This window comes from Ananas comosus, linkage group 1 (assembly GCF_001540865.1).
Source record: "Ananas comosus cultivar F153 linkage group 1, ASM154086v1, whole genome shotgun sequence".
Taxonomy (NCBI): Eukaryota; Viridiplantae; Streptophyta; class Magnoliopsida; order Poales; family Bromeliaceae; genus Ananas; species Ananas comosus.
Window position 1 is genome coordinate 7763478 of NC_033621.1, and position 128974 is coordinate 7892451.

At 40.2% G+C, this 128974-nt stretch overlaps 2 protein-coding genes, 2 long non-coding RNA genes and 1 pseudogene across 9 annotated transcripts; 4 read left to right on the forward strand and 1 right to left on the reverse strand.

The window, feature by feature from the left end:
* Window positions 47318–48664, reverse strand: LOC109719778 (annotated as a pseudogene).
* Window positions 49119–52355, forward strand: LOC109720620. Its single transcript, XR_002219008.1, has 3 exons — window positions 49119–51341; window positions 51433–51523; window positions 52318–52355. It is a non-coding gene; the product is annotated as an uncharacterized LOC109720620 (long non-coding RNA).
* LOC109718845 lies at window positions 52433–55270 on the forward strand. Its single transcript, XR_002218530.1, has 3 exons — window positions 52433–52497; window positions 52718–53002; window positions 55210–55270. It is a non-coding gene; the product is annotated as an uncharacterized LOC109718845 (long non-coding RNA).
* Window positions 62058–87783, forward strand: LOC109714086 (mitogen-activated protein kinase kinase kinase 1-like). 3 transcript variants are annotated; one of them, XM_020238512.1, is made up of 8 exons: window positions 62061–63512; window positions 70603–70687; window positions 70868–70930; window positions 71488–71645; window positions 72684–72759; window positions 72854–72913; window positions 84322–84429; window positions 87269–87783. In XM_020238512.1, exons 1-8 carry the CDS (start codon window positions 62308–62310, stop codon window positions 87470–87472), a joined length of 1959 nt encoding a protein of 652 aa, XP_020094101.1. In that variant the 5' UTR covers window positions 62061–62307; the 3' UTR covers window positions 87473–87783. The 3 variants fall into 3 exon arrangements, with proteins under 3 accessions (XP_020094117.1, XP_020094110.1, XP_020094101.1); XM_020238521.1 differs by lacking the exon at window positions 84322–84429 and having other exon boundaries at window positions 62059–63512; XM_020238528.1 differs by lacking the exons at window positions 72684–72759; window positions 72854–72913 and having other exon boundaries at window positions 62058–63512.
* LOC109710354 (eukaryotic peptide chain release factor subunit 1-3) lies at window positions 109620–119300 on the forward strand. 4 transcript variants are annotated; one of them, XM_020232877.1, is made up of 4 exons: window positions 109620–109800; window positions 112592–112691; window positions 116977–118422; window positions 118946–119300. In XM_020232877.1, exon 3 carries the CDS (start codon window positions 117001–117003, stop codon window positions 118312–118314), a length of 1314 nt encoding a protein of 437 aa, XP_020088466.1. In that variant the 5' UTR covers window positions 109620–109800; window positions 112592–112691; window positions 116977–117000; the 3' UTR covers window positions 118315–118422; window positions 118946–119300. The 4 variants fall into 4 exon arrangements, with proteins under 4 accessions (XP_020088466.1, XP_020088458.1, XP_020088483.1 ...); XM_020232869.1 differs by lacking the exon at window positions 112592–112691 and having other exon boundaries at window positions 109621–109800; XM_020232894.1 differs by lacking the exons at window positions 109620–109800; window positions 112592–112691 and adding an exon at window positions 112749–113503.

Genomic DNA, 128974 nt, shown 5'->3' on the forward strand with positions numbered 1-128974 from the left:
ATTTGGCTTAAATGAAATCAAATATCATGTGTGATGTATATTTAGCTTAGAGCTTTCGTTTCTTGTTGCTTGCCCTCGTGCAAGCCTTGTATTACTTATGCAAATCTCTTGTTGATTGCCTATTTATACATGTTGTTAGAGCCTTGGGCGGACAGGGGAGGCTCTGTCCGTTCGGCGTCTGTTGACGTGACACGAACCCGACCAAATTGGCGGGATTTGGGGCGTGACATTTGTACACTATCAACAAGAGGAAATTCCTGTTTTCTTTGCACTTCTTTTTTTTTGCTCTTTCTCTGACTGAAGTGATTGATAGACTGAAAATATAGTGAACGAAACTTACAAAGATAGGCATTTTAGATTCGCCAGTTGTGTTCTAGTGTCGATATGAAGGTTATCTAAATGTGTAAAATAGGCCATTGGATATATGCTTAACCATTAAATTATTTCTTTTATTTGTGTCATATCATCTTGTGTCATTTTCTGGTCAAATAAGTTTGTGATTGGATATCTTTTAAGAACTTTATGTCATATTCAATCATATTTGGATTGTGATATATTACCATAGCTAGATTTGCCATATGTTTAATATTGCTCAAAATTTCAAAATTTCTCAAGACTTTATTGAAACGTTGATTATCATGCGCTATATTCACTTTGCTGGCAACATCACCAATATGTAACTAGTTCATTACGACAAGGAACAACAAAAAATGCTAATAATTGTTTAAAAAAAGGAAAAAGAAAAAGAAAGAAAGAAACATTAAGTTGATGAGAATGGAGTAGAGATTTGGTTTGGTCATCCTACAAGAAGAAACACAACGAACACAAATCTAACAAGAAATATAGGTTGGATTCTTAGTGCTTTCTTACGAATGCCCAGAGCATGGTAAGAAGTGCACGAGCTTTGAAGATCTATAAGTTGTCATGTGGGACACTCATTCATTGCTGCCACTACACCACCAAACCCCTGAGATCTGGCTTGCCAAACTCTTTTGCAACCATTGAACTCGAATTTATTACTATTATCTAAAATGTAGCAAAGAGAAATAGAGAGAAAATTATCAAGGAAAAGAAAAATATAAAGCTACTCTACTGTTAAGGTGGTATAGTACATGATCACAACAAGAACAACGATCTTCATCCTCCCCTATATCTTGCTCACTATTTGATCACCTTAATCCTCAAATGAGATGAAATTATTCGAATCAACGATCATATACAACAATGCAGCCTTTGCAAAAAAAAATTTCATCTCATCTGACAAATGCCAGCTCACAATCATCACTCTAAATAGCTTCTCAACAAAAATGTCTAATTTTGAGATAGAAAGACCATATGCATAACATCTTTCTAGGTTACGATATGACCGTTTAGAGTAAAGGCTTCCTTCTATTTATTCCAACTCGATTTCAAAATCTTCTTACTAGTTTGGTTTTGTTGATGTCGAAAGTTTCTTAATTGTTGAGAATAGGCAAGAAGGAGAGTTTTGTGATCATAATTAAGCATGAGGCTTCGAGGTCTCACACCTCTACTGTTATACAAGAATTGCCTCATTGCAATAAATCCTCATAAATGGAGATGAAAATTTTATTTTGTCTTTTGCTCATTTAATATTCCTTCTTTTGTATCTATAAGTAGTCAAGACGTGTGATTGGCCGTTGCAATGAGAGAAAGAAGAACAACAGGAGATTTCTCCTATACTTTGGATTGGATGGAAACTTGAACAAGAATCAGTTAAGAATTGTACGGGCAAGAGCCACATTCATGGATTTGGTTAAGGTTATAAGGTCCGTGGTTCGGGAAAAGAGAGGGAAAGAGAGGCTCTTTCAACACTAGTTGCTAAGGAAATGATACTTGTTGTCTTTTTCTGATGCTGTCTTTACCGAGTCTTTTTGTAAGAATATGCAGGCATCCATAGTCAGTAAGCTGTCAAAGAAACTGTTCTTCATTCCTTTGCTAGTGGTTCTCATTTCGGCCTACATTTGGTAGTTAACTATTGTGGCTTGGTCATCCTTTAATACATTCTATTTTAATTTTATTCAGTGAATTAATTGTCACGCCCTGGATTATAGAGAAAGTCCAGGTTACGAAAAACTAATTTTTATTACTGTGTACCGGTACCCCACTTTGGTACCTCAAAACCCGAGAGCAACAAACTGCGGGTTGCATTGTGTACCGGTACCAAAGCTGAGTACCGGTACAGCATCGGCCGAATACCGGTACAACATCGGCCTCGTACCGGTACTCGGCCTTAGGAAATTTCTGTTCCGTCATGGTGTACCGGTACCAACTTCCTAGTACTGGTACTCAATGGAAAATTTTCTAATTAAGCTTCTAATCCTACTCTAATTCATTCTAAAGTCTATAAATAAGTTATTGGGGTTCTCTACTACATGAAATTACGTGGAATTCATAGAATACATGCAAAAGTAACCCTAGAGGCTAGATTTTTCGTCCTAAATCTTTTTCCACAAAATAGTCTCTTTTAGTTCAATTCGAGATATTGTAATTTGATATCTATATGTTGAATTGATCTAAGCTTTGCTTAGATATTTCTCTCTTGTTCTTCAATGACTCTCTAAGCAAAGGATCACCATAAAAACATGATACTCTTCATGTACGACATTGTGGATTTGACGTGATCAAGGCGGTTCGCGGATTCGGATCGTGGGCTCGTGGATTCGAGTGGCGTTCGTGGATTCGGACGTGGGCGTAGCATTCGTGGATTCGAACGTGGGTCGTGGACAACCCGGTGACGTGCGCGAGATTTGTAGGAGGTTAAGAGAGGTTAAGTCCGGGGAGTTGGTAATCACCTTGTAATCTTTTCTCTTAGTGAATTGTTTTTTCGCATGTTGGTCTCGTGGTTTTTTTTTTCCAAATTGGAATTTTCCCATGTAAATCTCGGTGTGCTATTTTATTTTTCGCACTTATTTTAATCGCGTTGAGATTTGTGTTTTTGGACAATACATCTATTCACCCCTCTAGGTGTTTGATAGTATCTAGATAGATCCTAGAGTTTCCATAACCAACATTTTCTTCCATAGAGTGCTTCAAATGGTGCCATTTTAATACTTGCTTGATAACTATTGTTATAAGCAAATTTCGCCATAGATAGATGTTGATGCCACCTGTCTTGGAAATCCAAAACACAAGCTCAAAGCATGTCCTCAAGGATCTGAATAGTGCGTTCTGATTGTCCATCGCTTGGAGGGTGGAACGTAGTGTTGAAATCCAACCGAGTGCCTGGCACCTCATAAAGACTTTTCCAAAAGTACGATACAAATTTAGAATCTCGATCCGATACAATAGATGTAGGCACTCCATGAAGTCGCACAATCTCATGAAGATATACTTGTGCAAGCCTTTCTCCCAACCAAGCAGTGTGAATAGAAACAAAATGCGCCGATTTAGTTAACCTATCCAAAACCATCCAAATAGTATCATGCCCGGCTTGAGAGTGAGGCAAACCCACAACAAAATCCATAGTGATCCGCTCCTATTTCCAAACGGGTATAGGTAGAGTTTGTAGCTTTCCCGCAGGAAGTCGATGCTCGGCGTTCACTCATTGACAAATTAAACATCGACCCACAAACTCGCCAATATCTTTCTTCATCCTGGGCCACCAATAAAGTAGCTTCAAATCTGTATACATTTTAGTGCCACCCGGATGCAAAGTATACGGTGCTCAATGAGCTTCCATCAAAATTTCCTCTTTGATCTCTTTTCCCGCTGGTACACAAATTTGATTTTGCAATCGTAGTATTTCATGATCATCCAAATGAAAACCACCGGCATGTCTTTCATCAATCTTGGATCGAATCTTGGACTTGCTTTTCTTTTATCCTCTCCATTAAGATAGGTTGCACAACCAAGAACATCAATCTACAAAGGCGTGTTGGGAGCCACTACATCCAATTCCAACCGTCTTATTTCAGCTAACAATGGTGGTTGAGTAACAAGTGATATAGCCAAATTTTCCATTGATTTGAGGCTTAAGGCATCTGCTACTACGTTCGCTTTTCCTGGATGATAGAGAATAGTCAAATCATAATTCTTAAGTAGCTCCAATCATCTTCACTGTCTTAAATTCAATTCTTTTGGTATGAAGAGATACGTAAGCTCTTGTGATCATTGTAGACTTCACATCGCTCTCCATAAAGATAATGACGCCATAGCTTTAAAGTAAAAAACTACAGCCGCTAATTCCAAATCATGAGTCAGATAATTTTTTTCATAATCCTTTAGTTGATGGGATGCATAGGCTATCACTTTTCTGTCCTGTATCAAGACACAACCCAAACCATTAAGTGAAGCATCACTATAAATTACATACCCTGCTCCTTCAACAGGCAACACCAGAATTGGGGCAGTTGTCAACCGCTCTTTTAATTCCAAGAAACTTCTTTCACACAATTCATTCCAAATAAACTTGGTTCCTTTTTGTATGAGTCGCGTGAGGGGAATATACAACTTAACAAATCCCTCAATAGATCTTTGGTATATCCAGCTAAATCGAGGAAACCTTGAATCCTGGTGACATTGGTCGGTTTAGGCCAATCCTTGATTGCCTCAATCTTCTTAGGGTCAACTACTATACCAGCTCCCGAAATTACATATCCCAAGAATGCCACTTCATGGAGCCAAAATTCACATTTCTTCAACTTAGCAAATAGCTTCGTCTCTCGAAGTATCTGCAGCTCTTACCTCAAATGAGCTTCATGTACCTCATCACTTTGGGAATACACCAAGATGTCATTGATGAACACCATGACAAAAATGTTCCTCATCACTTCAGGAATACACCAAGATGTCATCGATGAAAACCATGACAAACCTGTCTAAATAGGGCTTAAAGATACGGTTCATTAGATCCATAAAAGCTACCTGGGCATTGGTAAGCCCAAACGGCATAACTGTGAACTTGTAATGTCCATATCATGTTTAAAAAGCCGTCTTTGAAACATCCTCTAGCTTGATCTTGAGTTGGTGATATCCAGATTGCAAGTCTATCTTTGAATATACTCTCGATCCTTGAAGTTGACCGAATACATCATCAATTCTCGGTAATGGATACTTATTCTTAATCATGACTTTATTAAGTTCACGATAATCCACACACAAACGAAGGAATCCATCATTCTTCTTGACAAATAAGACCGGCGCTCCCCAAGGCAAGACACTCAGCCTAACAAAACCTTTCTCCAACCAATCTTGTAACTGTGCTTTCAAATTCTTAAGTTCAACTGGCGTCATCCTATAGGGTGCCTTTGAGATTGGGATAGTTCCAGGAATGAGATCTACCACAAACTCAATCTCCTTATCAGGAGGCATACCCGGTAGCTCTGCTGGAAATGCATCCACAAACTCCCGCACAACCGAAATATCCTCAATCTTAGAGACATCTCCATCCCTCACAACAATGCTAGCTAAGAAGGCTACACACTCACTTTTAATCAACTGCTTAACCTGAGTAGAAGAGATATTCATCGCAAACAACGAACTCTTGCACCCTCTGAACACCACCTCGTCATGTCCAGGTTCTTGAAAGATCACAATCCAGCTCTTACAGTCGATGGCGGCGTAGTACCTCGTGAGTCAATCCATACCCAACACTACATCAAACTCTTCAAGCTCGTGTAGGGCTAACAAATCAATCGGCATAATTCAATCCTCTACTCTAACAGGGTATCTAGGGCAATGCTCTCGAATTTCCAATTTATGATTGGAAACAACAACTCGTCCCGGATGCAAGGTAGGTACAAGTTTAATGCCATACAACTCGACAAATAGCTGATCGATGAATGAATGTGGTGCACCAGTATCAAATAATGCTCTAACTTTTACGCCATTAATTAAAATGATACCTGCAACGACCTTCTCCGATGCTGCTGCCTCCTCGGTCTGAACCGCATACAAGTGCCCGCTAGGTGCCTGCTGCGACCCCTCAAACTCTCGTGAGAAAGGCGATCGCCCGGGCTGGTAGTGGGTAGGTGGAGTCCCCTGACTCTGACCCGGTGAAGCTAGTGTCGATGCAGACGACGGCGCTGGGGAAGAACCTCTTAGTCTATCACGCCCCGGGACCCGACACGTGCCCAGACCGCCACATGCCTGCACATATAAGGTGTCTACAACAAAAGTGATGAATAAAGAAAAGATATTAAATATCTAGAGATATCAGAGCATGTGTACAGCTAACATCTATCAACAAGTAGAAGCAGTAAAACTAACAACTGTAAAAAAAAATCCACAAAAGGAGATACATCAAGAGATCCACTAGTAACAACAAGATGTAACATGGTGGTCTCTATACCGGATACAAAACACTCTTATCCTCTCTAACTAAAACAAAAGGAGAAAATGATCCACCTAGTAAGACTCTCCTCACTCGCTAGCTCGAAGCGACACCCTTGCCGCGGTCCCTAGCCACTCCCGGGATGGAAGGCTCTGAAAGAAAACATCAAACAGGGGGCGTGGGAACTATAATTTATAGTTTCCAGTGAACAATTACTGACCTTAACAAAATGCACCACTAGGCTCAAGAGCATGAGTAGATATGAGAAACTACTAATGAACTACAGATATGAAAGCATGCATTGAAATGCTAAATTACTATGCCATAAACATAATATGATGTCAACATGGCGTACATGTCATCAAGTATACTATAATACAAAAGCAATACTATCAAGTATACTACATGTCCATATGTTCAATACTATGCCATCAGCTCGTCCAAGGAATTCATCTACTATAATCTACCTAGTAGTGATTGTCATATTATAGTTTAATGTCAATGTCCAATCTCATTCAGGACCTACACGAGTGTAGTCCGGCTTGCGCCGCCTAATTGCCTGTGGTAGCCCGTCATCCCACGTTGGAATGAGTCTATCCCACGCGGCCCGGTAGGCTTCTCAATCCCGCACGAGCGAATCGCTGTCGCAAAGGCTAACTCCGGAGTGCCGGCTTGTAGGGAGCGATCCTCACAAGCATGTGCGAATGAGCACAAATGGTAAGCAAGTATAGTCATCGTCTTAAGGACTCGATCATCATGTCTCTAACATGAAAATAGTCACTACCAACCCAAGGTTCTAGTTTAATGTCCCAAGGTAAAGGTTTAGCCATACATTATGTTCAATGCCCCTTTATGACATTATATCTCATTATGTCCCAATCCCGTTCCAATACTAATGCCACTTCATGACATTAGGTTTTACTATGCCCAAGCATATTCTAGGTCCAATGCCACTTTATGGCAAGATACATTCCAAGTCCATATATATCAAGACTAATGCCACTTTATGACATTAGGCTTCCTCCTATGCCAAGCATGAGTTTTAAGTTCAAGAGTGTATTGTACTTGTCATTTTCACTATAGGAAACATGATCCCAAGCCACGTATAAGAATACTACCCATATGTATAAACCTAACATGAACAACTCTCTACTACATAGAGGTCCAAATATGTATTATACATAACATGTTCATTTTAAGCATTCTAAAATTCACAAATATTCTATCTAGCATGAATATGCAAGAAGTTTCATTTTACGACAAGTATAGCCACCATATGAGAAATTTATCTCATTTTGGTAAGGCCAAACCCACGAAGTCTCCTCGGAACCCTTCGTTTGCACAAAAAAAGTTGTCCCCGAGTCTTCTAGCTCCCTAAAGAGAATTCTAAGTGAGTTAAACAATATAAATGAACACCCTAAGTGTTCATCTAAAAATCCACCCAAGGATAAGGCAAAACTCACCTAAACTGTAGAAAATTCCTCTCAAATTCCAAATGGAAACTAGAGTCCTTCAAATCTACCACAACGAGTTGTTCTACACCTATTACATGAGTCCCAAAAGCTCCAAATCAAAAATCCCCAAAATAAACCCTAATTTTCATTTCTAGGGTTTCATCTAGTAAAAACCATCAAATCTAAAGTAAGAAAAATATTACTAACCTCAAGAGAAGCTCTAAACAATGCTCAAGGTCAACTAGGTTTGGAGATCTTTCCTCCAACAAGCCTCAATCCAAGTTCCAAGCCTTCAACCATGGGGGAAATGGCACCAAGAAGCAAAAAGGAGCAAAAAGGAGAGTTTAAACCTCAAAAATCCCATCTCAAATGGAAGAAATCCAAAGAGATGAAGAGGAGGGCTTCCCTACCTTTCTCTTCTCTGGTCCAAGCTCAAGGACTTCCAAAGGGGCGTGGGGGATATATGTAATAAAGCTACAATATCAAAAACACCCCTAAAAAACAGCAGTCTGCGAACTGCACTGCGTACCGGTACACAGGAAAGTGTACCGGTACAGAACCAGCCAAACAGCAAACCCGAGCCTCGGGTTGGCAGAGAACCGCCTTCTATACCGGTACAAATCCAATGCTGTACTGGTACAACCTATTATTCCGATACAACCTCAATGTTGTACCGGTACAACACTCAGCTGAACCCAACCCGAGAGCAGCCTAAGTTTTTCTTTTTGGAGACCTTAGCGCTAAGTTTAAAACCTCATTTTTCGGGATGCGAGCCATAAGTCGGAACACTGTCAACGACCCTCCAGAATAACTGAAAATACTCGAAACACAAATCAAACACTCGAACCCCACAATTTGCAAAGGTCCAGTGTGTTACTCTAACTCCAATCGAAAGTGACCCTCCTGGCCACACTAGAAATACTTGCTCCCACACTGCGAGCACTACGATAGGAAATGAGGACCACCACAAATTATACAACGCAATGGCTAGCGGCGATCTAGTGCTCCACGTGACGAAGAAGAGCCACGTCTTTGCGATTGGCTACTCGAATGCTTCGGCAACCTCCTAGAGTTAGGCTTACTGCTTTCCTCGGCCGCTTGCCTCTTACCTCTAAGCCTGCCAAAAGCTTCCCTTTCTTCCTTAGCAATCTCCGCACCTTTTTCCATGACTAAGGTGCGATCCATAAGCTCCCCGATAAGTCTGCAAATTCGCCGACTGGACCAACCTGAAAATCGACGGTCGAAGGCCGACCTCAAAGATATGAGCCTTATTTTCATCATCCCTCGCCACAAATGACACACAGTGCAACAGACGAGAGAACTCTCGCTCATACTCCACCACTATCCTACCTCCCTAGTGCAAGTTGCGCAAATCCCTTTCCATCTGCCACTTGACACTCTGAGGGGAGTATGTCAACAATAGTAGCTCCTTGAACTTCTTCCAAGTAATGGCTACTAGGTCGGTGTTGGGATCATCATGAATATCTGCCCACCATTGGTATGTCTCGCCGTCCAAATCCTTGTCCTGCTCCTCCATGAAAGTATCATGAAACAACTATTTTATGTGAAGAACCCACTTCTCCACAATCCAATGGTCCACTTTCTCGCTATCAAAAACCCAGGGATTACACTTTCAGAATTCACTTAAGTGGTCCATAAGTCGATCCTGCTCTGCTCCTGACACCATCGTTGCCAAAATCATCCCTGTCGGTGGTGCCTGAACCGGCGGTGTCACTAACACTTTCTCCCTGGGCTCGGTACCCGGGGCTGCACGAGAAGTGCCCGGTGCTGGTGACTGTGCCCCCACGGTCGCACCTCCTGCCAGCGCTGACAGTGAAGGATCCTGGGTCATCCTGGTAGAAGCCTGTTGAAGTAGTAAGTCCTCCAACCACTTCATCTTCACCCCTTGTCAGCGCATTGCATCCGCTTGCTGCTGCGTCGTAGCTGATTGTTGCGTCATCAAGTCCGTCAACAAAGCCAGCTGGTCTGTCAACTCACAGACCTCATTAGATTCGGAGATAGCAGAGGTCTTCACCTACTCAGCATCAGCTGTCGCGGCCGCCCCGGCTGACCTAGAGCGAGTCGTCAGCATATCAAGCTACAACAAACATAACATACGAAAGTTAGTACAACCCACGCCATAGCAACCCCGCTCATGAAAACAAAACCCCAATCATGCGAAAGTAGTGAAATGAGCCCCCCAACTAACCCCCGATGTCACGTTGTCGGCTGCGAACGTGACCTTCCAAGGAGTTAGAAGTTGCACACTTCGATCAAACTCCAACCATTCGGAGTTAAAGATACAACCCAATCGTGTTACTTTCGCCCAAAGGTCATAAAAGACCCCGTCTCTCACGTTCCTAATTCTTATTGTTCAACCGGCCTAAGATTTACTAAGTCCACTAAGACTCAACCCTAGGCTTTGATACCAATATAATTTGTCACGACCTCAGCGGAAGCCTACCCAGCACGTGCACAGATCCGTCGTGTGCACAAGGCACCCCTGGTGCACACAAGGTGTCTACCACAAACGATCAATAAATAGAGGAAGGAAACATAATCCTAACATGGCAATCAGAGCATAAAGTCAACATTAACTACAAGACATATGTCACGCCCCGGGACCCGGCATAGGCCCGCCCGGTGCATGCCCAGACCCGCCATATGCAAACACATATAAGGCGTCTATAACAAAAGCGATAAGTGAGCAAGAAAAGGAGAGTATCTAGAGATATCAGAGCAAGTATACAGCTAAATTCTAACAACAAGTAGAGAAAAATGAAACTGATCCACTAATATAAAACATAAAGTAGATACAACAACTGTCTCAAAATACAAAAGGGGTGGTCTCTATACATGGTACAACTCTCAGCCTCTCCAAAATAAAACCAAAAGAGGGGCAGACCACCTAACGACAAATCCTTCGCTAGCTAACCCAAGGCGATTCCTTTCCCGCGATCCCGAGCCTCTCCCAGAGTGAAAGGCTCTGTAAGAAGACATAAAACAAGGGGCGTGAGAACTATAATTTATAGTTCACAGTGGGCAATTACTGACCTTTAGCAAAATGCACCACTAGGCCCAAAACAAGCGCAGATATAGATAATAAAATATAGCTGCGGAAAAGAAAGCATGTAATAAAATGCTATACTACTATGCCACAAGTATACATGATATGAATATGGAGTACATCTACTCTATTATGATCCAATATGCCAAAACATGTCTAGTATGTTCTATCACGGTACCCAAGTATGATAAAATGCAATAAGCAGTACTATCAAGTATACTACATGTCCAAGTGTCCAATACATATTTAGTATGCACTAACATAACGACCAAGTATACTATATGTCTCAATGTCCACTGAATCCAACTACGATATACTATCAAGTAGTGATTATTACATAAATGACTCCGTGTGGATTTTCATTTCCAATTAAGGACTTACACAAGGTAGTCCGGCTTGTGCCGCCTAAGTGCCAGTCGTAGCTCCAGCATTCCCCCTCGAGGAATGAGTCTAACCCTCCAGGCCCCCGTAGGCTTTTCAATACCGCACGAGCGAGCATAAGTCGTGTAGGCTAATTTCGGAGTGCCAGCTTGTAGGGAGCGACCCTCACAAGCATGTGCGAATGAGCACAAATGGCAAGCAAACATAGTCATCGTCACAACGATCCGGTCATGATGGCTCAACCATGGAAATGATCGCTAGTAACCCATAGGTCTAGTCCAATGTCCCAAGTGAAGGTTTAATCATTCATTATGTCCAATTCCCCTTTATGGCATTATATCTCACTATGCACAAATCTTATTCCAACACTAATGCCACTTATGACATTAGGTTTACTAAGTCCACACATATTCCAAGCCTAATGCCCCTTTATGACATTAGCTTGCTAAGTGCATATCTAGTTCAAACCTAATGCCCCTTTATGACATTAGCTTACTATATCAATTCCAAGCCCAATGTCTCTTTATGACATTAGCTTACTATAACAATTCCAAGCCTAATGCCCCTTTATGACATTAGCTTACTATACCAATTTCAAGCCTAGTACCCCTTTATGGCATTAGCTTACTATAACAATTCCAAGCCTAATGCCCCTTTATGACATTAGCTTACTATAACAATTATGAGTCAAAATCCAAGAATGTATTGCACTTGTTATTTTCACTATATGAAACATGATTCAATTCCACTCATAGGAGTGCTATCCATAGGCCTAAGCCCAACATGCAAACTCTCTACTAAATAGAGGTCCAAAAATACATTATACATAACATGTGCATTTTAAGCATTCTAAAATTCTCAAATATTCTATTTGGCATGAATATGCATGCATTTTTATTTTACGATAAGTAAAAATCATCATAGGAATAATTTATCCCATTTTGGTGGGCCAAACCCACCAAGTCTTCTCGCAACCCTTCGCTTGCGCCGACGAAGGTGCCCACAAGCCTCCTAGCCCCCTAAAGGTTAAAATAGGAGTGTTACACAAACGTTATGAACAACGAATAGGTTAAACATTAACTAAATCAAGAGAAGGTCAAAATCTCACCTTATCTGGTGAAAATCCCTCACAAGCTCCAAAGGGGAGCTAGAACTCTTCCAAAGCAACCTAGATAAAGGTTCGAATAAGTTCAATTGGGCTTCAAAAGCCTCTAATCAAAAATTCCCAATTTAAACCCTAAATCTCACACTCTAGGGTTTCAATACAAAAATCATGAAAACCATGATCTAGAGAGGAAAAACAAGCAACTAACCTTAAGAGAAGCTCCAAACCACCCTAGAAATCAGCTAGGGTTGAACTCCTTCCCTCAAACAAACTCCAAACACCAAGCCCAAGCTTCTCCCACGGTGGAAAAGTCACCAAGAAGCAAAAAGAGAGCAAAAGAGGGAATTAAACCTCAAAAACCTCATCAAAAAGAAGGAAAATCAAAAAGGGGGAGAGGGGGGCTTCCCTACCTTCCTCCTTGCTGTTTCCAAGCTCAGGGAAACACCTATGGGGCGTGGGGTGATATAAAGAGAAGCAACAATGCAAATACACCCCTGCAGATCTGCCAGTTTGCAGTCTGGCAAAGTGTACCGGTACACGGGAAAGTGTACCGGTACTGTCACGCCCCGGGACCCAACGGAAGCCCGCCCGGCGCGTGCCCAGACCCGCCATATGTCTAAAAAACATAAGGCGTCTAAAACAAAAGGGGTCAGTGTATAAGTATAAGCGAAAGCGGTAAGAACAACTAGGAAATAAACATGAATACTACTCAACCATGATGTCTCTACTTAGCATGATTTGCATAAGTAAGAAAACAACTACTACCAGTATGTGCACAAAAGTATCCCACATGTAAATGCATAAGTATGCAACTAACCCAATGTCCACAATGTAAATAGTAAAGATGTCATTGTTTACTATTCTAGTCAATGTCCACTTGTCACTTTGACTGTTTAAAGTTCAACTTTGATAAGACCCACCCGAAGGCTGTCTGGCATGAAGACCCACCCGAAGGCTGTCTGGCCTTTAAGACTCACCCATAGGCTGTCTGGCCAGTACCGTGCCTGATGGCCCCGTGGTAGTCAACATCCCCACTCTTAGGGATGAGCCTTTCCCACGGCAATCCACTTCGGCGCGCAATCCCGCACGGCGAACGTATCGCGATGGCTAACTCCGGAGTGCCGGCTTGTAGGGAGCGACCCTCACAAGCATGTGCGAATGAGCACAATGGCAAGCATGCGTATAAGTCTGTCTCAAGTCTCAAGTCCTCATGTCTATGAATATGGAATATATCGAATGTCACAAAGGCCTATCACTATGTCATCATGTCTCTAACATGAAATATAGTCGATGTCCAATGGCCTATCACTATATCTCTATGTTGCATTTTCATAGTTTACTAGTTCCAAGTGCCCCTTTATGACACTTTTGTTCAACGAGTCCAAGTATGATAATTATATTCCCGAATGCATAATATGAGTCATTTTAAACATAGAAGACAAGTTTTTCACTCGCTAATGCGATTACTTTTCACATGCATGCAGCATATCCATAAGGCTCTACTATATAGAGTGAAATTTTCATCATACATAATGCATACATTTTAAGTGTTTTAAAATTCACATAATTCATATTTAGTATGGATTTGCATTCAAAAATACTTTATGATAAGTATAGAAAACATAGGGGCCATTTTGCCCCATATTCATGAAGCCAAACCCACCAAAAATCGAAACTCTTCGTTTCGCCGAACGGAGGTGTCCACAAGTCTCCTAGCACTCTAAATATGTAGGAACAAGAGTTACAGAATCGAAATGAATATCGGAAAGCTCAATCTTTGCCATCTAAGCATAGAGGGCATAACTCACCTCTTACGATAAAATCCCTTCCCAAGCTTCCAAAGAGAGCAATAACCTTTCCAACCCAACTTAGAGGAAGGTTCTAAACCCATCAATTAGGTCTCCAAGCCCTCAAATCAAAAATCCCCAAAATAAATCCTAAATCTCATTTCTAGGGTTTCATCTCCCAAAATCTACCAAAAATAGGTCTAGAGGGGAGAAATAAGCAACTAACCTCAAGAGGAGATCCAAACCAAGCTCAAAATGCTTTAGGGTTGAAGATTAATCCACCACAAAGCTCCAAGTCCCAGCTCTAAGCCTCCAAAGGTGAGAAATGAGGGAGAGGGAGATGCTCCAAAGCCTCCAAGCTTGCCCTGATTCTCCTCTTCTTCTTCTCCTTCTTCTTCTTCTCTCTCTAGAGGATGTGAGAGGGTGAGAAATATGAGAAAGAGAGAGGAGAAGAGGCTCTAAAAGCCCCCTCATGCACAAAATCCACCTAGGTGCCCCAACATTTCAATCCTTGCATCAGCCCGGACTGGGCAATTTTGCCCAGGGGGGGACCGGTCTCTCAGGTCGAACCCGAAAATCCAACGTTCGGGAACCGGTCTCTCCCCACCTGGGACCGGTCTCTCCCCGCAAAAAAGCGCTCGGGGACCGGTCTCACCCGCCAGGGACCGGTTGCCTCGTCGGCTGCCGCAACACTGTTCTGAGGGGACCGGTCTCTCCTATCAGGGACCGATCCTCGAAAGTGAAAACTCTCAGGACAAAGTCAAAACTCTAGAGATCGAACTTTTTGGCCGGAATACCATCTACGGCCTTCCACCAAGTGTAAAAAAGTTCGGAGTACACATCAAACACTCGAACCTCGCAATTTGCAAAGATCCAGTGTGCTACAGGTACAAAACCCTGTATGCGCAAACCCGAGGCTCGGGTTGGCTGAGAAATCGCATTTGTACCGGTACAACCATCGAGTTGTCACCGGTACACTTTCTGTACCGGTACAACCATCAAGGTGTATCGATACACAGCCCAGAAAAATGCAATCCGAGAGCAGCTTAAGTCCATCACTTTGGTGATCTTAGCGCTACTTTAAATACTACAATTCCCGGGATACGAGCCATAGGTCGGAATATTGTCAACGACCCTCCTGAATATCTAGAAAAACTTAGAACAGAGATCAAACACTCGAATCTCGTAATTTGCAAAGGTCCAGTGTGTTACAACATAACAAGTTACTACAAAAAGGAAAAATCTATGACAAGACATACAATAGGTCGAAATAAATGGGTACATCTCATGGGTCCAGGGTAAACTTTACACAAAAATAATCTAATACACCTTTCATAACTAAAACAAAAGAAAGGTGCCTTGGGTCCACCTAAGCAACTCTCCGGAGGCTTTAGCTAGTTGCAACCCCTTTGCCACGATCCCTAGCTTCTCCCGTAGTGGAAGGCTCTGAAACAAAAACAACAAACACATAGGAGTGAGAACTATTAAACAATAGTTTCCAGTAGGTAAGCCACCGAGAAAAGTAAATTACACTATTAGGTCAACTGAGGCAAAAGTAGAAATAGCTAATGATAAAGTATGAATAGAGTCAAGAATTAAAAGTTCTAATACTACTATGTCTCTAAATAACTATGTTATTTAACATATATGAGATCTACACTGTCACATGTATAAATATACAATGACTAGTAATTATGTCCAAGTGTCATGCACTAGCTAGTTGTGAGGTACAACATTAAATTTAATTACAATTACTCAATCATCGGGGACTTACACAAGGTATTGTCCAAGCTTGTGCTGTGCCTAATGGTCTCGTGGTAGTCAATATTCCCCCTCTAGGAATGAGCCTCACCCACAACAATCCACTTCGGCGCCCAATCCCGCACGGGCGAGCATGATGTCGCAAAGGCTAACTCTGGAGTGCTGTCTTATAGGGAAAGACCCTCACAAGCTTGTGCAAATGAGCACCAATGGCCAACAAGCATAATCAAATGCGTAGGAATCTCACTCATGATGTCTAAAATATAGAATATCAACTAACGACCTGGAGGTCGAGTACAATGTCATAATGTCATCTCTAGTTGTTCATCTTGGTAAGTACAATATACTTAACTCTACCACTTGTCATTTACATGCATGATGTCATGTTTTTCTTTATCTATAGTAAGTATAAATTATTGTCATACAAGTTCAAGTCCAAGAGTCCCACTAGTTGTATAGTATCTCATATAATATCACTACTTATCTCTAACATGCATACCTATATTTACATAAGAGAAAACTTGAGATCATAATACAATTGCATGTGCTATAATATGCATGTTATCATCATGGCGCTCTACTACATAGAGTATGTAAAGTTCATATATAATATAAAGATGGCATATGTACAAAAATTTTATGATGTCATGAATAGCATAGAAATGCATATATTAAATCCTATAGCAAGATAGTAGACATAGGGAGGGAGTTCTTCCATTTTGGTGAGGTCAAACCCACCGGATACCATTCGAAACTTGATCATTTTTTCGATTGAAGTTGTCCACTAGACTTCTAGTACCCTAAGAAAATTTTCTAAAGGGTTACAAGTTTGTAAAAAGCTTACCATGAAATTCATCAAAAATCAAAAGAGAAAATAGATGAAAATTATCTTTAATCAATGAAAACTTGTCCAAGGTTCAAACAAAGTGAAGGATCTTCAAATCTAACCTAAAAGAGTATTCTACATCCATCAATTCGACTACAAAAGCCTAAATCAAGAAATCCCAAAATAAATCCTAGTTTCCTCAAAACTAGATTTCCTACTAAAAGTTCTTACAAAACTTACAATTGGAGAGAATAAGAAGATCGCTAGCCTCAAAAAAGCTCCAAACCAAGCTTCAAGATGCTAGGATTAAAGTTTGATCCACAATCTTACTCCTTCCTTCAATTCCAAGCTTCCTCCGAGATCCTAGATGCAAGCATCCATGGTGGAGATGAAGAGAAGAAGGAAAACCCAAGAATTAGATTGGTTTGGAGATGAAATCCCAAGAGAAAAGGGGAAGAACACCTCCCTCTCCTTCTCTCAAGCCTCAGCCACAATAAAGTGTATGAGAGGGGTGGAGGGGCATTATACATAATGTAGAATGTCCCAAGAGGCCCCCCAAAAATACATAAATTACACTCTACACGAAAATAGCCTCTACAGCATTGAGTACCGGTACACGAATTGGAGTACCGGTATTCGGCAGTTCCGGTACCAGGAGTCTAGTTCCGCAAAATCCAAACATTGAAAATTTTGATTTCTACTTGTCACGCCTCGCGACCGCCAATTTGGACGATTCGGGCACATCAACAGACGCCGATCGGACAGCACCTCCCCTGTCCGCCCAAGGCTCCACCAACACATGTATAACACAGCAATTCAAACAAAGAGAATGCGAGTATACATAGCTTGTACGAGGGCAAGCAACAACCACCACACAAGTGAAAGTAATCTAACTATTACATTCATATATTGTAACTTGATCATTTTGAATCAAATACAAAGCTTATACAATTTCTTTACATTTATTCATCCAATATACATTTTCACCTCTCAAATGACATTTAATACATTTTCCATTCATCACACATAATAGATGAAATACCACGAGTGGCTCTATACACAACGGTAATCCGCTACCTAGAGCACGATAACCATGCCGCGATCCACGATCGCCCCGCTCGCGTTAGGACCTGCATGGTTAGTCACATGAGAACTATAATAAAGTTCCTAGTAGGTTCAGCCGCCGACCGCGCCGACTTGCCCACTAGGTCTATTCAGGCATATATAAGAAAAGAATAGATAGATAGCAAACCAAACTAATGCTATTACTATGCCTGCAAGAAAACTGGGTCAACAATATATGATCATAAAGATAATGATAATGCATGCATGCTTTACATTCACTTGGCTTTCACCCAATTAACCCGGCTAACACTTGTTAACCCCAAAACTCACAACCAAAATCCCTGTCGATCGGGGGGACTAACCACGCCCGAGAGACTGTCTTCTGGCCGGGGGAACTTTACCACACCCAGTTGTGACAACCACGGAGCACACCGCTTGAGCGGGAGCTACCGCCCTCAAGCCAAGACCCTATGTGAGTATAATCCGATCCCTAATTTTGAGGACGTATAGCCAAACTTGCTATTTTGCCACAAACCACGATAACACAATGCCCATATTAGGTTTTTACCTTGTCATGTATACCACTTGCAGGCCACACTTGCCACAATGCTATAAAAGGGTTTTACCTTGTTTAATACCACATACTAGGCCACACTTGCCATAATGCCACAATGCAACGATAGGTTATACCTTACCTAGCAATTAAAGTCATAATGTCACTAAGTCACATATCACAATGTCTAGGGCCACACTTGCCACAATGTCCACTAATGTTATAGTTCAACATTTCACAATGCATATAATGTTTATCAACATCATAATCCAACATTCCACAATGCCCTTAAGGATTTACCTTATCTAGCATACATAAACTTGGCCACACTTGCCATCTAATGTCAATGTCACCTTTGTTCACTAATGTCATAGTCCACAATCCACAATCAATTCATACATTCGTAGGGTTAACATGCATGGTCCAATATCTATTCATATGTTCTCACACCTAGAAACATATCAAGATTCCCAACCATAGCCCAATACCCTACAACGCATGAATGCCACAATACACATATATGCTCAAGAAAAGGTGACATAGACATGGTAAGAAATTCAAAAATTTCGGATAGCACCCCCTACCTGTAGTGATGCTAGAAGACCACGATTCAAATCCCGCGATTTTTGGATACTGATTTCTCTCGACTGCGGCAAAACGAAGACGAAACGAGCTTTTTCCCACATATCTTCACGTAGACTCGTCAGATCGCCGAACCGAGCCCACCAACGCGTCAGATTACCTACCAATTAGGGTTACAAGAGATCAATCCCTAACATAGATCTCATTTGTACAAAACCCTAACATAACCCCATACTATGTCATCTTCTCCAAATAGGTCCTCAAGCATGAAGAAAACATAGAGAAATCTACCGTACAAACCTCCTAGAAGCATATACTAGAAGGAAATAGCTAAACTCTACCTAAAATATGAAAACCTACCTTTAGGTTCCAAGCTTTCCTTCCAAAGCCTTCTTGCCCAAGCTAGCTTTCACCTTAGCAAGCTTTTTCTCCAACTAGGCCCATCCAAAACCCCTCTTGCACAAGCTCTAGAGAGAGAGAGAGAAGGAGAGAGAGAGAAGGGTTTTTAGAGAGAGAGAGGGAAACCACTTTGGTGTAGGTTGAGAGGAAATGAGGCTCAAACCCTAGCCATCCAACATATACTCACTCACACTAACACATTTGCACTTTGCACCCTCACAATTCCTCAAAACAAGGCAGCCCAACCTGGGCAGTTTTCGCCTACGGGGTCGGGACCCTGTACAGGGTCCGAACCCCGAGAGCAAAGTTTTCAGCATTCAAGTTGAAGCTTCTCCAGCCTGCTCTCCTTGGTCCATACACCCTATGCAACTTGTTCCAAAGCTTTTGGAATTACTTACGGACCGATCCAACTCATCCGAATCCGCGCTTCGATCAATTTGACGGAAGCTCGGCGTAACTCGATCAGGATACGATATGTTACACTATTGCGTTTCGATACCCGCCCGATGCAATACCGGTACTCGGCTCAGTAACAATACTCACTACTTGGTTCTGCAAAACCCAAGAGTAGCCAAATTTTGCGCTCTACTGAGTTTCGGTACCTCAAGCCAGTATGGGTACTCAACACCAAAACTGCAGTTTGTAGATTTTGATGTTAAAAACTGTTCTCGCGCTCATTTAGTTCCGGAAACAGGTCGACACACTCCAGACAACCATAAAAACTTCCAGAATATCTCAAAACACTATTTTTACACTAGAACCTTGAAATTTGCTACAGTTCTGTGTGCTACAAAATTTGACCAAATATTTTTATAAAATAAAATAAAGTAAATAATAACTGATAGTTAATATCTATTAAATTTACTATATTTTTAATTTATATTAAAATTTTTAAATTTTTCAGTAATTTTTTTCTCACATATGCCTTTATAAAATAATTTAATTACTAACAAATTCTTACAAAAATTTATATAGCACATAAATCAATTTACATCATTTTTATTTAAATTATTTTTTATACTTTTTTAATTAATAATTAGGATAATAAAATAATGTGAATACTTTAATTATAATTTATTATTAAAATATTTTACATCCACATCATTGTGCGGGTCATTCTCTAGTACTATCAAAATTGATAGCTTTATTGAACGATTTATTCAATATACATAATTCTATTGCATTATTTATAGATAATTTTATCTGCAAATATATTTTTGTAATATTTTATAGCTGAATAGAACAATTATCTTAAATAAATGGATGTAGTGTCTCTGGGGTTTAGCTGTCGGACTGACTGCAGTATCAGTGGCTTGTCGACACATTTGTAGATTGTCGGGACAAGTCAAAGTCGTTTTGGCGTGAAATAGACGCAAAAACAGACTCAGAGCTATGAGAGTTGGAGTTCAAACACTGAAATCTGCAAAAGCAGGATTCTGAGTGTTGTGTACTGGTACCGGAGAGGAGTACCGGTACCCCAGAGGGATTACCTGAACGGTTGCTATCGGGTTTGTGCAACTTGGTGTTGCATATCGGTACCTGTTGGTGAGTACCGGTACTGGGACTGGGTACCAGTACTGCATCGGGCCAGCACCGGTACACGATCGTTGTCCGCGTGCTGGGTACCGGTATCCAAATTGAGTACCGTTACTCAGGCGGCAGGTTTGAGTTGGTAAGGGGTCTTTTGGTCATTTCACCATGGCGTTTATTCCAACCGACTTCCAGCTCGGATATATGTGTAGGAAGCTTGGAGAACGTGGTTAGCTTCCCCTCCGTCTCTCTCTCTCTAGCTAATTGGAACTCTATCTCGGTTTCATTCTTCTAGCTTTGGCGGTTTGCTCGCCGCGGTTGTTTCCGTTGAGGCTGTTCCGACGCGGGACTTCTTCTAGCGACTTCTACCCGGTGTTGGACGAGCATTTGAGGTGGGTTAATATTTACCAAAATCATCGGAATTCCTCCTAAATCGTACAGTTGTCAGTATGTAGTTTCTTGTTTTGATCATCATGTTTAGTAGCTAGAATTCATGGATTTGCATGTTTTATATGAAATCTAAATTTGGAGCATAATCTATTGATGTTAGATAAATTTTTACATGTTGAACAGGAATTTGATTTAGGAGAAAACTCGTTAAACCTACACCTGTCACTTTTCGAAAAGTTAACAGATTTAGCTTCAGGAGCTGTTTCCCTTTTTGTATCACCGTTGTTAGCGCGTCGTGGATACCTAGATTAGTATAGGTTGAATTTACGCTCGTGCTGAGGGGCCGAGCTCATTTTACCGTAGAGTTTGGACTGTTCCGTACTGTCAGGTACTGTCAGGGCTGACGGTGGATCCAGATGTTTACATCTTGTATCAGATTGTGCCGAGAGCACGTGAGAATTGGTTGTTGGACCAGTTTGACCCATTTGCATTGACTATAGCCTGTGTGAGCATTGACTATAGCCTGTGTTAGACCAGTTTGACCCAATTGATGTTGTAGCAGTCCCGTTTGGGCAGTTTCTTGGACCGGCCACCCTCGTGGGTGTAGTTAGGATGCAGGCTGGACTGACCAGTTGGCGGTTCGTTGAGATTGGGTCAGTGTGTAGTTAGTGATGCATTTCTATATCTATAGAGAGTAGGGTTTGGATAGCTATAGTCTAGTGGCATATAGCTATAGAGTTTCTTCCAGCTTATTTATACTATCTTTTGCATACCTTTACTGTAGAATTAGTGGGTAGGTCGTTGGGGTCGGTGATGGTACCCACTGAGGACTACTTTATTTTGCAATAATTCTCACACCCAGTTGTTGCCACCTTTTTTTGTAGAGCCATCCGTTGTTGCTGCTGTTGATTTTGACCGCGGTAAGGGAGTCGCGAGATAGATCCCTACCTTCCCTAGTCACTGTGCTAGAGGAGTACTCCCTTCCGAGGTAGTTTTGAGATGTTACCATGTACATACAGTTATGTTTTGTTGTAGATCAAGTTTGTACCTTGGATATTGTATGTACAGTGGGCTTATTATATTTATATATGTGTTTAGCTTCAGCAGCTCTGTGCTCCTGTTGTAGCTATCTTCTATTTGCAGGTTCAGCTATCGCTTCGTATACATAGAAAATTTCTGTGCATATGGCAGGTCTGTTGGCGTGCCCGGAAAAACGAAGTAATCCGGTATCAGAGCTTAGAATTAGGTCGTTAGGACCTAAAAAATCTTAGGTTTTGGCAGACCTTTGGAAGGCGAGCCGTGAGAGGCGTGACTTATTGCGAATGTTGGCGATTGAGTAGTTTTAACTCATCCTAAAGTAGAGAGAGTGACTGAAGGTGTGTCTATTCTCGCCAGATGAATTATAACGGCAGCATACGGTATAATTTTGTGGAGGAACAGAGACGACCTTCTAGTCTTTCGCTTGATTGGTTCGAGAGTTGTTTGTGTGTTGTATATGACAATTGTTTTGGTTTCAGGTCGCCATGAGACCTTATCGACGCCGAGGTCAACTGCCGACGCGAGATTATTCCGCGCCATCGGAGATGCCAGAGCAGGTGGGACCGAGTGCACCCTCGAATTTGAGAGAGTAGTTAGCTGCCTTGACTAAGGTGGCCAGGCAGTAGGGTGCGTTACTGTACAGGATGTGCGAGGCATTCACTGAGCAGCCGAGTGCAGCACCTAGAGCATCGGAGCCGTAGGCGCCACCCCCGACTATTCCAGTGGATGCACCAGCCACAGCTGCACCCCCACCAGTGACAGCCCCCACTACACCAGCTTCTCAAACTGGAGAGGCATCATGATCAGTTGCGCAAATGTCAGAGGCAGAGCAAGAGTGGATGACTGAGAGGCTAGCTCGTTTTTGCTGATTTGACCCGTCTCACTTTGATGGTAGTCGCACCGAGCCCTGGTAGTAGAGGCGTGGGTGAGTGCGATGGAGAAGTTGTTTGGGGACCTCTTTATACCAGAGCGAGACCAGGTTCACTTGGCAGTACACTATTTGGCAGGAGATGCGCATGCCTGGTGGAGGAGGATGTGGCAGAACCGAGGTTTGGATGCAGTGCAAATGAGATGGGATGAGTTTTGTAGGATGCTGTATGGGGCCTATTTCCCAAGCAACGTAAAGCAGAAACTCGAGAAGGATCTTGAGAAGCTGCAGCAGGGGGATCAGACAGTGCAGGAGTATACTCGAGAGTTTATCAGGCTTCTGAACTGTGTGCCATTTGCAGCAAGGGATGAAGCTCATAAGGTGTATCTGTATGAGAGAGGGTTGAGGCCAGAGATTTTGTATTGGTACAGGCACAGAAGTTGCCGACCTTGGATGCGTTGATTCAGCAAGCACTGTAGGTTGAGCGAGGAGCTGTATCGGTCCGTAAGCGGGCGACTTTGACGGGACAGGGTTAGGACAGGAAGCACTCGGTTCCAGATGATGAGGGACAGACCAGTGGCAGACATCTGCCGAGGTCTCCACGATCATGCTCTTAGGGTCGTGGGTCTTCGGGGTGACAGCGGTCTGGTGGATCCCGCCAGCAGCGACAGCAATAAGGTGACCCACGTTGTATCATTTGTGGGGGACCACGCTGGCCTCGACAGTGTGAGTAGAGAGAGGGTCGGTGTTTTCGATGTGGCCAGCCAGGACATCTACGGGCAGCTTGTCTCCGAGCAGCATCACCAGCACCTTCGACAGCTTTGGCCCCGCCGGTACACTAGCAGACATTTGGAGCACCACCGTGTTATAGCCAGGCGGACAGGGCATCAGTACCGCGGTAGGCCGAGCGGCGACAGCAGGCACACAGCGGTAGAGTTTATGCAACTCAGGTCGAGGACTCCACGGCAGCAGATCGTGTGGTGGCAGGTATTATTTTAATTTCTGGCATTAGAGTTCGTCCATTATTTGATACCGGTATATCACATTCTTTCATTAGTTGAGCATTTGCATCATTGCATGGACTAGAGATAGGGCTGCTGTTACATGCACGGGAGGTGCAGATTTTCGACCATGTTTTACAGGTGGCGGAGTGTTGTTGGGCTTGTCCAGTGCAGTTGGGACCCTGGATTATGCCTGCAGACCTGTTGGTCTTAGGGCAGTTACAGGTAGGGTGTAAACGAGCTGAACACGAGCGAGCTGGGGTCGGCTTGTGTTTGGCTTGTTTATTAAACGAGCTGAACATGAGCTGGCTCGTTAAAGTATCGAGCCGAAAAGTTCAGCTCGTGTTCGACTCGTTTATTAACGAGCCGAACACGAGCTGGCTCACGAGCTGGCCAACGAACAATAAATTAAAAAGGATTAGATTAAATATATATAAAAAATAAATTTATCAAATCTTATCTATTAGACTTTGATCTAATAGTTGAAACATTACATATAAATGAGTCTTTTTATAATTAAGCTCGCATTTATATTTTTATTTTGCTAAAAATAAAATAATAAAAATATATATTATATATAATTATTTATTTATATATAAAAATATAAATTAAATAAATTATATAAATATAAAATATATGTATTCGAGCTGTTATCGAGCCGAACACGAGCGAGCTGACCCCAGCTCGTGTTCAGCTCGTTTATTAAACGAGCTGAAAAATTCAGCTCGTGTTCGGCTCGTTCACTAAACGAGCGAGCTGACTCCAGTTCGTGTTCGGCGCTTTGTTATTAAACAAACGATTAATCATAAGCTTGTTTCAAGTCGAACACGAGCTTGCTCGCGAACAGTGAGCTGGATTGCCACCCCTAGTTACTGGATTTTGATGTAGTGCTTGGCATGGATTGGCTGGCTCGATACTATACGGCGATCGACTGTGGAGCTAGGACAGTGACGTTCCGTGAGCCAGGCCAGGAGGAGTTCACTTACAGAGGCTGCAGGAGTACATTTTTGCCATTTAGATTTCGTCGGCGAGGGCCAAATAGATGATGAGTCGAGGATGCATCGCCTTCCTAGCAACGGTAGTAGAGGTGCCTACGGCGGCACCGGGACTTAAGGATATCCCTATAGTTCGCGAGTTCTCGAATGTCTTTCCCCCTGAGTTGGCGACTATGTCGCTGGACAGAGAGATTGAGTTTGTGATTGACGTGGTTTTGGGAACTGCGCCAATCTCGAAGGCACCTTATCGAATGGCCCCGGCGGAGCTAAGGGAGCTTAAGGCACAGTTTTAGGATCTGATGAATAAGGGGTATGCAAGACCCAGTGTGTCGCTTTGGGGAATGCCGGTGTTATTCATGAGGAAGAAGAATGGTTCACTTAGACTTTGTGTAGATTATCGAGAGTTGAATAAAGTAACCATCAAGAACAAGTATCTTTTGCCGTGCATTGATGATCTGTTTGATCAGCTGCAAAGATTTTGTGTCTTCTCGAGATTTATCTGCAGTCAGGTTACCACCAATTGAGGGTAAAGGCCGAGGATATTCCTAAGACTGCTTTTTGGACATGGTACAGGCATTATGAGTTCACAGTAATGCCTTTTGGATTGACTAATGCCCCTGTCACATTTATGGATTTGATGAATCGAGTATTTAAGCCGCTCTTGGATAGTTTCGTAGTAGTATTCATTGATGATATTTTGATTTACTTTCAGAGTGATGTGGAGCATGAGGAGCACTTGAGGATGGTATTGCAACTTCTGAGAGAAAAGGAGTTGCATGGCAAGTTGAAGAAGTGCGAGTTTTGGCTTCGAAAAGTTGCTTTCTTGGGCCATGTGATTTCAGCAGTTGGAGTGGTAGTTGACCCGAAGAAGATAGATGCAATTCGGGATTGGCTCAGACCGACGACGGTTACTGAGGTAAGGAGTTTTCTTGGATTGGCTGGTTATTACCGTCGATTTGTGGAAGGCTTTGTGAAGCTTTCCACACCCCTCACTCGATTGACTCGTAAAGGAATTAAGATCATTTGGAGTGAGGACTGCCAGAGGAGTTTCGATGAGTTGAAGTAGAGACTAATGTTAGCTCTTATTCTTGCTCTTCCAGCTATGGAGGAAGGATTTGTGATCTTCAATGATGCGTCACACAGTGGGTTGGGTTGTATATTGATGCAGCATGGTAGGGTAATTGCTTATACTTCCCGGCAGCTAAAGTACTATGAGAAGAATTACCCTACGCATGACTTGAAGCTTGCCGCTGTGGTGTTTGCACTGAAGTTGTGGTTGCATTACCTGTATGGTGAGCGCTGTGAGATCTTTACAGACCACAAGAGTCTCAAGTATCTGTTCGCCCAGAAGGAATTGAATCTGAGACAGTGCTGATGGGTGCATTTGATAAAGGATTATGATATTAGCATTCAGTATCACCCCGGCAGGACGAATGTGGTGGCAGATGCGTTGAGTAGGAAGTCAGTGCAGAGCCTCAGTATGATGATCACCCAGCAGAGACCATTACTAGAGGAGTTACGGCAATTGGGACTCGAGGTGGTGTCCCTTGGGACCACTGAGACTAATGTTTATGGTTTTGCAGCCCACTCTGTTTGATAAGATCAGAGAGAAGTATAGTGTAGACCCTCATTTGCTAAGAATTCAAGAGCAGATAGAGAGAGGACAGACATGGGACTTTGTTGTTGACAGTTCGGGAGTATTGTGGTACAGGGACCGACTGTGTGTGTGTAACATTCCGAACTTCTAAAGTTATGAAGTTACGGTGTATGTTAGTGTGGAAGGCCATTTAACTGGTTCCGGTGAAGTTCGGGAGCATTCGGGTGTTTTCGGTGCGCATTGGGCGCGAAAACGAAACCCGCAAGGCTATGTTGTATCGTGGACTAAATTCGGCATAAGTGTGGATGAAAAAATGATGTAAGTATGCTCGAAAATATGTTTTGGGGGTCTCGGTACGATTAGAGATGAATCAGAGGCCCTATGAGGAAAAAGAAACGAAACGGAGAAGAAACGGACTAAAGCTGAAAACTGCAGAAAATTGGCTAAGTCCTAAAAATGTAAGATTTTTGGACCTACGGGGTCTGGTCCCTCAAGCCAAGGACCGATCCCCGTAGCCCAAATTTGCTCAGTGCGGGCAGTGCACAAATTGGCAAGTTGAGGGGCTTTCTTGCAATTATTTGCAAGTGGGGTTAAATGGGAGATGGTGTGAGCTCTCTCCCCTCATTTTTCACACATGCAACCCTAAAACTCTCCCTCTCTCTCTCTATGAGCTCTCTCTCTCTCTAGAAGGGGAACAAGATGAGGAATTGGAGGAGACCAAAGATTGGAGAAGAAGCCCCATCTTCTCCTTCTTCTTCCTTGAGTTTGGAGAAAGCTTTGGAGGTAAGCTTCAATGCCCTTTAATGGTAGATCTCTAGAGCTTCATTTGTATGCCCTAGAAATGGATTTAGTAGAACCCCTAGATGCTAAATGGATGACTATTGTATGAATTAGGAGGTTATATGCTGATTTCTTACAATAGTGCATCTTAGGGCTCAAAAGGAGGGTTTTGGGCAATGTAAGGGTTTGATCTAAATTAACCCTATGTAAATCTAGTTGCTAGGTATTCTAACGCGATGATGAAGTCGGTTCGGCGATCCGTCGAGCCTACGTGAAGATATTGGCGAAAAGGATGTTTTCGGCTTCGTTTCCGCCTAGAGGGCCGAGGCGACGTCCAAAAATCATGAAACGGATTCCTAGCATCGCGGCATCATGTTATAGACCTTTAAAATCCAAGGCCGCGAATTGACGCACGGTTGGTGACCATTTGCAAGATCGGGCCAAACCGGACAACGAAAATTGCAGGAGGCCGATTACAAGTGACTACAAGCAATCGGAACGCGATAATAGGTGGGTTGTGCTTCACCGAAGCGACTAGGTCGCCTCCATATCAAAGTAGAGTATGAATTCTCATTGATGCATATATGAATAATTGTAGTTAATTGCATAGATGAATGCATAGGGTGGATGCCGTGAGTATGCATGAGATGCTATGTAATAACTACTTTGTATGAATGTATATGCATGTTGACGCATTAAAGAATATGCTAGATGATGATTGCATAATGACATAGTCTAGAAATGCTAAATGAAATGCATGATTGCATGTTGATATATATGCATAGTGGAATAAGTGCTAGGTGCATTTTTGAGTTATGAGATCGTGTTAGAAAAAACATACATGTTGACATATGGTAAATTATGTTAGGTAAGATGTATGTTGGCATTGTGAGCATGTACTAGAGATATGTAACTATAGTACTTGATGTGGACAATTATGATGTCAAGTAGATCGAGTGGCATTGAACCTAGTGTTATGAAACATAAGTTGAACATGAACCTAGTGTCGTAAACATAGGTTGGATACGAGTGGCATCGAACCTAGTGTTAGTAAACATAAGTTGAACAAGTGAACCTAGAAGTGGAATCTAGGTAGAGATGGCATAGAACCTAGCGTGGCATTAAACCTAGGTTGTAAACATAGTGGTAGAGTGACCACTAGGATGTGCATGGATCGAACCTAGAGAGGTCGACGGTATAGGGTGTGTAATTACCCTAGAGACTTGGGAAATGGATTTCGGGATCCCAGGACTTGTGAACTCGATAGTTCTTGGCTGCGGGTGTGTGTGGCATATTCCCCTCCCACCGGAAGAACTTCGAGGATAGGATTGTGGAAGAATCTTAGACCGCTAGGGTGTGTGTGGCATATTCCCCTCCCTATCAGGGGTCTTGGGCCGCGAGTGTGTGTGGCATATTCCCCTCCTACCGGAAAGATCCCTGACCACGGATGTACGCAGGTGGCGACCCGTTGGCGATGTGGTTTGTGAATTGAAGGCTGAGGTGTAAGTGAGATGTCCTTCGCCTCGAGCCGTGCAGAGCGCGGTACTCCGCAGTTGATTGACTCGAGGCCGAGTCGGGTGGCTAGCTTGGTTAAGATAGATGAAACCTTAAGGACTAATGGTGAATAACATGGATCTAAGGTAGTAGAAACCTTAGAAGTTAGTTGAATGTGAGCTAGATAGCGAGATAGAAGTAGAATCAGTAAATCTACTTATGTTGCTTCATTCTTGCATGATTTGCATATAGCATGGCGTTATTACATTCATGAGGCAAAAGCATGTAAATGTTAGTTGCATAATTATGATGTTATATCTATTTGTTGAACTAAAATATTGTTTGCCTCCTTTGGACCTGTTGGTCGAGCTTTTCCCTTGGGTGGCCGTACCCACTGGAAATTATGGAGTTAGTTCTCACCCCATGTTGTTTCGAGGTGTTACATGTTCGCACGTGAGCGGTGCGGCGGAGCCAGGGAAGGGCGTAGCTCCGTAGGTAGCACCCTACCCCAGAGACCAGAGATAGCAGTACCCCGAGTCGGCATAGCCTAAGGATATAGAAGATGAAAAGAACAGAGGAAAAATGCATCGAAATTGTAAAAGTTGTAATAACTTAGATTGTATTTGGATGAAATCAACTTGTAAATATGATGTAAAATGCACGTGTATGAATGCATGTAATAATTTAGCTGTTTATGTTTTTGATACTTCCTTATGCAATCTATATGTTGAATACAGTTCCTGGTTGGAACCTCTTGTATTGTATTGATTGCGACGTCTAGGATGTACAGGGAAAACTCTGTCCGTCCGGCGGTCTGTTGGCGTCTCCAAATCCCACCAAATAGGCGGGTGTCGGGGCGTGACAGTGTGCCTATAGATTCAGAGATCCGAGAGGAGATTTTGAGAAAGGCTCATTACTCGCCTTATACGGTTCACCCTGATGGAACCAAGATGTATAAAGATTTGAAGGCACACTTCTAGTGGAATGGGATGAAGAGAGACATTGGAAGATTTGTGGCTCTGTGTCTGACTTGCCAACAGGTGAAGGCAGAGCATCGGGTACCTGCCGGCAAGTTTCAAAATCTTCCAGTGCCAGAGTGGAAATGGGATCAGATCACCATGGACTTTGTCGTAGGTTTACCGAGAGCTCTGGGTGGATTTGATGCTATTTGGATGATAGTGGATAGACTACCCAAGTCTGCCCACTTCCTATCGGTACAGACCACTTGGTCTAGGGAGCGACTTGCCCAGTTGTACTTGGATGAGATAGTCAGATTACATGGAGTATGTAATATACCGAAAATTCGGAAAATAAATATCGAACTTTAGTCAAATTGACCAAAGTGCGAGGATGGAACACTTCGGAAAGTCCGAAGGTGTTAAAATGATCAAAAGTGAGTTGTGGAAGGTTTTCGAGAGCTAAAGAATCAAATTCTGCGAAACTGCAGATTTTCAGCTCTCGGGGACCGGTCCCTGGTGGGAGAGACCGGTCCCCGAACGTGTAAGAAATGAGACAGCCGAAAAATCGGCTAAGTCCTGGAAGATTAGCTCTCGGGAACCGGTCTCTACCTGAGAGACCGGTCCCCCAGAGACCGGTCCCATCGGAGAGAGAGACCGGTCGCATCGCGCGCAGCGACTCTGGCTACGCAGGGTGGACGTTCGGGAACCGGTCCCTGCTCGGGGAGACCGGTCTCTGCCTGCGAAAACTGCCCAGTTCGGGCAGTGTATTAAAGTGAAAGTTGAGGGGTTTATTTGCATTTTGGCAACCCATTGAGTATAGTAATGGGGTAAATGAGATTTTCTCTCATTTTCACCCCCTCAAACACTCTCTTCTCTCCCTCTCTCTCTCTAGAAGACAAAAGAGAAGAAGAAGAAAGAAAGAAAAGAAGGAAAAGAAGAGGAAGAAAGTGGAGAAGAAGAAGAAGAAGTGAAGAAACTCCTTCTCCTTCATCTCTAGCTTGAAGAAAAGGCAAGCTTTGAGGTAAGCTTTGCCCTTTTTCATGTTAACTCCTAAACTAGGGTTTTGGAAAACCTAGAAATGGTTTTTATGGAGCTTTTGGAGTATTGGGAGCTTTTCTTTTGCTTCATTTGAGATCAAAGCCATGGAAATGGTGAAGCTTGAGGTGAGCTTCATCACCTCTCATGGTGAAACCCTAAGTAGGGTTTTGATTTGTCTAAAGATGGTTCTAATGGATTATTTAGAGTGTAATGAAGCTACTTTTGCTTCCCAATGAGATCAAACCCTAGGTTTTATATATGCATTGGAGCTAGGGCACCAAACTGGGGCTTTTGCTCATGAGGGTTTCTAAGTGCAATTGACCCTCTAAAAACCTAATTGGGGGTATTTCCGACGCGTTGGTGCGCTCGGAATAGCATTTCGTAAAGTCAAAGTAAAGTTATGAGCAAAATGGCCTTATAAGGGTTCGTTTTGCCGCAGGTAAAGAACGAAGCATCTAAAAATCCCAAGAAAATCATCGAGGCACCTTTGAAAGCCTACAAGGTGGGTGGTGCTTCCCAAACTCATTGAAATTCTCTCTATGCCTAATGTGTCATTCCTTGAGCATATGTTCTATATATTGTTGCATGCATTTTAGGGTAAAACAATGATGAAATGTGATGATTGCATGATTGTGAGCGCAACTTGCATAATGAGATGGTTGAGAACCTAATAATGTCAAAACCCTAGAAGTATGCATGAGAAAATATGTGAGCACCCAAAGTGAGCAAAAGAACAGAGTGGCACAATGACATAGATCGAGTGGCATTCGATAAAGCTAATGTGAAATGACACTAGAGTTAGTGTGATGTAAAGAATTAAAGTGATGTAAAGAATGATGAAAATGACGACGAGTAAAGCTAAAGTAAAGTGGGCAATAAGAACAAGAATGCTAGAGTTAGCAAAAGTAAAAGAAATGCAAAGAACAATGATTGCTAGCAACGTTTGAGTACGTTAGTGTAAGAAATGTAAGAGTAATGAGAACGATTGAATAAAGTGATGTAAAGAACACTAGAGCTAGTGTAAGTCAAGATTGAACTGATAATCCTTTGAGTTAAGGATATGATCATACTTGCATTGAGTTCGTGCTCGAGGCGTCGCTCCCCCTCGGGCGATGCGCTCCGCGAGTTATGCAATCCGGTTGGAGTACAGACCGTAGGACGGTCCTAGCTGTGAGTTCCTGCATGATGGACTAATGTGAAGAAGTTAATGTGGCGAACCCGGGTAGCCTTGAGATTAAAGAATTAAAGAGAAAGAACAAAGGTAAAGAAAAAAGAACAAAGAGTTAAAGTAAAAGATAAAGAAGATTGCATAATCTGAGCATTTATTCAATGTTGCAGGCCATATCCTTGCTTTTGTTCAGCATATTAGCTATGTTATGACTTGGTATGAAATCTTACTTTATCCTTTCTATTATGCCTGATGGAGTTGTCGTAGTGGAAAATCGTGATGTTATGGGGCCGAACCCACTTGGAAATTGTTGTAGTCTACACCCCACTATTATCTACAGAGCCGGACGAGCGAGCCGCGCGAGCGACGCGGTAAGGGATATCGCCACAGTAGTCATGAGGCACGAGCTTGGGTTATCATTTTGTTAGTAGATTACGCCTCTTTTATCATATCTTTGTATTTGATATCTTAAGCATGCTGATGTGAAAGCAAAGTAAGAAAAGATGTTAGTGTTCATTTTGAAGTAAATGTGATGTAAAAGAAATGATGAAAGAATGTAAAGATTTTGGAATGTAAGAATTCGTTAAATTACTAGATGAATGCAATGTATGTGATCCAAAATGAATCATATTACTTGAGAATGTTTAGTTTCCTTTTTCTTTCACTAATGGCTATTGCTTACCCTCGTGTAAGCCGTTTGTGTATGTTTCCGCTAGTGCACTTCTTATTGAAAATGTACATGTGATGAGCCTTGGGCGGATAGGGGAAACTCTGTCCGTTCGGCGTCTGTTTGACGTGCTCGGGTCGGGCCAAATTGGCATCGGTCCCGGGGCGTGACAGAGTACCTACCTCGATTGTATCAAATAGAGACTCGAGGTTCGTCTCGCATTTCTGGAGGAGCCTTCAGGTGGCTTTAGGTACGCAGCTTCACTTCAGCACGGTATTTCATCCACAGACAGATGGTCAGTCGGAGCAGACCATTCAGACTTTAGAGGACATGTTGAGAGCTTGTGTCCTGGATTTTGGAGGAGGGTGATATCGACATTTGAGATTGGTTGAGTTTGCGTACAACAACAACTATCAAGCGAGCATTCGAATCGCTCTGTTTGAAGTGTTGTATGGACGCAAGTGTCGATCACCCTTGCATTATAGTGATGTGGGTGAGAGAAAGACTTTCACCCTTGCATTGGAGTGATGTGGGTGAGAGGAAGACTTTGGGCCCTAATATTCTGTTGGAAGTATAGGAAAAGGTAAGAATTGTGCTACGACACCTTGAGATTGCCCAGAATTGACAGAGGAGTTATGCTGATACCCGGAGACGAGACTTGGAGTTTCAGATGGGTGACCATGTTTTTCTGAAATTCTCGTCGTCCAGAGGGATTCACAGATTTGGGGTTCGTGGAAAGCTCAGTCCACTTTCTTAGCCCTTTCGAGATTTTGGAGTGATCGGGCCAGTGGCTTACAGGATTGCACTACCACCTCGACTTTCTAGCATTCACGATATGTTCCACGTCTCGACTTTGAGGAGATACGTGTTTAACCCCTCACACGTGATTGACTTCACTCCACTTGAGTTAGGCGAGGACCTAAGATACGAGCAGCGACCAGTGCAGATTCTTGCTCGCAAGACGAAAGAATTGCATAACCGGGTCATACCGTACGTGAAAGTGCAGTGGAGTAATCACGATGAGCGTGAGGCGACTTGAGAGCTGGAGGCTGTGATGCGAGAGTCCTACCCCTACTTGTTAGAGGTACCGTATTTAGGTATGATTTTAAGTTTCGAGGACGAAACTTTTTATCGTGGGAGAGAATGTAGTGTCTCTGGGGTTTAGCTGTCGGGCTGACTGTAGCATCAGTGGCATCGACACATCTGTAGAGTGTCGGGACTAGTTAGAGTCGTTTTGGTGCGAAATAGACGCAAAAACGGACTGAGAGTTGTGAGAGTTGGAGTTCGAACACTGAAATCTGCAAAAGCAGGATTCTGAGTGTTGTGTACCGGTACCAGAAAGGAGTACCGGTACCCTAGAGGGATTACCTGAACAGTTTCTCTCGGGTTTGTGCAACTTGGTGTTGCGTACCGGTACTTGTTGGTGAGTACCGGTACTAGGACTGGGTACTGGTACTACATCGGGCCAGTACCGGTACACGATCACTATCCGCGTGCTGGGTACCGATGATCGAATTGAGTACCGGTACTCAGGCGGCAGGTTTGAGTTGGTAAGGGGTCTTTTGGTCATTTCGCCATGGCATTTATTCCAATCGACCCCCAACTCGTATATATGTGTAGGAAGTTTGGAGAACGTGCGGTTAGCTTCCCATCCTCTCTCTCTCTAGCTAATTGGAACTCGATCTCAGTTTCATTCTTCTAGCTTTGGAGGTTTGCTCACGCACCGCGGTTGTTTCCGTTTAGGTTGTTCCGACACGGGACTTCTTCTAGCGACTTCTAGTCGGTGTTGGACAAGCGTTTGAGGTGGGTTAATGTTTACCGAAATCATTAGAATTCCTCCTAAGTCATAGAGTTGTCAGCATGTAGTTTCTTGTTTTGATCATCATGTTTAGTAGCTCGAATTCATGGATTTGCATGTTTTATATGAAATCTGAATTTGGAGCATAATCTACTGATGTTAAATAAATGTTTACATGCTGAACTGGAATTTGATTTAGGAGAAAACTAGTTAAACCTACACTTGTCACTTTCTGAAAAGTTAACAAATTTAGCTTCAGGAGATGTTTTCCTTTTTGTATCACCGCTGTTACCGCGTCGTGGATACCTAGATTAGTGTAGGTTGAATTTACGCTTGTGCTGAGGGGCCGAGCTCGTTTTACAGTAGAGTTTGGATTGTTTCGTATTGTCGGGTACCGTCGGAGCTGACGGTGGACCTAGATGTTTGCATCTTATATCAGATTGTGCCGAGGGCACGTGAGCTTAAGTTGTTAGACCAGTTTGACCCATTTGTATTGACTATAGCCTGTATGAGCCTGATTAAGCTTGACAGAGATATGCTTACATACTCGGTTGGGTCGCGCCCAAGAGTGATGCTCCGGAGTGAGGCTTTACTTGCGTTGATGTCGTAGCCGTCCCGTTTGGGCAGTTTCTTGGACCGGCCACCCCTGTGGGTGGTGTGCGGTGTAGTTTGGATACAGGCTGGACTGGCCAGTTGTTGAGATTGGGTCAGTGTGTAACTAGTGATGCATTTCTATGTCTATATAGAGTAGGGTTTGGATAGCGGTAGTCTAGTGGCATATAGCTGTAGAGTTTCTTCCAGCTAATTTTTACTATCCTTTGCATACCATTACTGTAGACTTAGCAGGTAGGCCGTTGGGGTCGGTGATGGTACCCACTGAGGACTACTCTATTTTGCAATAGTTTTCACACCCAGTTGTTGTCACCTTTTTTTTGCAGAGCCATCCGCTGCTGTTGCTGTTGATTCTGGCTGCGGTAAGGGAGCCGCGATGTCACGCCCCGAGCCCGCCTCTTTGGTCGGATTCGGGCACGCCAACAGACCGCCGAACGGACAGGGTTTCCCCTGTACCGCGGACAGAGTCTCCCCTGTACGTTCAAGGCGTCGCAATCAACACAATGTACGAAGTTCCAACCAGGAACACATTTCAACTAAAGATTGCATAAGGAAGTATCAAAAACATAAATCTACTTGCTATTACAAGCATTCATCTCACATACTACATTTTACATTCCACATTACATTCTTTTACATTGATCCTCAACTTCCAATTATACAATCAAGTTCTTAACATGCTTATTACAACATTGTTCTTACAATTATCACATTTTTGGTTCTTTGCATTTTATACCCCTAAGAAGCCGACTCAGGGTGCTGCTATCTGGTCTCAGTGGTAGGGCGCTAACTACGGAGCTACGCCCTTTCCTCGCGCCGCCGCGCCGCTCGCGTGTGAACCTGTAAAACCCCGAAACAACGTGGGGTGAGAACTAACTCCATAGTTCCCAGTGGGTACGGCCACCCAAGGGAAGAGCTCGACCATCAGGTCAAAGGAGGCAAACAACATGTTAGTCCAATAGATAGATATGAAATCATAAATCATGCAACTAACATTACCATGCTTTTGCCTCACAACATGCAATATGCAAATTATGCAACTCATATAGTAGATTAATTGCTTCTACACTTTATTCTTATCCATTCTTTACTTTTACTCATTCTTTACTTTACTAGCTATTCTTTAGCATTAACCCTTCTTTATTCTTTATTACTTGTCATTCTTTAGCATTAGCCTTTTCTTATTCTTGATTCTTCATTCTTTATTCTTTACGCTTTACTAAGGGTACTCACACCTTAGTAATATTATACACATTAGCCTTTCTTTCCTAAGGTTACTTTACCTTAGCCAACTTTGCCATCCGACTCGGTCTTGAGTCAATCAACTGCGGATAGTCCGCGCTCTGTCCGGCTCGAGGTGAAGGAACTCTCACATGCACCTCAGCCTTCAATCACAAACCACATCGCCCAACGGGTCGCCCAGAGCTGCGTACACCCGTGGTCAGGGATCCCCCGGTGGGAGAGGAACATGCCGCATACACCCGCAGCCGAGATCCCCGATAGGGAGAGGAACATGCCACATGCACCCTAGCGCTCATTGTTCTTGCTCATTAACAAGCCTCGAAGTTCTTCCGGTGGGAGAGGAACACGCCACATGCACCCGCGGCCAAGAACTATCGAGCTTGTATGCTGCACTAGCAGCCGCTGCACTAGCAGCAGGGATTCCGGAATCCACTTTACATTACTCAAGGGTTGGTCTCACCCTATGTTATCGACCTATCTAGGTCCAAGCCTTTACTCAACCTAAGTTAATACATTAGGTTCAATGTCATTATCTTCTTAGCCTAGGTTCATTGACACTAGGTCCAACATTCTTTATCACCTAAGTTCATTTGACTCTAGGTTCTATATCATTACATTTACAACCTAGGTTTATTTGACTCTAGGTTCAATGCCACTCATGTTCTTGTTTTCCTAGTTGTCCACACCTAGGAATTATACTTGACATGCCACTCGTGAATAACCTATGTTCATCGACACTAGGTTCATTATTACTTTTGTTTAACCTATGTCCTTGACACTAGGTTCAATGCCACTCGATCTATAGGTGCATTTATGTCAACTTACACACATCCTTTACTTAGCATTCTTATCTTATCATTATGCATGCTTTCTACTTTATGTCATTTTAACATATTCTCACAATATGGATCATACATTTAGCTCATATGTTTACTTAACATACATCTCAACATGCCTTTAACATTTTACTCATGCTTCATCAAACATTTCTATAACATGTCACAAGCATTAGCTTAGTGTTCTTACATTATGTCAATATGCATACTTTTAGCATTTCCTATTATGACAACATGCATTTCTCAACATACATCTTATATGATCATTACTTGGCACATATTACATGCATTACTTAACATCTATCACATGCATTCATTTCTTAGCATCTTTATCATGGCATTGTATACATTTATTAGCATCATTATGGTGCATTCTTACTTAACATTCTTATTATGCATTCTTACTTAACATTCTTATCATGCATCAATAGTGAAACACACTACACTTTGGCATGAAGGCGACCTAGTCGCTTCGGTAAGCACAACCCACCTTTTAACGCTTTCCGATTGCTTGTCGTCACTTGCAATCGGCCTCCCGCGGCACCCGTGACCCGGTTTGGCCCGAACTCTTGCGCGACCACCCGAACGGCCACCAATCCGCGATCCGTCTGTTCGGGAGTTTATTCCCCGACATCGCGATGCTCCCGATCCATTTTCATGATTTTTGGAGGCTTATCCCGCGTGCTGCGGCTATCTGTACCAAAACAGATTGTTTCGTCAATAACTTCGCGTACACTCGTCGGATTGTCGAACCGAGCGCACCAACGCGTTCGTTATACCCCCAATTAGGTTTGTATAGGGTCAATTGAGATCAAAACCCCTCACAAGTAAAAGCCCTCTTTTTGGAGCCCTAGATGCAATTATAGCAAAATACTCCAATTCATCTCATGAATCAAGCATAAACCATCTATTTAGCATGCTAAGATTCCATTAAAATCATCTTTAGAGTATAAGAACTTAACCCTAAAGATCTACCATTAAAGCTCCAAGAAGCTTACCTCAAGAAGCTTGCTCCAAGGTGAAGAAGAAGATGATGGAGGGAAGCTCTCCACTTGCTTCACCTTCTTTTCCTTTTCTTCTTCTTCTTTCTCTTCTTCTTCTTCTCTTCTCCTTTCCTTTCTAGAGAGAGAGAGGGAGAGTTTTGGGGGTGAAATGATAAGGGAAAGAGAGAAAGAGAGGTTCTAATCCTCTCTATACACTCAACTCATGCACAAAATGCCAACAAGTCCCTCAACAATCCTCTTCTTGCATCAGCCCAAACTGGGCATTTTCGGGGTTCTGAGACCGGTCCTTGCGGTGAGAGACCGGTCCCCGAAAGGCCAGAATTCCAGACTTAGCCAATTTTTCAGCATTTTCAGCCTTTATCCTTTTTCACTCCGTTTTCGCTCGTTTTCGCTCGTTTGACCTCCGTTTCTTTTCAAATCGAACCGAGACTCTCCAAACATGTTTTCAAACATGTTTTCATCATCTTTTCATCCACGCTAATGCCGGATTTAGTCCATGGTCCAACATAGCCTTTCGGGTCCCGTTTTCGCGCCCTATGCGCACCGAAGCACCCGAATGCTCCCGAACTTCGCCGGAATGATTCCAATGGCTTTCTAAGCTAACATACATCGTAACTTCATGAATTAGAAGTTCGGTATATTACATTCTCCACCCCTTAAAAAGAGTTTCGTCCGCGAAACTCAAACCACACCTCAATTCAGCTCCTCGAGCAATTGAGGGCACTAATGCACTTTTACACTTCGGAAGGGCTTTACACTCTTTGGAACTATCCAAGAGGACTACTACGGAGCTCATGATACCAAACGCATCCAACTTTGCAAGGCACATCTCACAAAGTGCATTACGGTCTCCGTCACTCTAGGGGATAGCGCAAGTCGAAACTCGACGACTCTACGCGCTCCAACACCACTTGCACTCGGCACACACAAAGAACTCTTCTTTGCATTTACTTCCCCTTCAGGGAATGCGTTCCAAATCAATCACCGACATTGCCTAAAAGCAATATCATCGGTGCATCGCTTCATCGTAAGTGCTCTAATTCCGCACTAAACTTTAACTTTGACGTGAGATGGCCCACCTCGGCGCATCCCAATTCCAATCCTCGAACTCCACGTGGCTTGCCATTAGCTCAAGGTTTCACCAAGAGCACTTCATCACCTGATACCATATGCCACGATCAACATCACATCACTTTCGCAACAACTCACACGAACACTTCGTTCGTGAATTCAAGTCAAACTCCTCGATAAGGCTACCTGCCAAATCGCTTTCCTCGGTCTTCATTGGTGGTCCAAAGGCCACCAATACTACGTAGGCCCACAGCCTAAACCTGTCTCAATATACGCGCAGCGCCTCTCGCTCGCAAGCGTAGACCCAATCATCACTGGGGCGAAATTCTCACTTGGGAATTCGCACACACTCCAACCAGGAGCAACTAAAATCCCAAACCATTACAAATCCTTGGGTTGGGTCACAATCGTACTCTCGGTATTCTCTCAATCGCATTACACGCTCTATCGAGCAATGCGTGTCACTACCGGCTCCTATGCACCTAGTGCGAGCCACTAGCCCCACGAGTGATTCATGGCACACTTCACACCGGGCAATGCCCAAGTGCTATTGCCAACAAACTCACTCGGCCGATCCATATTCGCACTCCACGAGTACCTATACTCGAGCGTTATACGCTACAATAGCGTGCTACCATAAGCCTGGGTCTTGGGCAATCTTGCCCCAGCACAATGCAACCGGTCTCACCCAGAGGGACCGGTCTCTCGGGGACCGGTCTCTCCCGCAGGGACCGGTTCCCGAGAGCTTGTTTTCTGGGACTTAGCCAATTTTTCTCCTCTGCTGGGCTTCTCACGCGTTCGGGGACCGGTCTCTCCAGCAGGGACCGGTCCCCGAGAGCCCAAAAACTGCAGTTTGCAGATTTTGATTCTTAAGCTCTCGAAAACCTCCCACAATGCACTTTTACTCATTCTAACGCCTTCGGTCTTTCCGAAGCATAGCAACCTCGCACTTCGGTCAATTTGACTAAAGTTCGACATTTACTTTCCGAATTCTTCGGCATATCACATTCTTGGTCCTTACTATACTACTACATAGATAGTAGTAATTAACTATATGCTCAATGCATGTGACGCTCCAACTTTACATCATGCCGAAACACATAACTGCATGAATAACTCATACCTGCCACGACGTCGTCAGCAGCAGGTCCCACAAGCTGGGTCGCGTGTCCATAGCCACTTGGCGCCCGCCGCGGACCCCTCGGTTGCATCACTGTCATCGCTCGCTCTCCCGACCGTGCCGCAGGTGGCACACCCGCCGGCTGTCCCGGAGAGGAAAAAGCCGTCGCCAACACTAAGGCCCGGCTATCACCTTGCGGACACTCATCCCGCATATGGCCTGGCTGCCCACAACGGATACATCTTCCATCACGCAGCGCACACCGCCGCGCCTGGTGGGTACCACCACAAATCACACAACCTGGGGAGGATCGAGTAGAGGACGTCTTCGAGTGGCGCCTAGAACTTGACTGCCCACCCGAACTGTTCGACAATTGCCTCACCCCTCCCCGCTCATGCTTATGAGATTCGCGCTCCTCATGCACGAAAGCCTCGCCATGCTCTGCCCACAATGCTCGGTCCAACACCTCCGCGAAGGTTGTGAGCTTGAGGATTTGCACCTTCTCGTAAATATCTGGTCGAAGTCCACGTAAGAACCAATCGGCCATATCCTTGTCATCCCGTACCACATCCGGGACACAATTCACGATACGGGAAAACTCCCGTTCGTACTCCCGCACTGAGCGGTCTCCTTGACGCAGCTTCCTGAACCTGTCCTGAAGCTTTCGCTTTTCACTGTCGGGGAAGTAAGCTGAGAATACCAATCCCCGAAACTCATCCCATGCCATAGGAGGAAGACTAGGCGATCGGTTCCGCCGAATGCCTTTCCACCACACCTTCGCCGATTGCTTCAAGCAATGCACGGCTAGGGGTACCTTGTCCCGCTCCAATGTGTACAGCTCCTCAAAGAGCGTTTCCATGGAGTCAATCCACATATCCACAATCCAGGGATCGACATTCTCTCCATCGAAGGTAGGCGGATCAAACTTTACGAAGGTCATGAGGGCCGCCAAAGCCCGCTCTTTCTCCGCCTCCGCCAATGCACTTTCGGGAGTCGGATCGCCCGACCCCGACGGAACCATCTCTGCTGCAAGCCCTGCCCGTCCTCGACGAGCCGCAACTGGCGCAGCCACTAGCTGCTCCACGGTCTCTTGGAGTCTCTTGATCCGTTCTTCCTGGCGCATAGCAGCCTCCTGCTGACGCTGCACTACGCCCACAAGCATTCCCAACTGTTCACGGAGCTCCGAGTTTCCTCTCGCTCCGGATTGCTCAGGAACATCACTTGTCCCATCCCGCGTCGATCTAGCCGAAGATCGCCTACGCGGTGCCATCGTTCCCTGACACATGACAACTCGATTAATTCTCAACCTTCGAGGTCGAGTACAAAACATTTAACATTGACTCAAATCGGGCGAAAGTTATACAAGGGCGTCTATTCTCATCACTCGGTTTCATGTTGTCGTACGCCCAACATGAACACACTCGGTTGAGAATAAACCACACCTTGAATCTACCTCTAACATCCATTATAGAGGTTTACCACATAACCCAATCATTAACCTTTCGCCACAAGTCACCAGTCCTCGTCTCTCACGAGCCTTAATCTCCTATGGTTTACTATCCTAGGGTCTCCTAGGTCAAGCTAAACCATTTTCTTTAAACTCTTTTATGTTCTTTTTATGTTCTCTCTATGTTCTTTTTATGTTCTTTTTATGCTCTGATACCATCTTATCTGTCACGCCCCGAGCCCGCCTCTTTGGTCGGATTCGGGCACGCCAACAGACCGCCGAACGGACAGGGTTTCCCCTGTACCGCGGACAGAGTCTCCCCTGTACGTTCAAGGCGTCGCAATCAATACAATGTACGAAGTTCCAACCAGGAACACATTTCAAGCAAAGATTGCATAAGGAAGTATCAAAAACATAAATCTACTTGCTATTACAAGCATTCACATTCATACATTTTTACATCACAATTCTCATTTGATTCTTACATTAGCTTTCACTTAACTTCCAAATACAATCCGATTTTAACATAGTTATTACAACATTGTTCTTACAATTATCACATTTTTGGTTCTTTGCATTTTATACCCCTAAGAAGCCGACTCAGGGTGCTGCTATCTGGTCTCAGTGGTAGGGCGCTAACTACGGAGCTACGCCCTTTCCTCGCGCCGCCGCGCCGCTCGCGTGTGAACCTGTAAAACCCCGAAACAACGTGGGGTGAGAACTAACTCCATAGTTCCCAGTGGGTACGGCCACCCAAGGGAAGAGCTCGACCATCAGGTCAAAGGAGGCAAACAACATGTTAGTCCAATAGATAGATATGAAATCATAAATCATGCAACTAACATTACCATGCTTTTGCCTCACAACATGCAATATGCAAATTATGCAACTCATATAGTAGATTAATTGCTTCTACACTTTATTCTTATCCATTCTTTACTTTTACTCATTCTTTACTTTACTAGCTATTCTTTAGCATTAACCCTTCTTTATTCTTTATTACTTGTCATTCTTTAGCATTAGCCTTTTCTTATTCTTGATTCTTCATTCTTTATTCTTTACGCTTTACTAAGGGTACTCACACCTTAGTAATATTATACACATTAGCCTTTCTTTCCTAAGGTTACTTTACCTTAGCCAACTTTGCCATCCGACTCGGTCTTGAGTCAATCAACTGCGGATAGTCCGCGCTCTGTCCGGCTCGAGGTGAAGGAACTCTCACATGCACCTCAGCCTTCAATCACAAACCACATCGCCCAACGGGTCGCCCAGAGCTGCGTACACCCGTGGTCAGGGATCCCCCGGTGGGAGAGGAACATGCCGCATACACCCGCAGCCGAGATCCCCGATAGGGAGAGGAACATGCCACATGCACCCTAGCGCTCATTGTTCTTGCTCATTAACAAGCCTCGAAGTTCTTCCGGTGGGAGAGGAACACGCCACATGCACCCGCGGCCAAGAACTATCGAGCTTGTATGCTGCACTAGCAGCCGCTGCACTAGCAGCAGGGATTCCGGAATCCACTTTACATTACTCAAGGGTTGGTCTCACCCTATGTTATCGACCTATCTAGGTCCAAGCCTTTACTCAACCTAAGTTAATACATTAGGTTCAATGTCATTATCTTCTTAGCCTAGGTTCATTGACACTAGGTCCAACATTCTTTATCACCTAAGTTCATTTGACTCTAGGTTCTATATCATTACATTTACAACCTAGGTTTATTTGACTCTAGGTTCAATGCCACTCATGTTCTTGTTTTCCTAGTTGTCCACACCTAGGAATTATACTTGACATGCCACTCGTGAATAACCTATGTTCATCGACACTAGGTTCATTATTACTTTTGTTTAACCTATGTCCTTGACACTAGGTTCAATGCCACTCGATCTATAGGTGCATTTATGTCAACTTACACACATCCTTTACTTAGCATTCTTATCTTATCATTATGCATGCTTTCTACTTTATGTCATTTTAACATATTCTCACAATATGGATCATACATTTAGCTCATATGTTTACTTAACATACATCTCAACATGCCTTTAACATTTTACTCATGCTTCATCAAACATTTCTATAACATGTCACAAGCATTAGCTTAGTGTTCTTACATTATGTCAATATGCATACTTTTAGCATTTCCTATTATGACAACATGCATTTCTCAACATACATCTTATATGATCATTACTTGGCACATATTACATGCATTACTTAACATCTATCACATGCATTCATTTCTTAGCATCTTTATCATGGCATTGTATACATTTATTAGCATCATTATGGTGCATTCTTACTTAACATTCTTATTATGCATTCTTACTTAACATTCTTATCATGCATCAATAGTGAAACACACTACACTTTGGCATGAAGGCGACCTAGTCGCTTCGGTAAGCACAACCCACCTTTTAACGCGTTCCGATTGCTTGTCGTCACTTGCAATCGGCCTCCCGCGGCATCCGTGACCCGGTTCGGCTCGAACTCTTGCGCGACCACCCGAACGGCCACCAATCCGCGATCCGTCTGTTCGGGAGTTTATTCCCCGACATCGCGATGCTCCCGATCCATTTTCATGATTTTTGGAGGCTTATCCCGCGTGCTGCGGCTATCTGTACCAAAACAGATTGTTTCGTCAATAACTTCGCGTACACTCGTCGGATTGTCGAACCGAGCGCACCAACGCGTTCGTTATACCCCCAATTAGGTTTGTATAGGGTCAATTGAGATCAAACTCAACTATTTACAAAAACCCCTTTTTGGAGCCCTAAATGCAATTATAGCAAAATGCCCCATTTCATCTCATGAATCAAGCATAAACCATCTATTTAGCATGCTAAGATTCCATTAAAATCATCTTTAGAGTATAAGAACTTAACCCTAAAGATCTACCATTAAAGCTCCAAGAAGCTTACCTCAAGAAGCTTGCTCCAAGGTGAAGAAGAAGATGATGGAGGGAAGCTCTCCACTTGCTTCACCTTCTTTTCCTTTTCTTCTTCTTCTTTCTCTTCTTCTTCTTCTCTTCTCCTTTCCTTTCTAGAGAGAGAGAGGGAGAGTTTTGGTGTGGGAGAGTGAGAGAAATGAGGGAAAGAGAGAAAGGATCCTCTCTATACACTCTCATAAGTGCCATTTTGCACTTAAGCCCCTCCACAATGCTTCCCTCGCAACAGCCCAAACTGGGCATTTTCGGGGTTCTGGGACCGGTCCTTGCGGTGAGAGACCGGTCCCCGAAAGGCCAGAATTCCAGACTTAGCCAATTTTTCAGCATTTTCAGCCTTTATCCTTTTTCACTCCGTTTTCGCTCGTTTTCGCTCGTTTGACCTCCGTTTCTTTTCAAATCGAACCGAGACTCTCCAAACATATTTTCAAACATGTTTCATCATCTTTTCATCCACGCTAATGCCGGATTTAGTCAACGGTCCAACATAGTCTTTCGAGTTCCGTTCTCGCGCCCTATGCGCACCGAAGCACCCGAATGCTTCCGAACTTTGTCGGAATGATTCCAATGGCTTTCTAAGGTAACATACATCGTAACTTCACGAATTAGAAATTCGGTATATTACACGCGAGGTAGATCCTTACCTTTCCTGGTCACTGTGCTAGAGGAGTTCCCCCCTTCAGAGGTAGTTTTGAGATGTTACCATGTACATACAGATATGTTTTGTTGTACGCTCTGGATCGAGGTTGTACTTTGGATATTGTATGTATAGTGAGCTTATTATGTTTATATATGTATTTAGCTTTAGCAGCTCTGTACTCCTTTTGTAGCTATCTTCTGCTTACAGGTTCAGCTATCGCTTCATATACATAGGAAATTTCTTTGCATACGGCGGGTCTGTTGGCGAACCCGGAAAAACATAGTAATCCGAGGCGTGACACTGGACCTATTTGAAATAATGATAAAGCATAGGAAAGTAGTTGATATAATTTTTTATGCAGGGGTAATTGAGAAAACTGTTAAAGTGCAAAGAGACTTTTTATAATAGAGCCTAAAATAAAGAAATATACGGGTTCATGGAGGCCCTCAATTGTTCGCCAAGTTGAATAGGATTTTTATTTAATTAAATTTCTTAGATTATTTCTAGCAAATGAATTACTAGTGGAATTATTAAATTTAACTATAGTTTTAAGTTAAATAATTAGAATAATTCAATTTTAAAAGATTAAAAGTTAATAATATATTAATAAAATTGAGGAAGTTAGCTCAAAATAACCTAGAGTTAAAGGGGCCTCCATATAGTTTTTTCTTTATAAAATTAAAATCTATTTTGATAAGTATATTAAGAAGTTATGTACAAAAAAAATAATTTTTGAAAATTATCAGCTAGGTTTCAGACAACTCCAGAATTAAATAAAAGAAAACCTTCTACAAATAAAATTATTACTCTTTGATATGTAAAATTAACATATTTAAATAAAGTTGTAAAAATATTTGTATATAGTGCACATAATAATTTAATTTGTCACATTACCAGACTAGTTGTTAACAGTTTAGTGTAACCATAATTTAAATACAATTTATCTATTTAGTTTGTATAATTATAAAGAAGAAAAATTACCGTAGAGTAGGAGTTATTTCACTATATGCATTTAGGGGCTTTTTGATTATTTGGAAAAATATGAAAAAAAAATTTTAAGAAATTTTTTTTATCTGAAATGTCGTTTCTTTAGTTTTTCGTATGTTTGATTCTAAGGAAAATAACTTTTATGAAAAACTTTTTTTTCCATATATTATGAAAAAAAAAAACTAGTATTTATAATTTTCTAAAAAGAATTTAGGAAATGAAAATATTAGTTTTTCATGAAATACGAAAAAAAGATTTTAAAAAATTCTTGTTTTCTTTCAAACCAGAGAGGAAAATTGGAAAAGGAGTTCTTATGAAAAAAAATTTTCTTAAAAGGTTTTCTTTTTCACACTTTTTCGAGAAAACAAACAGGCAAACAGTTCTCTGGACATTGTCCTAATACTTTGCTTTTTTTGCATTTAGCCCCTCAAAACATTTTATTTTGTAAATAATACTATTAAAATTATAAATACAGAAATGGCCCTATATATATTGTGTATGTAGACGCGACAAGAAATATTTTAACTAAATATAGTGATTCATTCATCGTGTTTAGAATACGGTAATTCATTTAACGTGGTTAGTTAAATAACATAATGTATTTTAAAACTAGAATGTAAGCCTCTTTCTTTCCGGATCCATAGAAATATACTATTTGACAGTTCTATATGCTTACGTGACACAATTTCCTTTTTTACGAATAGAAAATTAGCTTTCAGATTTTTTTTTTTATCCTTCTTGGCTCCTTCCAAGAATCTTAGCTTCTTCCCAAGAAAAATTAGTTCTTTACATATTTTTTTTCATTCTCTTTGGCTCTTTTTCAAAAATTTTGGCTCCTTCCCAAGAAAAATTAGCTCTTTACAGATTTTTTCACTCTTTAGCTCTTTTTCAAAAATTTTGGCTCCTTCCCGAGATTGGACCTGAACCAAAATATTTGAGATTTTTTAAGCTATTCACGAGGTCCCCCAGCTGGACACAGGTGCTCTATGTTTCTCTTTCTTTCCTCCTCTCCCATGCTTTCTCTCTCCTTTCTCTTCTCTATTAGCCTCTCTCTCTCTCTCTCTCTCTCGCGCACGGCCCCGCCGACCACCTTGATGACGTGGACTCCGAAGGGGCGGAGCTCGAGGGCAGCGCGTCGGTGGCGGCGTAGGCCGCGGCCTTCGAGGCGCAATACGCGCCGGCCCACGGCGTGGCGACGCGGCCCACCACGCGCCTGCTCCGGCGCGCCACCATGTGCGGCGCCATGGCGCGCACGAGCCGCAGCTGCTCGAGCGAGTTCACCTCCCAGGCGTGGCGCACCGCGGCCCACCACGCCCCCACCCCGGCGTTGTTTGGTGGCAGCAGCGGCCACGGAGGCTGCGGCGGGGGCCGCGGGGGCGTCGAGGGCGGATATGTCCGCCGCCAAGGGGAGGGCGGCGTCAAGTGACTTGGGCGGTGGATGCTGCGGACAGCGCCGGCTTGGGGCAGCTTCAAGCGGTGTTGGGCGACGTCGGCGGCGGGCACGGCAGCGGAAGGCGCCGGCTTGGGGCGGCTCCGAGCGGCGACGGCGGTGGGACGCGGCTCGGGTGGCGTCGGCGGCGGACGCGGCAGCGGACGACGTCGGTCTTGAGGCGGCTTCAGGCGACGTCGGCGGCGGCACGGCAGCAGCAGACAAAATAAGGGGAAAAGAAGGCATTAGATAGATAATTGATAGTGGACATCAATATGCACTCCGTGACTATACAACATACTTATAATGTTTCATGTAAGAGATTAGTGAGTGACCAATAAATGTTGAGGTCATTTTATTCGGTACTTTGATGTTAAATACAGAGTCAAAAACTAATCTCAAAGAAGTCCTACCTCATTTGTTGTAGTTTAATTTTAAATAAATTTCTAATATAAATAATTTTTATTTTTTAATATTTTTTTGTTATTATTTATTAATTATTATTGTATATTTATTGTTTTTTTTTTTCCTGCAGCTGCCCGAGCGCGTTCACCTCCCAGACGTGGCGCACTGCAGCGAGGCTCAGCTCGGCGAGCGGGCCCGTGCACCCCACCCCAGCGTTGTTGGGTGGCAGCAGCGGCCACGGAGGCCGCGGCGGGGGCCGCGGGGGCGTCGAGGGCGGATATGTCTGCCGCCAAGGGGAGGGCCAGCGCGGGTGGAGAGCAAAATCTTATTTACCCTTAAAAAAAAAGAGAAAAAGAAAAAAAGTGAGGCCTAAATTATAACTTTACAATTTCTTATTTGTTTTTATTGTTTTTATTTATGATATTATGTTTTTTTTATTATTTTTTCTTAATAGGAAAGCTTAAAATATTTTTTTTATAATAAATAGTATTATTATCTAAGTGAATCTCTGAATTTTTTTTTCTACTTTAATTTTTGTTTTTTCTCGCAATTTTTCTAGAGCGTATGATCCATTTTTACTTTATTTAATCTTAATTTTTTTTAACCATAGTGTAAGAAAAAAAATACAATATCTATGTTTTTTTTTTTAAATAGAAATGATCACATGCTCCATAATTTTTTCTGGGCATATATTCTTCTTTTTAAACATCTTTTTGTTTACTTTTTTTAACTATAAATTTTTTTATTTTTTTTTTTCTATTTAATTGTTTCATTATAATTTTACTTAACTATGATATGATATAAAATTAATCGTTAATTTAATTGTTAACCGCAGCGAAGCGCGGGTTCTATACTAGTGCTATTTAAAGTACAGTAATTCATTCATCGTGTTTGGAATATGGTGATTCATTTAACGTGGTTAGTTAAATAAGATAATGTATTTTAAAACTAGAATGTAAGCCTCTTTCTTTCCGGATGCTATTTAAAATACGGTGAATGAATCATTGTATTCTAAATATGGTGAATCACCGTGTTAATTTAAAAACTTTATTTTTATTAAAAAGGATGATCACAGGCTTATATATCAAAGACGAGCGACAGTTGTTCTTGATGAAAAATTCAAAATTTTTCAATAATTATTATTTTTAATTCATTAATTATTTTATATTTTATTATTTAATTTATTATTTTTATTGCGAAGTGGGCGCGGACGTTCCACAATGGAACATTGCGCAACGTTCCTTTTCTTCTTCACCCCTGCTTTTATAGTGGACTCCACTGTCCATGGGTTTCTAGAACACATGACAGTGAGCCATCGTTATGTACTGTTCACAGAGATGAACATGTTAGAGGGAAAAAAAGAGAAAAGAATTTTTTATTTTTATTTTTATTTTATTTTATTTGATATCTTTATCGCTCGGTGTCGAAAGAAGCTCCGCCAACCTCTTCCGCGTTCGTGTCTGTAGGAGGAGGAATTTCGATCATACCTTGGGACGGTGTTTTCGGTTAATCCCACACAAAAGACCGAAATACGTCTTAGGGTAGTGCCTCGCACGCTTCTGGATCAATTGTTTGCTATTCTTCTTCCACAATTTTTTTTTAGAATTTAACGATCATCTGTAAGTTGATTTATTTAATTTTCATCACAATTTAGTTACATTTTAATTACAATCGAATTTTTCATTCCGATTTTCCTCAACAGTTCTTAGGAAATAGTTTGTTCTTAGGAAACAAAACATCATGTTCACAGGCGGCGCGGTTTGGCCTTGCTCTGCATTAGTCTCTTGCTTTGTATGGTTCATGAATGACATGGTAGACTAGTTTGGTAGAACCAATTTTTTTAGGGCTTTTTTGCATTTAGCCCCTCCTAAGAATTTTTATTTTCACAAATAGTCCTATAAAATTTATATTTACAAGATTGGCTCTATTTCTGCCAGGCAAGCACCACGCAAAGGCCACGTAAGCGTAGATGGTGATGTAGATTAAGTTGAACACGGTGAACCATTCACTGCGTTTTATTATTTTCCTACCATGGTATTAAATATTATTTAAGGTTAGGATTTAGGAATGACACGGTGAATTAACACCGTGTCCAACTTAACCAACACGGTGAATGATTCACCTTGTTTAATTAACAAAGACTGCCACGCACTAATAGCACTCGCGTGGCACTTGTGTGGCAGGAATATGGCCAATCTTATAAATACAAATTTTATAAGGTTATTTGTGAAAACAAAAAATTAGGGGCTAAATACAAAAAAAAAGTTTTTTTTTTTTATTACTGTCGTCCCTTGTGTAAGGATGTAAAGAGCCACCCGGCTCGACATAGCTACTGTAACATCCGTGCCGGGCCATGCCAAGCCGAGCTTTTGCAGCTCGTAGCCTGGCACGGCACGGCCCAGTACCTGTAGTCCTATTTAGTTAAAACTTATAGGCCTAACTAAGTCAAGCCATAGTCAGGTTTAGCCAAACCTAATTTATTAGGCCTGGGATATGCCTGCCCTTTTAGGCCTGGCAGACCCTTGGAGCCTTGGAGGATGGCCCCAACAGCACTTAATGTAGTATCCCTAGAGTTTAGCGGTTGGAGTGACTACAATATCTATGGCTGTCGACACATCTATAGAGTGTCGGGACGAGTTTGAGTCGTTTGGCGCGAAATTGACGTAAAAACGGACTTGGCGCAATGCGAGATTGGAGTTCTGCCACCGAAATCTGCAAATTGCAGGTTTTGAGTGTTCAGTACCGGTACCTGAGTGGAGTATCGGTACTGGAACTGGGTACCGATACTGCATCGAGCTAGTACCGTCACACTGTATTAAAACCCAACTGTCCAGCGCTCGAGTTTTAGCTGTTTAAGTGTTGGGTACCGGTACCTCAACCGAGTACCGGTACTCAATGCGACAGTTTGAGTTGGTAAAGAGGTTTTTGGTAATTTTGCAGCCATGTTTATCCCATTTATTCCCAACCGACCCAGCAGGATATACATGTTGGAGCTTAGAGAAACAGGTAGGCTTCTCCTCTCTCTCTCTAGCTTTTTCTCCCTAGTTCTATAGGAATTTGAGGATCGATCTCATTTTTATTATTCTTCTCTTTGGAGGATTGTTCACCTCGATTTGCTTCAGTTTGAGGCTGACCCGGTGTGGGGTTTCGTCTATCAACTTCTAGCCGGTGTTGGACGAGCATTTGAGGTGGGTTGATGTTATCCGAAACCTTCGGAGTACCTCCTAAGTATATGAAATTCCAGCATGTGTAGTTTATGTATAGCCATCCGTTTATAGTTCAAACTGTAGATTTGCATGTCATAGATGAAATCTAAGTTTTGGAGCATGCTTAGTTAAATTATGATCATTATTACCTGCTGAACTGGAATTTGACTTAGGAGAAAACTTATTAAATCTACATGTAGGATACCGAACTTCTAAAATTATGAAGTTAAAGTGGGATGTAATATGCGGATTTTAATATAAAAATAAATATAAATAAAAATAGTGTGAGATACTATTTTTATTGGACTTATAGATATAAAATATAAGTTGGAATGACCCGTGTTGAAATCGGAGCGAAAACAGAAGATTTAGAATTTTCTGTAAGAAACGGGGTAGATAAATTAGCAGAAAACACACAGTGTCAGAAAATTGTGAAAACTGGAGGATATGTCAGAATTATTTTTATGAGGCTAGATTTAAAGTTTCATACCATTCTGACACCCGTAGAGTGAGAATAAAATCCGACAGTCATCTGATAAAAATTACAGTTCGGTACAGCTTTCGGTGACCAAACGGGGTCGAAACTGAAAACTTAAGATATATTCTTACTCAGTACATTAAACCGAGCCTACCTGTCAAATTTGAGCGCAAACGGATGTTCAGAAGGGCTCCAATGACTCGAAACTGCTAAACTGCTACCCGAGGTGAATAGTGTAATAGTTGAGGGGCTGATTTGTAAAAAGGGATTTAACTCCTTTTCTTTTTCTCCTCCTCAGCCGAATGCACACACACACACGCCACACACGCACGCAAGGAGAAGGAGAAAGAGAAAGAGAACTCTCCCTTTCTCTCTCTAAATCTCTCCCAAAAAGAGAGAGTTTTGGTGGAGAAGGAAGCTTGGAGGAAAGTCATCTTCTTCATCTTCCTCATTGGCCATTGGAGAGCAAGCTTTGAAGGTAAGCTTCAAAACCCTTTAATGGTATCTCTTTGTAGTTTGGGTTTTAAGCTTCAAGAATGGATTTAGAGCTAATCTAGCATGCTAAAGAGATGATTGTTGCTTAAATCATGGATCAATTTAATGATTTCTTGCCTAGTTGTAAACCTAGGGTTCAAAATGCAATTTTTGGAAATATAAGGGTTTGATCTCAATTGACCCTCTGTAAACCTAATTGATAGGTCACTGAACGCGTTGGAAGCGACGGTTCGTCAATTCGTTGAGCGGGTGCGACGTTCCGGCTAAAACAAGTGTTGTAGGTTCGTGTTGACCCGGGGAACCGAGGCGGCTTCCATAAATTGTGGGATCGGATTCCTAGCATCATGACGAAGAACCGAAGACCCTTAATTTCCGGATCGCGAATCGGAGGTCGTAAGGTGGTTGCGCGTGGATTGGGTCGAGCCGTGCGGCGTGCGCCGCGGGAGGCCGATTGCAAGTGACGACGCGCAATCGGAACGCTATAAAAGGTGGGGGATGTCCATCCCGAAGCAACTGAGTTTCCTTTTATGTCTAAGTTCTATATTTTGATCATATTCCTATATGTTGATATATTGTGCATTATAGAATTAGTAGATGATTACATTTCCATTCCTTGCATGTTACCTAGATTGTGTAGCATTGTGGGCTTGACACTTGATCTTAGGTTGCATGAAGATTGGGTCTTGTGACAAGAATCCTATAGTGACAAGAATGATGATGAACTTGGACATGTAATTGGCCTAGACGAGTGGCATTTGGACTAGTGTAATAAAGACACTATAATATTAACGAGTGGCATCAAATCTAGTGTAGTGGAACACTATGGCATTTGAACCTAGGGATAGTAAGATTTTCGATTGTCATGTTGTACGACATATGCATTTGGCATTAGTGGCATTTGAGGCATTGATTATGCATTTGTATTGTGCAGCAGAGGCACATTGACCCTGGAATAGGTAATCCTCTGTGAGGATTGGATCATACTCACTAGTCTGTTTTGCTTGTCGTCGGTCGCTCACACGAGGCACGAGTCTCCGGAGTACTTCACTAGGAGCAGACGTAGTTGTCCGCAGACGATCTCGGTGTCGAGTGCAACTTCTCCTCACCTATAGATTGAGAGTGAGTCGAGGTCGTAACCCGGATTACCCAAGCATATTGGGTAAAGAATATGAATGGCATAGCAGATTTGCATTCATACCTTGACGTTACATTGAGACATAGTAGCATGCCGTAGAGACATCACTATGTAGTAGCTCATTTCCTTATTGTGTGAGAACATAGTACGCATGTTGGATACATCACTTATGTGGTAGCTCATTTTCTTATTGTTAAACATAGTAGCATGGTGTGCTAAAATTCGGAAACGACGAAAAAAATAGATCGACCAGAAAATGAATTTAATGCAGGAAACGAAAAGATAACGGAAAGAACCACCCGATATTTACCGTGGTTTCGAGCCAACGGCCTACGTACAAGGGCGAAAGACCGGAGCAATAATTCTATTAATAGTCGAAAAAGGACGGAGTAGCGAGATAGATCTCTAAAAGCCAAAATAATAGATCCGAAAGCCGCAAAGCAAACCCAAATATTGACTTCATCTCAACACCATCGTACGGACCAACATATGCCTGTCGCCTTAATTCACTTAGGCATGTGCATGAGCCGCGGCTCCTCCTGACGGAATCCGCACATGTGCAGTTAATTTAATTAGACTTGAGTGCTAATTAACAATGCGGCATCCAATTAGAGGCTTGCCTCTAATTAGAGCATGACGCACTAACGAATGAAATTAATAATGCAGTGCTCTTAATTTGGTCGGGCTAGCTTCTTTAATTTGGACCGTACATGTATATATAATACATGTCTCCTAATTAGAGGTCTAATCTTGAATCTCAATAGAATTATACTCCTAATTATAATCATTAGTAACCAAATTAATCTAAATAATATCTAACCGAATATAGATATAGGGATTTATCCTCAAATTTTATATAACTACATACGTCAAACCAAATATACTAAATGTGTAGATGAAATCATAATGTAGTAGCCTATTTTCTTATTGTAGATATAGTAGCATGTTGTGATACAATCATATGTATAGCTCATTTCTTTATTGTTGAGACATAGAGCATGTTGTGATGATACATCACTATTGTACTCATGTTCCTTATTGTTGAAACATAGTAGCATTGTAGAGAACACCACTATGTATAGCTCATTTCCTTAATTAGTGAACATAGTACATGGTTGTATGGATACATCACATATTAGTAGCCTCATTTTTCTTAATGTTGAGACATAGTAGCTGTTGTAGATACATCACTATGTAGTAGCTCATTTCCAAGCAGATTGGGTAAAGAATATGAATGGCATAGCAGATTTGCATTCATACCTTGAGTTGACATTGAGACATAGTAGCATGCGTAGAGACATCACTATGTAGTAGCTCATTTCTATTGTTGTTGAAGCATAGTATCATGATTAGTAGAATATCATTGCTATGTTCATGCATTCCATGATTACAAAGGCATAGTAGCATGTGTATATTTCATTACTATGTAGCAGCTCTTTTCATATCTACCTATCTATCTGTTGTTTATGCCTGCTTAGACCTAGTAGAAAGATCGGCGGAGTTGGCGGCCGAACCCACTGGGAATTATATTTTTATAGTTCTCACCCCACTTTGTTGCAGGGCATAGCGAGAGCGTACCGGCAGAGGACCGTGGTAAGGGCACAGCGCCCTAGTAGCTAGTAGCTTTCCTTATGCATTAGAGTACCCTCGTGTACATAGAGATGTAAATGTATTTGGAAGTTACTTATGTATTTGAAGAGCCATTTTGTATTATGAGAAGAATATGTATTCATTTGGGAAGATGAAAATGTAAATCAATATGAAAAATGAGGTTGAATGAATGTAATAGCTAGATGTATCTCTCTTTATTTCATTTGTATGTTACTTGTGATTCTTGCTCTTAATTGTATAGCACTAGTGGTGCTTCCGCGTATCATGTATGTTGAATGAATTTCTCCTGGGCAAATTCTTGTATATGATATTGTCGTTGAGCCTTGGGCGGACAGGGGAGGTGCTGTCCATTCGGCGTCTAATCAACGTGCCCGGATCTGGCCAAATTGGCGGGTCGCGGGGCGTGACACTACACCTGTCACCTTTCGAAAAGTTATCAAATTTAGTTTCATGAGCTGACTTTTCTTGTGTATCACCGCTGTTAGTGTATCGTGGATACTTGGATTAGTGTAGGTTGAGATGACGCTTGTGCTAAGGGGCTGAGCTCGTTTTTACAGCTGAATTAGGCTGTTTTGTATTGTCGGGTGCCGTCGGGGCTGACGGTGGGCCTAGATTTCTATATCTTGTATCAGATTTTGTCGAAGGCATGTGAGCCTTGGTTGTTAGACCAGTTTCACCCATTTGTGTTAACTATAGCCTGTGTGAGCCTGATTGAGCTCGGCAGAGACACGCTTGCATACTCGGTTGGGTCGCTCCCACGAGTGCCGCTCCGGAATGAGGCTTTTCTTGCGTTGATGTCGTAGCAGTCCTGTTTGGTCAGTTTCTTGGACCGGCCACCCCCGTAGGTGGTGTGCGATGTAGTTTGGGTACAGGCTGGACTGGCCAGTTAGCGGTCTCTTAAGATTGGGTAAGTTGTGGCTGATTGGCAGCTAGTGATGCATTTCATATGTTTTCAGAGAGCATGGCTTGGATGAAGATAGTATAGTGGCATTTAGCTATAGAGTTTCTTCCAGCTAATTTATCTATCAGCTTATTACCCATATTGTAGACTTAATGGGTAGGCCATTGGGATTGGTGACGATACCCACTGAGGACTACTCTGCTTTTGTAGTAGTTCTCACACCCATTATTGTCACCTTTTATTGCAGAGCATTCTGCAGCTGCTGCTGTTGTTGCTATTTCTGATCGAGGTAAGGGAGTCACGAGCTAGATCCCTATCGTTTCCAATCACCTACTAAAGGAGTTCCCCTACCAGAGGCAGTTTTGGTTGTGCCATGTACATACAGTAGCTTGTAGTTTTGCTCTTGGGGTTGGTTGTACTTTGAAACTTGTATATACAGTGGGTTTTTTTTTCTATATATACATGTTCAGTTTTAGCAGCTTTGTACTTTTGTTGTAGCTCCTATCTGTTTGCAGGTACGGCTATCGTTTCGTATACACGAAAAATTCTTATATATACGGCGGATCTATTTGGTGAGCCGAGGAGCGTTGTAATCTAGGGCGTGACACTTAAGCCATTGGGTGCCTTCTTTTTTTTTGAAAGAATATTTTTTTATTTTTATTTTAAAAAAAATGGTTAAAAAATTAAAATAGATTTTTTTAATCAAAATGCCCTCACTGACATTCAAAATCTTGGCGGTTAGAGAGGGCATTTTAGTCCAAAATAAAAAAAATATTTTTATAATTTTTAAAAAATTATTTTTTTTACATCTATAAATACTCCTATAAATCTCTAAATCATCACAACAAATAATTTTTCATTTTTTTTCTTCTACAAACACTAATTCTTTCTATTCCAACACTTTCAATCTATATTTTTTTTTTTCTCTCTCTAAGTTTACGTTGCAAATATTTTTTATTTTTTCCAACAAATTTTCTCTTTTACAAAGTCTCTCCACAATCTCACTGCACAAAATTTCAATTTCAACACAATAACTAATCTCTTATTCGTTAGTTTAAATTTTTAAAAATATTTTTATTTAATTATTTTCAGTATTATTTTTTTATTTTTTATAATAATGTCGGATGAATTTTTCATATAGATTTTTCTTGTGTTAATTATACTACTGAGTATTATATTAGTATTCAATCAGAAACTGCAGCCGGTGGCTCTACACAAGGTGACGACGGCTTATAACTTAAACAAAATGTAGACGCAAGTTCTAAAAAAGCGTCTAAACAAAAAACAAGTGAAAATATGAAAATACTTCAATATCAAAAAAATTGAAGGATAAGACATGCAAGTTGTTTGTATTATATTTGGGGTTCATTACTCTTGTGATGGTTTCGATGAAACAAATCATTTTAACAGGCATATTCAGAAATATCAGATTGAAGAAGGTAAAAAGACAAAATAGTCACAATTTGCTTTTACTTTTTATGGAGTTAGCACATTTCAATATTCTCATGAACGTAATAAAAGAGAACTTATATTATATATTGTAGGAGCTGAGCAACCATATACATTTGCTGAATGACTATATTTTGAATATTATATGAAAATAGCTTTGAATCCCGCATATTAAAAAATTTCTCGAAATATTAGTTGTAAACACTCAATAAAAACATTTCTTTAATATAGACAAAGTTTAATTCAATTTTAGAAAATTTGAATTCAAAAATTTCACCCACTTTCGATATTTGAACATTAAAAAATGAACGTAGTTTTATATGTATTACTGTACATTGGATTGATTCTGATTGGATATTACAAAAAAATGAATTATTGGTTTTCAAGAACTTGAGTTTCGACATGCTGGTATTCATATTGCTTAAGCTATTAAAAATGTTTTGCAAATTTATAAAATTAACATTTTTTTTTTTTCAATTAGTTTCGATAATTCTAGCAATAATAGAACCGTAGTTCAAATTTTGAAAAATAATTTATATCTCATCTTAAATGAAAATTTATTTCATAATAAATGTGCATGTCATATTATAAATTTTTGTGTACATGACAGATTAAAAATAATTAATTCATAAATTAAAAAAATTAAAAGATTGTATTATATTTATTGACAGTTCTGATCCAAAAAAGTAAGATTTTAAAAGTTTATGTAGATAATTGGGTCAAAAGTATAAAAAATTTATTTTTGATATTCAACACTGAAGGAATTACACATATAAAATATTACAATACTATTATCAGTATAGATATATTTTATCTATTTTTTGTAATGAAAAAATGCAATATAATCCCATAACTAATGAAAAATGGAACATTGGATAAATTTTTATGACTTTTTTGCAACCGTTCTATGGACGTGTTTGGTTCGCCCCTTTTTCACCTTGTAATTGGAATCGGAATGGACGAATTCATTTGTTCGTGTTTGGTATGTGGGATCCGGTCGGAATAAATTTGTTCGGATTAAGGGCGTGTTTGGTTCGAAGTCGGAGTCAAAATCAGAATCGGAATCAAAATAAGTTGGAATAGGAATCATAATGACTCATTAACTAATTCCGTTTGGTTCATCACCTGAATCGGAATTAGAATAAATCATTACCATTGTCGGTGTTTGGTTCAGGTAGATATAAAAAACATAATCAAATTAATATACTAACTTTATCTTTATAATATATTAATTTAAATTCAAATTGAAAATTAAATATTAAAAATTTACATCAAAATTTTAAATCTATTTTTTTTTAAAAAAATTAAACTTTAAAGTTGAGTGGATAATTCAAAATATAAAACTAAATTACTATTTATTCAAATTCAAACTTAAAATTACAATTTGAATCCATAAATTTAATTTAAGTTTTAAATAAAATTTGAATAAAACTTTATATAAATTAAAATATAATTTAAATTCAAATTCATAGGTTAGATTCAAAATATTTGATTAAATTTTAATTTTTAATTCAAATTCAAATTAAAATTTAAAATCATATATTTAATTTCTAAATTTAAACTCATATTTTAATTAAAAAAGTTGAAAAAATAAATTTAATCCGAATAAATATCCATTCCGTCCGGATTCAACTTTCAATCCGATCTCCTAAGCCGGATTGGAAAAAGAGGTGATTGAGGGATTCTCATTCCACTTGGGAATCAGAATCAGAATGAGACTCCCGCGTACCAAACACCCACAAACGGATTCGCCCATTTCGATTCCGATTTCATGGTGAAAAAGAAGCGACTAAACACGCCCTAAATTTAAGTTTGTTAAACTAATTTTTTAATTAAAACATAAAATTTAAATTTTAATTTGAAATTAAATTAAAAATTAAAAATTCAATCAAGTATTTCGAATCTAATTTATAAATTTAAATTAAATTAAATTTAAAATCTAAAGTTTTATTCATATTTTATTTAAAATTTAAATTAAATTTATGGATTCAAATTGAAATTTAAATTATAATTTTCAGTTTGAATTTGAAGAAATTTAGTTTTATATTTTGACATTATTTGAAAATTTGGACTTAAATTTTTAATATTTAATTTTCAGTTTGAATTTAAACTAATATATTATAAAGATAAAATTGAGATATTAATTTGATTATGTTTCTGATTTCTATTTAAACTAAGCATCGACAATAGGAATGGTTCATTCCGCTTCCGATTCAGCTAGCGAACCAAATAGAATGAGGTAATGAATCATTCTGATTCCGTTTCCAGCTTATTCTTATTATGATTCTGACACCGATTCCGACTTCAAACCAAACACACCCTATGAGTCAACCAAACTTTTGTCAGGTGTGTATTATCATATTTTATGCACTTTTTTTAATCAGATTTTACTTATGAGTAATCATTTTACTGAATATAAAAATTCTCCTATTTTAGCTCAAATTATTTTTATGATAAAAAATTTAAATTTAAAGAATATTGGGAAGAAATTCCTACTGTACCTCTTTTGGCCACTATAATGGATCCTAAAATTAAATTAAATGGAGTAGAAATTGATCTTATAAATTATAATGAATTTTTGGAAATTAATTCAACAAATTATTCTGATAGGAAAAATATTTTTCAAATAGTAAATTGTTGCTTATGTGAAATATATAGTATTTATGCAATTGTTTCCGGTAATAAGCGACCATATTCTTCACAGTTACAAAGCAGCAGCAGTAGTAATGGTAAAATTAGTAAAAATATGATTTTATCTTTGTTAAGAAAACAAAAAAAGAATTCTAATGTACCTTCTTTTAATGAACTCTAATTTTACTTGTAAGCTGATTTTTCAAATTTTTTTTAACGAAGATGAATCAGATAAATTAGATATTTTAACATGATGGAAAATATATGAAAATACATATCCCGTATTTTCTGTCATGACACGTGATCTATTGTCACACCCCAATAATCCCACATCGGATATGAATGGGGCTGTGATTGGGTATATAAAAGACTTATATATTAGTAATAATAACTTGGTTTAAGCATTTTGGGCCGGTGTTTCGGCCAAACGAGTTATTGTTGCTAGTGGGCTGAATCGTTACATTTGGTATTAGAGCCAGTTCACCAGCCGAAAATATGTGGCGACTCGTGATCTTGGGCTGTGTGTGTGATGGTCTTAACGGAATAATCCCACAATAGACACTAGTAATAATAACTGGCTTAAGTATTTTGAGCTGGAATAATCCCACAATAGACACTAGTAATAATAACTGGGCTTAAGTATTTTGAGCCACGGAATAATCCCACAATAGACACTAGTAATAATTACTGGGGTTAAGTATTTTTAGCCGGTGTTTGGGCCCAATAACTAGAATTAAGAGTGCAAGACAATTGAGATTATGAGTCTACATTTTTAGATGAAACAGAATCAACTATCTAAAATTACACCAACGCTTGCGTCTTGCTAGAGTGCAATCTCTTTGATCTCATCGCTGTCGCCTATTATTCGTTACGCCTCTCCTTTTTTATTTGGTATCTTTCTTTAGTAGGCATCTCTTTTTTTAAGTTAAAAAAAATGATGTAATGAAGAAAAAATTATGTTGGTTTTTTTTTTTATACTTTCCTCCAATGTAATTATGTAATATGATTAATTCAAAATTTATATTTTTTTTTAGTAAAATTACGAAAAAAAGTAATATTAATTTNCCTATTATTTGCTAGTTGGTTGTATAAACAATACCATTTTATTTTAGATATATTTTTGATTTTTTAAATTTTTATACTTTCCTCCAATGTAATTATGTAATATGATTAATTCAAAATTTATATTTTTTTTTTAGTAAAATTACGAAAAAAAGTAATATTAATTTTATATTAAAGTTGGTTATTGGATCAAACAAATGTAAATTAAAACATTTATATTGAAAGTGAAAATTATTTATCTCTAAACGTTAAATTTTATATAATATTAATTAACAATATTAAAAAATTAAATTTATTGTTAGTGTTTAATTTTTAAAAAATTTATAAAATTTTTAAAAGAGTTTTAAAAAAATTGGGTATAATTGTGTAAATTAAAAAAGCTATAATTTAAAAACTATTTGTCACTTTTTCTTAAAAAATAATTTTTAAAAAAATACAAAAAAGGACGATTGTGAAGAAATGAAAAAAAAAACTTATTACTGGGCTGGCATGAAATCCGGCCCGGCTCAGCCCGGATCGACGCGACCCGTGCCGGGCGGGCCAGGGGGCCGAGCTGGGCCTTCCCCTCTAAGTAAACGAGCCGGCACGGTCTGGCCTGCATTTGTAACCGGATAGACCGGGCCTACCCTCCGCTTGAATCGGCCCGGGTAATATAGGCCATGCAAGTCCGGCCCACATTACACCCCTACTTGCGTAGTCCCTGCCAGTTATTCCTCTTCTCCCTGTGCTCTTTCTATTAATTACGAGTCAACACCGTCAAACTCAAAGGCCCACTCCCTGTAATCCTCCCAAGGTTTTTTTTTCCCTTCTCTCTTTCTCTTCGCGAGGAACCTTAACCATTGCAATTCGCTTCCTTTCCAGCTGTTTTCATATTCAGCCCCTTTCTCACTACTCTCTCTGAGGGGCCTGAGCTACTAATACACGACCCCTCAAATCAAAAACCACCCTTTTGGTTATCTTTGACCCTATTCCTCTTTTTATGGGTTTTCTTTCTTCGGCGTTCGATGTTCCTGCTGGGCCGTAAAGACGGCGGCGTCCTGCGGTCGAGGAGCCGCGAGATGAGCTCCAAGCAGCAGCAGCAGCAGCAGCAGCAGCAGGGCCGGGCGCCGCGGCTGGAGCGGCGCAACGCGGCGAAGCACGTCGACTACGAGGCCGCGGGCGGCGGCGCGCCTTGCTGGCTGTCGTCGTCGTCGTCGTCCTCGTCGTCGTCGTTCTCCTCGGGCGAACCGGTCGGCCTCCGCGCCACCCGGTCGCTGGACCTCGTCCCCTCCTCCTCCTCCTCCTCCTCCACTTCGGCTTTCTACTCCAACCAGACCAGCTTCCGCATCGGCGGCAGCATCGAGGGCGAGGTCGACCTCCTCTGCCGCACCCTTGGGCTGTCTGGACCCGACGACTTCGCTATCCCGGTCGCCGCTTGGGAGGCCCGCAAGGCCCGATCCAACTCCGACCTCCTCCCGCGGCCGCGGCTTCTGCAGACGGACGACGGCCCCTCTGCCCTGCAAGCAGATACCTCGTTCGCCCCACGGAACAATGTTGAGGCCGAAGTAGACCACCGGTGCCAGCAGCGGCGGAACGTAAATGTTGAGTTTTCTCACCTGAAAGATGAGTCCGAGGATAAAGCCGAGGCTGGAGTTTCTTCTTCGTCAGAGAGTAAACCTACAGTTGAGGTCTCTTGCTTGCCTTCACCCAGGAGAGAAGGCGGCGCAGATGGTGGAATTAGAGGTGTCCGGCCGCCCCTCCTTGCCACTCCCCAAGCGACTGCTTCCCCTCCATTCCCTTCGGTGCTTGCGCTGCCGCCTGTGATGTCCCTTCCTCCCGTCGAGAATGTAGGCTCAACTTGGGATATTCTGAGATTATTTGCTCCCCAGGATGAGAAGGATGGTGCGGTGGGAGAAGGGAGGAGAAGATCTTTTGATTCGGCCGAGGATGAGGAGGAGAATAGGAATTCTGGAAATCTAAGCGGAGAAGGAGCAACAGTTGAAGGGGAGGAGGAGTTGATCAGGGGACTGAGGGTGGGGGAGACCTCGGAGGGATACACGGGGACGTCCTCGTTGTCCACGTTGAACGATGATGATGCATCTAGCACGACGACTGAGACGACATTCACTGTCTCGCCTAATGGCCTGATCAAGAGGCGGATCAGGTCGTGGATACGAGGTACGCTTCTTGGGAGCGGCTCGTTTGGGACTGTGTATGAAGCAATCAGCGAGTAAGTAGTGATAGTAGTTTATTTTTGTTTCTCAATTACTAACGGTTGCTTGTCTCGTTAAAATGACATATTTTTTCTTTTTTTATGTCGAATCATATCTGAATGTTTCAAATCTCTCATGTTTATGTTTATGAAGTGATAGTAGATACTAGCATTGTTCCTGAACAGTTTTGTGAATATTCTATGGACGAACCATATCAGAGTGTGTAGCTTTCCATAATAGAGTGCACATGTCTGCAATATGCGCTAAAAAATTGGAATTATCCTCGACAGGCCCATTTGAAGGCCTGTCGCCACTTCATCTTACCTCCGAACCATAAATGGGGCACTGCAACTTTTTGGTAGGTCATTGGTGCTCAATCTCGCCCTGTGGACACACCTGGCATGTGCTACATGGGGAGCAGCATCTTGCTTCACTTTGGGCCAATACTAGGGCGTTTTGAAGCCCCGGTACATCCCATCTCTCCTCAAATGGTTAGTGTAGTATGGCTGGCGAGCTTCGTAGATCATTTCTCACCGAACTCCGGGTCATGTGGCATACAATGCTATCCTTTCGTCATGGCGCCCTATCAACCCTTCAAACAGTTGTCTGTGGTGATATCTTGTTCACTTAGTGCAATCTCCTTGATTGGTGTGGGTTGGGCTAACCATAACCGCAAAACTTTGCCACAATACTCATCGGCACAATCATTAATTCAAGTCGACACATCACTATAAGCCACACAGCCTTCTCTTGACACTAGGAGAACGAGGGCTTTCATCTTTATTAATTGCTGCTTAATGTTTCTTGCTCTAGGCAATTTGACCCCTTTATTAGTCTACTAGGTGGAGGGAAGAACTATGGGGGGAGAAGCCCTTATCACTCGGCTTCATTTCCAACTCGTGTATCCCAACCATCATCAATCCCATTGACCGACTCGTAGTTCGGTCCTAGTTTACGTTGTTGCCGCATGGGTCCGGCTTCCTCTTCCATCACCCATGGTCGTGCTTTGCATCCATCACCCACTATAGATGAGGTTGAAGCATCAATATCCACTTGATTAAAAATTGCCAAAACTCCGCAACTACTGGCCCTGACGCCAAGTCAAGGCCCACGCTTGCTTCTGCAGATCTGTCATCTCGGTCTTAATAGAGGACTCCACACCCTCGTGGAATCTAGATCGCAAACATCAGAGGGCTACCGAGTCCTCCACGACATACATCTCACAAGATTATCCATTAAGATTAACCGGAGGGAAACCACTCATGAGTGCCTAAAAGAACCATTTGATCGAACTCTATATGATACACACAATCTCGACCCAATTAGGCTTGCAGGTACTTCTTCCTAGCCTTCAACATCACGTTGTTTGCAGCCAACGTGACTATCAGAAGAAGAGAAGAAGCAATCCGTTTTGATCGATCTCCAATATGCTACTGAACCAATAACTCAACAAACTTAACCCAATTAATTCCATTTTCGCCACAATTCATAAGTTTGCGTTTTTTCATGCCCATAGGTCCTTATGGTCATTCATTATGCTTAAGGTTTTCTAGATCAACCTGGAGACAATTTTCTAGGCTTTGATGCCTCGGGACCATAACGGAAGCCTATCGGGGTCCGCGCACAGATCCCCCACACGGAAAGAGTTTGCCCTGTCCGCACAAAGCATCCACAAAAGCTATACATTAAATTCCACAAAATTTGCGTTTTGTGGTAGGCATCTCATGAGCATATAAATAACTGCTGTTGTAAAATTTCTTTTCTTTACAACTTTGCTTTTTACACCATTTTTCCGCTAATAAATACATCACGTAAAAGTTTCATCTTCCAAAAGTAAACTTTGCATCAAAATAGATCTTTATAATACATTTGTTTCTCTCTAAGAAATATTATGAGTGCATCTTGCATGGGTACAACTTTCTAGCAAAGTCAAGTCGACAACTTTCTATCACGCGACACCTTTTTATCTATCTTGTGCATCCATAGTGCATGGACCTGCAAATTGGGGGTGAGATCGAATAATTCCTAATGGGTAAGGCCGCCGAGCAAGGCGTTCCGCCCCACCAGGTCTAAAGGAGGCATAATAATATTAAGAAGGTTGCTACCCGAGGTCCCAAGTTCAAAGCCTAGTTGCTTTAGATTTCTGGCTTAGTTCATTTTTTTAAAAAATGAATGAAGCGGGTAATATGCTGCCTCTCTATCTCTAAAAAAAAATAATATTAAGATGGTTAGTATAATAATAATAATGAAATCCATAATAGCAAGAAAGGAAATGCTATCAGTAAACAACAAGAAATAATAACCATTACTATGCCTCTAGAAATAATTAATCGTACCTCAATAGGTTTATACATTTCAGCTTATGCATCAAGTTCCTACCATTCTAGTTAACCAACTCGATTTACCTAATTGATGAGGACTGAATGCCTGATTCGTCTAAAGAGTGCTCAAAACTCTCGTCCTAAAGGTAGCTAGAATCACTGAGTTCACCTAGGGCATGTTGCGCCGGAATCTCTGAGCGCCCACTCACCCGGGGCCATGCGGTGTCGGAATCGTTGCGCTCCTGCACTATGGTTTATATCTCCAAAGGGACCGACTTGTGGGGTCGTGACCCCCAACGAGCTAAGCTCAGCAAGCTAATGGCCTCTACGAGCATCGATCACATGTACATGCTCTAAGGTTCATGGTTCGATAACACCATTGTCCAAGAATTGACTTGATCAATCAATGTTCGGTTCAATGACACTATGTCCAATGATCATCTTGACCAATTGATGTTATCAATCTATGTTTGATGGCACTATGTTTCAACAACTAGGTCCTCATGTGAGAATTGTCATAACCCAATCAAGGTTCACAACATAGGTTTATGAGTTCATAATTATGCATCATGATGTTAGGTTCACCAATCAAGAGTTTGGTCGCTACATGACCTACTGTCAAGTTCACCAATCATAGTATCCCTCATTTCTATACAAGCATATCTAATATTTCATGGCTTATACAAGCATATCTAATAATAGCTACTTTGAAGAGTAGAGATGTATTGACCATACAATTGTAAGAACATGCATATTTTATGAAAAGCTATCATATTACACATAAGGGGTTCTCACAAAAAGGGGATATGTTAGACATGAAAAGAGGTCTACCACTTCGGATAGCACAACCTACCTCTGTTCTACGTGTAATCGTCCAAGTCCAGTGTCCAATTGTGCAAAATGCCACCAAAGTCACCTTGGTTGGCGATCAGGCATTGTAATGTCGAAGTTCTGCTGATCTTTGTTCTTGAGTGTGTTACTCAACCTTACAATTGCGGTTTCCAAGGATTATTTCATTCGAAAACACTTAGGGACAAAACCTCCATTTCTAACCCTGGACTCACTATTTACATGAAATTTCTTCAAGAACTCATGTAAATCTTGCTATTTTTCCAAAATTCTTACTATGGAATTCATAAGGTGTCATAAGAAAACCTATTTTCCATGTTTGCCCCAAATCCTTACTTTAAATCACAAGAAACTCACCTTAGCTTCTTGCTCCTTTGGTCTTGTTTGGACAAAGCTTGCTTCCTCCATGAGAAAGCTCTTTTGAGCTTAAATCCTCTCAAAATCTCCAAGGTGGGGGAGAGATTGCTAGGGAGAGGAGATTAGGGTTTGAGAGAGAGAGACATTTTCTTTGTGGAGAAGAGAGTGGGGAAGGAGTTGGGACTGTAGGGTTACTTATAGAGGTGTAATGATAGCCGTTGGAGCCCTCAAATAAGAGAAATTGCAATCCATTGCAGTTTTAGCCCGAAACAAGGTGAGTACCCGTGCTCCATTACTAGTACCAGTAGTTGGAAATTCCTCAGGAAGTTCCTCAAAAACAGAAACTCCAAATACTAAAATTTACTGTCGGGTACTGGTGCTCAATTCCCAGTACTGGTACTCGAAAGTTCCTCAAAGACAATAGCTTTTCCTCAACTCTCTTTAGAGCAAGCTCCGCTATTCCATAATTAGTTCCGAAACTGCACATGGGAAAACCCTGTACAAGTGACTTCGAAACTCCGTTTTGAAGTCCATTTCAATCCAAATCGATTCCCAACTGCCCTAGTTCCTCAACTCGACATCCTAGTTTTCAACTTGATAGTTCGGCAGCACTTGCTAATCTTGTTCCGAAACTTCCGTATTCGCACCGTTTTCATTCCGAATTAATTCCAAAACAATCTAAATACCTCCAAGGTCTCCCAGACCATAACTAATGGTGTTCCAAACTACTTTAGATGCAACCTGTAGCCTCCAATTCACCTGTTTTACTGAAGTTCAGCGGATTTTACCGAAATTCTCTTCTTTTTCTTCTTTTTTTATTAATCCCAATTCTTTCTAGCTCTTGACAACTCATTCAAAACTCTTCTAGACTCTTTCAAATAGTATCATGCACTACTTTTATCAACACAGCCACCTTTGGGCAAAGTTCAGTACATTATGCTGAATTTCAATATATTACATTAAAAATAGTTAATGTTGTTATAAAAAATGAAAATTTATATAAAAAATAAGTTTTTTAGAATCTAACCCCACATATTGTATCGTAATATTCTTTAGAATTTCTGTATCATGTCATATCCCTATCCCATATCCGTATGCGTGCAACATAGGCCAAAAATGACTAGTCTAATAGATGTAAAAGTTCCTTAAGGATGTCAACAATTTCTTGAAATCTATTCGTCTTATTTATCACAACTAGTGTAGTAACCCGCGCGTTGCGGCAGATAGATACTACTAAAATAAATTTAATATCTAACTAATATATCAAAAATTTGCTATTATTTTAAAAATCAAAATAGTCCAAACATATTGGCTTCTTGCAAAAGTATGTTAATCTGCTGAAGATTAGTAACAAAATGTTCATAGAAAGATAATAAGTATGTCAATCTATTTATCCAAAAAGTGACATACTATTTGGGGGAGATTTAGATAAAAAATTCAATAAAAATTAACATTTTATAAATCAAAACAATCAAAGGGTTTAACTTTTTTTGTATAAGCTATATATTCATCCCTTCATTTTCTATATAAGTTATGATACTTATCCCTTCAAGAAAATGAAGGCCTTTTTAGATCATATATCAATCTAATATTGTAAACATCCTTATATCAGTTAATAAAAAGAGTCATGAAAGTAGAAAAGAGTAAGCATATGAAAAGTTATACAATAAATTTTTAAGAGACAAAAAGATATACAATCTAACACAACCTAATATAGCAAATATAATACAAAATTTTACTTTTAAAAAAAAATATAAAAAAACAAAGAATAGAAAAAGAAAAAGTAACAAACCTTTAACACAACAAACACATCAGTTCGAATACCATGCAAATAAAAAGAACTTGAAAAAACTGAATAAAACTACCTAAGAAATTTCAATACTACAATATAAAGAATATGTAAATCTTTTAAAAGAGCTCCTGAAATTTGGACTAAGGTTCGATTTGATGAAGATGGCAATGCCAAGTTCTGTAATGCAGCATGCAAACTCATCCTCCGTCCACAGCACGTGCTCGATCTTGGCCTCGGAGCCTATGGATGAGGAAGAGAAAATAGAGAAGAGAAGGGGGCTTTTGCGTAGGTTTCTACGATTTACGGTTTAGATTAGAGTTAAGATGGGTGGACTATTAATTAGACGTTATGTACGGAGGGAAGGCAAAGGTTGGGTTAAGGTGGGTGGACCATTAATTTGACATTATATGCGGAGGGAAGGCGAAGGGTTGGATTAAGGCAGGTGGACCATTAATTAGACGTTATGGGTGGAGGGAAGACGAAGAGGGTTTCGCAATGTGAAGCCCAAAAGTAAAGAAAACACAGCCACGTGGCATTTCTTTGGGGGATTAAAGTATAGGTATAGATATGATGATTACAGGGACATTTCTTTTGCTATTTCTTCCACTGTAGTTTTGGCCTCATGCATAAAATAAAGGATGCTTGGTCTGCAATAAGAATGAGTTTTCGATTTGATACTTTTGACATAGAAAACCAAACATAGCCAATTTCCCACTCCATATTTTTCAAAGAAATAGCTTTAGTATATCTGAAGGGGACAGCCATAAGAAGGGCTATTTTTAATTTGGGTTGAAAATTCTGGATTGTGAGTCGTGACTGCTTTCATATAGACCAATTGTGTCTTGACAAGTTGCATCAAGAAGTTTTAACTGGAGATGTTTACGACTGCCTAACAACTTTAGGTGAATCTAAGAGACTGACTAATTCAGACCGGCTCCAAATCAGTCTTAGGGTTGGGTCTTTATTTTTCATTTTAACCTACATTTGTATTTAGGTTCTTAAGGATTTAGGTTGTAGAGTTTTATATTACAACATCATTCTAAGTTTTTTGGCCTATTTGAGACAGTGGTTAAGTGCAGGGTAGACTTGATGCAACTTTTTCTCACGGGGGTAATTGAGGCATGGGATACAGTGGAAAGGTGGCATTTGTAATTTAGCCTAAAATATAGAAGTATTACTCATGGCCCAAAAATTTTTATGTGCCATCAGATTTATAAATATTAAAATGTAGATGAATGTTTTGCAAAGGTCAAACCTGAGCAAAATTCCATTAACCACTCATTAGCAACTTTTTGCAGGCTTCTAAATACTCTTGCCTCTTCTTTTTTGTCTATTCTTCTACTTAATTGAGCATGTGATATAATATGTTGCATGTAAATTGCATGTCAGGTCCAAATGTGGCCACATAAAGAAATTCTGCCCGGATGTATTGCGGTGCTCCTTAGGCACCGCCATTAGACATGACTCTTCTTAGAAGTAATGTATATGTGTACATATGGATGTATGTATACAGTGAGACAGTCATCTTACTTAACAAGGTTAAATCCGAAGATTTCATACACAATTTGTCAGTATATTCAGTACAACAGCAGATCTACTTGATGTGGGCGCACATGCATAAATTAATTGCTTATATTTGGAAATGAAAATAATCATCTGCTTAACCGCCTATAATGGACTATTTTTCTCTTGTTTCTGTAGCACTCTTGTATTAGCTTAGGCATTGATTAGGCAATGATTAATACTTATTACTTTGTATGTATGTTGCTTATTTTTGATATCTTGCAGCGAGGGTGTTTTTTTTGCTGTTAAAGAAGTATCTCTAATTGACCAAGGAACCAATGCTCAACAATGTATTCTTCAACTTGAGCAGGTGATTAATGCCATATCTTGTTCTTTTACTTTCAGTGTCTTATCCATCATATTCATAGCATGTAGCTTAATTTTTCTCAATCTAGTTTGGTGCTTTTCTAATTCATTATTTCAATGGAAAGTCCAAAAGTTTCTGCTTTGTGTGCTCTGCTTACTTCTAACTGCTACATAATCTTTTCAGGAGGTTGCGCTCTTAAGTCAGTTTGAGCATGAAAATATAGTTCAATATTATGGAACTGACAAGGTATTTCTTACAATTCAACTTGTTTAACTTTGTGCTTAATCAGTCTAGTTAACTTGCTAACACGATGCCATAAAAAAGTTCAATTCTAATGCTGATGATCCTTTCCGTTTATTACTGCGAGTTGTAGCTATGCTTTTCATACAAGGTTTATGTTCACTAGTAATCTAAAATCCCCTTGTTGGTACGACATCTTGGTCTCTTCAGTAGGGAAATATTTAGTTTGTCTATTTACATTAGCATTCATGCAAAGATCTGAATTTAAAATGTTGTTTATAAACTTGATTTATTACCTGTATACCCTGATACTTGAAAGAATGCTCCTATCTGTAAAAAGGTAATAGAAAACCAACTTCCATGAATTGCATGCCCCTTCCTTAGGATAGGTTATTTTTCTATAAAATTGCACTTTGGGAGACTTGTTGAAATCCAGATTTACATGGTTATGTAGGTATTAATGGTTTTGCAGAGCTATATATGTAGAAACTTCTAAATAGTGCTAGTGCCTCTCTGTGCTTACTTTCTATATGCTATTTCTTATTTTATGAATTGGATTGCAGGAAGAAACAAAGCTTTTCATCTTCCTTGAACTTGTTACACAAGGCTCTCTTGCATCCTTGTACCAAAAGTATCATCTGCGAGACACACAAGTCTCTGCTTATACTAGGCAGATTCTCAATGGATTGGTATATCTGCATGAGCGAAGTGTGGTCCACAGGTGATTCAGCTACTATGTCCGCATGGCCATTTTGTATTTGTTCAGTTGTTAGATTTTGGCGATAATAATCGTTATTATAATTGTATTGCTCTATTGCCAGCAATAGATGATCTCGAATTTATGCGTAAAATTGTTGCCATTGAGTAGTATTAGCAAAAAGAGAAGGATGGCCTGAAACCACTAAAAGAATAACAAATATATATCACTTATTTTATCATTGGCATTGTATTAAAGCTAGTTCTAGTACAAGAATAGTCATTTGGCCATTAAGAACTGGATGTTGGGTCTCAATGAAACAGAGGTTTAGAGCTTCTAATTAGAGCAAGAATATGAAATTGGCTTTTCAACTTGAAAAGCGGAAGCTTCAAGTTGAATGTTTGGGAAGTTTAACAAGCAGTTCTTAGGGCTTCTTTGAATAGCTTTACTTAAACAACACCTTTGTAGAATCTCTAAGTGGGCCAAACAAGTTCACAGTGTGTCAATATGGCCAGTTATATTCCTGTTGCTCAGTTACAGCATAGCAACACAGTAGAAGATTAAAGTAAGTGTGATATGGCATGATATTCTCTTAAGCTATCAAACTAGTAGATAATGAACTATAGCAAATTGAAATTTTATATATGCATATGCATACAGCCGCAAAAGAAAATGTTTTCACCGTAGCTTTTGTAGTCATTCTTGTTCACAAGGTTACACAAGTTTTATAGTTTTATTGATTCAATATGGGTATTGGTATTGGTATTCCTGCTGCTGGGCCCCACAGTACACACAGAAATTTAAATGTTATATGACTTAAAACTAGGTCTAGGTCAAGTTATCAGACTAATAGACACCGAGCCATAACACAATGAAGTTAGATTTATCCAAAACAATGCAACCACAAAGGAAGAAACAGTATTTGCATTAGCTATTGCAGTCATTCTTGTTCGCAAGATTAGACACTCCGTTTTACTGTTTCACTAATTAATACTTTGTTGATGCATAGTTCATATTATCCATGTGATCAATCGGTAATAACATTATTTGTTTGCTATACAGAGATATCAAATGTGCCAATATACTAGTTCATGTGAATGGATCTGTAAAACTTGCTGATTTTGGACTTGCTAAGGAGGTTCGTTTGATTTCTTTTAGTTACTACACATGGAAAATGTACCATAGCTTGTAATTTATGCGACAGTTCCATTGCTTTCCTTTTCTCAATTCAGATTGACAAGATCAATAATCTAAAATCGTGCAAAGGGAGTGTCTATTGGATGGCGCCCGAGGTAAAGTGTCCTTCTGCATGATGATTGTTGCTGCATCAACAATATATTTCTATATAGTGTGTAAAACTAACTTTCTTTTCCTTCTGCATTGCTTTTCCAAAGTGGCTCATTGATAAAAAGAAATAAAATGATTGCATTTATTAACTTTCAAGTAAAAAAAAAAAAAATGAAGGAAATTGTATCACCATGCTTTGAAGTATTTTTTGGAAAATGCCTTTCATTATGGGCACTCATAGATGCCTTTATCGTCCTTAATAATACCATTATTCTGTGAATATTCTGTTAGCGAAAGATGTAATGATAAAAAACGCTTTTCGCAGATATAGGCTTTTAAAACCATGCTTTGTTTAATATTTGCAAAGGAAGCCCATAAGTGTAGTTGAGAAAGATGGTTTTACTCTTTCAATTCTTTTGGAGCTAACTTTGACCTAACTATGAGATTTGTTAAGCTTATGTTTAGTTTTTTGTTAATAATCTATGGTCTGTATTGTTTACGATGAAAATTGTCTATGATAGAATTCGAAATTCTTTTGTTTTTCTGTTTGTCTGCAATTTGTTTTCTCTTAAAGAAGGGCAAAGAGCTTGACCCTCTAGGGTTTCATTAATGAATATAAATAGTACAAGATGTGTATACAAGGCAACTTGTCTCCGCAATAATACAACCAAAATATCATATAACCCCTACACTATAAATGGACAATAATATACAATACTATATGCATCGTAACATATATCGTAACATACTAAATATATCCTAGCACCCCCCCGCAAGCTGAGCATCCTTGGCACGAATGTGATGATTGGTCCGCAAAGTTGAAAACCGAGAAGTGGATAGGGGCGAAGATGCCAGGCAACTTATTAGAAGAGATATGGATTAAATCCAAGTCACCCGATTGAACTCTCTCTCAAAAAGTGAGGATCAAGTTCGATGTACTTCGTATGAGCATGTGAAATAGGATTTGCGACAAGATACGTAGGTGCTAAGATTGTCACAATAGATGCAAATAGAGCCGTAAGGAGACACCAAGGTCAGGAAGTAGTCGATGGATCCAAACTGTCTCGGCAAATGTGTAGGCCATAGAGTGATACTCCGCTTCAAAATTAGAATGGGAAATAAGGTTGCTTCTTAATTGACCACGAGATAAGATTAGGTCCAAGAAATATGCAATACTTCGAAGTGACCGGCGTGTATCTACGCAACCAGCCTAATTAGCATCAGAGAAGGGAACAAGTGAAGGATTTTCGCATGGGAGATAGAAACGTGATAGGATAGTCTCTCTCGCATATAATGGAGAAAGCGTTTAACAGCTTGCGTGTGTAGCTCGCGAGGCGTATGGACATACTAAGCAACTATATTAGCAGTATGCGAGATATCTGGCCTCGTGAAGGTAAGGTATTGTAAAGCACCAACCATCTGATAATAGGTGTGGGGATCTTCAAGAGGACACCTGTCACGCCCCGAGACCGCTACCCATTTGGTCCGGTTCGGGCGCGTCGAACAAATGCCGAACGGATAGCACCTCCCCTGTCCGCCCAAGGCTCAACCACGAGATCATGCGCAAGAATTCGCCCAGGAACAATTCATTACATTCATAATCCATACAACGACAATAGAAGCACTACAAGTGCTTAACAACAAGATCAAGTAACACAAGTATACATACAAGTGCATAGAGAGAAAATTCTATCTATTACATGACATTCATCCACAGTTTACATTTTGTTTCATCCAAAATATAGGTATAAGTTCATTCACATCCCTCCAAAAGGCATCTCACAACCTATACATCATCTACTCTCATATATATAGGTATCTCTAATGCAGCAGGAGAGCTACTAATGCTAGGGCGCTAAGCCCTTACCGCGATCCTCGCCCGGAGCGCTCGTACTCGGCCCTGCAACAAAGTAGGGTGAGAACTATTATCCATAGTTCTCAGTGGGCTCGGCCGCCGACTCCGCCGATCTCCTCACTAGGTCCAAGTGGGCACAAGCAGATAGATAGATAGATATGTGAAAACAGTAACGACATAGTAAGAAAGCTATGCTACTATGCCCGAATCATATACAATGTATACATGCATAATGTGATAGGTAATCAACTAACATGCCACTATGTCCAAGAAGTAATGCTATTTACTTGTTCATTAAATCTCTTGGCGTAACCAATCCTTGGCCAACTCTGAGGTTCGCCCACGACTCGCATGCATCTCGTAAGATAAGGAGACTCAACTCGCTCAACAAACCCGAGACCGTCTGCGGGACCCCATAAGGCTATCCCCGGGACCCTATAAGGCTATCCCTCGTGTGACAAACTCCGGAGCGCACGCTTGTGTGGAGCGACCACCACAAGCTCAATAGACAGTGAGTATGATCCAATCCTCTCAACTCGAGGATATCCTATCCACTAGGGCTAACAGTTACTCGGGAATCCACCTATCCCAGTGTCCATATGCAAGTGGTTAACTACACTAAGTTTTTGTTCAATGACTCATCTCTAGGGAATCCGCCTATCCCTAAGTTCACATGTCAAGTGTCACTTTGCGCTAAGTTATATGCCACTCGTTCTGTTGTCATTGTTATTTATATGCCACTCGTTATGTCTGTATCAACCATCGAGTCCATCTCTTATTTCAGCACTATAGGATTCAATGTCGCGACCTAATCCTTATCTATCCACTATATCAAGCATTCAATTCACACTATGATATCATTTAGAAAAGCATAAGGAAATGGCAATGCACATTCTATTCTACAATGCATACATGAAGAGATGCAAGATTCTCAATGCACTAAGACATAAAGAGGAGCCCGGTTGCTTCGGGATGACACCACCCACCTTCTGGCGTTGTCACGACTCTAGGAATGCGATTCGGTGATTTTACGACGTCGTCTTGGCCTCCCAGGCAGAAAGCTCGGAAGGTCCTCTTTGCCGATAACTTTGCACCAGATCGACGGATTGCCGAACCGACTTCGCCTATGCGTCAGAAAGCCTATCAATTAGCTTTATGCATGATCAATTTAGATCAAATCATACTATAAGGCAAAACCCTATTTCGGAGCCCTAGCTTGCAATCATGCAAGAATCCAACTCTAAATCTCCAAACTCATGCATAAAGCATCTCTTTAGCATGCTAGAGTTCCATTTAAACCATTCTAGAGCTTAAAGATCTAAACCCTAAAAATCTACCATGGTTGAGCTTCAAGCTTACCTCCAAAAGCTAGCTCCAATGGTGAAGAGGAAGAAGAAGATGATGAAAACCCTTCTCCTTGCTTGCTTCTCCACCAAAACCCTTCTCTTCTTCACCTTCTAGAGAAAGAGAAAGAGATCTTAGAGAGAAAGAGGGAAGTTTTAGGTTTAGGGTTGAGGAAATAAGAGACTGAGGGAGAAGGATGACCCCCAAGCACTCTTATAATGCACAATTACCAAAAACCCCCTCCACTTTGTAAGTTATGCACAGCCCAGCCCTGGGCATTTTCGGGTACGGGGACCGGTAGGGACAGACCAGTCCCCGAGAGCAAAACTTGTGCGTAGAGGATTTTCTGTCACTCTCTAAGCTTACGGGAACCGGTCTGTCCCACCAGGGACCGGTCCTCGAGAGCAATTATGCAATTGTGTAGATTTTGCACAGCTTGCTCTCACTGGTCCGCTACAACGCACTTTTTGGGTTTCTGATGCCTTCGGCCTTTTCGAAGCGTATCCAATCGACAATCAGTCGATTTTAATCGAAGTCCAACTCTCGTATTTCGAGAATTCACTTCCTTACAACGCCCTTCATGAGACGAGAGATGAGTGGTTTGAGAGAGCGGAGTGGAAATCGGCTACTAGTAAGAAAGCCATGACGCTCAAGCAGTTGATGTGTATATTTCTGTTGAATCAGATAAAGACTAGAGGGCGAGTGGGTGACTTCAATGCTCAAAAAATAATGTAGTGGCCTTAAGTCCTCCACTGCAAACTCTCGTTGTAAAATGCCTATAAAAAGCCGCTACAACTTTTAGTGACAATAATATTATCAACATATGAGAGAAGGATAAGAGTACTAGTGGACGAACGACAAATAAACATCGAGGAATCGGCAGTACTTCTAATGAAATCAATCTCAGAAAGAAAGAAAGTAAAATGCTGAAACAAAGCTTGAGGTGCTTGCTTGAGTTCATGGATTGCTTTCCTTAGGCGACAAATATGATGAGGAAGAGAAGGGTGCACAGAGCCAGGCGATTGTTCCATATAAACCTCCTCAGAGAGGGCGCCATGAAGAAATGCATTCTTCACATAAGCTATCGAAGTGGCCACCTAGAGGAGAAAGCAATTGAAAGAACAATACGAATAATAGTTGCTTGAGGACCAGAGAAAACGTCTCATTGAAATCAATGCCCTATTGCTGTTTGTTGTCCTGAGCCACAAGTTGAGCTTTGAGATGCTCAAGAGAATCATCTGTCTTCTACTTGACCTTGTGTGCTTACTTGTAGTCAATGAGATTGATGGATGGTGGAGGAACAAGATCCTAAGTAGAGTTAGCTAATAAGGCATAAAAAAAATGGCCTTCAATTACTCCATTCATCTGTTGAATCGTTCATGAGTTCGCAGTACATCATGCAAGCCATTCACGGGGGATTTTTGTTTTATTATTTCTTTTGCTTCTTTCAAGCCGTAGTAAATGTTTTTTGGCTTTGCCTAGACAGAAATTGGTTACAACATTTGGCTTATTTTTGCAAGCCGTGGTAAATGTTTTATTATTTTTTTGCTTCTTTCAAGCCGTGGTAAATGTTTTTTGGCTTTGCCTAGACAGAAATTGGTTACAACATTTCGTTGCAATTTTTTTGTGTTCTCCTATTTATTGTGAACCAAACGACCTAATGATCATTTACGACAGAAATAGTTTTCTACATTCCCATTTATAGTGCAAAGAACTTGTCTTAATCTCCATTCACATACAAATTTGTATTACTAGTTTCAAGTAGATTACATTGCAACCCTAAAAGTTGTAGTTGTGCACTTGTGCTTTGCTATTATTAACATTTATTCACTTTTGTTTCCTATTAATTTTATCTTTGAGGTGATTATATTGTTGCACCCAACTTATCTCACATCAAGTTGTCTAGGAAAGATGATTGGGGAAATGAGAACTAGCATACCTGTACCGGTAACTTGGGCTTCCGCATTTTGCGTTGCGTGGTCAAGGCTGTACTACCATCAATACGACAAAGGAAGTAGGACGGGAATATTGCAAGTGGTGGTCTTTATGCATTTGAGAATTCACATAGCGTGTGTTATTACAAGACATGTACATGTGTTTATTGACGATGAGCCAGTGATTGAAAAAGCGCACCTTAGGCGCGCGCCTAGGCACGCGCCTAGGGCAAGGCGCAAGGCGCAAGTAGGGATGTCAATGGGTATGGATACCCGAAATTTTATCCGAACCCGAACCCGAATGAAACGGATATATCCGATGGATATGGATATGGATTCGAATATGGATATCAAAGATAGAAACCTGACGGATATGAATTTTGATTGTACCCGACTCGAACCCGACCCGAATCTGAATTTATTTTGTATTATATATATATATATATATATATATATATATATATATATATATATATATATATATATATATATAAATTTGATGTTATATTTGAATTTGTATTTTAAAAATTTAGATTTAATATAATATATTTTGAAATATTGAAAAAAGAAATAATTGTTTCGGGTTTAAATTTTCGGGTTCGGGTTTGGGTTCGGGTTTCAGATTTTTGGTCGGGTTCGGGTTTGGATATGGATTTTTAAAATCCGTCGGGTTCGGGTTCGGGTTCGTGTTCAGGTTCGGGTTCGGGTTCGGGTCTCGGGTTTGGAGTCGGGTTCGGGTTAGGGTTTTAAAAATCCGCCCCGAATCCGACCCGTTGACATCTCTAGGCGCAAGAAAGGCGCACCTAATATATATTTGATCCTACTAGGTTTGGATCTAAAAATATATGCTTTAATGGGTTTGGATCCTATATTTATTGGTCTAATAGGTTTAAAACATGTAAAATAAACCCAAAACCAATCTAATCTAAAGTTCTAAACCCTAAACATCTATCCGCTCCATCTCTCTCGCCGAGTCTGCTCTCTTTTCTCTCGCTGGTCCGCTCCCTCTCCCTCTCTGCCCGTACCGATCCTTTCTCGCTCGTCCATCACCTCCGGTTGCCTTCGGCTATCCCTCTCTGCTTTTTCAACTCAACTCGCCTCTCCCTCTATATTAAGGCGTGCTTTTTTAATCACTGCTTTCACATGATCATGATGCTTTTTTAATGATTTTTGGCTTGAAACTTTAAACTTTTATGCATACAACTTTTTATGATCTTGTGCTTATAAATTATATGCTTTTCACATCAAAATTTTCTATATGTTTGTGAATTAATAGTTACCTTTATGTTGGCCTTTATTTGGAGATAAAAAAGATAATTTGTTCTTTACTTTTATCTATGTTATTTTCTTTTTCAAAATTATCATATATGTTGTTTGGCTTGTTTTCTTTTCTTAATTTTTTTTTCTTTTGGAAACGTGATAATTTGGGTAATCATAGAATATTTATTGTGATAATATGATTTTATAGAGTATATTTAGTGCTACTTAATAATTATTAGAAAGTATAGTAAGACACTTCTTGGTTATTTACTTATTTCAAAATTCTATGAAAGTGTGCGCCTGACCTCTCTCGGGCGCGCGCCTGCGCCTTGCGCCTAGGCTCCAACAGCCCTTTGCGCCTAGGTGTGCCTTGGGCTCTTTTAAACACTGCGATGAGCACGTCGGAGGGGTTGAAGGAGGGAGTTTGCTCAGCTGTAATAGTCCTAATTGGATAGTATAGGGGCAAGATTTTGTATACAAAAATATGACATACATGTAGTGGTAACTTAGGCTTAAATATTTTGGGCCATGTAAGTCAAGGCTTGATAAATTGCTTGTGCTAGTAGCCTAGTTTGGACATAACATTTATCTACTTTCTTAGTTAATGGATCCTAACAAGTATCATTTTAGGCAAGTATGGTGAGCTAAGGGGAAAGCGGAGCACATGATGTAAGGATGTGCCATATTGACGGTAGTTGGGTGAGAGGCCCATTTGACGGGGCCATTACGAAAGGAATAGGTTGAAAGAAAAGGCCAAAAACCTCTTGAAATATCGGAAGTTGCTATATCTCTCGTCACAGTCAAAGCATAAAGGAAATCCCCTCTATCTTTATGTCGTGATTACCTAACCCTCTTTATCAATCTTTCATTGGGGTTTTGTCGTAGATTTAACAATTTTGGAGTACCAAAATTGCCTTCTTCCTCAATCTTTCTTTCCAATTGTCTACTCATTTCCTAAACTAATCTAACTAAAACCTAGGCCATGAATCAATGTGGAGAAAAGAGAAGAAGGCGGTAAAAGTGGCAATGGAGGTCGTATTGGTGGCGGCTGTGGAGAACTATGTGGAGTGATGGTGTTTGTGGTGGAGCAGAACGATAGGGCAGAGAAGGCGGTGGCGGTGGAAGCTGGGATGGTAGGACGTGGTGGAGGATGACTGGAGGATGTTGTGACGGAGGTAGAAATGTGGAGGAGAGGTTTGTAGGTGACGAAAGATGATTAGGCAAAGGAGGACCTTTGTAGTTTTACCCTTTTATTTAGTGTTGCAACACCATAAGTAATTTGTTTTACATTTTATCAAAACAAAAATTAGGAAGGACTTTCTTTTATTTAAGCGTTAATTGAACTATTGGTCCCCAACTTTTCCATCCTTATTCACTTTGGTCTCCAACCTCCTTTTTTGCAATCAAGCCCCCCAATCTTTTGATTCCATTGGAATTAGGTTCGAGCCGTTAAAATGGGTGTTAAAATTAATAGAATTGCCACGTCAACACCAGGTAAGCGCCTACATGGCTTTTCTTTGGAGGCCAATTTTCGTCCCCAAACTTTGCACCCTTTTCACTTTGATCCTAAAAAATCACAATACAGTTTCTGAATTAAAAAAGGTTAATTTTAGACTAATAATTTGAAATTAGAAATTTGAATTTAATTTAAAGCTACAATTTTGATTTAAAACTAAATTAAAAATTTGAAATAGAATTCAAATTTTGAATTTGACTTTGAAATTGAATCTGAATTTTGATTTCAAACTGAAAACTATGATTTTGATTTGAATTTGTATTCGAAATTAGAATTTGAATTTTAAATTTAAATTCACAATCTTTATTGCATTTCAAATTTTGAACTCAATTAGAATTTAAATTTCAATTTGAAAATTTGAATTCAAAATCTAAATGTGAATCTAAATTGATATTTTAAATCAAAATCTGATTTTGAATTTAAAATTTGAACTTCGTATTCAAATTCGCATTTTCAAGTTGAAAGTCAATCAAAGTTTGAATTAAATTTAGAATTGGAATTCAAAATGTGATTTTGAATTTAAAATTAAATACATAATTTGAATTTGAATTCAAAATTGAATTAGGATTTAAATTTGAATGCAAAATCAAAATTTAAATTTGAAATTTGAACCCAAAATGAAATTTAAATTTAAAATTTAAATTCAAAAATAGAATTTGAATTCAAAATTTATAATTAAAATTTGAGCTTTAAATTTAAAATTTAATTCAAAATGTAATTTGAATTTAAACTTTGAATTTAACATGTAAGCTTGAATTAATTTAAATGGTATAATTAGCTGGCGTTGACACAACGCTTCCGTGGTGGTGACTAGGGGTGGAAACGAGCCGAGCCTGAGCGAGCTTACCTCAGCTCAAATTCGGCTTGAAATTAATTTCGAGCCTAAATTAGGCTCAAGCTCGGCTTGAAATTAATTTGAGCTGAGCTCGAGCGAGCCTAATTTCGAGTCGAGCCCTAAACGAGCCGCTTGAAATTCTCAACATCGTACGATCAATAGTTTAATCTGTATAGAACATTATTTATAATTTGATACAAAAATATATCTAATAGTTCAAAATACAAAATAATTATATGAAATACGGTATTATAATATGAAGAAAAATAACTTATGAGTTGAATATCTAATCTTTTCAACTTCGCATGTCTTCTTTTCCGCCTTTAATCTCCATATTATTTTTTTTCATCTATGCGGTCACAAAATGAATAAATTATATAGACAAATATTGGATTAAACTATTCAATCATATATAACTAATATCAAAATTTTGTATAAACAATAATTGTTTATCATAGAAATATTTTGTATATTTTCTCAAGTACACAATTAATGGCAAGATAGGCAATGGTGGGTGTGTGCTGTTACTTAGTGACTTAGGGGGCTTCAGGTTTGGCCGCATAGGGTGAAAGACAAAGAAAAAGAGAGAGAGAGAGAGAGAGAGCGAGAGATTAGGAATTTAGGGCTTTGTGAAAGAAAGAGAGGGAGAGTGTAAATTTAGTATAATTTTGCCCTTTTGTTGGCATATTGGGTTTGTTTTTATGGGCCAGCAACATTGGCTAAATTTTAACTAAACTTGATTACACATTCAATCTACATATACTTAAATATTATATATATATATATATATATATATATATATATATATATTATATATATCATATAGTAGGCTCTTTGGGTGTGCTATTAGGAGTACGGTATGGCCCCTCGCGCTGCTCCTAAGCCGTTCTTCGGATGATGGAGCTTCCGAATCGACGATCGGCTCGGTTAGACTTGAATCTAGCGTTATTGAAGTAGTCCTAAAAATAACTTTCTTGCGATTTTTCGATATCTTTACTAAGCGATTCGAAAGGGTTCAAATCAACGCTGCTGAAAATAAAAAATTCACAAATAAGTGGTGATATAGCATTAAACTTTTCGATCAGAAGATATTGATCTTGCTGTAAATAGTATAAAGAATTTTCTATCAAATTCATCTGATGAATCTTGTACACTGTTAAACTTGCAAAACGGTATACATCAACCATTAAAGAGTGTGTTGATTTTGAACCTTTCGATTAGCTAGGTAAATGACTCACCGAAAAAATCGCAAAAAATATTTTCCTAGATAGTTCTTAAATACTGCTAGATCACGCTCTCACTCGCGTCGATCGTCGAGTTGCGAAGCTCCGTTCATCTCGAAAACGCCTTTAGCGCGCGACGACCTCCGTGCTCTTTTTAGGTAACAACAGACGTACTCGGCTATATATACTATATATACTATATCATATATATATATATATATATTATTCGAGCTTTTCGAGCTAATTCGCACGCCGAGCCGAGTAATACCCAGCTCGGGCTTGAAATTGAATTTCGAGCTTTTTTTTTTCTTTTCCAAAGCTCGGGCTATTTATTTCGAGCCGAACGAGAGCTGGCTCGCTCATTTGCCAGCCCTAGTGGTGGCATGGTGCTGATGTGGAATATTCTATTAATTCTAGCACCCGTTTTAACGACTGGGACCTAATGGCAATAAAATCAAAAGGTTGGAAATTTGATTGCAAAAAAGAACAAGATTGGCGACCAAAGTGAAAAAGGGTGCAAAGGTTGAGGCCATCAGCGCAATTAATCTTTTACTTAAACATCTACTAGGTATATCCATAGGATAATTCTTTTTTATTAGGAAATCTTAACTTATGGTTGCTTTTAGAACTGTGGATAAAGTATCATCTACGCTATCCCTCATTGATGGCTTTTTCACATAGTTTGTTGATATATGTTTTCTTACTTTTATATTTCTTACAAGGTTACTTTATCCTTTAATTATATTTTAATGAATCACTTATTCTAATAGAAGGTTAAAGCAGTATGTATTTGTGATGTATGTTTAGCTTGCTACTGGGAAGTTTTCATTTAACTTTTTGTGTTGCAAATAATTAGCGAGTAGTGTTTTCTTTTAAAAATTCCTAGATATGTCGTATATTTAGCTTTGCATGTACCATCAATGCTACCCGTCAGCTCTTTTAATTGTCTTTATCATGTATTTAATTATTTTCAAATTGCTTTATGATGGTTACTTTTTAGGCAAAACTTCAAAAACCCGCCCTGTGGTTTCGCACTTTCTCACTTTAGTACTCTGTGGTTTAAAGTGTATCAATTTGCCCCTTGTGGTTTCGTTTTTCTCTTTTTTGTTTTATCAATTTTTTTTTTTTTTTTTCTTAAATCAGTGACAAAATTAAAATTAAAGGGTACTAAAATAAATATTCGGTAAATCTAGATGAGTATCTGAAGTTTTTTGTATATAATTTAACGAAATATTAAGAAAATAACTGTAAAAAAGATAAAAACAAAACCACAGGGGGGGCAAATTGATACACTTTAAACCACAAGGTACTAAAATGAGAAAGTGCGAAACCACGGGGGGTTTTTGAAGTTATCCCTACTTTTTATATTACCTTTCAACTATAGTCAGAATATTGTCAGGACTCTGCACTGTTCTGTTCTTTCTGAACAAACTATTTCATTATTAGGTTGTCAATCCAAGGACAACATATGGGACTGCAGCTGATATATGGAGCCTGGGTTGTACTGTTCTGGAGATGTTAACTCGGCAAATTCCTTATCCTAATATGGAGTGGGTGAGTAAATGCATCCCTATTTTGCTGCTACTTACACTCCTTTGACATGAAAAGAATGTGTTGCAATTTCAGTGTCAAAGAGAAAATGTCGATCTTCTTCTTAAATGTTGGACTACTCACATGGCCACACTTTTTGCTTTGAGATTTAGCCCTCTTGCATGCTGGAGGCCTTCTATACCTGTAAAATAGCAAGCAATATATAGAGATGCAATCTTTCATCAATTAGAATTTAGGTGTTGTCACGCTCCGAGTGTCTTTTGAAAACACAGCAGAAGCTCATTTGAAAACCTACTCGGAGCACAAATAGATTTGCCACAAGGACAGAGCTTTTCACTGGCGGTGCACGACGTTAGGGTACAAAGCAACAGGTATACACAATCTATATCATAGCAACATGACAACGGTATTAAAGACTACACCTACTCAACATGCTGACATTAAAACAACATTCAACTGAATAACGGAAGTAGAGACCACATAAATCAAACTGTCTTACAAATCTTCAAATACATCATTTAAACATCTATCACAATTTAACATAACGTAACGACAAATTAATCGAGTTTACTACAATATGTGATGCATAATAAACTAGTTCACAATTCCCGTGAAGGTTATCTATATGACACTAACTATCCACGGTCTCACGCGGCATCCTGAACATACCTGCCCAAATCACCTAAAAAGATAGGGGTGAGAAATACAGAAATGCTTTCCAATGGGTACAGCAAACCTCTGAATAAGCCACACCTACCAGTCAAAAGGAGATGACGGGTTGGGGGAGGAGGGAGAGATCTGTTTTTAATGGTGAAATTTTTTTGCCTTAGGTTTCAGTGTTCTTTCTCTTCGAGTAATGTGTTGATCCATGCAATTCATCAATTAATTCATCCACAAATGGTATTGGAAACTTTTCTTTCATGGTGCACTTAAAAGGAAACTTTTCTCTCTTGGAGTAATGGTATTGCTAACTTTTCTTTCACGGTGCACTTATTTAAGGCCCTGTAATCAATGCAGATTCTCCAAGCCACCCTTTTTCATTAATACCACTCGAAAGGAATAAGTAGTTCTAGGCCTAATTACTCCCTGAGCTAACTGATCTTGTACAATTTCCTTGATCTCATTCTTTTGATAAGATGGATATCTATACGGCCTTACATTTATGGTATTAGTACCTTCAATGTGATTTATGTGGTCATGGGATCTGTATGTAGCAGCTTCTGATTTCAGCTAACAGATCTTGAGTATTCCAGCAGTAATGCTTGCAGTTGTTGTAGAAACATTGGAGTAGGATCAGCCTCTGGCGCTGGGGGTGGGAGGGTGGGGCGGCGGCGAAGGTGGAGGGAGGGGCCGGCCAAAACTGACTGGTTGAGGGGAGAACAGGGAGAGATCTGTTTTTAGTGTGGTTGGGGCGGTTCTGTAGAGTAATGTGTTGATCCATGCAATTCGTCAATTAATTCATCGACCGATGGCATTGGAAACCTATCTTTCACTGTACATTCTGCAAGAGCCATCCTTCTTTTTCACTAATACCATAGGAGAGGAATAAGGACAAGCGCTAGGCGTAATACTTCCCAAGCTAACAGATCTTATGCAATTTTCTCGATCTCATTCTTTTGATAACATGGATATCTATAAGGTCATGGGATCTGTATGGTAGCATCTTCTGAGTTTCAGCTAACAGATCTCGAGTATTCCAGCAGTAATGCTTACAGTAGGTGTAGAAACATTGGGGTATAAAAGGCCTCTGGAGCACAAGTGTATAAGTGATCTGGTTAGTCTAGACTTCATGAAAACTTGATGCCATTGCAAGGCTCTCCCTTCTAAGTGGATAGCAGATATCTTAACCTTTGAATCTTCAGGTGTTCCATTGATCTCAAAGAATTGCTTGCATCCATACAGCCACCCTTTTTGCTCTTGCCCATTAAAGTGGAACCTCAGCTTAGTGAATCTTGTCAAAAGTTGTAGTTTAGCAGAAGGATTACCTTCAATTTGGGAAGAAGGGGAGGAATTAGAATCAACTTCTGTTGAGAAGGAAGCTTGCAAACTAACAAACATCTGGCGGGCCTCCTCCATGTCTCTCACTTGTTGCTCTCTGCTCTCTTGAATTGATTCCTCCTGGCGGCTGGTGGCGTCCTTGATCAATTGTTTGTAGCAACTCCTTCAGCTCTTGCGACCATGTTTCCATGCCAGTGGAACAAGATGGTTGAGGTTCGACCTGCTCTGATACCAGTGATGCCATTGCTGATGCACTTACTGCCCAATTCAAGGTAGAAGCAACAAAGAATTCAGGGTGAATTCTAGTGCATTCCGCATGATTGTACAGAGACGAGGGAGAAGGAGAGACGGGCAGAGGGGGAGAGAAAGGGTGGAAAGGAAAGAGAAGAATTGTACTAATATTCCAAGCCACCTTACAAGAACCCTAATCTGCTACTTATACTACTTACAATGGCATACTAGGAGATAAGAGAAAAACAAGTAGTGCAGGTTTTTGGCCGTTAATTCAGCTAACATAATGGGCGGCCAGGATCGTGTGACTTAACCCATCAGTGGCTTGGATTAAACCCTTTTCAATTCTATGTATATGCTGTAGTATGAATGAATTCAGCAATCTATTATGGGGACTGCTGTATTCCCCTGCTTCTCGCTTATTATGCTGCATTGCTCCATAACGCAGCCTCGCTCGGCCTCGTTGCTTCTCTCTGCATCATCTTTCCTCTTAAATATAGCATTTGCTACTGATAGCATTTGATTTTCATGCTATTTTTACCCCTGTGCTATTCCCAATGCACAAATAATGTCTTTTAAAATTGTTCATTTAATGCCTGAAATTATATTGCAGACCCATGCCTTCTTCCAGATTGGCCGGGGAGAACAACCTCCAATCCCCGACTTCTTGTCACCAGATGCCCGTGATTTCATAAGCCAATGTGTCAAAGTCAATCCAGATGATAGACCTTCTGCATCTCAACTTCTCCAGCACCCATTCATGAACAGATCACTCTGGGCTTCTTCCAGCTCCGACTCTTCTTCCCGTGGTTGTTGATATGGAGTTAGTTGCATAAGAAGGATCGTCGCTTATTTTATCAAATTGGTACAGCTATGGATTCTTTCTCTTCTCCTTTTTTTTACCATCAGGCCATCAAGATATTTCTACTTCAGTGTGTAAAATATGCCTTCATGTTTTGGTTTCCATTCTTGTTTTTTAAAAGATAACATTGTATTGGCCAAGGTTAGTCCATTTATAGAGGATAGAAGTTTTAAGTTGAAAGAGTAAGATTGGGTTATGTAAATATGCTCAAGCATGTCAGTTTTTTCTTAGCAAGTCCTGCTTCAGCTTTGGTGCTCTTTTGCTGATGTCTTGATATGCTTCATCATTATCCTTGTTATCGGTGATCGATCATTCCCGAAAGTTTCTGAACAAATTATGTAGCTGTCGCAAAATCTTGAGGAGAGGTAGTTCCGGCACTATGTAACACACTAATCATCCGCTAAGTGATTTGTTTATCTTCTGAGAAAAATGATCTTGAGGTTGCATATGTTGTGCAGTTGGCTACGTATTTTCATCCTTCTGACATGGTCTTTAACCAAATTTCTACTTTGAAACAAGTCGTGCTTTTAAGTTTGAGCAAGATATCCATGCGTTCAAGTAAGGCTGAAAGCCATACAAGTCAAATGGGGGCGCAAGGTTACTCCAAAATATCTCTGAATCATATTTGTCTTACTCTTGGTGGAATGCTAATTATTTACCCGTAGGACTTGGTTCGGTGTGCAACCAAGATTCCTTTCTCAGGCAAGACGAAGTCTTAAACCCGTGCCGACAAAATTGATTTCTTACTATCACAAGGCTCTCCATCATCTAACATTATTGAATAAAAGCTTAGAAAGGAAAATGAACTACATCCTATGAGAAAGTGAAGAAACTACTTCAAATTTTCGGCGTTGATTCTCAAAAATATCATTAAAACCTTGAAGGATCGAAGCTGGGTAGCTGGACCTCAGCCCTGTTTAGAAGTGGGCTTTGAAGATTGTCCGATTAAGGGGTGGAGCTTCTACTTTCTAAAGTCAAAGTCAATATTGAAGAACTCTCTTCCGATATTGAGACAACAAATGATGAACGGCAGGATAACACCATCAGAATTAAGTAGTTCAACACTAATAAATCTAAACCAATGAAATAAGGTGTTGACGCTAAATCTGGAATGTGATTTGAGCAATGGTTTAATGATCTAGGCTGTTGACGTCTTGATGAGGTGATTGGTTTGAATCAGGAAGGAGATATTGCGGCCTTTGGATTTAAAGTAGACGGGTAAATCTCGGCCGTTTGGCACAAGAAAAGAGATAACTATAATCAGTGATTTCTGGATCAGATCGATATTTTTGTGGATTCGCAGTCGGATTGGAGGGGCTACAAATGCCTGAAGTTAGATGAGCAGAGGGACTTTTTCTTTTCTTTTTTTTTTCCAACAATCAAAAAATTCAATTCATCTACTTGAGAGAGACACTTAGATCTATTAGGATAGTAGAAGTAGCGTTCAGTAATTTAGATGGCAGGTAGAAGCAGTCCTTTTTCTTTAGCAGCTAATCAAAGGTTTTCAGCAATTTTCTAGTTTTCTGCTGAAGACCCAAAGTTTTTAGGGCATCCAGTTTGATCGAGAGAGATCAGTTTTTGCAATTCTAAGTTCAGTCTGGTCCAAGCCGTCGAACGTAGCATCCATTAAGAGGGCAATTCTCAGTGGAGACAGAAACCAAATCGCTTGAGGCTCCTTTTGGTGTAATTCTTTGGTAATAAAGCTTTTGACGGATTTTATTTTGAAAACATTTTTGGCATGCTTGGTGAGACTTGTAGGAAGGAGTAGATTTTAATCTTAATAGACATGGTGAACAAAAGACTTGTAGGAAGGAGTAGATTTTAATCTTAATAGACATGGTGAACAAAAGAAGTGGAAAAAGTACCGGCGACTATGCCTCAACGAACATGCAATAGGTGGACAATCTTGAGGGGACCTTGTAAGATTATGTGGAGAACCTCGAGGATCTAAATAGGATCTATCAAATACCTAAAGGGGGTGAATATGTAAGTCAAAACACAAATCTCAATGCGATCAAAATAGATGTGAATCATAAAATCAGCACACCGAAATTTTACGTGAAAAAATTTCAACTAGGAGTAAAAAATCCACGGGACTAAAAACGCGATAACAATCTACTAAAAGATAAAAAATTGTAAGGTGATTACTGACTCTACAGACTCAAATCTCTTTTTTATCTTTTTGGATCTGGCACACTCCAACCGTTAGTCCACGCTCACACTTAAATCCACGAACGCCACGTTTTGAATCCACGAAATGTGCACACTTTGAATTCACAAAGCCTTAAACATGTCAAATTCACGACGCCCACTTGAATCCAAGAGCGCACTCCATCCGACTCCATTCGGAGTAAGAAGAATAAGGTTGGTGGTGGTTTCTTGCGTAGAGGATTATGAAAGAACCGTAGAAGATGTCTCTAAATAAAATCTCAAATTATTCTAGAAGAATATCAAGATTTAGGGCTCCAACAATCAATTTGAGAGAAATTTATTGTAGAATATTAGAGACGAAGCAACAAACTTCTAAGATTCTAAAAGATAAAATATTCTTGACTATGTTTTAGAGAGACCCTGTAACATATTTATAGATTTGGATCAGATTAGGATTACGAAACTGATTTTTAAAAGGTTATGACAGTTTCAGGATCCATATTCTTTATACAGGGGAAAATCCGCATCCTCCCTGAAGATCCGAATTCTTTCTGCAAAATACCAAAGAGGCTGTTTGGGATTCGGATCATCTTGCAGGATCCGGATCTCGACAATTCGAAAACCCTAGATTGAGTTTTAATTTATTTTTTAATTCTAATTACTTTTAATGATTTAAACACATTCATAAATCACTATCAATATTATTTATACCTAGCTAGCATTGTGAATTCATAAATTGAGTCTTCGAGTCTTCAACTTAAACTTTTCGTGCCTCAAACTCTTCAAGACTACAACTCAACCCGTCACAACACGTAACTACACGTCACGAAATATGCCGACACTAAAATCTATAATAGACCTCTGATTCCTCAGTGCCGCTGAGGCTTCCTTCTTTTTTCACCTGCTTTGGACGTGCCATCCTTCAGCAACTTTGCCTCATGAGGGTATCCTTGCTAGACGTGTAGGCTCAGATGGAGGTCATTGCTCAGGCATGCAACAAGCAAGCTTGGGTGACTATGGACGTAATGACCATTCAGCAATGAATGGCCAAAAAACTCATTGAGCTCATGGCCCTACCGAGGTAGGCCTCTTCTGCCAATGACAACAACAATAATACTAACAACATTATTAACAACAATGCAAACAATAATAACATCAACCTTCTGCGGTGTCTCGGAAGGTTAGCTGTCAGAATGACTATAGTACCAATAGCTGGTCAACACATCTGTAGAGTGTTCGGGATGAGTAAGAATCCTTTTGGCGCAAAATGAATGTGAAAACAGACACGAAGCATTGAAATCAGCCACAACTGAAGTTCTGGCAGCTTTTGGGAGCCCAGAAGATGGAACCGGAAACCTAGATCCTCAGTGTAGTGCTAAATGCATTACTGTAGTCATTTCAGTTCTGGGTGCCTAGAAATTACTGTAGCAGCTCGAATGGAGTGGGTGAGTTTTCTTGAGTATAATGAGTCACCATGACACATGGCAGGTGGACTTTTGGATTTAGGCGTAGGTTTTGGTTTCAAACCCTTCTTGCATGGTGCTAGTTTTGGATCTGAATTGTGTTTTGGGCTTTTTCAGACGCTCGAATTAGAGTTCTCGATGCTCGAAACCTGGATTTTCTATAGTGGCAGGCTTAGTTTCTTTGTTCTTTGGGCTCGTTTTATGTTACCTACTCTACAAAAAGCTCATATACGTCTCTGAAAGAAGGGCAAAAAGCATACCCTCATGGATTCTATTGATGATGTTATATGGTACAAGAGATGAGTCTAATATAGTAACAATATAACTAGGTATCTCATATCATATAATCCTACTCTAAATATGTTGTAATATATAGTATCCTTATATAGCATGAGATACTAAATATATCGTAACATCCCCCCGCACGCTAAGCATCCGGTGGTAGGATGCGAAGATTGAGCCGCAACACCGAAAACCGAGAAGGCGACAAAGGCTTGGTGAAAATATCAGCAAGTTGCTTATCAGAAGAGATGTGCACCAAGTCCAAATCACCAGACTGGACTTTCTCACGTAGGAACTAATGGTCAAGCTCAATATGCTTTGTCCGAGCATGGAGAACCGGATTAGCCGCAAGATAAGTCGTGCTGAGATTATCACAATAGATGCTGATGGAGTGCCATAAGAAAACACCAAGGTCACAGAGTAAACGACGAATCCAAACTGTCTCAGCAAGCATATATGCCACAGCGCGATACTCTGCTTCAGAACTGGAGCGAGAAATGGTTGGCTGTTTCTTAGCAGACCGGGAGGTAAGATTGGCCCGAGAAAAATGCAATAACCAGAAGTAGAGCGACGTGTATCGGGACAACCAGCCGAATCAGTATCGGCAAATGCCACAAGAGAAGAATTGACACAGCAAGAAAGTGGAAGACCATACGATAGGGTCCCTTGAATATAACAAAGAATATGCTTGACGACTTGCATATGTGGTTCACGAGGCGTCTGCAAATACTGAGCAACAGAGTTGACAGCATACGAAATATCTGGTCTCGCGAAGGTGAGATACTGGAGAGCACCAACAAGCTGACGATAGACATAAGGATCATCAAGAAGACGTCCCTCATGAGACTAGAGGCGAGAGGCCGGAGAAAGAGGACTAGAGATAGGCTTACAATCAAGAAAGCCATGGCGTTAAAGTAGTTGATGCCCATATTTGTGTTGAGTCAGATGAAGACCAGAAGAAGACGGAGTAACCTCAATGCCCAAGAAATAATAGAGCGGTCTGAGATCCTTCATAGCAAACTCATGTTGTAGGGTGACAATGAGAGCCTCCAAAAGAGAGGAAGAGCTGCCAGTGATAATAATATCATCAACGTATAAAAGAAGAACGAGAGTGCCAGAAGAAGAATGAGAAACAAAACACCGAGGGATCCGCGGTATTGCCGACAAAACCAAGTTCAGAAAGAAATGAAGTGAACCGCTAAAACCAAGTCCGAGGGGTCTGTTTAAGACCATAGATTGCCTTGCGGAGACGACAAACGTGATGAGGAAGAGAGGGGTCCACAAAACCCAGTGGTTGTGCCATATAAACCTCTTCAGAGAGAGTTCCATGAAGAAACGCATTCTTCACATCAAGTTGTCGAAGAGACCAACCAGAGGATAAAGCCACAGAGAGAACAGTACGAATAGTGGTCACCTTGACAACGGGAGAAAAAGTCTCATCGAAATCAGCACCTCGTTGTTGTTTGTAACCCTGAGCAACAAGGCGAGCCTTGAGACGCTCAAGAGAACCATCCGCCTTTTGCTTTACCTTGTATACCCATTTATATCCAATGAGATTAACAGAAGAAGGGGGAGGAACGAGATCCCAAGTAGCATTAGTCAGTAAGGCATCAAATTCCTCAGCTATGGCAGCATGCCAACCTGCATCCTGAAAAGCCTCATGAAAAGAAGTAGGCTCAGTAGGAAGAGTAGAATGGGCAGAAGCGAGTAAGGAAGTAGACCCTGTGGAATCCTTAGTCATAGAGCGAGTGAGCATAGAATGGGTACGGGCAGGCAGCGGAGCCACAGAAGATAAACGAGAGGAGACAGTACCAGGCTGAGGAGGTGGATTATCAGAGGAGGAAGGTGGCACATCAGTAGCGGATGGAGAAGGAGCAGCAGGCCGACTGGCGTGTCGTCTGGTATAGACCCGGAGCTCAGATGGACCAACGACAGTGGCAACATTCTCAGGACCAACCTGTGGAGCATCAGAATGCAAGCTAGAAGAAAATATTGATAAGTCATCTGATTGTGAAACCGATGTGTGTGAACCAATATCAGGAGGAGGATGTATGAAGTAGAAGCCAGAAATTGCATCAAGAGTGGCAGGACTTTCACCCAGTAAAGGCGGATTAGAGAGAAAATTTTGAAATATTTGCAAGTTGAAAAATGAGGATGAGGAGGAAGAAGAAAATTTAGACAGACAAGAGTAAGGAAAAACATGTTCAACAAACGTAATATGGCGAGAAATAAAGACTTTATCGGTGCTTGGATATAGACAGCGAAATACTTTATGTTTGTCAGAAAGACCCAAGAAGACACAAGGAAGTGATCGGGGAGCGAGCTTGTGAGCTGCAATGTCCTGTACATCGGTGTCACGCCCCGAGCTCTGCCTATTTGGTCGGGTTCGGGCACATCAACAGACGCTGAACGGACGGCACCTCCCTTGTCCGCCCAAGGCTCCAACAACAAGTATAATCATGCAATCAAACAACGAGATTTGCAATTATACAAGGCTTGCACAAGGGCAAGCAACAACAAGTAGTGAAAGCTCTAAGCTACTACATACAACCACATTCATAATATTTGATTACATTTTAACCAAATACGAGTAAACTAAAGTTATTACATTCATTTTCTTCCATTCATGATTCTTTTACATCACATAGTCATTCGCCCAAAATACATGATTTACACATCTTTTACATCACTTGTTCAACAAAATAAAAGTTGATACATGACAAAAAGGAATGACTATATATATACTCTTGTGGCCACTAGCTATGGCGCTAAACCCTTGCCTTGATCCTCCGCCGCCCCACTCGCGCTCGGATCTGTAGGGTTAGTGGTGTGAGAACTACAACGAAGTTCCCAGTGGATTCAGCCGCCGACCTCGCCAACTTACCCACTAAGTCTATTCAGGTATATGTATTTCGAAGAAAGAAAATAGCAAACCATACTAATGCTAATACTATGCCGGCAAGAAAACTGTCAACAGATAGATAATCATATGTATGATGAATATGCATGTATGCTTTTCCACATTTACTTTGGCTTATACTCAATTAAACCGGTTAACATTTGTTAACCCCAACAACTCACAACCCAAAATCTCCATCATTCGGGGAGGCTCCAAGCACTACCACCCGAGGGACAGTCTTCGGGGACCGCGTTCCCCGTGGTGACAATTCCGGAGCGCACCGCTTGAGGGGGAGCTACCACCCTCAAGCCAAGACTCAATGTGAGTATCGATCCAATCCTCAATTTGAGGACGTATAGCTACTAGCCACAATGCCAATAACATAATAGGTTTCTACCGTGTCATTTATGCCACTCTCTACGCTACTCTTGCCATAATGCCACTATTGTTTAAATTTTGTTTAACAATTCATTTCTCAATGCCAATTTTGCCACTAATGTCAATGTCGCATTTGTTTACTATTATCATAGTCCATACATCACATTCACACATGTATAGGATTCCAACAAACATGTCTCATATGGTTCTATATCAATCATTATGTTCATCTACGTTAGAAGCATAATATTGAATTTCAACCATTATACACATATCAACTACCCTATCATGCATGAATGACTGTAAGGTACCGGACTTCTAAAATTATGAAGTTACAGTGTACATTTGGTTGGAAAGCCATTTGAATGGTTCTGATGAGGATGCGGTGGAATGTAATATACCGGATTTTAAATATAAAAATAGAAATAAATAAAAATAGTATGAGATACTATTTTTATTGGATTTAGAGAGGTGAAAAATATAGGTTGGGAATGACTTGTGCTGAAATCGGAGCGAAAACAGAAGATTTAGAATTTTCTGTGAGAAACGGGGCAGATAAATTAGTAGAAAATGCACAGTGTCAGAAAATTATAAAACTGGAGGATATGTCAGAATTATTTTTATGAGGCTATATTTCAAGTTTCATATCATTCTGACACCCGGAATGTGGAAAATAAAATCCGACAGCTATCTGATAAAGATTATAGTTCGATACAGTTTTCGGTGACCAAATGGGGTCGAAACTGAAATATTAAAATTTTTTTAGACTCGTTGAGTAAAGCCAAACATGACTGTCAAATTTCAGCTCAACCGGATATTCAGGGAGCTCCGGCGAAAGATATCAGATTTCGAACTGTTCGGAAGTGAATAGTATTTTGGGGTGTAATGTATAAAGAGCTTTTTGCTTCTTCTTCCTCAACCGACCACACCACCCCACAACACACGCACGCATGGGAAGGGAGAGAGAAACTCTCCTTTCTCTCTCTAAAGATCTCTCTCATCTCTCCAAATCTCTCACTTAAATTCGCGGCGTTGGTGGAGAAGATGCTTGCGAACGCATTGGAGGCGACGGATCGAGCTTTCGTGCGCCCGTTGGAGCGGCGTGTCTTCGTCGCGGCGTTCACATTATGATAAGCTTTTGGGATTTGGCTTAATCCTTCACATTAAATGTTCTAATAGCCTCTAATGAGCTTTGTTAGCATGTTGATCCATTTAATTTGGATTATTTGGAGGTTAATTCATGTTAGGCTTAGAAAATGAGATTTTGTAAAATATAAGGGTTTGATCTAATTTGACCCTCCGTAAACCTAATTGCTACGTAAATGAACGCGTTGGCGAAGTCGGTTCGGCGATTCGTCGAGCCTACGCGAAGTTATTAAAGAAATAGACGTTTAGGCTTCGTTTCCACCTGGAGGGCCGAGGCGACATCGTAAAATCATGAAAATGGATTTGGAGCACCGTGGCACAAAATCGAAGACCTACAATTTTCGGAGCCGCGATTCGACGCACGGTTGGTGAGTATTAGCAAAATCGGGCCGAACCGGACACGGGTGCCGCGGGAGGCCGATTGCAAGTGTCGACAAGCAATCGGAAAGCGATTTGAGGTGGGTTGTGCTTACCGAAGCGACTAGGTCGCCCTTTATGTCTAAGAAACATACAAATTCACATTGATGCATATAGTTGTATTGGTAGGCTTACATGATAATATGAATGCTTGAAACATACTATGTAGTTGTTATTACCTACCAATGAGATGAAATGTATAATGAATTAAATGATAAAAGAATGCATGAGATGCTAAATATAGACTACTTTGGATGATGATTATATGTATGTTGACATATCATGTGATGCTAGTAATATATGTGCATGATGACATGTTGTGAATTAACATATTGTGGATTATGTTAAATAGAAACATATACATGATCACATATATTGCATATGATAGAAGAATTATACATGTTGCCATATTGTGGAACATAGTAGTTGAATTATGCATGTTGAACTTGGTCGATTAGAGAAATTGACATTGGAAAATAAGAGCATGAAAATTATAATACTCGATGTACACAAGTAGAGTGTCAAGTAGATCGAGTGGCATTTGGACTAGTGTAGTAGAGACACTATGACATGTTTTGAGAATAAGTGTAGTAGAGACACTTGTGACATTATTATTGGGACTAGTGAATTTCCCGAGTCATTGTTAGCCCTAGTTCGTAGGGTATCCTCACATGGAGAGGATGTAGACGAGTTTCGATTGCGATGTTGGCCCTAGTTCGTAGGGTATCCTCACTTGAAGAGGATAGATCTAACTCACGGTCTGTTATTTGGGGTGGTATAGTCATCCATATCCTCACATGAAGAGGATTATCGTCGAGTACTCCGGAGTGTCGGACGATTAGGACCACATGGAGGTCCGCAGACAGTCCCGGGTTTGGGTGCACATAGAGCTCCCTTGCCCAATACGGGATGGAAATGTGAGTTGTAGGCGGGCCCAAGGGTTTCGCCACAGATTGGGTAAATGGAAAGTCAATATGGTCATTGAACATTGTTTATCGAACATGGATCGAACTTGTTAGCATGATAGCACCATTTTACTATATGATGCATCATATGAGTTTTAGTTGATCCCAGTTGAGTGGATTTAGGGCTGAGGTGCATATGAGACATCCTTCACCTTGAGCCTGACTTTGCGCGGTATTCCGCGTATGATTGACTCAAGACCGAGTTGAGTGGATAGCTTATAAAAGCAGGTTAAACCCTATGAGTAGAACTGTAATTGACAAGAATCTAAAATAGAGGAAAACTTAGAAGTCAATTGGTTGAACTGTGAATAACAGGAATAAAAGTAGTATCGATTAAACTACTAGTTGGTTGCATAGTTGCATAAACTGCATGAATTTCATATTGCATATTTTGAGGCACAACATGTATTTCAATACTTGAATATATATATATCTGTTGGATATCTGTTGGACTAACATGTTGCAATGCCTCCTTAGACCTATTGGTCGAGCTCTTCCCTTAGGTGGCCGTACCCACTGGGAACCATGGAGTTGGTTCTTACCCCATATTGTTTTGGGGTGTTGCAGGTTCGCACGTGAGCGGCGCGGCGGCGCAAGGCGAGGGCGTAGCTCCATAGAAAGCACCCTACCCCAGAGACCAGAGATAGAGGTACCCCGAGTCGGCATAGCCTAGGGGTAGAGGGAAAAGAAAAAAAAGGAGCAAACTTGTAATAATATTGCGATCATTAATTGTATTTGGAAGAAAATGTAATGTAATAATGCAAATGTGATGTAAAAATAAATCTAATGGGAATTCTTGTAATAACATAGGATGTGTTATGTTGTTTGATACCTTCCTTATGCAATCTTGCTTGAATACTGTTCCTGGTTGGAACTTCTTGTACTTGTATTGATTGCAACGCCTAGGACGTACAGGGGAGACTCTGTCCGTCCGGCGGTCTGTCGGCGTGCCCGAACCCGACCAAATAGGCGGGGCTCGGGTGTGACAGATGAGATGGTATAAGAGCATAATGTAGAGAATGGAAAATGGTTTAGGCGGACCTAGGAGACCCTAGGATAGTAAACCATAGGAGAATAAGGCTCGTGAGAGACGAGGACTTGTGACTTATGGCGAAAGATTGATCGATTGGGTCAGGTTAGTAAACCTGTAAAACGGATGTTAGAGGTAGACTTGAGGTGTGGTTTATTCTCAACCGAGGGTGTTCATGTTGGGTATACACAACATGAAATCGAGTGATGAGAATAGACATCCTTGCATGACTTTCGCCCGATTCGAGTCGGTGTCAGTTGTTTCGCGCTCGACCTTGAGGGTCGAGAATCGACCGAGTTGTCGTGTCTTAGGAAGCGATAGCACCGCGTAGACGATCTTCATCTAGATCGGCGCGGGATGGGATGAGTGGTGTCCCTAAGCAATCCGAAACGAGCGGAGACTTGGGACTTCGCGAGTGATTGGCCATTCTCGTGTGAGTGGCGGGGTAATGCCTCTGCGGAGACCTTGGCCGGACATGGTCGAGGTTGTGCATGTAAGGAAGTGAATTCTCGAAATTCGAGAGTTGTACTTCATCCAGGATCGACTATTTGTCGAGTGAGTATCCTTCGAAAAAGCTAAAAATGTCCAAAATACAAAAAGTGCATTGAAAACGTGTCCGCGAGAGCAAATATGCAAAAATCTGGACTTAGCAGATTTTGTTCTCGGGGACCAGTCCTTGGAAGGGAGGACCGGTCTCCGTAGCTGATTGTTGCGGGGGAGGTTGATGCAACCGGTCCCTGGCTGAGGGGACCGGTCCCCGTATGCAACACCAGCGAGAGAAGGGCAAAAAAAGGCTAAGTCCTGGAAATTCAGCTCTCGGGAACCGGTCTCTCAGGAAGGACCGGTCTCTCGGGTGGTGACCGGTTCTCGTACGCGAAAGGTCCCCAGGCCGTGGGGAGGGCGGGGACCGGTGTCACGCCCCGAGCCCGCCCATTTGGTCGGTTTCGGGCACGTCGACAGACCGCCGAACGGACAGGGTTTTCCCTGTACCGTGGACAGAGTCTTCCCTGTACATTCAAGGCGTCGCAATCAATACAATGTACGAAGTTCCAACTAGGAACACATTTCAATCAAAGATTGCATAAGGAAGTATCAAAAACATAAGCTACTTGCTATTACAAGCATTCACATTATTTAGATACATTTTACATCACAATTACATAATACATTTAACTTCCAAATACAATCATGTTTTTATTACAAATTATTGCAATCTTATCCCTTTCATTTTCTTACATCCCTAAGTAAAGCCGACTTAGGGTATCGCTATCTTTGGTCTCGGTGGTAGGGCGCTAACTACGGAGCTACGCCCTCGCCTCGCGCCACCGCGCAGTTCACGTGTGAACCTGTAACACCCCAAAACAACGTGGGGTGAGAACCAACTCCATGGTTCCCAGTGGGTACGGCCACCCAAGGGAAAAGCTCAACCAATAGGTCCAAAAGAGGCAACAACAAGTTAGTTCAATAAACAGATAGATATACATCTTGATTATGCAACTAATAAAACCATGCTTTGCCTCACGAATGCAATAATGCCATGCTATATGCGAATTATGCAACTATACAATAGAATAAATGATTTAACTTTCTATTATGCTATTCATAGCTTTTTCATAATTTATACATCTTGTCACTTTACATCGTTGGTTATTTGCTCCTAAGGTTTTCCTCTACCTTAGCAAAGCTAACCACCTGACTCGGTCTCGAGTCAATCATCTGCGGAATACCGCATACATCCAGGCTCATAATGCATACTTTCACACATTCACTTTGGCCTTTACCCAATCTTCGGGGTCATTAAGTTCTCCCAAGCTCACATCTCACATGTTCCATCTACCGGGTTTAGCATTAGGAAATGCCCTGAGGGATCCATCCCGTCATCCGAGGAAGGCACAAGGCACTGTCACCCGAGGGATCTTCGCCGGGCACACTCACCCGTGGTGTCTATACTCCGGAGTACACCGCCTATAGAAGAGCGACCTCGCAGAAGCCGGAACCAATACATGTGAGTACGATCCCATCCTCAATTTGAGGGGTATAGCCAACCTGTTCCATATCTCTATGCCTCAATGCCAATGATAGGTTTTTACCTAATCATCATTACGCTAATACCAAGCCACAATGTCACTTTGGGTTAAACCTTGTTTAACTACTTTTTTTAACCCTAGGTTCATGTCCAACCAATGTTCTTTAACACTAGGTTAAATGCCACTTGATGTCCAACCTATGTATATATTCACACTAGGTTCATATGTCTTCATGTCCGACCTAAGTTTACTAACTGTATACACTGAATTTTGCAAATTGCGAAATTAGAGTGTAGTAATGATATTTGGAACCCTCCTACTTGTGCTAAAGGACTTAGACAAGTTTTTGGACAAGTTAGAGAGTGATTGGAGGGTTAAAAGTGAGAAAGTGCGTTGAACCGGCACGAATTCAGCATTTTTCTGCTTGGTGTACCGGTACAGCCATTATGGTGTACGGTACACAATGCAGAAACGTGGCAGCTTGGGCATTTCGGTAATTTCACACTTGATCTCTATCTTTTGACCCCAGCACGACCTCTGGAGCTCCATAGATGATGCTAGAGCTCAGAGAAGGATCCTTGCACCATTCTCTCTCTCCTCTCTAGGGTTTTTCTCTCTCTACATAGAAATCGGCGATTTCGCTCTTTTCGTCGCCTGCTCGTTCTTCGCTGGTTACGGGTGTCGCTGAGCCTTCGTAGACATGTGAGAGAGAGTGTTTGGAAGGTTTTCGCAGCTCTGAACCAGTGAGGTGCTGGTTGGAAGCCTGAGAAGGTATGTGACTCGAGTTTTTCCGTTATCGACGTTCTATTAGTCGATTTGAGTATTGCTTTTGGGTTTTTGCTTCCACCTGATGTAAGCTGAGATTTCGGCTATTAAACTGGGTTAGTTAGGTGTGAATTTACTACTTAGACCTGGAGAAGCCCTTGAAGCTTAATTGGAATAATTAGCCAATTATTAAAGCTAAATTGAGACGAAATGCATTTGTTTGATGCAAATGTGGGATTATTTCTTCGCAGCAGTTTGTGAGCTTCATTGATCTGAATTTGTACTCTTTAAGAAACAGATTTGGAAGCTACTCTAACCCAGGGTAGCAGGAAACTTCCGTGAGGAATTCAATTTCGCAAGAATTGAACTATATAAGTTATATACAAGCGTTTTGACGCTGTTTTCGATGTTACTCGCCAGCGAGAGTGCGATCGAGCCGTGGATCGTCGTTAGTTGACTTGTGAGAGCTCGTGGAGACTTATCTTGAGGTATTAAACTAGCCCCAAAGCAGGGTTCAATCTATTATCTTGTACTAAGTGAAATTAGGCCGAAATCGGACATTTCGGTCTCTTCTTGACACGATGTTGATGTTTATGTTCAGCAGGATTGCAAGCCGTGTCGAGCTGATTATGATTGCGATTTTTTGTGACTTTGGAGCCTTGTACCAGGTGGTCGACCTAACCAGAGCAAGTGAAGCTCCTCTATGTTCTATATGTCACTATGAGAATTGATTATACAGCGTGTTATTTATCACTATGTAGTTGCTAAAGGATTGGGAGTATCCTTGCGATAAGGCTTAACATAATGGACATAACCTCTATGAAGTAGAGAGTACTCATGCATACGTGTCTCTTATGCTTCTGTTTATGTTTATATTTTGTTTAGTTAACTAATGGTCATACTAATGATGCTTTTGTAAAATAGTAGAGAACAGTGATATTCTCGTGACTTTGTAGAGAACAATGATATTCTCTTAACTCTAAAGTAGAAAACTATAACATGCTTATGACCATGTTGATAGTGCCATAATAGTGGAAAGATTATAATGCCATGTGATTTAGCATTACTCTTACATGTTTACAATCTAGTGGAATCTAGTTCTTGTTACTTTTGTGGATTGAAATTCCGATCAGAGATCGAGGGTAAGAACTTGCAAATGAAATTATGATATTCGAGGCATGTGAACTGTGGAATACGCTTGCTTGCCATTGTGCTCATTCGCACACGCTTGTGAGGTAGCTCCCTACAAGCCGGCACTCCGGAGTTGGCCTACGCGACAGTTGCTCGCCCGTGCGGTGATGGGTGCCGAAGTGGATTGCCGTGGGAGTGTATACTACCACGGGGCCATTAGGCGCGGCGCAAGCTGGACTACCTTGAGTAGGTCCCTGTGAATGAAAGGAAAGTGCTAAGAAAATTGAAACAGTAATGAATGATTACCCGTTACCGTGTTATAGTAGTTACTTAACATTTATGCCTATGTTTATGCTTATAGTAGTAGCCATGCTTCTATTATTCAGTTGATTCATTACTGTTGATGCTTATGAATCACATGTTGTTTACATGTTCATTATTTGTTAACTTTGGCTTATGAATTGTTAGCATTGAAAATATATCATGCAAATTACCGCTTTTATTTCCATTCAGTACATTGAAGCCTAGTGGTGTAATTCGCCGAGGCTGGCGGCTTACCCACTGGGAACTATTGTTAATAGTTCTCACGCCCTTTTGGTGGTTGTTTTTACAGAGCCTGTTACAGGAGAGGCTAGGGATCGTGGCAAGGGAGTCGCGCCTAGCTAGGGACTACTAGGAGCATGCTAGTCGATCACCTTGCTACTCGGGCTACGGCCGAGGGTGATGTCCCTATGTATAGAGAGACCACCGTTGTACCTATTCTTTTTGTATACCCTGTGTTGTATATTTACTTTCGGGGTTGAGATTATAGTAGTGTTACTTCTCCTTTTTTTTGCTGAGATCTTGGATTGTATACCCGTTGTATATCGACTTGTACTTTGCTCTGATATCAGGATAGGATTTTCCTTGTTTTACTTCCTATCGTTTTGCTACTTGTAGACGCCTTATATACTGCAGGTGTATGGCGGGTCTGTGCACGTGCCGGATATGCTTCCGCTGGTATCCGGGCGTGACACTAACACTAGGTTCATATCATTCATGTTCAACCTATGTTCAAGACACTAGGTTTAATGATACTCGATCTAATGTATATAGATTGTTCATATGCACATTATACTAGTTTTCCAATGTCGAGTTCTCTAATCAACCTAGAGTTATCGACCCCAAGTTTAACATGTACATGTCAACATGCATAGTTCATCCTACAACATGCATAGTTCATCTATCACATGCAATATGTCATTTACTTAGCATTCTTATTTTAGCATCCCTAAAACATGCTTATCATACATGAACTTAGCATTTTTATCATGTCATCATCTATATTCTTAGCATTAACCACGTGCTTGCATTTATTATTTCTACATCATACTTAATGTTAACATTCATATGCCCTTTATCTTATGCATGCTTATCATACATGAACTTAGCATTACTCAATACATTCATCTAGCACTATTTACACTAAAGAGGAATGCATTCCTTTTTTTCATGTTTTTATAATGTTAACATTCATATGCCCTTTATCTTATGCATTTAAAGCATTAATCACATGCATTTATCTAGCATTTCTATAAAATGCTAACATGCATTCTTTTCACATTCTTACATTATGTCAAATGCATTCCTCTAGCATTTCACATTATATGTCAACATGTATCAATATGAAATCTCATTTCTCTTAGACATAGAGGCGACCTAGTCGCTTCGGTAAGCACAACCCACCTCATTTCGCATTCCGATTGCTTGTCGACACTTGCAATCGGCCTCCCGCGGCACCCGGCATCCGGTTTGGCCCGATCTCTTGCGCGACCACCCGAACGGCCTTCCAATTCACGATCCGAAAATTAAAGGTCTTCGGTTATGTGCCACGGTGCTTCAAATCCATTTTCATGAATTTACGATATCGCCTCGGCCCTCCAGGCGAAAACGAAGTCTAAACGTCCGTTTCTTTAATAACTTCGTAACGGCTCGACGAATCGCCGAACCGTCTTCGCCAACGCGTTCGTTTACCTAGCAATTAGGTTTACAGAGGGTCAAATGAGATCAAACCCTCATATTTACAAAACTAGCATTTTTGAGCCCTAAATTACAACTAGGTAAAAATCCACCATTAGAGCCTTGGTTTCAAGCATCAAACCTCTAATTAGCATGCTAGGATACCTCTAAACCCATTCTTAGAGCTTAAAAACCAAACTAGAGAGAAATGTCATTAAAGGGTTTGAAGCTTACCTTCAAAGCTTGCTCTAATGGGGAGGAAGAAGATAAAGAAGATGAAGATCAACTTCCAAACTTGCTTCTCCACCAAAACCTTCAATTTTGGGAGAGATCTAGAGAGAGAAAAGGAGTTCTCTCTCTCTCTTTCCCTTTCCTTGCGTGTGTGTGTCGTGTGCGTGTGTGGTGTGCGGCCGAAGGAGAAGAAGAAGCAACAGCTTCTTCATAATACCCCTAAAACACTATTCACTCCAGGCAGCTTGAAATCTGATAACTTTCACCGGAGCTCCCTGAATGTCCGTTTGAGCTCAAACTTGACAGTCATATTCGGTTTTACGTACTGAGTAAGAATATATTTTAAGTTTTCAATTTCGACCCCATTTGGTCACCGAAAACTGTACCGAACTGTAATCTTTATCAGATAGCTGTCGGATTTTATTTCTCACTCTACGGGTGTCAGAAAAATATGAAACTTTAAATCTAGCCTCATAAAAATATTTCTGACTTATCCTCCAATTTTCATAATTTTCTGAGACTGTGCATTTTCTGCTAATTTATCTGTCCCGTTTCCAACAGAAAATTTCAGATCTTCTGTTTTCATTCCGATTTTGGCACAAGTCACTTTTGACTTATGTTTTACTTCTATAAATCCAATAAAAATAGTTTCTCACACTATTTTTATTTATTTTTATTTTTATACCAAATCTGGTATGTTACAACCGGTCTCCCCGACGAGGGACCGATCTCTCTGGGCGCAGAATGCCCAGTGAGGGCTGTGCACAAGGATGAAAGTTAAGGGGCTTATTTGCACTTATGCAACATGTGGGGCTATGTGAGGGGTATGAGAGTTCTTTTCTCTCATTTCTCACCCACACACCCTCTCATATCTCTCTTTCTCTCTCTAGAAGACAAGAAGAGGAAGAAGAAAGGAAAGGAAAGAAAGAGAAGCAGAAGGAGGTCTTCTTCATCTTCTTCATCTTCTCCTTGGTTGGAGCTTGTCACACCCTGGATTTCAGCGGAAGCTCACCAGTCGTGTGCACAAACCCGCCGTGTACACCACAATTCAAGTATATACCAGGGGTCTACAATCAATATAGTAAAATCATTCAATTCTAACCAGATAATCAGAGCAAAACTTAAAAGTTTAACTTATACAACCCAAACCTTATTACAATAGATAAGAACATAATACAATTTACATGAACTTAATATACATCAATAAACTAAACTACATAGACTGATAAAGGTTGTTTAGTACACGTCCAGAAGGCTCTAGCTAGTCGTTGACCCCTTGCCAGGAAACCTAGCCTTTTCCGCTGTGGAAGGCTCTGTAAAAACAACAACAAAGAGGGCGTGAGAACTATTAAACAATAGTTCCTAGTGGGTAAGCCGCCTTGAGTGGGAAGCACACCACTAGGCCAACTGTGGCATGAGTAAATAGCAATAAATAAGTAAATAACTGCAACAGGTATGAAAATAAACCAATCATGCTATTTGCTCAGAAATAAACATATATCAACAGGTTACAGGTACTAGTTTATTATTATAGAATCTATCATTCACATTAGTTGAAAATTTTAACTAGTCATTTACCAGATTATATGCAAGATAATTTACCATTGCTGAAATAACTGATAACATTATGTAATTACCTTCTACATTAGCAATAATGAGACATACTGTCATTATGTTACTAACTAGTCAAAATGTCAGCTTTCTAGCTTGTTTATCAATAAATATCCAACCGACACAATGTCCACAATGTAAATGGTAAAGATGTCATTGTTCACTATTCTAGTCAATGTCCACTTGTCGTTTAACTACTCAAAGTTTAAATCTTGTAAAACCCACCCGAAGGCTGTCTAGTATGAAGACCCACTCGAAAGCTGTCTAGTATGCAAGCTATAATCCATGGTACAATATCACAACGACATCATGGAATCTCAACTCGACCCAAGGTCGACACTGTAGTACCAAATCATAAATTGCTATCAACTACTTGTTGACATAATTCACTATCAATAGCTAGTATAACTTAATAAGTTTAAGCTTTACATCGTACTAGTGATTCTATCAGGCTACACCTGGTCACTCACTCATAGTCCTCTCACTACTCCTTACACATAAGGGAAGTGGTTTACTAAAGTCATACTCAAAGACTCATGGCACATATTCTGCAGTTCAATGTAAACCTCCACTACTTGGAGAAAACAAATGCTATGCAACTAGCAACAATAACTTGTTGGGCCTAACCACCAGCCCAAAATGCTTAAGCCTAGTTATTATTGCTAGTGTTTAAGTCTCTTATATATCCAATCACATCTATCCGATGTGGGATTATTAGGGTGTGACAGAACTGTGACGCCCCATCTTCCCAGGGGGTCACCCATCTTAGGACTACTCCCATCGTAGCACGCTTAACTCTCTTAATTTTTTGGGCCTAGCCACCCCTCAAAATGCTTAAGCCAGGTTAAGAGTTCTAGTCCTATTATATCTTATATATAGGACTATTTGGGGTCTCACAATCTCCCCCCTTAAGCTCTGACGTTCTCGTCAGGCTTAGACTCACAAGTACCAGGCGATGTGAAACTCGTCTCGCTAGCCTTATCATTCCAACCCCGGCTCAGCCGAAACTCATCTCACACTTCCGGCTGGTAATTGGCTCTGATACCAACTGTGACGCTTCATCTTCCTAGGGAATCACCCATCCTAGGAATACTCCCATCCTAGCACACTTAGCTCTCTTAACCTCTTGGGCCAGCCACTACCCAAAATGCTTAAGCCGAGTTACGAGTTCTAGTCCTATTATATCTTATATATAAGACTATGTGGGGTCTCACATATGAATTGACAACCCTAAAGAAGGTCTCTACTTATTTTAAAGGATTGTGGGGCCCATACAATTTTTTTAAGAATTAATTTATCTAATAATATAATAATATTATTAGATTATTTATTTGGTAGTTAAATCTTTTTACAGTTAAAAAAATATCTATTTTGATTTCGAATGCCTTTTGATAATATATAAATAGGGGTGGAAACGAGCCGAGCTCGAGCGAGCTTATGTCAGCTCAAATTCGGCTTGAAATTAATTTCGAGCCTAAATCTAGGCTCAAGCTCGGCTTGAAATTAATTCGAGCCGAGCTCGAGCGAGCCTAATTTCAAGTCGAGCCGAGCTCGAGCTCTAAACGAGCCGATTGAAATTCTCGACATTTATTAAATCAATAGTTTAATTTTTATAAAACATTACCTACAATTTGATACAACATGTTCAATAGTTCAAAATACCAAATATTATAAGAAATGTGAGTTAGGGTGACTTCCTGACTGGATGAGGGTCTGAGAGAGAGAGAGAAGAAAAAAAGTAGGATTTAAAAATTTGAATGTTATCATGTTTTTAGGATTATATGCAACAGTAAAAGTCTGAAAAAGAGATGTGTTATGTAAATTTAGAGTTTGGCTCAATTGCACGGTTGTACTTGTTGGGTTTATTTTATGGGCCAACAATAATGACCCAAATTAAATTAAAGCCTATATATAATTAAAATACATTATATATATTATATATATATATATATATAGAGTGAGGGCTACTATGCTATCGGAAGCACGGAGCCTTCCGTGCTTCCAGCTCGTTTTTGATGTTGCGATTTTCAAATCGTCGATCGGCTCGCTTAAACTTGATCTAGAGTATTTGAAGTACCTAAAAAATAAATTTTATGATTTTACGATATTATTTGCCTAGTGAACGAAGGGGCTCAAAATCAACGGCTAAAAAATAAAATCTTACCAAATGTTGATAATATGACATTAAAATTTTAAATCAAAGATATTGATCTTGTTTTTATATAGTATAAAGAATTTTCTATCAAAATTTCACGTGATTTGGATATTTCTACACCGTTAAACTTGCAAACGGCTCACTACGGCCATTGAAATTTGTTGATTTTGAGCCCATTCGATCACTAGGCAAATGATATCGAAAAATAATAAAATTTATTTTCTAGGTATTTCAAATACTCTAGATCAAGTTTAACGGAGCCGATCGACGATTTGAAGGTCACAACATCGAAAACGAGCTGAAGCACAGAAGGTCCGTGCTCCGATAGCATAGTAGCCTCACTCATATATATATATATATATATATATATATATTATATATATATATATATTATAATTATATATAAAACATTAACCTACAATTTGATACAACATGTCCAATAGTTCAAAATACCAAATAATTATAAGAAATGTGAGTTAGGGTGACTTCCTGACTGGATGAGGGTCTGAGAGAGAGAGAGAGAAGAAAAAAAGTAGGGATTTAAAATTGAATGTTATATGTTTTAGGATTATATGCAACAGTAAAAGTCTGAAAAAGAGAGTGTGTTATGTAAATTTAGAGTTTGGCTCAATTGCACGGTTGACTTGTTGGGTTTATTTTATGGCACAAATAATGACCCAAATTAAATTAAACCTATATATAATTAAAAATACATTATATATAATATATATATATATATATTATATATATATAATATATATATATATATATATATTATATAATATATATATAGTCCAGCTACTATACTTTTATGAGTATTGGCTTCTTTATACTCATAAGTTTTCGACCCTTAGATTTATTCCATTAATCATTTTCATCCATTAGATTATACTATTTAACCAACTACCCACTCAACCCTGGGGGCACTATCATTCTAAGTGGGGATCACCATTATCCTAACCAATACTCCCATCAATCAACGGTTACAAATTTATGAGTACAAGGAGTCTATACTCATAAGAGTATAGTAGCCCCATCAGCTATATATATATATATATATATATATATTTTCGAGCTTTTCGAGCCTAATTCGAACGAGCCGAGTAATACTCAAGCTCGGCTTGAAATGAATTTCGAACCTTTTATTTTGTTCAAGCTCGGCTCATTTAATTTCGAGTCGAACTCGAGCGAGCCGAATATCGAGCCGAACACGAGTCGAACGCGAGCCGACTCGCTCGTTTGCCGGCCCTATATATAAAGGATATATAAATTTATTTTATATTTTTCATTATAATTTTTTTTTAATTTTAAAATTTTAAAAATTATATATATTAATTTACTGAAATATTACCTATAGCTGCGAAGCGCGGGTCTTGTTTGGTATTTGCTCCATTACAAAAGACATAAAATTACATCCAAAATGAGTGTTTGTCTTGGATTATCAAAAGAAAATGCCAATTTTACCCTCCCACACACCCCAAACCCTATCAACAGCATCGTCTCCGTCTCTCTCCCTCTCACGCACGCCGCTCTCTCTCTTTCGCGCGCCGCTCTCTCTCTCTCGCGCGCCGCTCTCTCTCTCTCTCTCTCTCTCGCACGAACACCTATCCTCTTCTACTGCTTGGTCCTCCCAGGTAATCTTCGCGATCTCCTTCCTTTCATTCGCCATTTTCGCATACATATTTAATCACTTCTCTCTCGCTAAAACCCGTTGTTTTCGAAACTGAAGTTAGATCCGATTTGGAGGTTTTTTTTTTTTTCCTTTTTTCGTCGATTTAAGGAGTGTTTATGCCTCTTTTTCACATATTGATTACATATCTATTGCCGACTTCGTCAGATCTGAAGCCATGTCTTGTTTCATTTAGTTGCAATCTTTCTAGAGGACATGCTGAACAGGCACTTTGGTATTTTTGATTCTTATTAATCTAGTTTTGGATCTCCTTTTTTCTTTTATCTCCCTTTTCCTGGATTTGATTTGGAAATCTTAGGGAATTTTATTTATTTTTTATGCCCTAATTAATCATGTGTTGGCCTAAAAATAAAAATCCTAGTTTAAAATAAAAATCCTAGAGGAAGAGTTAATGACACTGGCATCCACCCAAGATCTTGATGTTGAGATGTTTTTTATGGAACAAAGTAGTGCTCGAGTAAACACTTTGAATGGTGGCACATCGACAAAATCAAAGAAGCAAAAGTCACCACTTGGAGAGGATTCGATCAATGAATAATTTTGTTCAACCTTGCGTTCACTTGAAATTTCATCTAACGATGCCAATGAGCACTTAGGTTGGCTTGCTAATTGCTTTCAATTCATGGCAAATAATGAGACCAAAAAGGAGAGGTTGTTTGAAGAGATACTAAAGATTGAGGGACTTGAGGACAGGCAAATAATAGATGCTACTGAAATCCTAATGGGTGATTCTACAAAATTACATACATTTTACTGCATGCCCGATCCGATCATTACAGAAAGCAATGACGTGATTGAAGAAATTGTGTTATTAGAGTTGGACTAGTTGGGTTTAGACTTTTTTGACTTGTTTTATTTTAGTGCAAGAACTTTTAAACTTTTATAATGTAAGTGTTTAAGCGTCCACTTTTGGATGGTATTATGATGTGTGTGGAAGTTTTGACTGTATGAAATATTTATTCTATATGGTGCTTTGTTAATTTCTTAACTTGGTAATAGTATTGTTTGAGATTAAACATGAAAAATATATATTGAATATTTTGCTGTTAGTGTGCCCTTATGTGATGTTTAGTTAATGATTTTCTTTATAGATGAGTTTTTAAATTGAAATTTATTTGTTATTGTATGATTTTTGATTTTGTATTATAGTCTTTTTTCTATTTATTTTTTTATGGGTTGAAATTAATTTTTTGCAACGTAATTTTTTTTTTCATGTTTGGTCTTTTTTTATTACTTATTAATATAATTAATTTGCCAGTGCAAATTATATTTACTTATATTTTAGTAAAAAAATAATATTCAAATGACCACAAGGGCAATTTTGGAAAGGACTATACTTTTCTGTTAGGATTACCAAATTTTATAAACTGAACCAAACATAGTAATGCTATAAACACTGCAATCCAGCATTACATTATTATATTAAACCAAACGCACTAATGCAGCATCAATAATAATCTCATTTAGGCATCCAAGATGCCTGGATATGTTGAAATACCCTGTAATATTACATAACTCGAACCAAACGCGCCTCAAAGAACACAACTTATATATATATATATAATGTCATCTCGTATGCTATTGATAGTATATGAATAGTATTTACTATCAAATTTTCCATCATTGGATTATTACTATTCCACAAACCCTAAATCCTAGGCATCCGATGGTCAAAATGTTAAACACTTTCCATACTGTCAATAGTATTTTAGCTCCACTTTCTCTCTCTCTCTCTCTCTCTTTCTCTCTCTCTCTCTCTCTCTCTCTCTATATATATATATATATATATATATAGAGTAAGTCTCCTGTACTTTCGAAAGTACGGAGACCTCCGTACTTGTAAGTTGTTTTCGATGATAGGAAATTCGATTCGATGATCGGCTCCGTTAAGTATAATCTACCCTATTGGAACTATTTAGAGCATTGATTGTTTATGAAGTTTATTATGTCTACATAGTCAAAAAGTTTATTAGGTAAATACTTTGTTAGAAATAGACATTTGGTAATTTAATTACTTAATCATAATTAGATATTTGAAATCCAAGCTCAATAATTTATTTTCTGTTCAATCAGGATGGTAGAGTTTTTACTTCAAAAAAAAAGGTCAACTAGGTCATGAATTCATCTTGAAAAAATAATATCTTTTTGATGTATAGCAGATTTATAATTATTTTATGTTTTGTTAATCAAGATGTATCTAATTTTTTAATTAATAAGAAGAAGATATATCACAAATGAAGAAATTTTTTTTAAAAATAGATGCTGAACAAGTTACCCAATAGAAAGATTGAAGTTTTAGAGCAAAATATTTCAGGTGGTGCTTTTTATCACGTATTGTACATATACAATGTTTTTATTTTAGTGATTTATAGAAAGGTGAAACATGATTTATAGAAAAGTGAAACAGTTACTGTTTTAAAGGTTAATGAAATTTTTTAAAGGTTCTTATAAAAATTAGAGGAGTTAAGGCTAGGAATGTTTGCAATTCAAATAAATGTTAATTAAAGTTCAGATTATTATTATAATAAAATTCTAATATGTAAAACTTAGTTTGAATTAAAATTTTTATTTTAAAAAAAATGATAAATTATAATTCCGTGCACATGCGCGTGTCACTTGCTAGTTTATTAAATATAAAAAGCATGACATTCTTTATCCCTTTGATTTATTATTATTCTTGTTCTTGTAGTTTACATTACTGTGCTGTTGTTCTTATGAATAAATTGTATAGACAGGTCTCCTAGCATCTGGGCTGCTACAGCATCTACATTGAATATGCGGTGCTTTTTGTCTACACGCCACATGCTATATAGATCGGGGTTGTACATTTGCAATGTGGGGGTCGACTATTCACGCACCGGCACTTTTCACTCTATATTGTGTTGGCAAATTTCGTGATTTGTGCCTTCTTTTAATTTATTTGATTATTGAGTTTGATTGTGACACCACATTAAAGAATTCATGAATTGCTCTAGTTCAGTCAAGACCAAAGAGACAAAACAATAGATACGCTTGCTCGAATCAAAGTCAGGTTCTCAGTTCATGCATAAGAAGCATCTTGCACATTTAATCACTCTTAAATCCGTTTGCATATTGTTTGAGAAAAAAACTCAATTGTGTTTATTTGCATTAGGTAGTCGATCTGTTAATCCCTCTGTTTGACTTTCTCAAAAGGTCTGGTCGGAGCTTAAGAAAGCCCTTGCATTTTTTTTGTTTTTCCTTGTCAACACTAGGTTTGACCTTTATGGTGTGAATCCTCAGTTGCCATGCGTTTATCCTTGGCATGTAAATACTCTTACCTTATAGGCAAGGCATTCATTTGAAAATAGGGTTTATGATGAGCTAACTTACGGTCTAGGATTTCCTAGAGCCCTCCTATAATCCAAATTGCAGATTGAAGAGAAAAACCCGGGAAATCCATGGTCATTTCTGTAGGGTTTTTCCATGATTTTTTCCGACCTTCGGTCTGAATATCTATGAAATTTATTTTATCACGTGTCTTAGACTTACAAAGTGCCTTATCATCTCATCCTTGTTCCAGCTTGTGGATTTGTGCAAGAGCATATGTATTCAAGTTGGCCGTGTAGGGCCTGAACATCCATGCACTAAGTAGCATACCATGGAGAGCCTTGGGGCCACAAGTATAGGTAGACGTGAATCTCTTAGTCAATTGGATCGTACCATGCTGATATAGAGTCTAAAACATTATTGCCTCTTTTGTTCGTACAAGGTTTTTCCATCTTGCATCATGCGTTTTGCCCCTAAATTTTTTTTTTACATGACGAGTCAATGGTATGTTGATATGTTTTCTTACATGTTTCTTTGATTCCATATCATGGCATGCTACCTCTGTGTTTATACAAGAATTACTATATGTGGAATTTATGTGCACCATGTATTTGATAAAATACTGAGTTGTCTTGGTATATTATTTTATAACTTGTTTGTGTGTGTTTAGGTGATTAGAAATATCCTATATCTTGCTGCTAGGTGAGATCCTGCCTCTTTAGATAGTTCCCTTGTGTTGCTAGCATAGTTCCCTCGTGTTGGTAAGTAATGCGGTATCGAACTCTTTTCTTATTTTCTGAATTATTCAGTTTTTTTTTGTCGATTATGATGTTCATTAACTTTGACCATACTCGTTTGTTTTAGTTGATTATCTGGTGTGTCATCCTGTTGATAATAGGGGTTATTGAGAAATTTTCTATCTTGTCCAGGATATTTTGATTTTTAATTGCTAATATTTGGTAAGATTTTGAAGTCCAATTTGATTTGATTGGATTTCGGCCCTTAATTCTCTATCTGGTTCACCTTTTAGGTTTTGGGTTCATTTTTAATTTGCTGTTGGGCCAACCGGTCTTAGTTGCGCCCTCCTTGAGTAGGCTGCTCTGTTCTTCACTGCAGGGACTTCGAAGCATTTATGGGCTGTTTGGTTTTTTCTTTTCCAACATGAATCGAATTACAGTAACCTTTTCCCTCATGTCATCCTTTCGTGGGCACCGCTGCTATGGATTTGGCATTCCCCTCTTTCTTCTTCAGCCTGTCGCTAGATTTGGCTCCTCCTTTTCTCTAACCCTGTATTGGGTTTTTCCTATCTTTCCTTTTCCCTCACCTCCTATTTTTCCTTGCTGCACAGTATTGCTATTTTTTTTTTTTCCATTTTTGTTAGTCCCGTGAATCCTGAAGGTAGTTTAAGCTTGAACTCAATGCTGGTTGAGTTGTTCATCGTTCCTCGTTCCTCTTTGTGGTTTGAGGATAATTAGTTTTAAGCTGTTCATGAAGAAAACAAGGAAGCTCCAAGGGCTTAGAGCACACAATTTTGATTGATTCTTGAGTCTTGACTTCATTTGATATCAGTTTATGTTATTTAATCTCACCTTTAGTGAATATCATTGGTTTGTTACACCGTTCAGTATATATTTCCCGTTTCAAAACAAAGCATACTAGAAATGATTTAACTTTATTTAGGTTTACATCATTAAGGTGCTTGTTGCTAGCATTGTGCCCTTTGCAGATGAGCCATTGAATGGGTGCTTGAAGTTTGTTGTCAAGAAACCCTTTCAAATCGTTTCTAATGTTTCATTTTCTAGCCATATTACTCACTTTGTTAATTTAGTTTATTTTGTGTGTTTATAAAATTGCTAGTCAAAATGTGGGGAAACTCCTTGACTCTAAATTTTGCTTCCGTTTATCAAAACTTCTTGCAAATTTAAAAAGGTTATCTACTGTGAGGGCTTGTTTGGTTCATTCATTTTGGATATGGAATGGGAATCGGTTTGATCAAATCCAGTTAATTTTGTTTGGTTCGCATGAATCGGTTGGGGATTCCTATTCCGGATTGGAATGGGAATGGCCCATTAGCCTTCAACTTGATTCCGGTCTTCTAGTCCGGATTGAGATTTCATTCCGGAAGCCTACTAAGTTCTCGAAGCCCATGTGACCATCTCACCCTCCTTCTTTTCACCCCTTTCTCATCAAAAAAAAAAAAAAAACCTATCCTCTCTCAAAATCCTATCCCTAACCCACATCAATAAAAGTTTTTAAAAATAAATTTGATATTTTTTTTGAAAAACTTATTAGAGAATAGTATTATATTTTTCATAAATTTTAAATAATGTAAATTTATATTTGAGAGTAAAATTAGTATTATAGTATCCTATAATTTTTTTAGTTTATATGAACCAAACAATGGAATGTGAATAACTCATTCCAATTCCCAATCCACAAATAAACCAAACGTCTTGGGGGAGTGGGCCATTCCAATTACCATTCCAATTCATCCTCATTCCATTATCCATTCCAATTCCACCCTTGAACCAAACAAGCCCTGAGTGTGTAGATCTAATTGATTTGCTTGTCACATCATATTTTGTTCTTCTTTAGCTCTATGTACAGTCTAGGAGTAAAATTCATAATTTGATCATTTGGGAACCATGAATCTAGGACTTCACATTGTTACATATTGTAAGGTTGTTTATGGGTCTTACTATAGCAATGATTCTGTAACTTGACCTATTGATTGTGGTGGTAGATAATACAAGAATTACAGCGTAAAAGAGGTTGAAACTTTGTTGGTAATTAATAGAACTGCCAATAAAATTGGGGAAATGAACATAGTTATGATATATTTGAAATAAGTGAAGATGACATAGCCCTTCTCAGATTTGTATATATTTGAAATAAGTGAAGATGACATAGCCCTTCTCAGATTTGTATGCTTTTTATAGAGAGACTAGTTTCAAAGAAAGCAGAGTTTCTGTTTGGAATGACTATGCCACAAATTCTTGAAGAACTAGACTTACAAATTTATTAGTAATTGCAAACCAAGCTCTTAACTGCTGGTGCACCCATCCTAGCTATTCACCATGATGATTAAGCACAATTTGGATTGCAGCAGACCATATCCTGCCCACCATTATAAGCAGTTTGTTGGGCGTAAACAACTCGAGATTCTTAAGGTCACTAACTAGTGAACTAGCTCTTATATACCTAAGTACCTGTCATCTCTCTGTGTAGAACTATTCGGGTGTCACAAGCTTCTACCATTTTGTCCCACATATTCTCGTCAAGCCCCGCTAACTCTGTCCAAGACCACTAAGCCATTGTGATTCTACAAATAGCCGCTTAAAGTTCAAGAGGTATAGCGCTTTGTTTCATATAGTACTTAGTTCTCATACTTCCGATCGGTAGCTTGCTTTGTTACTACATGTAACGTGTCATACTTATCTAACTAGTATAAGTGGTTTGTTGGGCCTAAACAACTGGCCAAAATGCTTAAGCCCAAGTAACTAGAACTTGTGAACTAGCTTTTATAGCAAGCAGTGCCCATCATCTTCTCATGTGAGGTCACTGGAGTTCCACTCTATGGCATACAATGGTGCAGGTTTTAGATGTGAAGTGAAAATGCTACGATTGATATTTGGTATAATAATCTGTTTCTGCTTGATTACTGAGTGCATATCAAGTCAGGACAATTATGTTGCACTCCAATTTGACCTGTGTTTGGGTATGATCACTTTCTTTATGACATTCTTCAAAAATTGTTACTTTCGCAGCATCTATTTTGCCTGTTTCAGCCTGTGGTGTGCATTTATGCTTCATCTTCCGCTTTTCTATGCAGGTGAATTAGCCTTAGCATCTTAAAATGGCGGATGGTCATGAAACAGATAAGAACATCGAGATATGGAAGATCAAGAAATTAATAAAGGCACTGGAATCTGCGAGGGGTAATGGCACAAGCATGATCTCTCTCATAATGCCCCCCCGTGATCAAATCTCTCGAGTCGCCAAGATGTTGGGTGATGAATATGGAACTGCTTCTAACATCAAGAGCAGAGTCAACAGGCAATCTGTTTTAGCAGCCATCACTTCAGCCCAGCAGAGGTTAAAACTGTACAACAAGGTCCCCCCCAATGGCCTTGTTCTCTATACTGGAACTATTGTTACCGAAGATGGAAAAGAAAAAAAAGTCACTATTGATTTCGAGCCTTTTAAGCCCATTAATGCATCGCTATATCTTTGCGATAACAAGTTCCATACAGAGGCTTTAAATGAGCTTTTGGAATCTGATGACAAGTTTGGTTTCATAGTTATGGACGGTAATGGAACCCTTTTTGGCACATTGAGTGGCAATACACGTGAGGTACTTCACAAATTCACTGTTGATCTCCCAAAAAAGCATGGGAGAGGAGGACAATCGGCACTTCGTTTTGCTCGTCTTCGGATGGAAAAGCGTCACAACTATGTTAGAAAGACAGCTGAGCTTGCCACCCAGTTCTTCATAAATCCTGCCACAAGCCAGCCGAATGTAGCTGGACTGATTCTTGCCGGTTCAGCTGATTTTAAAACAGAATTGAGCCAGTCGGACATGTTTGATCCCCGTCTTCAAGCCAAAATCCTCAATGTGGTTGATGTTTCTTATGGTGGAGAGAACGGTTTCAACCAAGCCATCGAATTATCTGCAGAGATTCTATCCAATGTGAAGTTTATACAGGAAAAGCGCCTGATAGGAAAGTACTTTGAAGAAATTAGCCAAGACACAGGGAAATATGTTTTTGGTGTGGATGACACTCTAAAGGCTCTTGAGATGGGTGCTGTTGAGACCCTGATAGTTTGGGAGAATCTGGATGTCAATAGATATGTGCTAAAGAACAGTGGCTCAGGTGAGATTGTCATAAAGCATTTGAACAAGGAGCAAGAAACCGATCAGAGCAATTTCCGCGATCCTACAAACAATGCAGAATTAGAGGTCCAGGAGAAGACATCTCTGCTGGAATGGTTTGCGAATGAATACAAACGTTTTGGTTGCACTCTCGAGTTTGTGACCAACAAATCTCAAGAGGGATCACAGTTCTGTAGAGGATTTGGTGGCATCGGTGGCATCTTGAGGTATCAGCTCGATATGAGGTCCTTTGATGAGCTGTCTGATGATGGAGAAGTGTATGAAAACTCTGATTAGCAATTAGCCAAACTGGCGCCAGAGCTGGCCCACAGGAAGATTTCTATTGCCACAGCTGCTCAGTTTTGCTTGAGAGATCTTCGTCGACTACAAAATATGCTATTAAGGGTTCGTGATCTTTCTTTATTCTTGTTGCCATTTCACATTTGGTAATAGCATTACAAGTCCATATCCAGTCCGTGATTGCTATTGATATAAATTTTGTAATTAGAGTCCTCATTTGAACAAATCAGTCCCTCTTGATTAATCTGTGTAACAATTAGGCCCTTCCATTTGTAAACCATCTTAAAAATAATGACATGATAACATAATTTTTGTAGTTTTCTAGCCTTTCTTCTCCCCTTTGTTTTGGGATGGCTTATTGATAAATTCTGATGTCGCGGGTCTTTTTTCAGATGGTAGACTTATAGAACTTACTACTGGTTATATAAAACAGAGCAAGCTTCTGTGACTGAGTTGTTAAAATCGGATAACGTAATTAAAATCCATTTCAAACTTAAAAGGGACTAATCTGTGTTTAACCCTAGTTTTTGATAATATTTGTAATTTTGCTCTTACTGACTATTTTCTACAATCCTTTTGCTTCTCCTGAGCTTTTTATTCAAGTTGTGGGTTTCTTGTTTCACGCCAGATCTCAGATTGGGCAAGAAAACATTCAATGGGCCAGCGGAATGGATCGACTTTCGGGGATAAATTTCACAATGGGATCTACACATTTCCTTGTTGCAAGGTGTTGAAGATATTTCAACTTTCCTGATCTGTGGGACTTCAGCAAGTTTCTGTGTGTTCTATTTTCTTTCACTGCTGTGTGTTGCTTGACTATCTGTTTTCTCACAACTTGTTAAGTATATGCAGATACCTGGATTGCGCCTGTGCTTTTAAATTGTATATCGGAAATGGTTTGTGATACTTAGCCAGCCTTTTGTGCTGCAACTTTAATTAAGCATGCTTTTTGTGTGCATATTTGCATAGGCAATTGGAAGAAATGTTTTGGTCATTGATGTGCTACGCTTTCATTCAGGATGATTTTCTACTCTTGTTATGGATACTTCAGGTAAGGGCACGTTTGTTTCACTGAAATTGGATTTTGGGTTGAAGAAGAGTTCGGTGAAACTTACTTTTTTTTCATTGTTTGTTTTGTAGGAAATGTATGATATAGAACTATAATTTATGTATAAATAATAAATAACAAATAAAAGTAAAATATAATTATGTTTTTATATAATTAAAATTTAACATAAAACAACTAAATTATTTTTATATATATAAATTATAGTAATACACCAATACAATTATAAAATAAAAAAATATTAATACTTAATTGATCAATTGTATTATATTTTAATTGTACAAACTAAATAAAGAAAATATTAAAACTCAATCAATTTTTATCATATTTTTAATATGCCAACTGAATAAAAGAGTAATTGGTACCATAATAAATATATTGAAATATAACTATTTTTACCTAACATATTATTTTTTCTTCACCTCCCTTCACCGTAATTGATTTCGGCTCACTTCGGCCCACGATGGGTCAAAGTCAATTACGCAGTTTCAGGTTAACTTGAGTTTCGATCGTAATTTTTTACGGCGAACCAAATAACGGAAGTCATCGTTTATGACGAAAACAACTTTTTCCTTCTCCACTTCTACCTTACTTTCATCCAAACTAACATGCCCTAAACGATTTTGGTTGGTAATTCTGATGCAATATGATTTTCTATTCGTACTTAGGGATATTTCAGGGAAGCACTTGTGAATGTGAATTTGTTTTCTGCATCTGTTGTGATATTGAGCTGAAACATCATTATTTCTCGGTGCTCTCATGTTGGTGGAATCGAATTGCTGAATCTGATTCAGGCAGGATGGTCATCTGATGCTAATTTTGTGTAAAATTTTGCTTACTGATCGGCATGGCTTGGAAAAACTCTAAAATGTTTTCTGGATCTTGTTGAAAGAAACTTGTTTTGACGCTTGCTTCATTTAGGAGCCGTTTGGTTAGATATAATTATAAATGCAGTGTAGTTAGAGACGCATGCAATTGGAAATACAGCAGTTACAACTATATGAATCATGTTTGATTGGATGCAGTAGAAAGCCTGCAAGTATAAATAATTTGTTTGGTTGCATGCAGTTGAGAAATAATTTTTAAAATTTTATTATTTTATATATATGATTGTGAGATTACCTTCAATGTAAAAAAGGAAAATAATTTTTGTTTAAAAAATATTGAGGAGATAAGCATATCTTTTATTTAAAGTTATTCTTTCCAACTGCTGTAGTTGGAACTGCGGCCAATTTGGGCTTAGTTCGAACTGCTGCAGTTGGGCCTCCTCCTGCAGTTCCTACTGCAGCAGTTGGAGTTAAATATATCAAACCAAACACAAAATTTGCATTTACATGCAGTTACAACTGCAATGCAGTTGCAACTACATGCAACCAAATGGCCCCTTAAAGTCGTCGGGCCCAAAGCTGAAGGCCCACATATGGAAGTGTAGACTATAAACTGTTCCATGAAGCTGCCTTTTACAATTTCTAAAAGTCGATGGAAAGGGCTTCTTCAGGATGCTAAACACGGTTCACAAATGCAAATCAGGAGGAATTACCGGCCGGAGCTTAAGCACAATGGCTGGTACCATGAGCTTGCTATGGGCTATTAATGTTCCGAGTCAGTTTGAAATTAACTAGGAGCGAGCTCAATTTTGGATCTAGATGGAGTGGCCTCATAAACCAAATTTGATTTGATTAAGCTAACTAAAGATGATTTGTCTCAAACAGTATTTCAAATATACGTTTTGACGGAGGGGTAGGGTGTGAAGAATCATCCATTGTGTTGCCGAGCAGTGGGAACTACTAAGCCCAGAAGTACTTGCAATTTGGAACTATGAAGTTGGTTTTCGGTTACATTTGTTATTAGATTTCAAAGTTTTGACCAATTTCAGACTGCATGTTAGTGCAAGCGAGATGCCTGCATAGTAACGCATTTGGCAGCTAAGCTAATTGCACCAAGAGGAAAAAAAGAGGGGGGGGGGGGGGGGGGGCTTACACAGAATAGTTACTTAAGTGATATCTGATCATGTCAATAAACCGTTTCTTTCTATTTCAAGAAAGAAATGTTAGTTAATGCCAAAAAGCCATTTGCTGACACTGAGCTTCAAGGGCCGTTTGTCTCGATTAATGTTTACACTCTTTACAACGTTATCTTCAACATATCAGCAAGTCACGCCCGCCCCCCCCCCCCCCCCCCCCCCCCATGTTTGTTTGATTCGGGAGATACTACTAATGCCTGCATTTAGAGCGTTTTGGTTTAATACAGTAGTGTAATACTAGCTACGGTTATATATTAATTGTTTGGTTTATCAGTTTATAAAATTTAGTAATCCTGACATAAAAAAGTTGTTTTTTCCAAAAATTGCCCATGTTGTCGTCATTTTTGATATTGTTTTTTGCGGAAATGACGAATGGAGGGAAGGAGATCGTGATGATTACTTGGGAGGATGACGCAATAGAAGATGATAGGTGTTCGTGCGCGAGAGAGAGAGAGAGAGAGAGAGAGAGAGAGAGACGTCGAGAGAGAGCGAGAGAAAGCGGCGTGCGAGAGAGAGGGCCGGGACGAAGGCGAAAGAGAGATGAAAATAATACTGTTAATTAGATTTTGGGTTGTTGGAGGGTAAAATTGTCATTTTACATAATATGTAGTATTAACGGGTTTCAGTAATGCAAGATACACGACCCCCCTCCCGTTAATATTTTTGATGTAATCCTGCTCGATTTGTAATGCTACATTAACGACTAGATTACATAGCGGATTAACCAAACACAGTTATCCTGGCAGGATTGCCTGTAATCCTGTCAGGATAACTCGAACCAAACGCACCCTAAGGGTATTTATGTATTAATTCTTTATAATTCATAATATGAGGGCAAATATTCTATTCGATCTATTATATGGCAGTACAATATTGACGTGAATCGTCCATAGGGTCTTTGATTGAGAAGATATTGTCACACCCTAATAATCCTATATCGGATATGAATGGGGATGTGATGGGGTATATAAGAGACTTAGACACTAGTAATAATAACTGAGCTTAAGCATTTTGGGCCGGTGGTTGGGCCCAATGAGTTATTATTGCTAGTGGGCTGGGTCGTTACATTTGATATCAGAGCATAAAACAACTACAGCTCCATTTATAATTTTTCTAATTGAACCAATGGTTAAGTTGACCCATATGAAGACCTAAGGTGTGTAGGCACGTGCGAGCGTGGGGTATTCGAGATTTAGTCTCGAGATTATCAAGCTAGGAGGCTCGAAGGTTGATTTGTATTTGTTATCTCGTGTTTCTTGTGCTGCAGGGTATGACATGTACTCGTTTTGGTGTTAGGAGTGGGGGCAGTGAGTGGACTAACTCTGAGTAGTGAAATGTCGACAGGCTGCTTTTGCTACTGTGATTGCCTCACCTCCAGCATGAGACATGGAAGCCTCTGCGGGTCAATCCGTAGGCACACAGGGTGCACTCTTTTGAGTTATGTTGGATGGTTTTGCCGGTGGAAATATCAAGGCGGATATTTCAACCTTTTGTTGGTTCTTTGTCTATGTGGTGTGTGTCGGATCTGGCTAATGTTCAGTCTTGATGTCAGATCTCTGTTGGTGCATCTAGTGCAGTATAGGGTTTTTGGTTGGCTCAGTTTTGTGTCACGTCTCCAACTTGCTGTTGGCGATGGAATCGGGGGTATTTTACCTTTCTTTCGATAAGTACGTTGGCTGCAGATAACGTAGTGTTGAAAGTTAGGACAAGATATCCTACCCCTTTTGGGGAATATCCGGATGGGTCGTCCAGTGGGCGGATGAATCAGGTCGGTGCAAGCAGTGTGACAGACAACGCTTGAGGTCTGCGGACCAATATGGCAGGCACCAGATTGGGTTTGGTTGTGGTTTAATTATCTTGAGGCATGTTCAGCATTGTTTTCCTTACAGTAGCAATCTTTATTACTTGCTTCTTACCATATCTGTTATAGTTACTATAGTTCTCTTTCGTATCACTACATCTGTACTTTGTTTACTTTACCTCCTTTGGTTTTCGATGATTATGACTTGCTTTTGTGGCTCTGTCGTACCCACTGTGTCACGCCCCAGACCGCACTACCCGAAAACAGTACCAATTTGGTCTGTTTCGAGGGCGGCGTGCGTGATGCCGAACGGACAGAATTTCTCCTGTCCACCCAAGACTAAGCAACAGATTGTGTACAACAAGTCCCTAGGAATACAACTTGATTTCATACACAATCAAACAACAATAATCGAGAGCACAAACAGTGCTATAAACAACAAGAGCAAGCGATACAAGTAAGCATTATACCAGTATTCAAAAGAGAGAAACTTAACTATTTGAGACATCATTAAAACGTTTAACCTCTTTCGATATCATTTAAACTTTAATCATTTTAATACAACTTGCATTCTTTCCAAAATGAAAATACATCATATACTCTCCAAAACCTCACCCTATACAACATCTACTCTCAAAAGTATAAACAAAAGTACAGGGTGGCGCTAATGCAATAGGAAAGATAAAACAACTATCAAACTGCTAGGGCGCTAAGCCCTTGCCGCGATACTCCCGCTCAGTCGGGGCGCTCGAGCTAGTACCTGTAACGAGGGTGTGAGAACTACGAATAGTTCCCAGTGGGTTCGGCCGCCGACTCCGCCGATCTACCCACTAGGTCTTAAGCAGGCATAGAGAGATATATATGAAACTAAGCTAAACTGAAAGCAGGTATGTGATACAGGTATACCAAGCTATGCCTCAATCTGACGTCATGGATGCATGAACAATAAGTAAAGCTGGGTAAGTAAGCAACTATGAACATCTACAACAGCTATCGCAGTAAGCTTTAAAACATGCTACTAGGAAAGCAAATAAGCTGATATGAACAATGAGTAGTTACTATGAACATCAATCACGGGTAAAACTCAATGGGTAACCCAATCTCCAAGTGAACACAAGGTTCACAAGCAAGACTCACATATCGACCTCCGAGGGATGCCTAGCTGGACTATCCCCGAGTACGCCTGCGGATAACAAGCGACTATCCGAACAGCAAGCAGGCTGCCTCTCTAGTGACCAACTCCGGAGCGCACAACTTGAGGGGAGCGACCCCACCAAGCGCAGACAGGCAATGTGAGCATGATCAACTCACGAGCAACAACAACCCTTTGAGGGTAATATCAGCATAGATCAATAAGTTCTTGTACCCAATCTCATAGTATCTCAACTACACTAATAAGATCATCTCAAGTAGACATCGACATATGCCACTCAGTCATAGTTTTCTAACTAGGTGCCACTCGTCATTTAAACTCATCATCACATTAGTTACATCATACTAGTTCTTTAGCAACATAAGCATTAATCTTCTCACATAGGGTTTAGGTTTTTATCAAATAATCATCATGCATACTAGATCGAACAAACCAAGCAAGATAAATTGAACTACTAGCATGCAAGTGTAAGCAATAACATCTATCTCTAGTCCTATATGAATATGGACCTTATGCAAATAGATCGATATTAAACTTAGATATAGAAGGTAGCCCGATGACTTCGGGATGGCACTCCCTCACCTTAGGTGATGCCGAAAACACTCCGAGACGCGCTCTCGTGCTAGTCTTGTCGCCGCTTAATTTTCGTTGGGTTAGCTTTAACCCTTTAGCACCTCAAATGGCGATATCTTCGCGCTCGATTCTCGTATCGACGAACCGTCTTCGCCTACGCGTTTATAAGCATAGGAATTAGGTTTCTAACCCCTCAAAAGAGATCAAACCCTTATATTTGCAAAATCCCCAAAATCAAGCTCTAGGTTTAGCACCCATGAGCGGCAATGGTTTCTAGCTTCATTGTGAGCTAAATCCATGCTCTCTAAACTCATTAGGTTCTATTTGAACCATTAAAACCAAACAAACCTCATAAAAACCCAAGATACCATGAAAGGGGTTGAGGCTTACCTCTAGGGTTTGCTCCAAAGCAAGCCCTAAGCCAAGAATGAGGAGGGAAAGAGCTTCTTCGTCTTCTCCTTGATCTTCTTCTTCTTCTCTCCTTCTTCTTCTCATTCTTTCTCTCCTTCTTTCTTCTTCTCCTTCTTCTTTCGGTTAGAGAGAGAGAGACAGCTATGAGAGGGAGAGAGAGACTGAGTGAGTGAGAGGGAATGGCTGTAAGATAGGGTTAAAAGGCCTCTATTGTAACAAAATGCCAAAAAGCCCCTCTATTTTCTATTTTTCCAAAATAGTCCTGCTGTTCGTGCGCCGTTGTACCGGTACACGGGACCTTGTTTCGGTACAAGGCCTGGGTGACAGCAAAACAGAGCGCAACCCGAGAGCTCGGGTTCTCGGTTTCGTCGGGTCTGTACCGGTACAAGCCCCTTGTACCGGTACAGCGCCTGGAGCCTTCAAACCCGAGAGCTACGCAGTCTGGCTGCGATGGTTGTACCGGTACAGCCATCACCCTTGTACCGGTACAGCAGCTCCAGAATGCTGTTTTAACTTTGTTTCGGCTCCACTTCGCGCCGATCGATGTCCAACCCATTCCAACACCTTTAGAACTCATTTTTGCTCTTCCAAATTAGTCGGAACGCCGAATGGAACTTGTCCAAATCGTTTAATCGCCCACTTTGGCCCATTTGGCCCAAAGTTAGCCAACGTCGTCGAATTTCGATATCTTACACACTGGGAAACCTTGATTGTGGTTTCTCACCCCCCATTTCTCCAGGTGGTTCGAGCAAGGTTTGGCGCGACGGGAGGACGTACTAGCTAGACTGCAGTAGCGAACGTCACTATAATTATGTTTTATTTCAGCATTTAATTATTTAATAATTAAATGGTTCAGTTAGATGATCACTATGAATGTTTTGATATTTGTGAATTGGTTTGAGTTGATGATTTACTATGATGCTTGCAATTGGAGTTTTTGGATCTTCGGTTTTGGAATTATGTATTTATACTTTGTGGTTTTCTACCCCTCGAGGTAGTCGGTTTCAAAATGGAGTTTCCGAGTGGAAAACAGTTTTAAAAAGATTTTCGAATGGTTTTTATCAATGATTGGATAGAGTTTAAAAACAAAGCTTTCGGATGGGGAGCACTTTTAATATGATGACTGTTGTATTGTGTATCGCATCATCCAGCGCCTAATGAGTGTTTAGAGGTATGCATCATCTCTAAGGATCGCTAGCTGTATGGAAAGGCATCGCATGAACTGTTTGTAGATTGGTAAATGTAGGTTGTTGTTGTGATCCTGATGTTGTTGTTGGTACGCCGTGCAAATACAAAGGAGACTCTGTCCGAGTGGACAGAGGAACTTTGTATTTGTGGCGGGTTTGTACATCATGTGGGCCAGGTTAAATAAAATAAAAGGCACGTTTTTCGTAACTCTGGTTTCTAAATTTGTATTCGTTACAAAAAGGCTTTTAAAAATTGGCTCCGGGGCGTGACAAATTAAGATGGTATCAGAGCTAGTTCACCAGCAGAAAATGTGTGACGAGTCTCGGCTGAGTCAGGGTCTGAAAGACAAGGTGATAGGCTATGCCAGAGTCTGAATGACAAGGTGATCAGCTATGCCAGGGTCTGAATGACAAGGCTAGTGAGACGAGTCTCACATCGCCTGGTGATCTTGGGCTGTGTGTGTGATTGGACTGATGAGGACCTCAGGGCCTTAACCGGGGGAGTCTGTCACACCCCAATAATCCTACATCTGATATGAATGGGGATGTGATGGGGTATATAAAAGACATAAACAAAACTGGGCTTAAGCATTTTGGGTCGGTGGTTGGGCCCAGCGAGTTATTATTGCTAATGGGCTGGGTCGCTACAAATATATTTCTAAAAGTTAAAAATTTGGGATATGTGCTTTTTTGTATGAGACTCCTTAAATGCTCCTTAACAAAGGAATATTATAGGAACGGTGATATTTCGGATAGGTCGGTATATGCTATATCTTTAATTAAGGTGATGAATCTCAAGTCACTAGTGTAGGGATAGTACAACAAACATACAGGTGCTTGTTAGAGAACAAGTACACTGAGTATGACTATTTAGTTGAACAGTCATATGGTTTCATACTCACCAGTGATAAGTTCATTGTTATAGTTGTGTGAAGTACTCATTAGATGTAGTATACTGAACTTTGGCAAGTTGCGAAGTTCGAGTGTTAGAATGGTAATTGGAACTATTCTACATTTTTTAAAGGGTTATCGAGAGGTTTCAGCAAATTATTGGAGCAAACAAGTGGCCGGAAGAGCAAAAGTGCATTGCAAAATGCAAAATCTGTATTTTGGCACCGTGTACCGGTGACAGAATGTTGGAGTACCGGTACCGGCACTGTAGTTGCGTGGCAGCAAGGCTGTTTTGGTCATTTCCTCCTCCAGCTCTGTTCTTATCTCTTCTAGCTCGACCCCAGTTGATGTTTATCCTGTCTAAGTTGTGAGAAACAGGGTTTAAACCCTTTCCTCTCTTTCTCTCTCTAGGATTTCCTATGTGGAAGTTTCTCTCTCTAGGATTTCCTATGTGGAAGTAAGGTTGATGGATTTGAGCCTATTTCTTCCTCTCTTTGGTGCTTGCTGGTTTGGGAGACTTGGAGCATCTGCGGGAAGGTGGAAATGGAGTTTTGAGAGAGGTGTTTCGCAGCCCTAACTCAGTAGAAAGCTGAGTTGAAGTTTAGAAAGGTAAGCTAATCATTTCTCTCTCTAATTTGATGCTAGTAGGAAAGTTGATGTTGGTTTTTGTGTTCTTTGCTGCTAGCTGAATTGGGAAAGGGTTTTAGCAGCTAAAAAGAGAAGTTTTGTTGTATCCTAACTCAGTTGGAGCTGAGTTAGTGATTGGATAAGGTAAACTGTAATATACCGAACTTCTAATTCATGAAGTTACGATATATGTTAGCTTAGAAAGCCATTGGAGTCATTCCGGCGAAGTTCGGGAGCATTTCGGGTGCTTCGGTGCGCATAGGGCGCGAGAACGGAACCCGGAAGGCTATGTTGGACCGTTGACTAAATCCGGCATTAGCGTGGATGAAAAGATGATGAAAACATGTTTGAAAACATGTTTGGAGAGTCTCGGTTCGATTTGAAAAGAAACGGAGGTCAAACGAGCGAAAACGAGCGAAAACGGGCGAAATGCTGAAAATTTGGCTAAGTCCTTGAGGCTGAGTTCTGGACCTTCGGGGACCGGTCTCTCAGCGGGAGAGACGGGTCCCCGAGGCTGGTGGTTGCTGGGGAACTTTGATACAACCAGTCCCAGGCTGAGAGGACCGGTCCCTGTGTGTGACGCTAGCGAAAAAGGCTGAAATTTGGCTAAGTCCTGAAAATGCTGAAATTCTGGTCGTTCGGGGACCGGTCTCTCACCGCAAGGACCGGTCTCAGAACCCCGAAAATGCCCAGTTTGGGCTGATGGCAATGTTGTAAATTGGGGGAAGTTGGCTAATGTATGGGGCTCTTTCTTCTTCCCTCTTTTACACTACACACACACACATAATGTTTGAGAGAGGAACTCCCCCCTCTCTCTAGAATGCTCTCTCCCTCTCTCTAGAAGTGGATCAAAAGGAGGAGAGATTGGTGGAGAAGGAGGCAAAGAAGATGGAGCTTCATCTTCATCTCCTTCTTTGAGCCATGT

Coding starts and splice junctions, on each gene's coding strand:
- LOC109710354 (XM_020232877.1), top strand. CDS start 117,001: ATGGCGGATGGTCATGAAACAGATAAGAACATCGAGATATGGAAGATC.
- LOC109714086 (XM_020238512.1), top strand. CDS start 62,308: ATGTTCCTGCTGGGCCGTAAAGACGGCGGCGTCCTGCGGTCGAGGAGC. Junction 72,760..72,853: donor ATTTTGGACTTGCTAAGGAG/GTTCGTTTGATT, acceptor TTCTCAATTCAG/ATTGACAAGATCAATAATCT. Junction 72,914..84,321: donor TCTATTGGATGGCGCCCGAG/GTAAAGTGTCCT, acceptor TTTCATTATTAG/GTTGTCAATCCAAGGACAAC.